General features: G+C 42.8%; 4 protein-coding genes across 4 annotated transcripts; all 4 read left to right on the top strand.

The window, feature by feature from the left end:
• Positions 1-45921: 45921 nt before the first annotated feature.
• LOC104059340 (inverted formin-2-like) lies at positions 45922-57933 on the top strand. Its single transcript, XM_009560998.2, has 5 exons — positions 45922-46073; positions 52957-53365; positions 54742-54857; positions 55394-55553; positions 57896-57933. Exons 2-5 carry the CDS (start codon positions 52969-52971, stop codon positions 57931-57933), a joined length of 711 nt encoding a protein of 236 aa, XP_009559293.2. The 5' UTR covers positions 45922-46073; positions 52957-52968.
• Positions 57896-76768, top strand: LOC128852287 (inverted formin-2-like). The gene is made up of 19 exons (XM_054068040.1): positions 57896-57929; positions 58989-59130; positions 59218-59375; positions 59908-60885; positions 62085-62230; positions 62317-62378; positions 63107-63209; positions 63294-63379; positions 63914-64014; positions 65321-65391; positions 65502-65609; positions 66541-66611; positions 67242-67362; positions 68161-68325; positions 69010-69112; positions 69936-70094; positions 70854-71612; positions 73058-73114; positions 75498-76768. Exons 2-18 carry the CDS (start codon positions 59102-59104, stop codon positions 73111-73113), a joined length of 3276 nt encoding a protein of 1091 aa, XP_053924015.1. The 5' UTR covers positions 57896-57929; positions 58989-59101; the 3' UTR covers position 73114; positions 75498-76768.
• Positions 76769-84937: 8169 nt separating this feature from the next.
• Positions 84938-102726, top strand: LOC128852231 (inverted formin-2-like). The gene is made up of 12 exons (XM_054066990.1): positions 84938-85370; positions 86772-86905; positions 87111-87172; positions 88594-88696; positions 89324-89409; positions 90290-90390; positions 91596-91666; positions 91770-91877; positions 92470-92540; positions 94131-94251; positions 95204-95368; positions 99852-102726. Exons 1-12 carry the CDS (start codon positions 84938-84940, stop codon positions 99951-99953), a joined length of 1557 nt encoding a protein of 518 aa, XP_053922965.1. The 3' UTR covers positions 99954-102726.
• Positions 102727-111132: 8406 nt separating this feature from the next.
• Positions 111133-142677, top strand: ADSS1 (adenylosuccinate synthase 1). Its single transcript, XM_009560999.2, has 13 exons — positions 111133-111411; positions 126141-126243; positions 127538-127600; positions 128375-128425; positions 128766-128832; positions 130620-130727; positions 131300-131381; positions 131742-131868; positions 133073-133227; positions 134373-134497; positions 136382-136479; positions 137543-137692; positions 139025-142677. The coding sequence occupies exons 1-13, from the start codon at positions 111217-111219 to the stop codon at positions 139075-139077; spliced, it is 1377 nt and encodes a 458-aa protein (XP_009559294.2). The 5' UTR covers positions 111133-111216; the 3' UTR covers positions 139078-142677.
• Positions 142678-143339: the final 662 nt, after the last annotated feature.

Here is a 143339-nt window from a genome sequence, read left to right as displayed (position 1 = left end):
TCCAGCCTGTCCAGGTCCCTCTGGATGACATCCCATCCTTCCAGTGTGGCAACTACACCACTCAGCTTGGTGTCATCCTCAAACCTGCTGAGGGTGCACTCGAGCTCACAGTCAACATAATTGATGAAGATATCAAACAGTGGTCTCACACCACTTGAGACAAGTCCCAAAACTGCAATGTGAGGTTGGGAGAGGAGGACATCCCAGGAAAGAGTGAAACCCACCCTGTTTGAACCAGGAAAGCCGCGGCGGGACACTAAACCTTCTCTGTTCCATGCCCTGGGCAATCCCAGCCCCTCGGTGCCTCAATTTCCCCAAAGGCGAGCCAGGGACCCCTGCAACACTGCCTTGTCCCTCGCTGAGTTTTCATCTCCCTCTGCTTTCACAAGGCAGCTACTACTGCAAGTGTGCTTCTGCCAGAGGAGACGAGGAGAGGTGCATCCCCCCCAGGGAGGGCTTTTCACACCCTCTCCAAGGGCTAGAATAGAAGAGGAATAAAAAAACCCTCCGTACATTAGATTATTTGCCAGAAAGCATGCGGGAGGATCAGGAGGAAAGAAATAGGGGTCAGTGGCTGGTCCAGCATAAGGACCTGAGAAGTCTCTCACCCACTCACTTTGCTGGGTGGCTGCGTGACCCACTGACACTTGCCCTCAGCGTGGGGCCAGCTCAGTCTCAATCCAGAGGAGCAGAGCATGCACACAGACCCATCCTACCCCACCGCCAGCACTCCCCACCCCTGACTGAGGATGTCACTGGGTTGTGATATTTCCTTCTTCAGAAGCAGCAGTTCCCAGTTCTGTGGAAGCTGGGAGCACATATCTCCTCTCTTTGCTACTGGAGTAGAAGCCAGACACACTTGCTCACCAATTAGAAGCAAATGTAGCTCACTTCCAGTTGTTCTACAAACTGCAAACAAAAGTAGAATGAAAACTCATCTGTTCAATACCCTCACCTTAGAAAAGGGCATCCTTGCTTGAAAAATAGTAAAGACAAAAAACTGCTGCATACACACAAATTACGGAGTCATAGAGACTTTTTGCTTCAGAGTAGCAGCTCTGGACAAGGTCACTTGGTGAAATGTGAATAAAACTTCTTATATCACTTGGAAAGCACAGGGGCATCTCTCAAGAGCTGCTTCACAAAGCATTTCCCTGCAGGGTGTGCAGCTCCTCTGGAATGATGTAGTAATCACTTGTGGGGAAAAGCCTGCAGAGCTGTATGACTTCTGCATGGTTGTAATTACAAAGACTTTGTAAATTGAATCAAAATCTTTAAAATAAATAAATAAATGAATGAATAAGTAGATTCTATTGAAGACACACTTTTGATCCCCTTGAGTCTGAAAATATCCTTCTGCTTTTACTGCATCCATGCCTTCAGCATTCCTGGAGGCAAAGGAAGTGCTGTTATCTCTGTACTCACCATGGGGAACTGTGAAACAGAGAATGTCAGGACAGGCTTTTCAGAAATGATTGGCAATTCCGAGTCCTGTATGCAGGATATTCTACTTGAGAGAGAGAGCCCTACTTGCTGAGGTGAGGCTGGCAGCTTTGGCTTGAATCCAGTTTAGTTGCCCCAAGCTAAACAATCAAACATGAAGGTGCTTTAAAAAAAAGGTATAAAAGATCACCTGTCACTGTTGAAATGTTGACCCAAATGACTTGCCCCAGGCTATACAGGGGACACTGGGATGGGGCCAAGTAAACTGAAGCGCCTCCTGATTTGCTGAGTAGCATCTGAAAAGCCCAAGCCTCCATCCTTTGGAACGCTGGACTTCCCCCCTGGGACAGGTGTCTGCAGCACCTAGAGCTCACTTCTTGTCTCCTGCACCCGTGCAGCTTCCCAACAAAGTATATTAGTGTGAAGGGTGCTGCGGTTAGTTAATCAGTGCTAGCAGTCAAAATTGGCTATTAAAAACCAAGGCTCCATCAAGAGCAGAGGGAGATACCATGAGCTTGAAAGCTCCTAACTTCTTCTTTCTCCTTGTACATCCTTAACAGACATTAGCATCCGGGCTTCAGCAACATGCTGCCCATCACTAACTGACATAACATCTTTACTGTGTCATCCAGAGTTGACCTCGGGAAAGAGATCCAATATATACTCATAACTCTGTTTAATTTCATCATTAGCTCTTCTGTGTACCTAATTTATCGTGATAACTATGTCAAAGTGAGAAGCTTGCGATTTCCTTGCCAATATGTTGGTGATGTAGCAAGAAGACATCAGCAGAGCAGTTACTGCTCTGCAGTTCTGCCTTCGCAGCCCCCCCAGCTTGAGCATAGCAGCAGGGGAAGCAGATTTTCTTTCTAAGCCTTGTCAGTCTGCTAAACAGTTAAATTGAACAAAGTTGTTTCTCCATCAATTACTCTGTTTCTACCTTAAACACTTTAGTAAGGCTGGGCTTGAAGAGGAATACCTCACAGAAGTATCTTTATTACAAAATTAGAAAGGTCTTGAGAAAGCATGATCATCGCAAATCACACAATTTTGACGTGACACCATGTCAGCAAGGAACGGATGCACAAATTCGCTGTTGATTCCAACAGCATCTGGCTGGATCAGCACTTGCCTTAGGGAAAAAGGAAATGTGTTGAAACAAGAATAAGGCTTATGTCTTGTATAGCTGTCAGTCTGCTGAACTTAAAATGTACCACAAAGCCACAAAATCCCCAGGTAACAGTCAGACAAAGCTGATCTGGAGAGCAGTGACAAGACTAAGGGCACTCAGCAAGGCAGTGGCAGAGCTGTGCCCAACTCCCATTACACTGTCCTGCCCACAACACAGCAGAGTATCCCATCATCTCCAAGAATTAACGATGGCATTTGGGTCTAGCTCACCTGTAGCTCTGACCTGTACATCTCTGGAGCACCACAGCCACTATCATGTTGACAACCACTTTACAGCAGTGCAGCACCTGATCCTGATAATATCCTCATGCTATGAAGAACTTGATGCCCCTCCCAGCCAGCCCTGCTCCCTCCTGAGATCAGGGGCTGAAGTCCCTGCTTGCAGTCACATCTAGGAGAAGGGAAGCAGCTGCCAGCTGTGTGTGGCTACGTGCAGAGAGTCATGCTGTCTCTCCTCTGCTGCACACACACAGCTGGCATCTGCACAGCTGCACTGTACAAACATACTCCTGGGACTTTCTGGGTAAGGTAGGGGCACAAGCCACGGCCAGGACAAATTCAGGCTCTTCTTTCAAAGAAACTTGCAGAATCTGTAAGCTCACAGCAGAGGGGAAGGAGCCTGTCCTTGACAGGCAGCAGAGACAATACCAAGATGCCAGGGCAGTGCTCAGAAATGCTCAGAGAAATCCCATTTTCCTCCCAAGAGCTGGAGACGTGCACAGAGGTAGCTAACGAGAACCCTTCCACAGGCAGCCTGTGTGAAGCAAAGACCTGGTTCACTAATCAGGCCTGGAAAAGCACAGAAACACATGCAAAAGCAGAAGTTATTTACAAGCAAATGCAGAGGAGGACAAAGAACAAAGCAGAGGAGGAAAATCTGGTGAAAAAAAAAAAAACAACAACAAAAAAGCACTGTGGGTACCTTACTTCTGAACAGTGAAGGGCAGGGTATTTCAGCAAATGCCACATGAGGTCATCAACAGTAGTTATTGCAAAAGAAATCATATGTCAATGCTTCAGGAAAGGAAGGGGAAAAAGCATTACTTATTTGAAGTGATATGGGTTAGGAAGAAAGCAGAACAGGAAAAGGGACCAACAGTAGGCAGGTTGGGTTCCCAGACCTTCTTCAGCATCACATGAAAAAGAAACCAAACCTGCAATTAAAGAGAGCAAAATTAAAGCTTGGCAGGATCCAAAAACCCCTGAGGAGACCTAAATTACACACAAGATGTTCAGACCCTTAAGTACCTCCTTTGGCAGCATTTGAGACAACTGGATACATCACTGTGGGTGAGGGGCCTGGAGAGGTGTCACAACGCGCTAAACAGCTGCTTAAGAGACCGCTGCCACATGGTTCCAAGAGGAAGCTGAATGACTGGGTCCCAGGATTGGGACATGCCAAGCTTGAACAGGGAAGAAGAAGCAATAAGGATGCTACTGGTATTGTATACAGCAGCTATAGCTTCAATAAAATAGTGTAATTTTGAAATCCAAGTGAGGGCAAACCTAGAATGATATATTCATATCATAAAAACATGAGTAGAATAAAAAAACTCAACCAGAGCAGACAATCAATTCCCAATCTTCTTACCTCTAAACTGCTACGAGACTCTCTGAAAATTCTCCAGCCTTGAAGCATGTGAGCAATCAGCAGGTACCTCCCTGATTAAATGGTACGTTAAGAAAAAATATAATGAGAGCAACACAACAAAGGGCAAACAACGGCTGAAGGCAGAGTCTCCAACCACGGTGCAGTTATCAAAGCAGCAAAACAAGCTATGTGTTTGGACAGACCTAAGCAAGCCGAACAGTGCACTGAACACACCTCCATCCAAGCGCCTGCCACGAAAGAAATCTGACCTGGCAAAAGGAAAAAAGATATGTGTTTGATGTCAATGATGGAGATTGACATGAGCTACTAGGCAAGGAAAGAAGCTTTCTTGCCTTGTTTTGAGCATGAAGATCGAAGTACAGATGGCTAAGGCTGTAATTTGGGATCAAAAGTAGAGACGCCGCCAGCAAGACACTCTAACAAGACTCTCAGGGATCCATGTCACTGCTGATGACATTTAGGGGTGGAGATGAGCAAACAGCTTGCTGGAAGCTGTGACAGTTAAAGGATAGAACTGGCTTTGTCAGCCAAAATAACAGGGAAGCAACTTGACCTGCTCAGTAATACCAAGCTGAAACTGTACACTTCTACACTACTCACTTGGTGACCTGCTGAGAGCAGCCTGGGAGAAGTTCAACCCAGGGAAAAACTTCTCAAGGAGAAATTAGCTGCTAAAGGTCATTGACTAACCATTGCCAGATGCTCCAAAACAGCTTCGACTCAAGGGGGCACATGGAGCAGTGAGTGACTTGTTCAGAACAGCCTCGTGAACTAGACTTGAGCTTGACTGATCCCAGAACAAGTTTTGCGGCACTCCCCAGCTCACCAGAGATATTGAATCAGCCAGGTCTTTCGGCAGTACTCAGCCCTCTCCTCCCCCTAAGGGAGAGCTGGCAGCTCCAGCAGAGGCAGCCTCATTGCTTCGTTAGCCTTTCTGCATTGCACTGCCACAGACTGGTCTTGCCACGAGCAGTTAGTCCCTAAAAAAGAGTTAACCCCGCACTAAGCTGACCCTCTGCCAAAGCAAGCAATGCTCAGAACCTGGGATGCTCAGGACCTTATCAGCACCCTAGCGAGTTTTATTCAGTGGAAGGTGAGCCCAGGCAGCATTGTACTAGAGATTTCTATGCATCACATGGGCATGGAGGCATCTCTCCATAAAGGCTCAGCATGGTGGTTTCAGCAGCAGCTGGTGAAGCAGTTGAAGATTAAACTCTGCTCAGGGCTCTTCCCCATGGAGGCATGTGGAATTCTGCTGCAGACATCCCCTGTGAGCAGGAACTCCTTCTAAGATGGTAAGTGAGGTCCTCCATGGGTCTTTCTTTGCCCCACATCCAGTCTCCTTCTGGAGTCACCTGCTGTTGTCTTCCAAGCCTGCAAGTGAGGGAAAAAAACCCGTGAAGTGGAAGGAGCCAGAACACATCCCAGGGGAGATTTCCAAAGCAGACTGAGGAAGGATGAGTTTCCTAGCTGCGAACTGCAAAAAGGACAAGGGGAGAACTGGAGGTGGAGAGCCAGTGGATATCCCTCAGCATCGCAGCAGAAGATGAGGTACAAGTGAGGGGAGAAATCCCCAGTGCCAGCTCCCCGGCTGTTTCCCCTTCTTCCCCACAGAGTGGAGCTGCGCTGCCTGCTTTTAGGCAAGTCACAGCTGAGGCCAGATTTGCAACTCTGGATGCAGTTTCCCAGACAGCCTGGCTTCCTCCCAGCACTCAGCAGCATGTATCAGATCTGCATGAGGTACAGGATTCTGATCTCTCCAGCCAGCCAAAAAGCACAAGTCGGAGTCCGGGCTGATGTTCCTTCAGTTGCAGGAAGGCAGGTGGAAGCTGATGCAGTGTAAGGCTTGTCCGTGCGGTGATAGACCAGCAGTGCCTTCAGTACACGCTTAGATGGGCAGAGGGAGTTTATGCACCAGCACTTTGTGGCACAGGATTTGGGGTTTTTTTTTTGTCTGGTACTGGAAACTCTAAATCTGGATTTATTGTATCACAAATCACAGCACGCAAGGTCTGAAGGTCTACAAAGACCCCACGTCCCTGCCAAAGATGCTGATAGTATTGTCAATGCAGTGAACAAGTCATGACTGGACCATGGCAAACAAGAGATGTTCCTGAATTCTATCTGTGCTGCAAAACTGGCAGCAGGAAACTGCACCTTTGAAATGTTTTTCCATTGAAACTCTTTATTTAGACTGTTGATCTCATTGTCCTAAAATAAATCTTGGGTTTTGTGGAAATAAAATCACTAGGGACTGTTGAATGTCAAGGGTTGGATTCTGATCTAATCTGCGCGTGTATAACTGCACAAACCTCAGCTGAGTTTCTTCTGCTCCACACCCACATAAGAGAGACAGTAAACTACCCCCCCGCATCGCAGCTACCATATGCACTCTGTGCTGGTGCTCTAATATGACTGGAAATTCAGACTAGTCTGCTTTCTTGGGATGCTGCAGCTGAGCTGAAATCACAGGTGGCCACAACTGTGATACAACTTCTGAGGTGACACTAATATTTTTAGCTGAGCCGACTGGTCACGAACAAGGCAGAAATGACATATCCAAGAGCTCAAATCCTCCCTTTGTAAGGCAGGTACAGCAGAGCAGGCAAACACATGCCCACCTGAATCACCTCTGACATTGCTTAGAGGGGAGGAGATGAGTGACGTGAGACGTCCTGGAGTGTGGCACTACTGCCAGCCAGTATGCATTTAGGTGGCTCCTCCTGGATGGGACTTTGAATAGGGACACATTCCAGTTACCACTGATGCGACCACGGATACAGATTGTAATGGATGGGTGAAGCTGCCATTGATGTATGTGTCTTAGTGCTCTGGAGAGCAGGTTGAATACACATAAAATTTATTTTTCTTCTGCAAAAAGAAGATTCTGTAGAGCTACAAAAGAAAGAAGGTAAACTGAAAGCAGCACTTCAATGAAACTCCATGGGCACATACCATCAACAAAACCAAAATCCCTCAAATTGAGCCTTTTTGCAGAAACCAGACATTAAAAGGACACCTACTTTGCGCAAAACCCACTTTGCCTTTGCAAAATAAAAAATGGTTTGCTTAAAGTTTTCAGGCAGCCCCAGCACCTTCTCCATAGAAGCAGCAAAAAGCAGACATGCAGGAAACATTTGGGGTTTTTTTTTGTAATAATTTAATTTATTTCCTCTTCCTTCTATATTCTCCAAGGGGCGGTGTGCTTGTGATAGACTCCAAAAGCCACAAACATGCCCTATCTGTGAACTGAAAGTCTCCAGGCTTCCTGTCTGTTAGTGCCGTCTCTTTGCACTATACAGTCTTCTGGACAACTAAAGTCTCCATGTTTAAGAGTAGCATTTCTGGACCTGAGGCACAAGGGAAACCATGTTGCCTCTGCTCTTGCTAATGCAGCTCAGCAAGGTTCGGTAACTTTCTCCCCAAAGTTACTCCTCTTATACGACAACACGACTAGGAAATAAATGTTTTCTTTCAGTAAGTGCCCATATCCTTCTGAAGGCAGGCAGGTCGAAACACAGAGTGACAAAGAAATGCTTTTTGATACCTTGGCATCTACTAGATGATAGCAGCGATAGCTGTGATGAGTTTGCCAGTCTGTGTCCAGCACAGACAGTGGGTGTCTGACCAATTTCTCTGTCTGCCCACAGGACAGTGAAGTAAAAACTTATCAACCACAGATCCTGCCCCAAAGTAGTTAGCCCACCCACGCCACTAGAAGATGGATACTTGTTTGGGTACTCACTAAAAGTCAAAACAAGCCCAGGTTGTCCTATTTCAGAATCTCAACTGCTGTATAGAAATAGCCAGTCTGCTGAGCTAATGCTCTGGCAGCTCTCAGCATCTATAATTCGGGTATTGACTCTGAGAGTGTTGCAAAATACACCAGAAGTCAGGTCCTACATTTCTGTCTTTGCCTATCTGCCTATCTAGCTCCTTTTCACACCAGTAACCTGTCACAAATGGGGTTCCCCAGGGACCAATATTGGGTTCAATGCTGTTTAGTATCTTCATAAGTGATCTGGATGATGGGAGCAAGTGTACTCTGATGAATTTTGCTTCCAATACCAAACTGAGTGGGGAAGTGGATACTTTAGAAGGGAGAACCACCCTGCAAGAAGACCTGAATGGGCTGGAAGAGTGGGCTAATAAGAACCTCATGAAGTCCAACAATGACAAGTGTAAGGACTTGCACCTGGGTGAACATAATCCAGGAGTGCACCACAGTCTGGGATCTTCCTGGCTGGGGAGCAGCTCCGTGGAAAGGGACCTGAGGGTCCTAGCGGACAACAAGCTCAATATAAGCAAACAGTGTTCTGCTGTGGCAAAGAAAGCCAATGGGATGCTGGGTTGCATCAAGAAGGGCATCACCAGCCTAGATAAAGAAGTCATTACCCCACTCTTCTCAGCGCTTTTCAGGACACACCTGGAATACTGTGTTGAGTTTTGGTCCACCCTACGCAGCGAAGATGTGGTCAGGATGGAGAGGGTCTGTAGAAGGGCCACAAAGATGATCAAAGGACTGGGATTCTTGCCATGTGAGGAGAGGCTGAGAGAACAGCGTTTGTACAGCTTTGAGAAAGGGCAGACCTTATCACTAAGGTCCCAGGAACTAAAGGCTGGCTACGAAGAAGATGGGGACTCCCTTTATTATGAGGAGTCACATGGAAAAGACAAAAGATAATGGATACAAGTCACTCTTGGGGAGACTTCAACTGGACACAAGACATAATATTTCACAATGAGAAAAATCAGCCACTGGAATAATCTCCCCAGGGAAGAAGTGGATTCCCTAATATCAGACATCTTAAGACTCAGCTGGACAGGGTGCTGGGCCATCTCTTCTAGACAGTGCTTTTTCCAAGAGAGGTTGGACCAGATGATCCTTGAGGTCCTTTCCAATCTGGCAATGTATGAACCTATTATTTACATGTCATCAGCCAGATCTGCTGTATATACTCAGACTCTGCTGGAGGCAGAGGATCACCACCACCACCATCATACTCATTTACCTTTTCAATGTTCTCTTTAGCTACAAAACTGTTCTTTCCTGGTCTCAGATACACACTCTTTGACGTTTGGAAAAAAAACACCTGCAGCTGTCTTTTTTATTTTTTTCTTCCATGCCTTTTTCTGGTAACATTATGTTCTCCTAGGGAGGAAAAACATTAGCTTAGTGCTTAGGATGATTCAATTACTCAGCAGTAGGTCAGAGGGAAAACAAATATTGGATGCTGCTTCTTGCATTCTCTAAGTAAAAGCCTTGCTGGAAGCACAGATGAACCAGAATTTCAGACAGCATCTTAGAATCGGTAGTCTTGAGCTACTGAAATAGTTTGCACTTTTCTTTGAAATACTTTGTTTTAAAAAGGGTATTTTTTTACAGCTTGTAGCTATGCAATCATTGTCTTAAAAACATCTGCATTCATTATTTATTATTTGTTATCAGACCTAAATATTTTTCCCCACTACTTGGAGGGAGGGGTGAAATTCAGCCAATGCATACAAATCCTGAATTTCATTAATAATCATCCTACTTTTAGAGAATCCCATTCTTTTAGCACTCTTTCACGTCTGGATAAACTAGAGGCACATACAGATATCTTCCACAACCTTCATCATGAGATTTCATTCAGAGGAAGACTGTGTGGTAGCATTTGCTGATTCTGCTTTACACTTTCCCTGGATGTTGGCACACATGAAAGTGCTGCGAAAGCTGGTGAGAATTTGTATTCACAGAAACATTCATGCCAGAAGTATTCATGCTGTCATCAGACTGTGATAGGAGAGGACAACGGGGGAGGCCCAAACAAGGAACAGAAATAATGCCCAGGCAATTAGTCAGACTAGATAAAAGATAAAGAAAAAAATAACACATTTTAAGAAGCGCGATAATATTAACATGTAGCAAGGAGAAGGAGCTGAATGAGGAATCAACGCAACAAAGGATTCAAGCTAAATGCCAGTGTCTCCGCTCAAAAAACACTTCATTCAGCTATTACCTGAGCACAGAAAAAAACAAGACCTTCTTCTTTGGTACTTCTAAGGCACCGGCACTCAGCCTCAGTGTCCAGGCTTGCCAGGATTGAGCAACCCAGTGTTTCACTCATCTCTACCAGAGTAGGCTCAGCAGCAGAGCTGTTGGTTTGCATTCCCAGCCAGGCAGAGTGCCCATCTTCCCAGCCTCTGGGCATGGCTGCCTGAGTGGCCACGGAGGAGATTTGGGTGTTTACAACAGCCTGGCGTTCACAGTGCACAGCCAAGGAAACAAAATTAATCTCCTCCTCCCAGCACAACCTGGCCATCACGCTAGTCCCTACCCCGAAACACTTCTTCTCTGCTGGAGAAGCCAAGAGAGAGGTCCACTTGGCCGAACGCGGTGAGTAGAGACACAAAAGCAGGGTACTGCTCTGCTGCTTCTGGCAGGGCATCCCTCTGCCGTGTTCCCTTGATGGTCTCTGTCCTTATGTTAACTCCTAGGAACAGGGACTACTGGAGGCTGTGGCACAGACAGGCTTGGGTCTTGGTTGACACGCAAGCAGGTCACATGCTAGGATGTGGTCAACAAAAAGGCCTTTTGTTCAGCCGTGCCAGCAAAATGAGTTTTGGGAGTAGTCTGAACAACATCACTCCTGCCTGAAGGTCCTTCAGAGAAGAAGATTTTATTATTGTTACAAACTTCTGGACAGTTACAGATAACATGAACTCAAAATATCGGTTTCTGCTACCTGATCTGTAGCAGCTCTTCCCCAAAATGTTCTTCCGATGGTGTAAGGAGCCCAAGGGATTGTGAATCTATCATAGCTCCAGGTTAAGATTTCCTCTTGTTTTGGCAGTATTAAGTGTAATAACCAGTCCCTTTCCAGAACCACTGCAAGGAGAGTTTCTGGCTGAGTTCTCTGTTCATTTTCTCTGTTTTTTAAGATGCACAAATCAGCATGGCTGTGTCGGCTTACTGTCAGGGCAGGAGCAATAGTGCAGTCCCTAAACTGATTCACATATATACTTTTATGATAAATCTAAGCTGAGGTATCTGGGAGCTACCAGATTGCAGCCACTTCCCAGTTTGCTATCAGAGCTGGATGTAGGCATGTACCAGACCTTCCCTCCCTTTACCAACATGTTCTGCCTCCACGAGAAAAATATGCCAGTGAGTAGGACAGAAGAAGCTGCAAGAGGGGACAAGGGTGGAGAAGTGGCCCAAGACTGTGGAGCAATGAAACAGTGTGAGTACGTGCAGATGCCTCTCAGAGGGTGGGACAAAAAATACTTTGCATGACAAGCTAACTCTTGGACTGTTTTGCTTGATTTTCTGAGTGGGACATGAATTAAATTCCCCTGAGGTCAATAGAAAACTTCTTTGAGACTTCAGTGGGAACTGAATCAACTTCAGAAAACTCTGTCAACAACAGAGAGACCATTAGAGAGATGGTCTATTTTATAAAGACCCTAATTTATACTTTCCTAGTTTTAGTTTTTAAACAAGTGTTTTCTTAGGGACATACCCATCTTTTCAGGTTTCCTCAACTTAAGAATCACAGCAGAGAAGTGATACATTTAAACGTAACAGCTCTGGCGGCTTATTTTCCTGCTGCTACATCTTAAATCGAAGCAGATAAGAACCCAGAGAAAAAGATTGCCTGAGAACCGAGATAAGGCTCCTCCTGTTAAGATACCTGCTGGTTCAATGTGTACTTAAGAGGATTTGCAGATACAGACTATTTAATCACATAAGTGGAGTGGTGTCTACCCCAGGAACACCAGGTAGAAGAAGATAGAGCAACACTTTGCTGTGGACTGAAGCAGTTTGGTAGGACCGAATTGAGGAAAGTTACTCTACTCTTACCTTGACTTTGTTCCTTATAACTGTTGAGATGTCTGTTGTTTGGGCTGGTTTTATCCACTGTGTACACATTTCAGGCTGAATATCCAGAGAATCAGTCTGGCTTTCAGAAACACAGCAGAAAGAAATTTATCTTTTTCCAACTACAAGGCTAAGACAGAGGAAATGTTGCTTTAGCCATGCAAAGAAAACCAAAAACTCAAGATCTCCTTTCTACTGTGGTTTAGGGACAGGATGTGGAACTAAGCAGTGAAGTAACCTCTGGATCATGAACATGGGTTTTCCTAGCCTGGTGAAAACCTGTTCAGATTAGCCAGCTCACAAGTTACCTCCTGACTTTGCTGCTGTTTGCAGAGGGACAACGAGACTACAGGCAACTGAACGCCGTCCCCACAAATTAGCTTTTCTCCTTGCCTCAGCCATGCTAGAACTTTTGAGCAAAGTTTTCAATGAGTAGTCACATGTTTTCTTTTCCAGGTGCTGTCTGGGGACTCTGGAGCCTGATGGGCAGAGAGGACAAGCACTTCCAGCTGTGCTCTGCAGCAGTGCCAGACGGCCCAGCTGGCACCCAGGCTGGCTGCCCTCAGAGCACAGACATGTTTTTGACAGCAGAACCCTTGCAGAGAGCTACCTCTGAGCATCTTATATTGGAAACCCCAAAACACAAGGCTTTAATCTCCCTGCCTCCCCACGTGTACAGCCTTTCTTCACTCACCATTGCACTCCCTCACTCTAAGCAACTTACTGCCCACAGGGATTTTCAGCCAAAATTAAGCTCCCAGACTCCAAACTTGACCACAGGGTGTCACAGGTTATTAAGAGAAAATCAGGGAAAAAAGAGCACTAGGCTGACCTCGCAGCGTAATGCAAGTGAAGTCTTGCCCTGCCTCTCAATATGTTTCTCACTTTCCTGGGGAAAGTCTCAAGGGCACCAGAATTATCCCAGCACCATTCTTTGTTTACCCTTAGGGCTTCTTAAACCCTAATGGAAGCTGCAAACACTGCTGGTCGGATGGAACTTAAGTTCCTGGCAAAAAAAAGACCCAAATCAGCAGGAGGCTCTTCGGGTATCTGGAAGAAAGAAAGGAGATTAAAGACCTGAAACCTCTGCAATCTCCATACATTTAGCAGGTATTTCTGTTCAAATAAGAGATGTGAGAGAAAGCTGGGGAAATATTATTGCTGAAGACAGAGGGGAGAATCTAAATTAGTTGCCCAAGAACTCATGATAAACTGTCGGTCAACTGAAGCAACTCTTGGGGTGCTAAAGAAGCAGAGAGACAAGTAAGTACAAAGTGAGGGCCACTAGCAATAACAGACTAAGCTACCAGAAGTTTTCTTTTCCCCCTTAAGCGAAATCCAGTTTATTTACCCAAGTAAACTACATTTCTGAGCAGAAAAATATCTCCCCAAGCAACTGAAAGCTTAGTTTTCCCAAGACGGGCACCCAAGCCAATGTTTTGTTAGTAATCTAATCGAAAAGCTGAGCACACGCCTTCTTGCTGCCAATCAAGCTTTGATAGAAATCATAGAAACGTAAAGAGATATACACATGTGAAATACTTCCTTACTGAAGTACACATATTTGTTGCAGCCAGGGTACATGCACGTAAATGGGGGAGAGCACTGTGTTTCTCTGCCTGACTCACTAGCAGTGCCCGTGGTAAGTAGCATATGCCGAGGTGCCAGAAGTTTGGAGGATGTGTGTGGGTAATGTAGGGAGGATTGATCCATCTCAGATGGTTTTACTTCCTCTTTCTAAATTCACAGGAGTGCAGAGCAGATCTGATTCATGCCTACTTCAAGCCACTACCCACTGGTCCCAGTGCTGTCTACACAGGAAAAGCATTCAATTTGAAGGTATCACTTCTCTAAAAACCATCAAAGAACACAGAAATAGATATGTGACTCTCAAACAAAAAGAAAAAAATTAAAAATCCGAGCTTATGGAACCAGAACTATAGAATAGGAAGGAAGCATGTTATCACCAAGCTGACTCACAGCAAAGGCTGGCCACCAGACCCACTCACACAGGTCTCAGAGCAGAACCTGGCACAGATCTAGTCTTCTCCTTTACTCACGTCGAGGGCATTTGCACTACCAATGCCTAAACATAAGGAAGTCTGAAGCTTAGGCTGCAAGAAGTGAGGACTCTTTGGAAAAACCAGGAATATATGTGTCCTCATTTCTAAGAGGTAAACCTTATTTTCCAAAGGCTCACATATTCATTGCATATTCATTTAGTATATCTGTATAAATGCAAAGTGACAAAAGCAGTACTCACAGCTCCTGCTCTGGTGGCCCAAAAAAGATACATCCCTTGTATCTCATAGACGTTGCCTAGTCTATAAACCTGCCTTGAAAGGCTCGTATGAAGCATCCTCCACTGAAAGCTTGGTCTTCTGCAAGTGCAAACGTTCTCCAGTGTAACCTGATTTGTGTCCCTTCACTGGAGTTGGTCTGCTGAAATCCAACAAGAAGATGAAATGCAAAAAAGGTAGGCAGAGATAGCAGTGGTTAGACAAAGTAGTACAAAGGAGCACTGCTCTGGTCATTATAAGGAGTTTATACAGTTTTGCATGGTTGTGCTGAATTCATTGTCACCCAAATGACCTGAGAAGAGGCATAATAAGAGTTACAAGCCTTTCTTAAAAGGGATTTCAGTCTCAGTTGGGGATGCAATCACTGTGCCTTGCAGACCACCCTGCAGAATGCAACATAGGCAGCCAAAGCTTGTCCAACACTAATAAATCAGCCCTTGCAAGACAGGCTGTTGAGGGTTAGAATCCCATAGCTGCATCTCCTTGGCATCCAAATGAAGCCACAAAGACATGGTCAGAGCAGGACAATGCAGTCTCCCACGTGTTTTTTTCACAGACAGAATGATCAGGGGCAGAGCTGTGTTTGCATGGTTCCACCGTGTTTTTTCCCTATGAAGAGCAAAGAACACATGGCAACTAGGAAATGCAAGACAATTACGAACCAGAAAATCAAATAGCAATTCCATCTGGTGCGATCAATGTCATCCACTCCCAATATGCAATCGAAGTGTGAAGGATATGGACGGTAAAGAGTTGTTAAAAGATATCTCCACTTTGAAACTGTCAACTCATGATTTAAGAAGGAAAGAGGTCATCCTCACATGTTCTCCAGCACCCTAGAAAGGGAGAGGGTTTGGAGATAGGGAACACACTTGGTCCTTATTTTACTGAAGTGGTTTGAATGCTCAGTCCACTCAACCTGAGAAGCTCTGAGATGCTACTACAGCCCAAAAATCTAGGCAAGTGCCCTGTCTGAAATCAGCATTCTTTCCCATTGTAAGAGCAATTGGGGCAATTATCTAGACCTCCATTCATTAAAAGCTTATTTTTAATTGAGCTGTGCCAATTCTGAGGGGCTCCGCCCTTCCACCGAGCAAACACATTGCAAGCAAAACCTGAATGAACCTCTATCTATTTGACAGATCAGGCACTTACTGTTTAATTATAGAGATGAGTAACACCAATGAACAGGTTCTCTTTCTTCTCTAGTTTGTTACAGGGGAATGAATGTGAATTAGGCTGTAAAATATAACAACTGTGGTGTAAATAGTGTAATTGCTGTCTTCTCATCTGTGGCAGTCAATGATCTGTAAGCCATTTTACAGAGCTGCCCCGAGTCACTGTCTTGCAGTCTGGGGGCAATAAATAACTGTTGCAAATGAGAGAGAGGAAGATATACTCCAGTGTGGTACCCAGAGAGAGAGCAGCATTACATCAATGGGGATACTGCCAGTATGGAAAATGATGTGGGCACTCCCTTGTTGACACAGAGAAGGGATGGAGAAGTTGAAGCACGCTTAATATAGGCAGATCCTCATTTGACAGCTCTACTTAGTAAAGGCCCTGGAAGGGACGTTTACCGCAGGTCACAATTTCTGCCAGACTGCCATATTTCAGAAGAGGTTTAATCAGTTTCTGCTTATATTCAACAAAACACTCCAACTCACAGGTATGTCAATTAGCCATGAGGTTGGAGTTAAGATGAGGCCAATGTGTTTTAGTGACTCAGGGGCCACAAGGACACTTAGATTATTTGCAGGATCTGGGTAAAATTTTGAAGGTGGGGCTGTTTCTTGACAACAGAAAATGCACTGAAAGTGCAATCCTGAAGCTCCCCGAGTGCCATGTCTCTCTGTGCAGCACACAATGCCCTGGCCCTGGCTTCCTCATGGAGCCCTATATGTGCCCTAAATGGCAACTTCAGGATTTTAGGCAGTGATATCACAAGCCCTTTAATCCAGCATTTATCCTGACCGCTGTTTCAAGGGCCAATGCTCCTCTCCCTTGCTGCAGGCATTTGGGCAGCCCGCTGGCTTAGGGCTTCCATCTCTCTGGGAAGGGACCCAGTTTCCTCACACTTGTGCAGCCACATCACTATAGACATTAGGGAAGACGAGCAAATCAAAACCCAGCGTGGCACGCAGAGAGGCATTGCAGCAGGCCAAAGGCAGAGAAAAAATAAGTGCTTTTTGGCTGTTGCCCTTGGAAGAAGGACCTTACTCCATCCTTTCTCAGAAAATGGAGGAATGCAATAGTGCTGTGTCTGGTTTGTCCTCTGTCACTCCAGAGTGACAGTGCTGACCCAGAGCACAGAGCAGCATCAAGAGCCACAAAGACTCAGGTTTTCCTGTTACCCAACTGAATGTCTGAGCCTCTCTAAGAAGATTAATTGTTCCATACAACATAATTTTTATGAGACAGATGATGCAAGGTTCTACTCAGGCCAAAGAGAAGGGGATGCCACACAGGCAGCATCACAGGCATGTCTTCAGTTATTCCTGTTCAGGCCTAAGATCTCCTATCCTTCAGCTTTCAGCTTTCAGCTGAGAATGAGAGACAAGGCTCAAACCTCTTCTTGCCAACTACATAAGCACAGCCTCCTCCTGCAGCTCTGGCTCCAGGTGCCCTTCCTAAATGGCATCTGGATCTCGTCAAGGTAGCCATAGTCCCCAGCAAGCTCAGACCTGCATGAGAAATTAAACTACATTTGTAAAAATGGGAAGTAGAAAGAAAGCACTTGATCTGTGATCACCAAAGAACAGATGGCTATGAGACGGGGCACCTTCACTTCTCTTCATGGAGGTTTCTGGGCCCAGAAACACATTTACCTGTGCTGAACAAGAGCCCACTGCACGGTTCCAGCTTACACGTGTGCAGGGACATCACCTGCAGCTCAGCCCCGTACACACCGGATCCAGCCTTACGAAAGGCATAACCCTGAACCTCCAAGGCACAGTTTGGTGTGAATCACTCCACCACGGTCCTTTCAGCAAAGCATCGAAGCCTGTGCATAAATAGTATGCTTTAAAGTAAAGTTGCTCTGCCTTTGCCATCACTGGGTGTGTGCACAAGGCAGACGTGGACAAGAGCTACTTGGCTTCTTGTAGCTACTTGGCTACAGCTTGACTGCCTCAGTCGGTAGCTGAGGCAGGTTACCAATCCTCAGGCCTCCCCAGCCTCTTTGCTCTGGCACAGCAACATCCTGCAGGGTTTGACCATACCAGATCCTTGTACTCCTGGACACGTTCACCACAAACCAAGTCGCACCGCTTCAGTGTCCATTTGCAGCATTCCTGGCTCCTGCTCCATAACCACCATGAGGAGGAAGGAGCCCGGCAGCCAGTCACGCCGCTCACCTGACAAGCCTGGCACAAGCTGTCTCCTCCCAGTTTTAGTCCTATTGATCTTCCTCCTGCCCCCTTCTCCTGCAGGCACAGTGCTGGGCTCCATTCCCCTGCCGCTGGGGCTTCCTTGCGGTTTTCCTGGCTCCCCAGCTGCCCGCTGTACTCATGGGGCTTCACAGAGCAGCACGGAGACCTGGAAGCAGAAAGAACACAGCTGCCTGCTCACCATCAACCCCATGCATGAGATAAAGCAGCTACCGAGGCGTGTTTTCATCTTGTTCCTCGAGGATAGCTAGAAGTGGGGCTTTTTTTCCTCTAAATCAGCATAAATTCAAGAAGGGAATTCACATCCAGTTACACACACAATAAGCATATGTATTTGCATCTCAGCTAGAAATGATAGCCCAGCTCTTCCCCAGCTCATTTTTCCATCCATGGCAAGAAATTCCCACCTGGCTGGCAGCTAACCAGCACTGCTGGAGTTACTGTTGCTTTCAGATTGATCCTCAGAGAGGAATTTAGTCTCTGATGATTCCACTGACCCCATATCTGACCTGCACACTGCAGAGGCTGAAGGTGTTGCTCAAGATCTCCCTAGCCAGTATTTGCTGAACCTGAAGAAAAAATAAACAAACACAAAACCAAAAACAAAAAAAAAAAAAAAGAGAGAGAAAATTTGTTTATTTCGGAACTGCCAGCAAACCTTCCGTATCTTCCCCAGAAACAATAGTCAGTCATTTGTCCAGACAAAGTGCATTACCCTCTGTGATCTTTACAGCAGTGTCTGGTGCCCAGTTGGGCAGGTGTGGATGCCCCGACCCTCCCAGGGCTAGTGATGGCTTCAGCAGATCGATCACAGTCTGTGAACATGCCTCTTTCACATGCCACGGAGAAGCTGGCAGGGATCATATCCCAGAGCTTAACAGCCCAGCAGACCTCAAAGAGTTTAGCACAGGCAAATAGGATGTATCTTTTGAATAGAAAGGCATGAGGAAAAAGAAACATATTTCCAAAGACCTTCAGGCACCTAATGGGTTCTGAAACCAGGACCACACCATTGTCCAGGTACAGAAACGTGGCCAGATGTTGGCTCTTGTGGTTGTCTCCTGGTCACCCCCCGTCATTTCAGCAGAGGCTGCATTACACTAATATCTACTGTAGAAGTGTGATAGCACTTCCTCCACACAAGGTAAAAACCTTAAAACCTTTTTAGAGTTTCTTGCTTTTGATCACTATCAGCATCTTCCTGCACCTCCTCCAAGAATACCACAGTTTGCTGGCAGTGCTTCCATTTCAAGAGCATCCCAGTATACCCTTATATCTGGGTCACCAGCACACTGTGTAGCTGAGTGTTGCTTTCCATGAGTCCCCACTCCCACAGGCTCTGCAATTCTCTGTTTTTAATCAGAGCCCGAATTACCTCCCCTCTACACTGATTTGTGATTCTAAAAGTGGCCAAGATTCACAGCTTCCTTTTTGGTTTCCTGGGGGTATAATCTCATCCACAGTAGAGAAATCTAATAAACCTCATCAGCTTCAGGGCAACCAGAGCCTTTACTAGCTCTAACTCCAAACAGCAACTGGCCTTTCATTTCATACCATGTTTCAGATTCTTCAGCACACAGTTTTGCTTCTGCTTTCTTTTTACATTTCTCACAAATGAATATCTTTTCTATACTCTGTTCACCCTAAAATGTGGATTTTAGCAAAAAAAAAAAAAAAAAATTTACAACGAAACTTTTTTGGCCTGAAGAAGGCAAAAAGGATTTTTGGCAAAAATCCCATCTCCAAGCTGAAAACCAGAGCCCTCCACAAGTCCTCTGCCCTTGGCATGGCAATGAAGCCTCCCATGCTGCCTCCCACTCTTCCCTGGTAGTCCTGCGGGCTTTATCTGTTCCCTCCCATTCCAAGTGCCTGACTGCTTCGGCATTTCTGCTCACCTCCCACATTACAGGCAACCCAGATCTTTCCACACTGTCCCCATCTGCTCCCCAAGGGAAAGACAAGACTCTCCTTTCCCCTTCAGAAAACATGACCTCCTCTGGTCCTGAGGCTTTGCAAAGGGCCAAGCTGTGTCCCAGCAGAGCACACGTAACATCCTCAGCCAAAAGCTCATTGTCCCCACACTGAGTACTCAGAGCAGCCAAAGCGCACAGAACCCTACTGAGATGCTCAGTAAACGGAAAAGCATTTGTCTTATTTCCTTTCTTCCTTCTCTGATCATTTGAAGACTCCCTCAAAAACCCTCCAAAACCAATTGAGGATACAAATTTGGAGATCATCCTTGTAAAACAGAGGTGAAACATCAACCCAGGGACCTCCACTGGCTTTAATCAGCTGTCTGAGGAAGGAGCTCACTCCACAGCCAGTTCACCAGATCACACACTTCATCTGACTTGTGCTTTTTGAACAGTGCCCTGCTGTGTCTTCACAACTCACTTGACCACTGCTGTGCACGGAGGCCCTCCAAGTGTCCAGGACAGTTACCTTGATAGCAAAAGGCTCCAGCCACCTCGCTTGAGCGAAGGATTGGGCCATGCTCCCAGTGAACTGCAAACCTGCTGGTGGTAAAGGGCTTCTCTGCACCTGAAAACATAGAGGTTTGCGCACCAAGCGCCTTCACAAACCTTCAGAACAGAAGCCAGCACCTCACTAATAAGCTTTTCCTGGTTATCTCCAGCACTGGCTATCCAGAAAATACCAGCTATTTCCAGCCAGAGGCCTGAAGGCATCTCTCGCTGTCCTGGCTCTTTGTCAGGCTCCTGCAGCACGGAGACTAGAGGAGTCACATGTTCCTGAGGGACTTCATTTTGATGAGGTGAAAGAATATATATATTTTTCTCTTCTTTCTCTCAGGCTCACAGGAACCTGAGCTCAGTGCATGAGCAGCTTTTTCTTCTTTACTTATGAGTAATGCAAGTTTGAACTCAATTCTTGAAATATATGTCTCACCAGCTAGGAGCTGCTAGACTTTAGTTATTCTTAGCCCTCAAGTCACTGTGATAAGAAGCTAAATGCAAGCGATTCCCAACAAAAAAACATATTGAAATGAAAATATTTATCATACTGCTGCTGCAAATGAGAAAAGGCTCTTCATTCTCAGGGCAAACATGCTATTTCTGAAAGAAACCACTTCAAGGCTGATGTTTACTTGTCTGGACTTTCTGGAGTGAAAACAAGCGCAAGGTGTTTGTAGCGGACACTGTTTCCATCCTCCCACCTGTGATATTCTTTAGAGGTTTGATGGGGATTTCACAGACCAAGTGGAGCAGCTACACCAGACACACAGGATTCCAGCACTGAGGAGCTACCACAGTGCACTACTGCTCACAAATACGCTTCATCTGGAGGGAAGGAATGAAAAGTCAAACGAGTAAATCCCACCCCCAGCATGTGGGACATGACGAATCTGCTATTCTGACTTGGTAGTGTTTTACATCAGCATAACTGCCCCTACTAGGGTGAACTCAGAGGACAAACAAACCCTTTTCTGGTAAAGCTGTTGGTGTGGGTAGTAGATGTGGGTTGTCCATTCCCCATTCATTTACAGCTCCATTCATGGAGTTGGAAAATAGGGCTCAGCACCTACACTCCTCCCCAGCTTTCGTCTTATGAATTTGTCAGATAATGCCAAGCTGAAGCTTTTGGGCTTATCTTTTTAAAAGCTGGTGACAGATTTAAAGACCAGTTTTCCCGAGCTCTTTACAGATTTCTTGATAAATAAAAGAAATGTTAAGATAGCATAACAACAACAACAAAAAATCTCTTCCCACATGCCTCACATTGCTTACATCCTGAGATCACCAGAGCTACAACAATACTTTGCTATATGAATATTCAAGGAGTCAGTGTCAGCTCTCAGCAGTCCTGGTAGGATCTGGGTAGACTTCCTACAGGATGGCCTTTGGGATTCAGGTCTTCCTCTGCTCTGGAGAAGAGTCTGCAGCCACGAACAACCAGCACTCCTGTGTTTTGTGGGATTTGTGCTTTGTAACTGTGAGCTACAATATGGACTGTTCATCCTTACAATTTGGGATCCTGGTGTTTATTCCAGCCACACCTTGTTGGGGAAAGCAGCCCCTGGTGCTGCTAGCCCACCTGCAATCCTTCAGCAGGCATGGTTCCTCTGACAATCATGTGAGACTCAAGTGCAAAAAGGTGATACTGGAAATGCCTTTCCAGCTTTCCCTCTCCAGGCAGCTTCTGCTGTCAGCAAGGCAAGGGTCAAAGCTCCCCCATCCTCCACAACCACAATCCTTTCTTATGTTTTCACCAGCATAAGAACCTCTCTTGTCTCTCCTGTTTGCCAGACACTCAGGAGACAGAGAGAACTTAAAATTTTATGAAAAAAGAGAGTAAGATGGTCAGACCCATAGATCTTCATTGCTTCTGCAATGAATTCTCTGGGCACACAAGCACCGGCACTGTTTTGGCTTTGTGGCTGCCGACAAAAGCCCACTGCAATGACCCATCCTTCGTTGTGAGCCTGGACTTGCGAGGAGAAGACTGATTTGACCAGCCTGAAGTAATTCACTGCACAACACCAAGGTGACAAACAAGATTTTCACTCTTTATCAAAACAGTTGGGTGGAGGGCAAAGCAATGTAACATGGATGAAACAAGCACGAGGTAGCACAGACTTCTAACAGCAAGGAAATGAGTGGTAGACAGTGACTTAAAGGTTTGCCATTAAGTAAGGAGTAGGGTATATACAGCCCTACCCTAATACAACCCTTGCAAGCCTTGTGACTCAGAGGTTCACCGTGAATCACCACTCCCTTTCTGGTTTCCTCCTGCAACCGAAAGAAGCTTTTACTGTTGGCCCACGGCAATGTTAAATAACAGCCTTTCTTATGCTGGCTTGGCTGGCTGGTCCCGTAACCACAGGGTGGAGACGTGGCATATTCCTCATGCAACCCATCTAGGTGTAGAAGGGGACACACATCAGTGCATATGTGGCCAAGAACACAGACAGGCAGGTCCCATGAGTGGGCTCCAGGACTAAATATGCTGCTTTCTGAGGTTAACACAAACACCTGGGGCTCGCTGCAGCTGTTGTGTAGCTGGAAGGAGAGAAGGGTTTATTATGAAAGCAGAAGCTCACATCAGTGTGATGCCGAAAGCTATTGGTCCCATGCTACCCCATGCTACTGCTAACCCCAGCTCTGAACCTCTGCCCCAGCTCTACCGTTCAGATCTTAATCAAATTCAGTTCAAAATCAGTCTTTTCTTCGAGCAGTTTTCTGATGAGTAACTGAGTCACATCAGTGGGTGAGTCATAAGCAGCAAACCTTTGTGCAGTGAGAGCGAGCTACGGAAACTCCCTGTCACATCAGCTTTTTAGACTGCCGTCTTCAGATGTTTCTGAAAAAGCAGCTTCTCCGTACCACAATTAGTTCAAAAACTGTCAGTGGCAGCTGATAAATGTTTTGAAAATGTTGGCAAGTGATTAAGTGGTAACTTAATTGCAAAGAACAGAAGCAGAACTGCACACGAGAAGGCAGACTGCTTTGCCTTGTCCCATGGGGACACAGGAAAGCTGAGTGGACTTGCAGACTCTGTGTCATCTTCCTCCACAACCTTGGAAAAATCAGAGTTTCAAGGTCTAGCACCAATCTGAAAGTCAGTTTTTAAAAGAAGTCTGGAATCCAATTTACTGAGCTCTTTACAGCTCAGGGGAAAAAGGTAAGAACACTTGCTGTGGGACCACACATGCCCCACGTACGTCCTGTCTTTGACTGGAGTGAACACCTAAGCAAAAGGGGCATGGTATTCTAACCCAAAGACTTTTCTAATCCATGTGCAGCGTATGGGATTTCTGATCCACAGCTTGTATTGAATCTTTATTATTAATAGCCTCAATAGACTTTTCTCCCTTGAATTTCTCTAACAACTTTTTGAAGCCCTTTGTTCTTCAGCATCTAAACCAGAACAATGACCTCTAAAGTTTAGTCCTAGGCTGTGTAAAGAAGTACTTGCTTGCATTTGTTTAAAAAATAGGTTTTGAATAAATTAGTCCTTTTTATGATCCCAGGTTCTCATTTGAAGGAAGTAAGTGAATGATTTTATTCCCTATTCACCTTCTCCATTGCACTCATGACATCGTATATTCTAGCACAGACCTTTTCAATTATCCCTCTTCCCAGTCAGTAAAAAGTCCTCTCATGGAAAGCAGTCCTACTCTTTTAACCTCTCTTGTATTTCTCTGCATCCTTTCTGCTTCAGTTTAAATTATTTCAGCAAGGTAGTTAAGAGCTGCATGCACTGCTCTGGGTGAGCAGCGCCCCAATTGTGAGTGCAAAACTGTTCTAGAGTAGCTTATTGTGTTCTCTTTTGTGCTCTTTTCCTGTTTGAGCAATGCCTAATATCCAATTTGCCATTTTCTTTCTGCTGAGCATTGAGTTGACATTTTCATAGGGTTATACATGATGAGTCTAAGCTCTATTTTTCTGAGTGGGAATAGATAATTTTAGACATTACTGCTGCACATGGTTAGGATTGTTTTGTTTTCCTTGAGTACATAAATTGCATATACTATTCTAACATTCAGCCAATAATCATTATGAGATCCCTCTGGTAATCTTCACTGTTCGTTTTAATTCTTATTATTCTCAATAAAATCTGTATCGTCAGGAACTGCTGTCACTTCCTTATTCACTCCTCTTCCATATCATTTATGAATGCACAGAAAAGCAACCCAAGATATTTCACTTTAGCAGTCTATTAGTCCATTCCTTCTCAGTTATGAAAAAGTTATGCTTCAATGCTTTAACCAGTCATTAATCCATGGAGGTAACTTCCCTTCATAGACTGAGAGATTGTTCCTCTTTGACCATTAATTTGATCCTCTGTTATTTGTTTCTAGCAATTTTCCGATGACAGTCTGAAGTTTCCCATATAGTTTTCCTATACTTTCCTAGATTACCATCGTAAGGGGCCTGATAGTTGAGTTCTCCAGAAAGTCTCACCCTTCATCACCATGAGAATGCAAACAGTAAATGCTAAAAACAAAATCTAACCAAACCAAACCAAACCAAAACAAGAAGTTCATTTATAGGAATGTCACAAAGCCTCAGAGTAAATGCTGGTGGTAGTCAAGTGTTTATGTATTTAGAGGCAATGCCATGTACTGAGTCAGATATGCCGTTAGTTCTGCTGGAACAAATCTCTGTGTTCCTGGCCTCATTACGGAAAGATACACAAAGATTTTGATGTTATTAGAAAATGTTTATGTGTTGACATGCCATGTGACATACATAGGAGACGAGTCATGCACAGCAAGTTCTGACAACTCAACCCACTGCAAAAAAATTTGACTAATGCTAATCAATTAACTGAATGTCATCAAAATGTCCAAGTAAAAATTGTTTCAACCAGTAAAAGGACTGATGGTTTTGCAAGAGTCTCACTCCGATTGCTTTGTTCTCCAGTTACAGCCAATTACATTAACAAAGGGTCAAATGTTTACATTGCAAATACACTGTGTCTTAAGCCAGTAATTTTCTGTGTTTCCAGTACAGAAATCTAAATATTCCTTGCATTATGAACATAACCACAAAATGAACTGAGTAAATATGTTACACCCTTACAGAAGTTTGCAGACAAATAAAAAATTATCACTAATCCACAGACTACAACTGCTCCCCGTGCTTGAGGAAATGCAAGCATCTAAGGGTAGGGTTTAGAAGATGTATCTTCCTCTTTTTTCACATGAGGAACAGAAAGTACAGAGTTAGTCCACACATTTACCATAGCATGGACCTCAAGTTACATGCAGGCCAAAGTTCTTCTTGGCTAGTTGTTTGTTGGCCATTAATTCAGCCAAAGAAAGGTCTTTAAGAAAAAAACAAAACAGAAAAAAAAGCTACAGGAGCAGGAGAGAGAAGTGATGGACCAGTTTGGCATCAATACTTTTTCTCTAAAATAGTGGTAAAATATTTTGTGTCTTTGTTATTGAACTTGAAATTGAGACCCTTTAGCCTCAGTGGCAAGATGGATTTAGCTTGGCCAGGAGAAGGCAGAGACACAAAATAAGCATTTCCTTGAAACCAGAACAGTGATGGCAAATAGGTTGACTATATCCTCACAGTGGATTCATCCATGGCCCTATTTATTTACAGCCAAGCAGCATGTACGCATGTACAATAGCCAAATTATCAAATATTCCAGGCTATTGTTGAGTACAGATTATGGGGTCAGCCTTTGTTCTGCTGCACGCAGCTTTGAAAGAGAGCTTTTGTAGAAGAAAATGGCCCGCTGTTTGTACCAGTTACCCTCCCAAAAATGAATTCTGCATTTCTCCCAGAGACACACACTAGGTCTAAGTCTCTCTGTCACAAAGGAGCTCTGTCTGGGCGCTTTTGCTTAGAACACAGATTGTATCTATCAAAATTGTGCATGAAATTCGTTGCCATGTTGATACTTTACATGCAGAACATGCCGCTTCTCGGCAAACTAAGATGATGGGAATAGTGGTGTTCCTAAAAGGAGAAGGAACCGTGCCTTGCCCTTCCATGGTACTTCCATCCTTCCACCAGCTCAGGCAATCTGCCCAAGTCAATGCTGGCTTAGTACTGAACTGTCTCTAGAACCAAAAAATCCCATGCCTTGCTCAAAACTAGAACAAAAACATTCTGAGGAAGAAATAAGACATCCTTTTGCAGACATAATATCTTTTTTAACAAGCCTTTTGTTTAGCTGCTCAACTAAGGCTTACAGACATCGTATAAAAGAATGGACAGTGAAGAAGGCTCTGCAAATGGTGAAGGGCTATCTCCATTTATGAGGAGCAGGATGGAAGAAAGCCCGAAAGTGTAAGACCAGCTGTAATGGGCCACCATAAAATTAGCTCCACATTCAGTCTCTGTAAGTGGACAGACCAGATGCCTCATAGTTACCAGTCCTATCTAAGTACAGCATATAATGATACTCACCCATAACACCTCCTCAGCCTCCATCATTTTATAGTTTAGACTTCCAGAGCCAGAAGTACTATCTTGATAGCCCTTGGTCTACTTTTCTTCCATGAATTGGTCTTCAAGGATTTTAAACATCCACAACATACTGCAGCAGAGAGTTTCCTAATTAATGTTGTGTAAGGAATCACCTATTGATATTTGCCTTGAACCTCACCAGTTTTCTTTGAGGTTCTTAATTCTTTTACTGGAAAAGACATTGAATAGCTGTACTGCGCTTTACTGGATCCAATCACAGTGCTTAACAAATTTAAGGGCCCAAGACTTAGCAAAAATCCTTTCTTAGAAAAGTTACATTATTTTCATCATATCTGTACCTCCACCATTCCAGGGGGTTGCAAAGAGGCAGGAGCTGTGTCCTTAATGTAGTAACTTGACTATAACTAGTCCCTGTAATACATGTCTTAAGAACGCTGGTATTCCTTCCTATGGCTGTGGACTGGTAATCCAGAGGCTGATGGAGAAGTTTCCAGTACAAGAGACAGCTGAACCTACAGAGCCCATAGACCTTCATCTTCTGTCTCAGAGCGTATGAAACACACCCTGCATGCAGGATACAAAGGGAAAAAAAGGAAGCCACAGGTGACCCACGATCAAGGCATGAGATGTAGGCTGAGACTGACATGGAAATATCTGAGGAAAAAGGAGGGAACCAGCGGAGGGCTAACCTATCCAAAAGCAGTCCATCTCATGTTGTGAGAGCAGGTGTCCTTGAGTACTACCCAAAATGAGAGAGCACAACTGTGTTCCACAACCTTAACTCATTCTTTGAGGCTACAAAAAGATTTTTCATTAGAAGGAAAAGAGAATTTAGGACCAAACCCTTTTGTAGTCATTGAAACTGGCTTCTACTATTGCAGGCAAAACCCTTCTTCAATCACTTTTCACAAAACAATGAAGCTTCCTTTTAACTCAGCAAAGGATTTTTGGCCTTTCATCTCCTGACACAGATATCACTTTTCTCACCTTTAGAAAACCTGTTCCCATCGCCACTGTAAATGTGTTCATTTCTCATTAACACCCATTTGTTCTTGTGCTAGTACAGTTCACATGCTTTAATAGCTGGGGGGGTATTTTGCTCCTGCATGGCACTGACACCTTTCCTGAAATACTCAGAGATTATCAAATCCACTCTCAACCCTCATTTTGTTACGCTATATCAGCCAAAGTCTTTTAATCTTGCACGGTAAACCACAACTAACATTCCCCTTCTCAACATCTGTTCCACTTTAATTTCACTATTCTAGGAATTATTGAGAATTACACACAGCTTTTCTAAGGATGCTCCTAGCTGGGTTATTAGCAGTGGGGGTCTGAACTCAAGGAAGCTGGACATAAAAGCAGAAGGCTTTCCTACCAGAGCTGGAAATATTTCCAAGTTCCGGCACACTCAGAAATCTTTACGCTGTCTGGGTATCAGGTAGGGGCAGGGAGCCACACATCACCTGTACTCCCAGTTTGGCTGACAGATGTGTATCCCACCAGTAAAAGGGATACATAGATGAGTATTTTATCCTGAATTTATAACTGATTCCTTTATCCATGGCAAGTGATGGCAAGCATAGCTTTGCTGTGCACCTGGAGGATTACCAGGCAGACCAAGGAGGAAGACATTGATAGAGCACTGAATTAGTACAAAATCGTGTCATAGTATCATAGTATCACGGCATAGTTTGGGTTGGAAGCGACCTTAAAGATCATCCAGTTCCAACCTCCCTGCCATGGGCAGGGACACCTCCCACTGGTTCAGGCTGCTCAAGGCTCCATCCAACCTGGCCTTGAACACCTCCAGGGATGGGGCAGCCACAGCTTCCCTGGGCAACCTGTGCCAGTGCCTCACCACTCTCATCGTGAAGAAATTCCTCCTAATGTCTAGTCTAAATCTGCCCCTCTCCAGTTTATACCCATTCCTCCTGGTCCCATCCCCACAAGCCTTTACGAATAGCCCCTATCCAGCTTTCCTGTAGCCCCCTCAGGTACTGGAAGGTCCCTATAAGATCTCCTTGGAGCCTTCTCTTCTCCAGGCTGAACAACCCAAACTCACTCAACCTGTCCTCGTATGGAAGGTGCTCCAGACCTCCAATCATCTTTGTAGCGTCCTCTGGACCTGTTCCAAAAGCTCCATGTCCTTCTTACGTTGAGGATTCCAGAACTGGACACAGTATTCCAGATGAGGTCTCACAAGAGAGGAACAGAGGGGCAGAATCCCCTCCCTCACCCTGCTGGCCACGCTGCTTTTGATGCAGCCCAGGACACGGTTGGCCTTCTGCACTGTGAGCACACATTGCTGGCTCATGTCGAGCTTCTCATTGACCAGCACCTCCAAGTCCTTCTCTGCAGGGCTGCTCTCAAGCACGTCATCCCCCATCGTGTACTGAAAACAGGGATTGCCCCAGCCCAGGTGCAGGGCCTTACCCCTGGCCTTGTTGAACCTCATGATGTTCTCACAGGCCCACTTCTCCAGCCCGTCCAGGTCCCTCTGGATGACATCCTGTCCTTCCGGTGTGGCAACTACACCACTCAGCTTGGTGTCAACTCCAAAGCCGCTGAGGGTGCACTCAATCTCGCTGTCAATATCATTGATAAAGATATTAAACAGTACCGGTCCCAGTATGGATCCCTGAGGGACACCACTGGTCACGGATCCCCACCTGGACTTTGAGCCATTGACCACTACTCTTTGAATGTGACCATCCAACCAGTTTCTTATCCACCTTACTCTCTACCCATCAAATCCATCTCTCTCCAATTTAGAGAGAAGAGTGTTGTGGGGGACTGTGTCAAAGGCTTTACAGAATCTACATAGATCACATCCATTGGTTTACCCGTGTCCACTGCTGCAGTTACCCCATCATAGAAAGCCACCAAGTTGGTCAGACAGGATTTGCCCCTGGTGAAGCCGTGCTGGCTGCCATTAATCACCTTCCTGCCCTCCATGTGCTTTAGCACAGCTTCTAGGAGGATCTGTTCCATGATCTTCCCAGGCACAGAGGTGAGGCTGAAAGGTCGGTAGTTCTCAGGGTCATCTTTTCTACCCTTTTTAAAAATGGGCAAAACGTTACCCTTCTTCCAGTCACTGGGGACTTCTCCTGACTGCCATGACTTTTCAAATATCATGGAGAGTGGCTTGACAACCACAACTGCCAATTCCCTCAGGACTCTGGGATGCATCTCATCAGGTCCCATGGACTTACATACATTCAGGTTCCTCATGTGTTCATGAACCTGATCTTCCTCTATTGAGGGAGGGGGTCTACCCACCTGGTCACCATCTTGCTGTCCCATGACCCAGGAGGAGTGATGACAGCAGTTATAGGTGAAGACTGAGGCAAAAACTTGTTGAGTACCTCAGCCTTTTCCTCATCTGTTGAGTCCTGTTAGTCCATGCTTTGACTGTGTCTGAATACATCACTGCCAGAACTACAGTGCTTTAGAAATCCATTACATGGGAAATACAGTCATTAATCCTAAACTGCAATTAGGTAGAAACCTGGGGATGATGGGAAGGAGGTTTTAGCCTCGTCTTTAAGTGCAGTGGATGTTTCTTCTGGAAGCTTTTAACCTCTTCGAAATTATGTTTGAGATGCAATAGCTGTTGCTGGGGAAATAAATATGATGGCACGTAAAGAAAAAAATGCTCTCAAGTGGGGACTAGGCAAGAGGAGCAGATGAGCCCTTATGAAACAAAGGATTCTTGCTCTCTAAGTGTCGTCTCTTAACAAAACAAAATACGAGGCAGAATGACTGAAAACATCTTAGAAAAATTGACTGTGCTTAGCTACATTATATAATAGGACATCAGCGAGTCTTTATCTAAATTACACAATCCGAGGCATTTCACCCATTCTGTGTCTCTAGGTTTCATAAATGACTTTTTTTTTTAATCTTCCACCATTACAACAAGTGAAAATATGTGTCTAAATGCTCGTGTATGTATTCTCCGTTATTGACTCACAAATACTTGATTGCTTCCCAGTGTTCTTACTTAATCTCCTGTGGTTCAGGGAACACTAAAACACAAAGATTATTGTGCCCTTGATATTACAGATAATATCTTCCTCTTTAAGACTCTTAACTCTCCTGGGGCCCCTCCCTCAGGAAAATTCAACTGCTGCTACCACTTTGAGACTCAAAACCAAAAAGCCCTTTTCTTCTGTGTTCTGACCTTCGCTGTAAGCATTGCAAAGGGCTGAAGCAAAGAAACAAAAGATCAGGAATCCTTCTGTGCAGTACATGCTCTTAACCTTCACCACGGCTGGAAACGAGTCCTGCTTTAATCTAAGCAGGGACAAACATAAAACCAGCTCTCGTCATCAGACCTTGGGACAACAATTCCTGCAGCTGTGCAGTAATGACATTCTCAGCATGGCAGATCTCTAAAACTCAGCTAATTGGTAGGAAGAGGAATGTCTGTGAAAACATCCATGTCTCCCAAACATTCCTGAGCTCTACTGCAGCCCTGCCTTTGTGTCATAAAGCCAAAATAAATGCTCAGTCCTCCTGAGGGGCAGGGTACAACTGTAGGTAAAATATCAGGAACCTGACATGGATCCCAGGACAGTGAGAAAAAAAGAGATCTGAAGAAAAAGCCTTTGAACCAAATATTTGGCATTTGGACTAGATGATCATTGTAGGTCCCTTCCAAATGAAATATTCTATTCTGTTCTATATTAGTGTAGGTAGCGAGAACCCAGAGCAATACAAGCTAAGAGTGAATTGGAAACAGTTTTTTCCACTGAAAAAATTGCTTTTTAAGAGCTCAATCCAGTCAGGGCAACAATCCCACCCCCTTTCCCCGCCCTGATCATTAAAGCCCCACCTTCCAGATGCAATGGTATTTCTTTCCGTACCTTTTACTATGGGTCCAAGCAACCAAGGACCAGCACCAGGGTGCTGTTGAACAAAAATAGACTTGCCATCCGCACTTTGCCTGAACTAGAGCTAGAAAGTGGCTAGCTGTGGATTAGAAGAGAAAACGTGGGTCATGGTGTAATCAAAGAAGAATTTGATCAATGTGGTGGAGTTCTATTTACACATTTCTGGCATAATTGGCAGTGACAGCAGAAATGGCAATTCAGATAGACATTCAACAGCACCTTCAGTGATCACAACCCCTCCAGGCAGGCAGATGGAAAAGCCATGGGAGAGTTCAGCCTGCTTTTCGGAGATGCAAAGTTTCAAGGTGTAAAGCACACTGCAGATACACACCCGGGGAAGCAGATCAGCTCCTGTGTCCCCTCGGTCAAATCACGTGTGCATTCAGCTCTGGACACACATGCACAATGTGGCTTTATCCCAACAAGGGAGCATTTGTGTGTTCACTGTTCACCCCCGCACTGCTTTGGTCAAAAGGGATTTTAGTGAAAATGAGGGACATTTACACAGAATTTCATTTTCTCTCCTTGCCTTATCTTTGCTGAGCTTTGCCCCTCACTCCTACGTGATGGTGAGAGACTTGATAGTCCAGCAGTCATCATTTATGTTCCATAAACAATTTTAAGGCCATGTGTCCATGCCCAAATCAGAAAACACAACTGACAAGCATCAAGCGTTAGGGTAAGGATGAGTAAAGCAGGGACATGTGGAGGAAGGGAAAGAGCTCCCTTGCTGTCTTTTATCTGCCCAGAGGTCAGAGACCTGCAGCTCACCAGGTCCTGGTGAGTTGCAGCTCTCTCACATGTAGCACAGCTCCCCAGCCTCCCTGCTACCCCATGGTCCAACGGATGTAGCTGATAAGTGAATCAAAGGATCCACGGCCAACTGCCCCAGCACATACAGTCACTACATAGGAGAGAAGCCACAAATCCTATGCTGAAAATTCCTGAAATGGAATTATGCATGGGGCAACATGAGGGCAAGCCGCACAGGTCCCATCAAGGCCAGGAGCAATATGTCCCGCTTGCCTTCTCTGTGGCCAACTCTGCTCATGTGCAAGGCTGTCCCAGGACAAAAAGGAACAAAGACAAAACAAAAAAATGCACTCAGGTAGGAAAGATTTGGGCTCCCTATTCCTCTTCATAAATTAGCAAAAACTTAGAAGGGAAAAAAGCTAAAGCAAAACCAGAAGAACCAAGATTACTATTTCATAAAGAAAAAATAGCTCTTTCAAAATTAGGTTTATACCCTCAAAGAAAGATTCCAGGGGACACATTCATTGTTGATGCTGTGTAGATTTGCAAAACAAATTATGTACCCACCTGAGTATTGTATAAGATATCAGTTAGAAACATTTATTTTATTTTGAGTAAAAGAAAAAACGATGAGCCACATTGGTTAACCGCTATCCCTGGGAGATGCGGTCTTCTTCCATTTCTCTCCTCTTTCTCTAAAAATAGAGGAGTGTTTTACGAGCAAACAGTAAGACTTCGGTTGCATTTTCCAACTTGAAGTCTCAGAGATGCTCAGCGCTGTGTTCTTACCCTGTAAGTATCCTCCAGTCTCCTTTAATCACACTTGGTGGGCTAAACTCAGCTCTCACTGGCTCACAGGAGCCCCTTCCAAAACACTTCATCACGAGTTGTACGTCAGCTATTCCCTTCTCCCCTATCCATGATTTCCCCTGCCAGATTTTCTCTCCAGATGGCGAAGCTGAGTGGCTCTGTCTGACACCAGAACCAAGTCTGGCCGCTTAATGCCTATAGGAAAGAGCATTCCTGACCCAAACTTTTCCACAAAGCTCTCCCCGCTTGGCTGATAATATCTAGGCTCAATTCCACCGTTTCACTACTCATCTGTAAGGCATTTTGCTGATGCATTTTGCTAAAGGTAAAAAGGCATCCCTCCCCTCCTTTCACAGGTGTTGAAAGTGAAACACTCGAGAGGCAGAGCCCGGGGCACAGGGGGTTCCTTGCAACTCCGGCTGCTTGGGAAGCCTCTTCCCAGCTTTTGTGGTTCTCCACTCGCTTCCCAGCCTCTGGCCGTGGATTCAAGCGCCGTGGCTGGACAGAGGGGGACCCCATGCCGGGCTCGGGGTGCACACGCCGAGGCAATGCCAGCCGGGGCTTTGATACCCACAGGGGACAGGAGGAAGGGGGAATCCACCCCAGGAAGGGGGATCGGGATCCCTCTGCGCGAGTGGTATGCAGCACCTTGGCTCCAGGAGAGGGAATCCCTCCAGGGAAGAGGTGTTGGGATTCTCTGCGGTGAGGGGGATGCAGCACCTTTGGCCCCAGGAGGAAGGGGGAATCCACTCCACGAAGGAGTGTCGGAACCCTTCTACGCGAGGGGGATGCACCACTGTGGCTCCAGGAGGAAAAGGGAATACCACCCTGGAAAGGGCGTCAGGACCCTTCTGTGCGAGGGGGGTGCAGCACAGTGGCTCCAGGAGGAAGAAGGAATCCCTCCCGGGAAGGGGGGGTAGGGGGGTGGGATGCAGCACGGTGACTCCAGAAGGAAAAGGGAATCCCTCCCGGGAAGGGGGGCCGGGATGCAGCACGGTGGCTCCAGGAGGGCTCTCGCCCCGAGGAGGCTCAGCCGGGGTGAGCCTGGGGCAGGGCTGCGGGTCTCCCCGCCGGGACCCCTCTCCGGGCAGGCACACGCTCCCCGCGGGGCCGCCCCGGACCCCCGCCCCGCCCCTGCTCCGCCCCGGAACCGGGCGCGGCTGCCGCGGGGGGCAGAGCCCGGCGGCTGCGGTGCCGGCAGAGGGGTCGCTGCCCGCCTCGCCCCCGGCGGAGCTCGCTGCCGTGAGGCTGAGCCCCGCGGGGTCCTCTCGCTCGGGAGAAGTTGGACTGCATCCCTCCCGCTTACCGGGATCGCGGCTCGGCTGAGCATCCTCGCCCCGGTCCCTGCCGGTGAGCTGGGGTGGGACCGAGGGGGGAGAGCCCCTGCTGGGGATGTCGGGGCTGCAGAGGGGCGCTGGCTGAGCGGATCGCAGGTGCGAGGGGGGGGACCAGGGCTGCAGGTGGGACCGCGCAGCTCATCGCTGGGACGTTGTCCCCACTGCCGGTTTGATGCTGCCCGGGATGGGCGAGAGTCGATCCGGAGTGCAGACGCAACAGTGTAGCGTATAGGTGGGACGAGGTCCAGATTGCAGGTGCGACAATGTAACGTACCGGTGGGAGTAGATCCGGATGGCGGAGGGTCTGGAGAGCATCCATGCCCGGGCTGGACGGGGTTGGATCGCAGGAGCAACAGCGCAGCGTGTGAGTGCCGCGGAGTCCTGATGCAGGTGTAGGTGCAGTGTGGTGAGGACTGTGGGGATGTGGTCCTCCTGGGGCTGGGGGTGACAGAGCATCTCTGAGCAGAGAGCTGTGTGGCTGTGTCTGTCTGTTCCCGGGGCTGGGCCAGTCATAGGCTTTTTTTTTTGGAAAGATTCAGTTATTCGGTGGATTTCAGACAAGGTCTTCCAAGTCCTGCCTGGATTTACTTACTTCCCTCATGCCTCATCCTCCCTTTTGCTCAATAACTCTGCAAGATGAAGTGGCTTCTTGCAACATCAGCACTCAGAGCTGAATTCCAGAGTTTGGGGGTGGGGAAGGCGTGCTTGGATACACTGATCTTAGGAGAAATACCCCAAAACGGTGCTTATGGTCTTCCCTTCCCATACTAGATTGGCATTGTGAACTGTATATGCTTTTTCTCTGATTGTAAAGCCTGGGGAATTTCTCTGAGAAATGAGCTGCAGGCTGCAAAACACATCAGGTTCCCTGGTAGACTGTGAGGAAACTTCTGGCTTAAGTCAGTCAACAAGAAAAGTTGGAGTCAGCAGAGTTACAGTAAGGTTGGATTCGTCCTGCTGAACTTGCTCAGAATTTGGGCTGTCCAGCCACTGATCTAATTTCTCTTCCATCCACTTAAGCTTCTTTTTCCACTACACAGAGGAGCAGTGTCTGCCAGACTTGTGAGCGGAGGGAATTGCAGGAACCTATGAGCATATGTGATTTTTTTTTTGTCCTGTTATAAGTTAATAATCCCATTCTAGGCTGTTGTCCAAGAATTTTGCTTCAAAAATGCAAGCAGTGTACAAGACCCATTGTATAAAAGATAATCTAAATATGGGACAGGAAGGGACCTGGCAGATCAGCAAATCTAAGCACCGAATGTTATTATGCCTTATTGCACACCACTGTAATTCATTTGTTCCTGGACTCCCGAGAAGGGGAAGTTTCAGAATTTTACTGAACTGTTATTGTAATGTTTTTTCCCAATATATGGCTTTCTCTTACTCTGTTTTTGCACTATGGTTGCTTAGTTCCCCCAGTCTGATGCTTTTTTCTCATATCAGTATAGAAATAGCAGCTGTATGCTTTTCTCTTTGCTGTGCACTGTCAAACAAGCTGGAACTTGCTGTCTACCTTAGTGAAGCAGGCTCCGGTTTCTGCTTGTCCCCCGCAGTCCTGTGCTGGGCTTCTTGCTCTCTGACTTCCCTGTGGATGATCAGAGCTGCAAGGCTCGGAGGTTTGTCTGGTGCCTCACCTGGGAATAAATACCTCACCTGTAGGTATTGCAGTTAGCCTCTTCCTCGGGCTCCTCCTGTCCTGTGATGGGGATGGGAAACTGGGATTTCATCGCTATGTGTCTGTGTGACTTTTTGTTTTCTGCTGTGAGAACTGGTCTTATTCCAGCCCTCTTGCCAATCCCATTTTTATCGCCTATCCCCATGCTCTGTGCTGATGGAGTTTTCTCCCACTCGCTCTGTCCTGAAGGGAAATATTAAGTAGGATGGGGTGTCCCTGGCTTTCAGTACTGACCCCTGCCAAACTCAGGCTGATCCTTTCTATGGGAATGGCTGTCTGCACCTTTTAGGTTTGTATCCTCTTTATTATAAACTTTGTGTCTTCACTCACAGTTTCACTGAGCTGCAGAGCAAGTGGCTGTGCTTCAGATGTGCTGGAAGCTCAACTCTACCCCTTTCTCGTGTGCCAGTTATGCCAGATAGGTTTCCCAGAGCAATTGAGTAGAAAATTGTTCTTATCAAAGCAAACTAAGTTCTATTTTGTCTCTCTTCTTCCCTCCTTTACTTCCATGTTATCATTTTTTTTTTTCTGCAATGATTATTCTGCTGATGAGGGATTTTTAATCCCACCATTGTACTGTAACCAGCCATGAGTAGAAGATTGGAGTAATTCAGCAGTGGGTAGTAACATAATGCCATAGATTAGGCAGAAAATAATATTTTTAGAGCTGAGACAGCTGGGGGAGCTTCAGAGAACCTCTGCTCATATCTGAGCTCAGATTTAACTCCCATTTGAATATCTTTGCTGTTAATATTTGCAATAAGGTCTATCAATAATGATTCAGAGGAAATACCACCCACTGCATCAATGGTCAACTCACAGCATCACACAGTGGCAATGCACAAATCCAGCTCTGCTCAGTGCAAAATACTGCAGTTGGTAGATGCAGACAAACACGTCACAAGGAGTTATCTCTGTTCTTTTGTTAACGTTGTACATTGCTTTTTATCTAAATAGGAGAAAAATAGCTAAATATTTTGCAGAAGCTCCGTACAGCCCTGCAGTGCAATACCACTGGTGTTCTGGCTCGAGAATGCCTATGTGCTTCTGACCTAATATACTGTTATCCCTTTACTAAGATCCACCAAACTCAAGTTTATTCCAGTGTTTCTTAGCATTGCATGTCCAGCAGTTTATCGTACAGTGCTTGTGAGCCTTGTAATGCAGAGGCTGCCTTCGTCTGCCAGGTGCCAGAAAAAGCACCGAGAGCATCGAGTGCTGCAACAGGGCACGCAAGCAATCTGTATTTTAATTCTACAGAGAGCTCTTGGGGGGCCCCATGCTGTCAAGTGAGATGCTAAGGCCAAACTGGGAAAAGGAAAAAAGTTACATGGAATTTTGAGCCTTGGTTTTCACCTTGTGACAGGAGTCGTGTTGTTCTAGTAGGTCTGATGTGGGGTTGTCACAGCATTCCAGTTGTTCCAGTTTGGCAGGTGTGCTGTAGGAATTGGAGTGAAGCACAAGACGGGAATACTTCAGAAGTGGGATCGCTACAATTGTGCAACTCCTCAGTGCTGGTTCCTTTTTCCTAGGAAAAAATAACTAGTGAGCAACAGCCAGGCCTTACGATTGCTACCAGATATCATCAGTGGTAGATGAGGAGCTGATTATGGGGAACTGAATGTGGAAACAAATAGAGAGAGGGTGTGTGAGGCTCATGAGCCCTTGAGTCATAGCCTGGCATCTACAAGAGTGGTGGCGGTTAAAAGTAAGCAGTTGTACAACGTGGCAGGTGAACGTCTATTGCTATTTTGTCACAGTGGCCTTTCCCATCTTTGGAAAGCTTCAAGAGAGCATCTAACAGCACGGTGGTTTTTCCGTTTGATATAACGAACAGGTATTGTGCACAGATTCAGCTATTTCTACTCATTTGACAATTGAGCTGACATTTTAAAATGCTGGGAATGCTGAAGCTACAGATCAATGTAAATCTTAAATGAGCAATAGTGTTTGCAAAAAGCTCCGTAGCGATTCGTCGTATACTTTGAGGTGCTCTGGGAAACCTACTGATCTGATATAGGAGGACTGAGAGCCAGAAGATGAAGTCTTCATCCCAGCACTGGAGTCATTCGGCCGTTTCCAAAACGTTTAAATATCCTAAAAGTAATAACTCGCTTCAGAAGGGACAGTGCTGCAGCACTACGACCAATAAAAAAAGTAAAAGGAAATGAAGAACTGCCGAATTTTGTGTTTGTTAGGGCACACTGTTCAACTTGGCATCGTTATAGTAGGTGTCACCAGGTGGTGCTATTTTGCGTTGACATCTCATTTGTTTTTCTTACCATGACCATTATTTTGCCTTGGCTGAGGTGTGTATGGTATTAATTTGGGGGAATGTCTAAGCACGGAGGAAGAATTCGTTCTTTGCTGTGGTGTTCCAATAAAGTCTGTTTTGCAGGTGTCCTTGGTCAATTCTTGGTCCTCAAGTCCAGCTCCTTGTGATTTTACAAAAGCAGCGGGAGAGAAACTCTAGTTGATAGGTCACATAGCTGCTCACAGAGTACCCACACGTTCAGTAGCACTGATTTCTCCCCAGATCCAACATGCAAGGCCTTCTGTTGCCTCTGCTGCCTTCAAGCTGATGGTTAATACCAACGCAGGACACCGTTAGTGGCAGCAGGCCACCTTGGGACTGCCTTGGTCTCCACTTTTCCAGCTGGGAGAGCTGAGTCACTTTTTAACAAGCGAGGGTAGCAGAGGAATTTGGAGATCACTCCAGAAAAGTGTGGGAAAGGAGGGACTCTGCAACCATAAAATCTAAATTTAGTTGTGGTTTAGAATGGAAAATGTTGGTGATCTTGCCCTTGTGGAGGTCAGATGAATTTGGAGATCTGTGGGTCTTCTCCGCTCCTGTCTGCGCTGCAGCAAGCCTCTCCATGGGTAGTCGGGGTCATCTGCTTCCTCTTGCCCCCTGGCAGGACCAGTGCTGCGCAGAGGGATGTGCCAGCCTCATCCTTGTTGTGCAGCGAGCTTGGCCCTTGCTGGAAACACAGCGGCGCTCCAGCTGCCCCTGGCAAGCGGATGAAGGAAGGAAAGCAGTAGCAGCCCTACGCTGCAGCACATCCCCTTTCCTCTCTCTGGGCGGATGAATGAGAATGGCATCATTTCTATATATTTATTTATAACTTTGATGAGCGTCTCTGTTTGTGTCGGTGTAGCTAAGGAATAATTTTGTTACTCTCTGCTCTGTCAGTTAAATTGCATTATTTTTAATAAGACAGCTATCTCTGTGCTGCTTCTGTTGTGCTGGCTTCCCTTATCTGGAAGCTGTCTACTTCTTGTCCGTTCTGCTTTTCTGTTAAGTCATTGTACAGCCTTTGCTGAAAGGAATGAGTGAAACATTAGCATTATTTCCTATCAGAGGCCCCAGATGGAAACAGAAGTTCCCATAGTACAAGGTAGCAGCTTTCTAGGAGTGATGGTTTTCATCCCACAGGCTGCCAGGAAACCAAATGGTGGCAAATCTGCTTTTTCCATCAGCTTCGGTGGTTTGCCCCCCTTTGCTGCCCACAGCTGTGGACCCTGGGCTGTTGCCTCTGCCGTGTTGGTTGTGTGAGTACGCCTCCCTCCCGCCCCAGAAACAGCCACAATCTTCTTCTTTGTGCATTTCTAGCTCAGAAAAGGCTGATTCATTCTCTGAAGCAGATTAATTACTTCTCCTATTTAAAAGAAAAAAAAAAAACCAAAACAACAACACACACAAAAATCCAAGAAACAGAAATCCTTTAGAGTTGGTCAGCTTAACTTTCAGCAGCACGTACAATGCAGTAAAGCAAGTGTGCTCCAAACTGGAGAAAAGTTTGCATGGAAAAAGAACCCTGTGGGTTGCAATATTTACCTGGCAGTGAGCTCTGCAATGTAGGAAGTATTCATGAACGTGTCTTGTTCTTGACTTATATGGCAAGTGGTACAAGTTTGAGCCCACCATGAAGGTGAACTGGGGAACAAATATTTTTATTCCTTAATATGTTTTATGCCTTGTCTCCCTTCTGGTTTACATCATGCTGATGTGGCACCCGGCTCCGCGAGTAGCTTGTATCCAAAGCCTGGCTAAGCTGTTCCATTTCTTCCTCGGAAGGCTGCTTTCCAGCCTGCTTGGCTCTGCTCACTTGTTTATGCACTGATGGGCTATAGTTCCACATTTCAGTACAAGCTGTCCAATATTCATGAGTTATTTTGTATTTATCCAGTTCTGAGTCTTCTTATAAGCCTAGGGATAAATTCTGGGGTTTGTGCATTACTGAAAATGCACTGAACCTACAAAGCCATTACCAAGCCCTAAATATGGCCTCTTTATCTAGAAGGTAAAGGGAAGGACTGTCACAAAGCTAAATTGATTTACAAGCCTGCAATTCCAAACCCCCTGTTCTGATAACACTTGTAAGCAAGTGTTAGAGCAAGCCATATGTGTAGAGATGAATCACTCATAAAATGATATCCTCATATTAGCTGTGTATTTATTTATCAGATAAATAAAGTGATTTTTCGTCTTGCAGATCAATCACAGCCAAATGCTCAGCTGCCATAAAGCACTGCAGCTCTTTGGGCTATGCAAAGTTGTTTAGGATATGACTGAACAACTGATTTCTTTGCAAATAGAAAAAAAAAATCAGTATTGACTGCTTGTTTCCAGTGATTTAAATTATTACGCAGGAAAAAACTGGAAGAGATCAAAGTGTTGGTGTATATGATACCCTGCACATAAGTTACACTTATGTATAGTAAGATCATTTTGCACTGACATGAGAATTTCCCATCATAAACCTCCAGCTGGTTGGACCATATTAAAATCCCTTCACATTAATTTCAAGACTGGAAAGGTGATATCTGGGAGGACAACTTGAAACAGATGGACGAAGTACAGTAGCAAAATGAAGGGTTAAGCCAGTTAATGTTCTGGTATTATTGCATTATAAAATAGGGACTTCAAACTTTTTCACCCAGCAGTAGAGAAAATAGTCAGAAGGCATCTTTAGGATGAATTAGTTTTGGAATAATGTTAAGCAACTCTTCTGGTCTGGGCAAGAATTTGTTTTAAACTGCTCAAATGCTTAACTTCTTGAATTAGCAGCTGAGCGTGTTCTCTGATTACTCTTAATGTTCATATTCAGACAAGCTTGAAGGAAAGTACCTAACAGTATCTGGGGCTGTTCTCCTTAACGTGTGCAATGTGTACTTTGCCTGTGCCATTAGGAATCCTGGGTATGGCCAGCCTTATCTCAACAAAAACATTCAGGATGTTTGCTTTTGGGCTGTTCAGCAGGTGAGATACCAGCTGTCATGATTCATCAGCGGTTGAATGGAAAAACTGATCTCAATAGGAGGGAGTTGCATTTACAGCCTCTTTGGAGAACAGTTGTGAAAAAGCTGCTTCCTCGTCCACTGTTCTGGTGTCTCCGTAGCTTTTTTGAGCAGGGACATCTGTAAATGTTGATATGGAGCTGAGCAGCTCTTTGGCTTAGTGGTGCCTACTACCCTTTCCCTTGCAGACCTCCAGCGTCATGCTGGTTTTCAGGGAAGAGCTATTCCCTGCCTGAAGATCTTCATCCTTGTGCAAGCAAGGAGGATTCGTTCCTTGCTGGAGAAGTACAGCTGGAGCCTGCAGAGGACCTGCCTGCCTCTCTCTCTCTGGGACAGGGCTCAAAAGGTTGTCTCACTTCTGCCGTACCGCTGTGTGTGCAAGAGAGCAGAGTTCAGCTGCCTTCATCCTAGCAATTCCTACGCAGTTCCCCTGCGACCTTGGCATGGTAGTGCAGGAGAAATAAACTAAATATCATACTTTAAAAATAAACTAAATAAACTAAATATCATACTTTTTACTCAGCCTGTGCTTGGGAGGACATCCATCCTTTAGAAAACTTTGGGCTTTGGGGCAGAAAATTTTGTTATTGCCTGTCCAAAGAAGGCACTGAGCTCCCCATGGTTAATGGAGTAGCCTTCGCAGCTGGAAGCACCCTCCCGCAAACAGGATGGGTTTCTGTTGCAGAAACTTCCTACCAAAAGACCTTCAGAGCAAATGTTTTGGGTATTTAAAGCAGATTGAGCCCACTAAATACATAGTTCCCGGAAATATGTGTGTGCTGGCAGTAGCAGAGCCCTTTATTTTCATTATCTGAAGCATCTGTCAGATGAAGACTTCTTCCGAAGGCAGTCAGAGAGCTGGTCTGTGACAAAAGGGCTGGAGGGGGTGTATCTCCAAGGAGGGCAGAGAAATTAAGTTAACAGAAGAGCGAGCAGTCAGCTTTGCAGCTCCCTGTCTTGCTCCCACAACTTGCTGAGGATCCTCAGATGTCTGCTTCCCAAGGAGGGAGCGAACTAGCTGCATCCACTATGTTCTCCCACTGCCTGGGAAAGTCATCACTGCCCACCCCATCTGCTCCCTAGCAGTTATTCTGGCATCTCCTACCATTCCTGCAGCACAGGGTCATGCTGCAAAGGCCAGGAGCCTTCCCTTCCTTGTGGGCAAGGGCAAGATTGGAGTCTCCTCCTAAATTTTTATATCTTCACCTGGCCAAACTTCCTTTTGGTGCTCCTTCAGCCCTTTCTTTGACACTCGTCCCTCTGGTTGCTTAACGTGAAGTTCATTTCTCAGGTGAATGAAGGAGTGTTGTTAAATTACCCAGATTTCTTCCCAGTGCCTTATTTTTCTCCTCTATAAACATGTGGTTGTCTTCAGTGGCTCCACAGAAGCAGCATTACCCTACAAGCTGGTCACGGAGATGCAGAGGAGAATAGTACACCTGTAATTCTTGAATAATGGCTGTGCTGATCATTAGTAATTTGATAGCAGGTGATACTAGGCATTTTAGGCAGGATCATCTAAAAAGAGCCATCGCAGCAGACCTCTGGCTGGCACCTCACCCTGCCAGCCAGAAACGAGCTGGCTATCTCCTTTCCAAAATCCTTGACACAACTTACAAGAACAGCTACTGGCATAGGAGCTGATTTGTCACATAAACATAGAGCAGCAAGAAGACACTGATTGCTGTAATTAGGAATAATCTAATTCCTGTGGGCAAATGGAGTGTACTTATTTCTGTTTAATTGATTCCTGTATTTCGTGGACCTGGCATGTGGGTAGGGGAGGTACCACACTGTGATCTGGAGGCAGCAGAGCAATCGTGGAGCTGTGGAGGGTCTCAGCCCTTCTTTACATAGCATGGAACTAAACTCTTAGTTTTTGGTTTAATCTGTCTGATTTTGATGTAATTACTGTAGACCACCCAATCATATGCTATAAAATTGGGGTAAAATTGGGCTGATTTGCTGGGGGAAAAACATGAGTCCTCTCTCTGAGCCATCTAAGAGCAAAGTTGCTGGGACAGAAGCTCAGATGTGAGGGGATGGATCCATGAAATTATTTATGACCTTAGTAACCTGCATCCTTGTGGTTTGGGGCAAAGCTTTACTTCCCAGGACCGCACTCAGCTCTCTGGAGCTGAGTAAACCTCCAGACCCCTGCTGCTGCTGCTTCCTCCAGAAGAAGAGGAGGCCAGGGATGCCGAGGAAACCTTCACTCCCTAAGTGATGCCAAAAGCTTCAGGCAGAGACACAGCCCTGTGTGTGAACTCTTTCTGGTTGTGCCATGGAACGCAAATACCTTTGCTACACTGAGTTATGGAGAGTCTAGTCGATGGTCCTCAGCTGGGGGCGATCTGTCCTCAGGTCCTCAGATCTAGTCGATCTGTCCATGAGCTGTTTCCACTCAGCCTGGCATTAGAGCACAGTGAGAGTGCAGGCAGGGCTGCAGACACCTGGAAGACACCTAAGTGATGCACGTGCTGGGAGCAGAAAGTAGGATCCAAACCCTCTCAGCTATTGGCCATTGCCACCACTGTTCATGTGCCATGGGGCTCACAGAGGAATTCTGGAGCCCTAGAGCTGTTTTCTGCTTTTTAGCCCAATTTTTCAGCCTCTCTATTATTTTTTACATGGGAGATGATGTAACCTTTTTAAGAACACAAACATTTCTGCCATATCTCACAGGTCCAGGTTTCAGATCAAACCTGATGGGAGCTGATAGCCCTATAGATTTCATCCATAGCTGCGAGAACAGGAATTTACAGCATCAACAATTCTTTCTTTGCAGGAATTTTTTTTTTCTTAACCTTTTATTTTTTCCCTAAAACCTGCTGGGAGCCCCATCCTGCTCTCAAGAACCAAATCAGCAGCTGATCTTCTGAGAACTTTGGGTTTACACTTCAGGAGAGCACGTAACATAAAGTGAAATTCACTTGCTGTTTTAAAACTCATCATGCATTAATGTTTGTCTTGGATTGCATAAACATGCTCTCAGAGTGCTTCCTGCAGCAGGATGGGGAGCTGCACAGAGTCATTTCCCTGGACGTTGAATTGTTATGGTGAAAATGCCTTAATTAGAAAGCACGTGGGCAAGTTTGTGTCTTAAATGCTAGCTGGATTTGGACCAAAGGGAAGACAGATCACTGTATTTCTAATTTAGGTGGAACTGTGATTGTGTACAGAAGGGTTGAGTTTCCCTACCATAAGGCAGGAAAACTCTTGCTGTGGGCTCTAATTTTTGATCTGTGGGGTTCAATTCAGAGTAGAGACCTCACCGAGTAAGAAAAAAACAGTGGTTTAAGTTTTAACTGCTACCCTGAGCCAGGCAGGACGCCTCTGTTAAAATGGGGTATGTTGAAATATTCATAATTTAGTAATAACTGTCTTTCAGTTAACACCTCCCAAAAGGCTGAATGGGTGCGTTTTACAGCTGTGGCTTACAAACCAGAAAGGCACAGAGACATTTTCCTTAAAGAACTTTTAAATCTTCAGAACCTGCTCAGTCCATAGAAGCCAGGCTGGACCAAAGCTCAGTGGGATCTTAGGGATGCCCTGGTGAGAGCAGGATTCCGTAATCCCGCTCCTGCCCAGGGGAACACTCCGTGAGCCTTCAGCCTTTGCTGTGCCACCCCACTCTCGCCTACCAATCCCAGTGCGTGCAGACTCAGGGCCAGGCATTTCAGACACCTCTGAGATCTTGAAGTGTTTAAAGCTCTGATGCCACAAAGCCAGAAATCTCCGTGGGGACAGTACAAGGGACTGTCCCCACCACCTGCCACCCCCACACTCTCCATCTCACCCACTCCAGCCAGCCTCTTCTTCCTTTCCTTTCCTTTCCTTTCCTTTCCTTTCCTTTCCTTTCCTTTCCTTTCCTTTCCTTTCCTTTCCTTTCCTTTCCTTTCCTTTCCTTTCCTTTCCTTTCCTTTCCTTTCCTTTCCTTTCCTTTCCTTTCCTTTCCTTTCCTTTCCTTTCCTTTCCTTTCCTTTCCTTTCCTTTCCTTTCCTTTCCTTTCCTTTCCTTTCCTTTCCTTTCCTTTCCTTTCCTTTCCTTTCCTTTCCTTTCCTTTCCTTTCCTTTCCTTTCCTTTCCTTTCCTTTCCTTTCCTTCTTTTTTTTTTTTTTTTTTCCCTTTCCTTTCCCAGATCATTTTCATGCTTTGATCACTTCCCTGTGCCAGGACTCCTTTCTCCTGCTGCTGTGCAGATGTGTGCTGTGATGTAAGCTTCTCTCCTTCCCAGCCCATGGGGAAGCATCACCCTCCTAGAGGCCCGTGCGGAATGAATGAGGGGGGGTGACAAATGACATGCAAATGCCTTTCCTGGAGGCTACAGAAAAGTCACTTGGTTGCACCTTTCCGAAGACTGGTATTTACATACTATTAGACACTGACATCCTGTTGAACTTCCTTAGAGCATGCGATTTGCAGATCTGCTCTTTCAGAGGTTTAGGCTTTCTGCCTGAAGGTTGCTTGGCAGGGAAGGAGAAAATGAGCTGGCTGGGGAAGTGAAGGCTCACACAGCCAGTCAGGAAGGATCCTTCCATCTCTTCTTCTCCAGAGAGACAGGAGAATAATTTGGCTTCAGATCTGAGGTAGGAATTCTTTCCTCTGCTCATTTTCTTTGTCCTCATGGCATCCTGTGGAGGTGTTTAAAAACAAATGAAAGAAAAGCAATAAAAGGTTTTTGGCTCTCATCATATCTGTTTGTGTGACAGCTTCCCACTGAGAGGGAACTGGGAAAGTATCAGAAAGTTAGGACCGCGCTGTCTGTGTTGCTGGGTAACAGTTTCTGCTTCTCATATGGCTCCCAAATCATCATAATAAATTGCATCCCAAAATGCCAAGCGATGCTGGAATCACTGATGTGGGGTGGATGGAGGTGCTGTCTCTGCCTGAGCATGCAGACATTGGAGCCAGGTAGGATCAGCAGGACCTGCCTTACACGTAGTCAGAGTTTCCATGGGATGTAGATGAAAGTCCCTTTCCTTTCCGGCTGGGGTCAGGGCACCTTAATGGTTCCCATTGCTCTGCTTTCGACAGCAAAGAGGAAGCCTCAGTGAGACCAAAGTGAAGCATTTGCAGCCCCATGTGCTGGCGGCACCTCCTCGCTGCAGCGCAGCTGGGAGCCAGCACCTCCAGACTCCATGGGCTGAGGGCTTGCTTCCAGCTGATGTCTCTCCAACCTGAAATCCACCATGCCTCTCAAGGCCTGTGGTAGCAGACGAGGATTGCTGCAGGGCTCATATCCGCCGTGGAAAGCTTTTTAGATTGGTTTCGTTGACTTGGCATTCAGATAGGGAAAGCTCACGCGTTGCTTCTGGCTCGGTCTCTCCAGTGGCAGTGGCCGTTCCCAAAGCAAAAGTCTGACAGCTGCACCAGCTTGATTTAAAGCTGGCTTGCTGGGTTATGGTAAATTGGTTATTGAGCATCTTCAGACGGTGTTACCATCATAACAAAGAGTGGTTTTAAACTCATTTAAAGCTAAGCTAGTGCAGCCTTTAAATAAATATAAGGCTTTAGGTGCTACTGAAAATCCAAATGTAAACATCCTTGAGCATCTCGCTTAAGCTTGATTTGTATGTGGTAGCTGTAGCAGCCTGATGATTTATTCACTTGTTTGTTTACTGGAGGAGAAGGTGGCAGCAGTGATTATTTTTACTGGTGTAGTTAATTCTGGTGTACACCCATCACTACCAATATGTATTGAATGGACACATTTATCACTTGTGTAAGACATCACTCAATATCATAGCTTATATTTGCTCAAGAGAGGAAAGCTGTGCTGTCACACAACATCCTAGTAGTGGTAGATGGGACTGAATCAGAAAAACACATTTTTCCTTTTTTGTATGAGGAATTAGCTATAAAGGCACACTATATATACATTTATATCAGTATGGCTGTTGTCCTATTTGTCTAGGCACTGAAGTCCTTTTCTAGTTCACTCTCTGATACAGCTGAGGATCAAGAATAAATAAATTCAGAGGTGACTGAAGCTACTGAGTATGGTAGAAAAAAGGATGGAGCAGCAGTTGATTTGCATGCTGGGCTTGGGTCATAGCTAACTTTATCGTAGGGGCAAACCATGTCTTTCATTTGCACTCATCAGTTTCCCACCATACCCATACCATCAGCTCCCCTGGGAGACCGAGCACAGTTTCTACCAATGCTGATGGGCCCACACGACGGGGTCAGGTTGGTTTCTAAAATAGAGATTTGTGGTCTCCCTCCACTTCTTTCAATGCATGGGAGGATGATTTCTTTAGCCTGTACATACATGAGCTGTTCAGACGCTGCACAGGAAGACACAATAGTACAAATGAAAGCAAGAGAGGAGGAAGAAACCCATCATGCTTCTTGAAGTGGTTTTGGAAAGCACAAAGCCAGGATGTTTTTTCTTTTCAGTGCCTGAATAGTATGACATGTTACAAAATACAAAGGCTCGTCATATTCCCAGCGGCAGAGTGAAAACTGGAACTACCCAGAAGCAAAACCTGTCATTAGCAGTCAGCCAGGCAGAACGGGCTCCTGGGTGCCAGGAACAGGCATGGAAAGGAGAAGGGGCTGAGCAGCAGAAAAGGGTTTTCCTTAGAGGCTCGCGGTGTGCCCCAGCAACCTTGCAGTGGGAAGTGGAGAGCTGCAAGAGCAGCACAAGAAGTCGGAATGCGCTCAGACTTCTTGGAAGGGCAGCAATGAGCTGTTGTTGCCCCTCACACACTGCATCCTGCAGCATGGGCAGTGGATCTGCTCCCAAAAATTCAGAATGGTTTTGACCTGTAATTTTTCACCCTTTCGTTTTCACTCAGTTCTGCTCTGCCCTGAGAAATCGCTTTTTACATGTCCTCCCAGGTCCATGCTGTGAGGCAGCTAATAATGTAGTCTGAAAGCTGTGCAGCTCTGTTCTTCACAGCTTTATAGGATAGAGAAAGTATTGACTTGTCCCGATTTATCTGCCACAGATGTCATCTCCCTAGGAGCTAACTTGAAGGACAGAGGGGCACAGAAAACTGAATCAGGGAAGCACCTGATTCAAAAAGAAAGGAGGAGGAAATTTCATTAACTGAGTTGGGTGGATGCAGGGAATATCACAGCTCTGCAAACCCAATTATCCAAAAAGTTAGCACCATGAAGCACAATGTTGCTGTGGCCTGGTGCAAAAGGCTGAGTTTTCATGATGCCTTTATGATTCCCAAGGGAATCTCTTAAAATTAAGGGTCTTTTTGTATTGATTCTTCTTTGGTTATAGTTACCCATCAGGCCTAACTAACCTCCGAGGGTGAGAAATAAGATGAGGAGAGAGTGTTGCATTTGTTACACTGTATGTTGTGGGCTGTGGGGGTCCCCATGGCAGCAAAGAGAGACACATCATCAGGATGTGATCCTCACCCAAAGTACTGTGGAGTCCTCAGCACAGAAAGGAGATGGATCTGTTATAGCGAGTTCAGAGGAGGGCCACGGAGATGATCTGAGGGATGCAGCACCTCCCCTATGAGGACAGGCTGGGAGAGTTGGGGTTGCTCAGCCTGGAGAAGAGAAAGCTCCAGGGAGACATTATAGTGACCTTCCGGTATCTGGAGGGGGCTACAGGAAGACTAGGGAGGGGCTCTCTATCAGGCAGTGCAGGGATAGGACAAGGGGTAATGGTTTTAAGCTGAAAGAGGGGAGATTTAGATTAGATATTGGGAAGAATTTTTTTACTGGGAGGGTGGTGAGGCATTGGCACAGGTTACCCAGAGAAGTTGTGGATGCCCCATCCCTGAAGGTGTTCAAGAATAGGTTGGATGAGGATATGAGCAACCTGATTTAGTGGAAGGTCTCTGCCTGTGGCAGGGGCAGTTGGAACTAGATGATCTTTAAGGTTCCTTCCAACCCAATCCCTTCTATGATTCTATGTGCCTTGGGGAGCAGCACCCAGCAGTGATGCTGAGCACGTTGGTGGGGAGGGTAGACCATGGGTGCTGCAATCATGATCGGACATAGAGGCTGGGAACATTGCTTCCACCGTAACATCTCTTCTATGACCTGAGAAGAAAACTAAAGTTCCCAGTGCCCTTCTGCTGGCAGCAGGCAAGATGTTTTCAGCCTTTTAAGTCTTGTGCCTTGTCTCTTTTTCAAGAGACTTCCTCAGCCAGCGTAGTCTAAATGGTTTATGTGAGCCATCCAGAGAGATTAATTCCATTTTAGTCTCTTTTCTGTCTCACTCTGCTGGGATGATTTACCTGCTAATAAGCTCCTGTGGTCAGATATAAAAGCTGAAACTACCAGTCCTTTAAGGTTGTATCTGAATGGCTTTGCAACACTGTGTTTCATGGAAAATATGGAAAGATGTTGCATTCATAATATATCACTCATATGTGTGTTTGTAAACAGATTTATCACACCATCTGCAGAATTGTAGTGCAGTCTCGTCCATATTTATTTCTTTACCATTTATATAGTACAGCTTCTGTTTATTCCCTTTTTGTGATTAAATAAATTAGCCATCTTTTTTTCTTCATTACAAAAAGAGTACATTCTCTGTGGGAAAGAATATTTAATCAGCCCAATTTCTTCACCCTGGCACGTAAAAATGCAAGCTGGTACCATTAGGAGAGGTACCTGCCTGGGTTTGTTTGCCATCACTTCACATCTGTGTGGAGCAGGTGGGGAGGAAAGGATAATTCAGAGCAAATCTGCTGGTAAACAGGATACTCCGTCGGTATTTCCTTTCTCCTGTTACATTGGTTGAGCTAAATTTTCAGAAATCATCTAAGCCTAAGGTCAGTAATGCTTTTATAATCTCTCTGACTTTTCTGTAGCTGATACGATGTATAATGAAATATTTGTACAACTGGGAGCAAAAAGCCAGCCTGCTTTGTTATCTGGTTGATAAGAAACATTTAGTCATAAACAAATAAAAAAAAGTGATTTGCTGACTATAAAAAGAAGTCACACTGAGAGAGAGGCAGCTTACAGTCAGCAGCCACTTCTGCAGCCCCTGGGCACGAGCCAGGAGGACTACTCTCCTCCAGTGGCCGCTCCTGCAGGCTTTCTCACCTGGTGGGACCACAAAGCTCTTCTGTGCACACACAGGGCCCAAAACCACATCCTCTGCTTAGAGGATGCTCATTTTGGGGAGAGGAAAGAATCTAGGTTACAGCAGAGTCAAGAGGAGGGATGAGTCCCAGCCAGTGAGCCAGCCCTGCTGCCAGCCCTTGCCTTTGTGCCCTTCCCCTGCACACAAGTTAAAAATCCAGGGCAGCGGATTCCCTCTCCCAAGCAGGAGGCTGAAGGATCTTGGGTCTCTGAGGGAGCCACCAAAGAAGGAGGCTGGGCAGGATGTGCTGTACTCCTCCCTGGTCAGATGGTCCTCAGCGCTGCCCTGTGCTAAAGTTCTTCACCTACAGGCACTAGAAGAGTGCCTCCCCTTTCACTTCTCCTCTCAGGGGAGGGAGGATTTCCCTTCTCCTTTGTATTGAGCCTAACCCAAATTCCTGGGCTTGTGTGCAGAGGAGTGACTGGAGGTGACTAACTGCAACAAGAATTTTACCAGGAATGAGTTAGGGCTCTGGGCTGCCGACAGTGATGACACATCTTAGAAATTCAAGCCTGGGCTTTGGCAGGAAAGTTTGTTGTTTGAGTTTTGGAATTTTAGATATGGTCCTTTTTGTTACTTTTCAGCTGTACAGTGTGTTCTCTGGTGGTATATCCACACCTTCACATTTTTCCATTGTAACCATCATTTTTTCGGATAACAGAACGGTAAACAACTGAGCGCTTGGCCAGTTCTTTCCCAGTTGAAGGACAGGGAGACTCTGCAGGAGGGTTTCACCAGAGCTCTCTAAAAGGATTTTCTGTGACCATATCCTGCTAACTCCACCACTCCTTGACCCCTACTCAGCACAGTTTGGACGCTGTGAGCTGAGTGCCCCTGATGGTGGTGATGGTCCCACCATCACCTTGCCACAGGGAAACTGTTTTTGCTTTCACAAATATTCCATGGGACATCCCATCTTTCCAAGAGGCACGTTTAGGCCTATAATATCATGCCCTAAATGCCTACCACGAAATAGACTACCAAAATGAGACTTTCGGCTAAACCAGAAGCCGTGCAGCTTTGGTTCTGTGAGGCATCCAGGATCTTTCTCAACAGTGCAGTCCTCCGGAAAAATCACAAGGCAGGCTTTAAAATAATGAGATTATTTCCAGCCCTTGTAAATGGTGTATCCTTTATCTTTCCTCGCTGGCAAATAGACCCTTTCAGAGCCTTTCATTTTAGATTTTTCAGGTGTTTTCCATAAATGTTGTAGGGTTAGAAACCCTTTTGCTAGAGCTGGTAGGGAAAAGCAAGACTCCCCTATAATCCCTTCAGTCTCCCAAGTGCTGAGTTTTGGGGGCCAACTGGTCCCCAGGTTATTTTGAGCTCTGTGCAGTCTCACCAGCTCAGGGAAGCAGAGGTCCCAATGGCACAGCAGGGAGAGGAGGTAGCATTAGCAGCTGGTTTTCGCTCTAGCAGCCAGCCCCAGGTTCATCCGCCTTCTGTTGGACAACTGTCGTCTCTGGGAGCAGTTCAGCTTTAAAGTTATGGCATTCAGCTTTCAAAAGGACTTGTGTTGTTATAACTTAATCACTGAGGTCTGAAAAATAAGGATACTGCATAAGACATAAAATTTGGCATCAAGGATTAGTTAGACTTGTCTTTGCTGTCTCTCTGTGGTGGGTCAGCTCTTCACCCTCCTTGCTGCTGACAACATGGCTGAGACAGGGCATATCTTTCAGGGAAACGGGCCTTGAAGAGATGCTCCCCCTCTCTGAAAGATGCACTGCTGTTTTCATAGCCTCCCGCTGCCGTCCCTCTGCTTGCAACCTGTCGGGCTGTCACATTGTCACATTGTCACATGCAAGCAACACATTTTGCAAATGTATTTGCTATTACAGCTGACAGGAAGAAATTATGTGACTGCTATAAAATTAACCTCTGCATCAATCGAAAGAAACAGAAGCAAAAAATAACAGAGTAATCAGATGTTCTTATGAGCCGGGTATGCTCAAAGTGACTTCTCCATCATATTACAAATGCTTAAGAAGTGCACAGCCTCTCCAGCACAGCGAGATTTGAAAGTGGTTTAGTGGGCATAAGGAGTTAGGAGCCGATAATGCTTCTTTCAAACTTATTCTTTCACTGCATGAAAATGGGTAGTGGCTGTTGACTGGTACAAATTGGCTACTTTTAAAGCTGTATTTGCTTGCTCAGATGTGCTAAGAGTCTTCCTACAGAGTTTGCAGGGCCTGAATGTAATGCGTGTGGTTAAGGAAGGAATATATTGAGTTTCTTCAGCAGAGGACTGGCTTCAGTTTATGCCCTACGTGCTGGAGAGCTGGAGACCTGTAAAGCTGAGCTTTATATCCTGATTGCTAGGAGAAAATAAAGGACTGCCAGAGAGTTGTTGGTCAATGCAGACAAACTTCTCACTTTATCTTTTCTTTTCCTTTCAGGACAAATCATTCATGATGTCAGTCAAAAAAGAAGGTGCCCACAAGAAGTGGGCTGCCCTGAAGGAGAAACTAGGACCCCAAGAGAGTGACCAGTCAGAAGCTAACCTGGAAAATGCAGAGCCAGAGCTGTGCATTCGTCTCCTGCAAATCCCGTCAGTGGTGAACTACTCTGGGCTGAAGAAGCGTCTGGAGAACAGTGATGATGCCTGGATGGTCCAGTTCCTGGAGCTGTGTGGGCTGGACCTCCTCCTTGAGGCCCTGGACAGGCTGTCTGGGCGAGGAGTGGCCAGGATTTCTGATGCTTTGCTTCAGCTCACCTGCATTAACTGTGTGCGAGCAGTCATGAACTCCCACAAAGGCATTGAATATATTGTTAGCAATGAGGGCTACGTCAGAAAACTCTTCCAAGGTGAGAAGACGCACACCTGCCTCACCCATCACATGCAGCATGAGGAGGGAGGCGGGGCAGAGGGGGGAGTTGGGGGCTTTCCTGTTTCTTTCTTTTCCTGCCCTGCTTCAGGCTTCTTGCAAGTTATTGATCACAACAGATTAACAAAAGATATCATCTTCTTCTTTAAAATTATATTGCTTGGAAATGGCATTGCCTTTGCCGCTCAGTGCTATTTAGATGGGCTCATTTCCACTCAAATGTCTTCGTAGAGAAGCCAGGGATAAACCCAGTTTTAGCCATACGTAGGCTTGAGAAGTCCTTGACCCTTCAGTTGTTGGTAGACGTTTGCTATTTAGTCTTTCAGAGCCTTAAGGGCAGAGACAGAAGAACTGAAAGGGCTTGGAGAATTGTAGCCTGGAAAAAGGAGGAAAGGTGACATGGTTCAGACTCAAGAGAGCCTGTTCTCTGTGCTGCTCAGTCTCTTCCTTCTAGAAGATGGTAGGTAATACCACTCATTTTCTCCTGCCATTCACTTGGCTCATTGTTAGGTATGACACTCATAAGGGCATCTCCTAGGATTTACTGTGCAGCACTTAATGTTTGTGGTGCTGGTACGATAACTTCTGTGCTGTTCAACAGGGCTGAGATCACCGCTGTACCCAGAAACCCTTATTAATCTCTCTTTTAAAGGCATTTAATCTGAGAGCTAGCTTGCTCCCTTCTTCGGTATTGAAGTCCTCTTCCTTCCTCTCCACTCTGTATTTTCTTAACCAGTGTGAGATACAGAGCTGGCATTTTTGTGTTGTGAAAAACAGGGGACATCCTGGGCTTTCCAGCAGTTGATCTTCTTTGTGTGTTAATAAAATAAAAATAAGATGGTATAATCCACTCCCTCCCAGCTCCCAGGGTTCACAGAGAAAAATTAGTGGGAAAAAAGGGAATACATAGGGACTGGGTAGAACAATTGGCCTGCTTGGTATGCATATTGTGTGTTTCTGCACTAAAAATAAGACTCATTAACTGAGGAAAATTGTTCATCTGCTGTTCTAGAAAATACCTACGTGCAAAAATGCGTGACTGAGAGCGCTGAGATCTTGGCTGTTGTTGAAGCATGTCACTGGTACATGGAAGAGATGAACAACTACAAGTAGCACAAGAATGTCAATAGCATACCTGCAGCATTTACTGTTCCCATCGGAAGTTACTATCACATAATGCTGTTGGGTTAAGATGTCTATACATTGGGATATTTCTCTTCCCATCTTTCATGTAGTGGCTCCACTCCTTCAGTCTTTTTTCTCCTACTGGTCATAAGCCATGTAGCGGAAGACACTGAGATTCAGAACATTAATGTCATTATATACTCTTTGTGTTTTGTTTTGGTTTTCCTCCAGCACTTGACACAACTAATGTCATGGTCAAAAAGCAAGTATTTGAGCTCCTGGCTGCACTGTGCATTTACTCGTCAGATGGCCATGCTTTGGCTTTGGATGCGCTGGACCATTACAAGGCAAGTGTTGGGCTACAGCAGGAGGTATGGCTCTGCTCAGTTTCATGCAAGCAGATCCACGTACCACAGAAAAGGGCTTGGAATGAAGGACATTCTGCATCATTTATGTAAGAGAAACAGGGGTTTATAAAGTAAAACTGTAGGAAATTTTGCCTGGTCAGCATAAGTCCATGGTGCTGCTCTATGACTTGTCTGGACAGACAACTGCCAACCACAAGGTCCTTTCTGGCAGGAAAAGCCCTACTAGATTATCAAAGCAGAAGTTCCCACATCCATGGTTTCACTGGCCACAAGGCCAGGTGGGTGCATCAGTTAACAGAATGCATGAAGGGATCCAAGAAGAGTTTCACTGGCTTCCTCTGTCAAACAACCTGTTCCGTAGTGGTGGTGTTCTGCTTTTACCTGTACCTTCCCGTCTTGTGCACTGTGGGATAAACTGAGAGGTTTTAAGATGCTAATTCCATCTGACAGCCTGCAACAAAGTGGTAGATATTTCTAAACTGTCTGAACAGGATTGTTACTTATGTTGTTAACAGAGTGTGAAGAACCAGCAGTATCGATTCAGCGTCATAATGAACGAGCTCTCCAACACAGATAATGTGCCATACATGGTGACACTACTGAGCGCTATCAATGCCATCATACTGGGAAAAGAAGAGCTAAGAACAAGGACCCAAATCAGAAATGAGTTCATAGGTAAGGATGGTTGCTGCACCTGACTTCCTCTGGAGAAAATCAGTTTCCAAGCAATTTTGTTTTCAGGTGTATCCATAAGGTGACTAAAGAGGGCTGGGGAGCAAAACTAAAAATATTAACGTCAGAACTCCTTTTTCTTTTATGGTCTCTATTCTCTTCAACAACCTTTCTGTAACCAGATTTATTTAACTTTGCTGCCTACCCATAGCTTTGATCTTTTCTGGAATCCCAGCAGCACTGTATCCCTTGAGCTTCATCAATATATTTCTCTTACCAGTCATCTTATGTAGCCACATATCCATATGTTGCAACTTCTCGTAAGAGAAGGTAGTGTTTCTTTGCTCTGCTTCTTCTCAGTTGAGCCACAGAAGCTGCTCTGTGATTCAGAGATGCTTTTCAACTGCTTGAATACTGGGATCCTAGGTACTGTTGTTAGAATTCACCGTAATGTGTGCGTCTGAGCTGGCGAGTCTGGGCTCCATTTCTCTTTGTGGAGAGCAAGGGCCGTCTGACTGCACCATTCATCTGACTGATTTTAGACGTCTAATTCAGACTGAGGGGAATCGTACCCCAGAAGTGCCCGTGTCCCTGAGTAACTCCAGAGGGATGTTAGTGGGTCGTGCAGCTGGAGACGTGTACCATGGGTCACTTCATTTACCATATGACCCTACCCACTTTGACAGATCCATCTGGAGATACTTTCACTCTTTATATCCACAAAAAGGATTTATGAGAATGCCATTATAGAAATCGTGGAATCATAGAATCATTTAGGTTGGAAAAGACCTTTAAGATCATCGAGTCCAAACATAAACCTAACACTGCCAAGTTCATCATGTAACCATGGCCCTAAGCACAACATGTACCCATCTACCAGGGATGGTGACCCAATCACTTCCCTAGGCAGTCTGATCCAGTGCTTGGCAAACCTTTTGGTGAAGAATTTTTTCCTAATATGATGTCTAAACCTCCCTGGCACAACTTGAGACCATTTCCTCTTGTCCTATCGCCTGTTACTTGGGAAAAGAGATCAACACCCACTTCACTACAACCTCCTTTTAGGTCAGTGTGGAGAGCGAAAAGATCTCCCCTCAGGCTCCTTTTCTCTAGGCTAAACAGCCCCAGTTCCTTCAGCCACTCCTCATTAGACTTGTGCTCCAGACACTTCACCAACTTTGTTGCCTTTTCCTGAACACAATCCAGTGCCTCAATGTCCTTCTTGTAGTGAGGAGCCCAAAGTATTTGAGATGTTGCCTCACCAGTGCTGAGTCCAGGAGGATGATCACTTCCTGGCCACAATGTTTCTGAGACAGGCCAGGATGCTGTTGGCTTGCTTGGCCACCTGAGCACACTGCTGGCTCATGTTCAGCTGTCTGTCAACTAACACCTCCAGGTCCTTTTCCACCAGGCAGCTTTCCAGCCATTCCTCCCCAAGGCTGTACCATTGTATGGAGTTGCTGCAATCAAAGTGCAGGACCTGGCACTTGGCCTTGTTGAACCTCATATCACTGATCCTAGCTCATGCAACCCCTAATTCAGCCTTTCCAGATCCCTGTGCAGAGCCTCCCTACCCTCCAGCAGATCAACACTTCTGCCCAGTTTAGTGTCATCTGCAAACCTACTGAGGGTACACTGAATCTCTTCATCCAGATCATTGATAGAGCTGTTAAACAGAACTGGCCGCAGCACTGAGCCCTGGGGAACAGCACTTGTGGCCGGCTTCCAACTGAATTTAACTCTGTTTACCACCACTCTTTGAGCCTGGCCATCCAGCCTGTTTTTTACCCAGTGAAGTGTACACCCATCCAAGCCATGAGCAGCCAGTTTCTCCGAGAGAATGCTATGGGAAATTATGTCAAAGGCTTTACTAAAGTCTTTGTAGACAAAATGCACAGCTTTTCCCTCGTCCACTAAGCAGGTCACCTTGCCATAGAAGGAGATCAGATTAGTCAAGCAGGACCCGCCTTTCATAAACCCATGCTGACTGGGCCTGATCCCCCGGTCATCTCTACATGCTGTGTGATGGCATTCAAAAAGATCTGCTCCATAATCTTCCCCAGCACCGAGGTCAGACTGACAGGGCGATAGTCCCCCAGATCCTCCTTCCAGCCCTTCTTGTAGACGGGCACCATGTTTGCTAATCTCCAGTCAACTGGGACCTGTCTGTTTAGCCAGGACCGCTGATAAATGATGGAAAGTGGCTTGGTGAACATTTCCACCTGCTCCCTCAGTACCCTTGGGTAGATCCCATGCAGCCCCATAGACTTGTGTCTAAGATCGTAATAGATCAGTGCCAAGCAGATCACAATGCTAATATTTTTTTGATGTTATTGTTCTCCTAGGGCTTCAGTTGTTGGATGTTCTAGACAAGCTAAGGTAAGGATCACTGTTTAAATTTTCTTTATAAATGAAATTCACAGTAACATAGCTATGGAAACTTCATACTTACCAGCCTTCAGTTTTGTGCAGTGAGGTGAAGTGTAGCTGGGTAGAGTGGACCACGCTAGCGTGCATCTGTTACATGGGAACTGGAGGCATTAGGCCAACATTAAGATGCTCTCACCAAGCACAGTGTCATGGAGACAGCTGTTGGTGCAGATGGCATTGACAAAGGCTCTGGGCACAGACAAAGCGAGGCTCAGCGTCATCATCAGTGAGGCTGCATTTCAGACTGAACCTGAAGTGATGCTGTGGGCTCACTGAGCAGCTTACTGTATCCAGACCCTTTCACTGCTGGTGTTGGTCCCAGAAGCATCCAGCTGGGACGCGTTACTAATGCATAACTGGACATACCTATCTTCACATTTTCTTAATTTAAAAATTATAGTCTCTCAGAAACATCCATCATAAATTCTAGAATGCATTATGTGTGAGTTGTGATAATCCAGGTAACTGGAATCACTCCATTCAACCCCGTAAAAATTAGGGAAGACATAATCTTTCAATAGTGCCAGCTAGCAAGGGTAGAGTTCCTCCACTGAGGATCTCAAGAGTGCTGAAAAAGTTGGCTTTAGAGTGTTTGGGTTTTTTAAGATCCAATTTTGAGTAACAGAGAAGGAAGTTTTTAAAACAGAAACATCACTGGAATATTTTCAATTTGTCTTGGCTTTACAAAAAGAAGAAGAAGGTGGCCCAGTTTCAAAAAGGTGGAAATGCCACTGTTGTCACAGCTCCAAGGAGAAGTCCATACAAAGCATATTATGCCTTGAAAAGTCCCATTCATTTGTACATGTTGACTGCAGAAAGATATATATTAGGTTCAAGAAAGGATGCACTGATGGCATTTATCCTTCATAAATAAGGTAGAGTTGGATACTTTCAACATTGACTGGCTCAGTCTGAGGGGCAGAGAGAAAAAAAGCCATTAAATCAAAGATAATCATCCGCAAATCAATGAAGGGCACTCCATTGAAAGTGAATGCTGTAATATTGCAGAGACATAGAGGAAGAGGATCTGCTTATCCAGTGTGATACATTTGAGGAGTTCAAGATAGAAGATGATGAGGAATTATTAAAGATATGTGATGGGATAAACATGAACGATCATCATGAGGTCTTTTCATCTCTCTTTAATAAAGTAAGTAGGCCATTGCGTGGGACACAAAGTGATGCAATGGCAAAGTCAATACAGGTTGCTTGGAACCAGCCTTGCCATGATGGAAAGCTGCCCTGTCTTCCAGGTGAGCCGCTCTCCAGTATCTGTCCAGCTGTTGTCCATCCTTCAGAGCCTGCTGCACTTGGAACCATCTCATCACTCCAGCCTGTTGCTGTGGGAGTCCTTGGATGCGGTGGTGAACAGAGCCCTTTTACTTGCAAATGACAGTAAGAATGACATATCCATCTACACTTGCACTTTCCTCTTATTTTCCCTCATCCTGCCCAGTACTCACGAAAGTCTTTCCCAAATGCCCAACAAATAATCTATGGGACTTGCTAAGCACTGAACATAAGCTGGAAAAAAGCTACACCTGCTGCACAGGGTCAAGTCTTGAGGCAGAGCCCCAGCCATGCACATGCCAGTGAGAGCTGGCCACGTTTAGCAGTGGGCTCGACATTCATAGTCTTCCTTTGATGGTTAAGTCCTGAGCTTTGGGTCATGGGAATAAGTGGGAATCTGTCCTCATTGGCATCCTGTTGCTGGTGCTGGCTAGTCTTACTGGCAGGCATGATCAAAACAGTGTTTAGGCACCAGGACCCTGGGAAGGAAATCACCTGGAAGCTAAAACTGCGGTTGCATAAAATGACACAAGGGAGTGGGCTCTGTGGCTGCAGATCTGCTGCTTAGCAGGGGTTGAATAGCATGAACCAATGTTTGGGCCCCATCCCCTTCTCTGACCCCAACTCATTTCTCTAGTCCAAGGGAACACAGTGGAGGAAGTCATTGAGAGGTTGCTATCTATAAAGAAACATCCAAACAAGCAAAAGCGAGCTGAAAACCGTCTGTCCGGGAGTGCAAATGGAGGCATCCAGGCTGAGCTAGAGCCATGTGCACGTGCAGCTTGGAACCCAGTAGGATCATCAAACCCCTCCAAGCCACCAGCAACTCCCTCAGGGCCACACGCCAATGAGAAGATATCGTCGTCCCAGATCACAGCCTGCTCTGCTTCGCGAGAGACTTCTAATCCTCCAACCAATGCTGCTCCTGCACCAGGACCTCCACCCCCACCACCTCCACCCCTGCCCTCTGGCACAGAAGCCATGACCCCTGCATCCCCCATGATGAATACACCTCCAGCCCCTCCACTCCCTGGTATTCCTCCACCCCCACCCCCATTGCCTAACACGGAGGGTATCCCACCACCTCCGCCCCCGTTGCCTGGCATGGTGAGCAATCCTCCCCCTCCACCCCCATTGCCTGGCATGGTAGGCATCCCACCCCCACCACCTCCATTGCCTGGCATGGTGGGCATCCCTCCACCCCCACCTCCTTTGCCTGGTATGGGTGCCAACCCTCTCCCTCCACCCCCACCTCCTTTGCCTGGTATGGGTGCCAACCCTCTCCCTCCACCCCCACCTCCTTTGCTTGGCATGGGTGGCATCCCACCCCCTCCACCCCCTTTGCCCGGCATGGTGGGCATCCCTCCACCCCCACCTCCTTTGCCTGGCATGGGAGGCATCCCACCCCCTCCGCCCCCATTGCCCGGCATGGGTGGCATCCCTCCCCCTCCACCTCTCCTCCCTGGAATGGCAGGAGATCATATAGAAGCTGTGGTGGCTTCCCAGTTCAGCTGCTCTCTTGGCTCAAGCAGACCTCCCCACAAGACAGTGAAGACACCAACGTTGAGAATGAAAAAGCTGAACTGGCAGAAGCTGCCCTCCAACGTGGTAAGAGGTAGGTACTTCTGGCATAAATTCACTGCTGCTTCACGGGTGAACCAGTGGAAAAAACTATCTTTGTGAGTTTGTCAGGTGTGGTTAACTCCATTTAGATACAGAATTACCCTGATTTCAATTACATTTGACCTGTAGAACTTAAATAAATAAAAATACCTTGGAAGTGCTAACCATCACAACTAAATCAGTAATTCGGAATAGCTTGTTTATAACTAAAATCCATTGAAATTAAAAGAAGGGGGAGACATGGAAATATTTCCCTAATCCATTGTGACGTGCCTTAGGCTTGATTTCTCAACAGGCTCTGATCTGGGTTTCCCAGACTTTCGTTCCCCAGTTCATCTGTATTTCTATCTGTGTATACTAAAGTCATGCATAAAGAGTGCAGGTAAGGATCACGTCACAGTTTAAGAAGGACACTGAAAGAATGGGAGAGCTGAGAATCATTGACTTGTCTTTTGATTTTTGGGTCACATTTCCCTCTCCTAGTGAATCTAAATAGGAGCATGAAATGTGAGAAGAATCCAGGACAGGCAAGGTCAGCTTTGCCCTAGACAAGCAAGGCATCCACTGCATGGAAGTTTGCATAGGTGAAGCTTAAATAAGGAGTGTTTTCAGTCACAGGAGCAGTTAATTGTTGGTCTTATTTCAGTAGAGGCTTCTATAGGCCCTTTTGGGTGATGGATTTTTCTAAAGCAAGATGTTTAAGAAAGCACAGTGGGAATTAGTTCAATCAGTCCAATAGAAATGGAATTATAAAATGAAAAATGTAGAAAGTTTGAAGTCAGAAAATGTTCAGGTTGTGGCCAGTCCATGGGAAGGAAAAATAACGTCAGTCGTGAGACTGGGAAAGAAATGGTTAAGACTCTTCTCATGCTGACATCTTTTCCCTACTGTGGAGAAGAATACAGTTGTATAGGGAGGGATGAGGTTGTACGGCCTCTGTGTGCCCAGTGCTGCATCCCCTTACCAGCATATCTTGGGGGAAAATCATCAGGTTTGATTACCCTTCAGGCTCTTTGGATCCTGTCTGTGGCGCTTGCCTCTCCTCAATAATTAGCATTTGTCCAAGATGAATATGCCTGTTCTTATTTCATTCAACTTCTGAGAAGTATTCTCTATCAATTCACATTGCCCTAAAAACCAGGAGCCTTCAGCTATCGCTGTAGCCAATCTGAACACCTTCTCTTTTTTCAGAAAGTCACTCGATGTGGGCTTCAGTGAGCAGCAGCAGTGAGGAAACCATAGAGCCCAATTACACAAGCATAGAGCAGCTCTTTTGCTTTCCACAACCAACTCCCAAGGAGAAAATAGCCGCACCAGTGAAGACAGAACCAAAGGAGGTGAGGAGATCCCTCTCATTCTTTCAAATAAAGATCACTGCAGACAGCTCATCTAATATGAGATATCTTCTTTTTCTTTAATGAAGATCACATTTTTGGACTCCAAGAAAAGTCTCAATTTGAACATATTTTTGAAGCAATTTAAATGGTAAGATATGGCCAATTTTCCTGACAGTTGACAAAACTTTAAGCAGGTTTTGAATAGTATCTAGAAAGTCCTCATGACGTCTATTTTAACCAATGTACTATGGTGGCCTGTGTTACTGAAACATCTGAACATTTCCCGGTTTGTCCTGCAGTGTCTTTAAAACAGTGAGTTTAGGCATTTAGTTGTTTTTACGTACAACATCCCGGTATGCTGGCAAAGGCGGTATAGCTCCATGTTACAGATAAAGTTGTGGCACGGTATCTTAGGGTGACTTAGGCTGTGAGACAATCTCTCCTCCAAACAAGGACAATAAAGAAGTTAAGAATTAATTTTTCTTTTAAGGCAATCAAATGCCCAGAGATAGAGATGTGAGTTTGACCAGGACCTGAAACAAAATCTGGGGTGTAACAGGAATCCAGGTCCCAATTCTAAGTTAATCATGGGGACCTATCTTTCCTTGTGGATTATTGTGATTCTTACTAGGGAAAGTGAGGTGGAAGATTTCAAGGCCATGTTGGATGAGGCTTTGAGCAACCTGATCTAATGGAAAGTATCCCTGCCCATAGCAGGGATGTTGAAATTGAGTGATCTTTAAGGTTCCTTCCAACAGAAACAGTTCTATGATTCTGTGAAAGCATAGAGTGCTTGCACAGACGTGTCTCGGTAGCATGTGGTTGTGGAAGGAGGGGTCTTTGGGTGCTGGCTAACTCTGCTCCTCTTCTCTGCAGCTCCAATGAAGAGGTGGCTGCCATGGTCCAGAACGGAGATCGGACCAAGTTTGATGTTGAGGTTCTGAAGCAGTTGCTGAAGTTGCTTCCTGAAAAGCATGAGGTCAGCAGGAAAAATGGTACCCGTAGTTCATAGACTTAAACACACAGTGCAGTCCTGCAATCTCGATTCTTTTTTCCTCATCAGATAGAAAACCTGAAGTCCTTCAAAGAAGAAAAATCAAAGCTAGCAAATGCAGATCAGTTTTATCTTCTTCTCCTTCAAATTCCCAGGTAAGGGTGTTGGTCATGAACTTCAGCCCCATATTTTTCTTGGTTTACCTCTGGGAAGTTTAATTTCCTTTTAGGACCCTCACAGACAGATACTGATCGATATAGCTAGTGGATTCCCCCTTCTGCCTCAAAGCCATCCCTTCATCTGTTAGCCTTAGATGAGGGGCTGGTGCTGCTTCAGCACCTTCTCTCTCTCTGAAGTAGCAAAGCTGCCCTAAACCCCATGTCAGACCTACCCAACGAGGCCTCATAACTTACTGAAAGGCAGTGCTAAATGCAATGCCAAGAAGGCGGACCCCATATCTGACCCCCATATGGTGGTCAGTCTTCTCTGCTGATCAGAGTGTGTCAGCAGAAACTGCATCCCCACTGGTTCCCAAGGCAAGTGGCAGTCCCTTGTCACAGGTACTGGATTGATGTGGATGTGGTTGTCAGCAATGTTGTGGGGTTGCCAGACCAGTGATGTGGGAAGAGAGCCTCTGTGCTGGCCAAGATGACAGAACCTTTAAGCTTTGGATCACCGTCTGTCCCTAGCTACCAGCTGCGCATCGAATGTATGCTGATGTGCGAGGAGACCACTGTTGTGCTGGACATGATTCAGCCGAAAGCTGAAGCCATCCGGAAAGCCTGCGAAGGTAAGTGACTTGACCTTATTTCTGGAACTTATTTATGATGGGAAGCTTGAAACCCACCAAAATTCCCCTGTGGCTCTGCAATAATACAACCCAGCCCCCAAAAATCTCCAATGTGGTCCATTCACTGGTTTGCTGCAGGATAGAGGGTGCAGTTTTAGCTAACTCCACTGATGGTCAAAACCCTTAATAGAACCAAAGATCATTTTCCCTCACCCTCAGCCTTCTTTTTCTGCGGCAGATGTGTTCCTCTGAGACACTTTCAACAGTGAAGCATTGCAAGCTCGTCAGCCCTTTCAAAGGAGCTGGATTTGGACAGTGGAGCTGGGCCTGTTACAGCTAATTCATGCAGCATTATTTGCCACATTAAGACCTTCAATTTTCTCAGCTGCCAGAAAAAACCACCCTGAACTCTCCCCAGAAAGTAGTGATGCTTTAGTTTTTCTGTGCCCACAAATGGAACCAGAATAAAAGATTTGTTATTTTGAGTTATAAATTGATGATGCTCTGATGCTGTGAGAATATGGAGAGATTATGCAAGAGCTTTCAGCTTCCTGTGGCAGAAATCTCACGTCCCACTCCAGTGAGGGGCAGGATGCTATTGTTGGCACTGTCAAGTGCTGTTTGTCTTACAGAGCCTGTTCCCCCAACTCTTGCCAAGGGTTCCTCCAATTGGTGTTACAGATGCCTGCTTGGAAAAATTGAAGCTTTCCCCAATAAGTGTCATCCCAGTAGCCCTGTTGTCCTTTTGGAGCTGCCTCGGAGTGGAGTGCCTCAGAAAACATGGCACTGCATCGCCCTGCTGTAAGAGCAAGGGCAGGGACTGCCCCCTTCATGCCCTGGTAATCACCTCCACCATGCGAGACCAAGAACAGGGCAAGTGTGTCTGGTTATATAGCAGCTGGCAGATAATGGCAGGGCTGTCAGAACTGGCTTTGCTGCACAGCTGAACGGAGCCTGAAAGATTGAAATTACAGCCCAGTTACCCTCGCCCACACCAGGGTAAATCTGGGTACTTCCAAAAAAAATAGTGAGTTGATAGCTGCTAGTGAGGAGAGTCCAACTCCAGGTGATTTTCCATTAGGAATGAGAGCAGGTGTAAAGGAAGAAACATAAGTTGACAAAAACTTTCACAATTCATAGAACCGAATCTATGTAGAACCATTTTCTCCGCAGGTTGGGCAATTGGGCTGCAAACCTGAAAAATCAGATTTTGTTTGGTAGAGTTCAGTATCCCAGGTTCAGTGCAGTTTAGGAAATGTTGTAGTATAACAGAGGCTTTTGTTTAAAAGTGCTTTATGTTTTTCAGATATTCTGAACAGTCATCGCCTGCCACTCTTTTGTCAACTGATTCTCAAAGTTGGAAACTTTCTGAACTATGTAAGGACTTCTTTTGCCTTGTCCTTCCCCCATTACAATATGTGGATGATCTTTAGGACTGTCATTTTGATGGACACATTAGTTACATCTGTTTTCTTTCTGTCTTGTAGGGAAGTCACACGGGCGATGCCGATGGATTTAAAATCAGCACTTTACTCAAACTAACAGAAACCAAAGCAAACCAAACCCGCATCACGCTGCTCCACCATATTCTGGAGGTACCACTGCCAAGTCCTGAGTGATAGGGAAGGGGGAGTATTTTATCACAGATGAACCATTTCTCCTACTCTACTTTCAGTTAATGCCACACTAGCATTCGTATCCTCCTTGTCTACCTGCAGAGTGTTGCAAGTTGAGGGAATTCCATTCACTTAGTCTGGCAGAGGCTGCTCAGGGACCTCTTTATTTTAAGTCTTGTACTGCTTTCCTCCAGCATCTTTCACCGCAATGGCTGGAATTTCCTCTTTCATATTTGTGCAATCTGCACATCATCAGCTGCAAACCACAGAGCACATGGCTACCAAAACCATCCTGGCTGGTCTGTAACCATTCAGCCCTTCTGCCTTTCCATGGCCTCTTTTTCCACCAGTCCATGCTTGAGGTTTTCATGCTCCTCTCCAGCCCAAATGACTTTCTTATTCCCTGCATTGCTGGGTATTTTTTTTATTTTTCTCCATGCTTTGCTGTGCCGCCTTCATTCATCAAAGTTCCTCCATTCCAGTTATGCGTGTTCACTTCAGCTGGCAGTAGCTTCAGCAACCACAGCCATGAAAGTAAATGATTCAAATAAGATTCAAGCCCTTTTGATACCTTCCTGGACCACAGGAAGCGTCAGACTGCATCAAACAGCAGTCTTGCCTCCTCCCATGGCCAAGAGTAGCAGGGCAGCTTTGCTTTGAACTATGAGTATTTCCAACATTCAGCCCTCTTGTACATTTTTATTGCCTGAGCAATGTCTTTCCTCTCCGAACGTGCCTTCCTGCTTTGAATGCTGCTCAGCTCTGTGAGGTAAACTGCAGAGGGGGAGCAGCAGCAGGACGTAGAACAGTCATCCTTCCTCGGCCCTTCTGCCTGCATCGCTTGCCCCCAGTTTCCTCCCTCAGCTACTGCCATACAGCAAATAACACTTCTTTTTCTCTTCTGCTTCAGGAAGTAGAAAACAGCCACACGGACCTCCTGGAACTGCCGAAGGATCTTGAAACTGTTTCAAAAGCAGCAGGGTAAAATCGTGTGTCACTTCCTTTGAATTAAAAAACAAAAATAAATCCCATACACGTCAACAATGTAGCAAAAATTAGGACACATGCAGCTGGTATAGCACATTAACAAGATTGCATCTTATCTACTTTAAACAGAAAGATTTGTTTGATGAATGTTGAAACCCCTTTAATGTATAATAGTTTTACAGCTGGCAACACTCAGGGCTAAAATTTGCAGTGTTAGTTAATGCTGCGTCCCAGGCCCTTCCAAAATCTCCACTGTCTTTGTGGTAGCAGGAGCTTGTGAAGGCCAGCTACACAGAAGCACTGCTGAAGTGTCTTTAACAAGGAAAAGTGAGCTAATGCCGAGCTCTGAGGGTAGAGAACAACCTTTTGTCTGGGTAGGCTTTTTTTGGTGTCTACTTCATACACAAAGTTACAGGTAGACCTGACAGCCTTTTCAGAAGTACTGTGGTGAGAAACTGTTTTCTATATGTTTGAACTATATAGAGAGTTCAGAGCTCAGGTTTCAGTTCAGTGAAGTGTTGGGAAGTAGAGGGATGATGAAACCACCAGCTCAGACTTGTCTTCTCTTCGGTCAGCCCCAAATCCTGGAGTGTCAACTAATGAGGTGGTTCTGTGTGATTTCAGGATTAATCTTGATATTATACGCACGGAGTCCAGCACCAATTTAAAGAAGTTGCTGGAGCTTCAGCGAAAAGTCTCATCATCCAATGATGATGTGAAGCAACAGTATGAGAAACCTATCCAGGTCAGTAATGAACCTCCCTTGTATTTCCCCCATTACACACATTACTGCAGTGCGCAGTACATACAGAATCGTAGAATCGTAGAATGTTTTGGATTGGAAGGGACGATGAAGGCCATCTAGTCCAACCCCACTGCAGTGAGCAGGACATCTTTGACTTGATCAGGTTGCTCAGAGCCCCATCCAACCTGACCTGGAATGTTTCCAGGAATGGGGCATCTACCACCTCTCTTAGCAATCTGTTTCAGTGTTTCATCACCCTCAGCAAACAAACTTACTTCCTAACATCTGGTCTAAACTTCTGTGTCTGAGGAGGCTCATGACAGGGTGGAAAATACTGTCACGAGACATGCTCTGAGGTTTGTAAATAAGCTGTGATGCCACACAGCCCACTGGTGTTTATTTCCCAACTCTACCCAAAACCTAGATACCTTTGGTGAGACGCTTTCTTCAAGCCTCTGCCTCTGCTGTTCTCTCCACTCTGTTGTGTGACTTCTCACTTTGACTGAAGATGCTCACCCTCTGTGTGGATTACCAGAGTAAAGCCCATCTTCTGGGATTAAACTTTTCATTGAGCTTTCCATGTCTTGCCACCCCTGTAAACTGGCGCAGCATAGTTGCCAGGAGCGAAGGTCATCTGCAGATCTTAGTTTCTTCCCCCTTATAAGCTCTGCTGCAGTTAAAAACCAGAGCCCACAGTTCTGCTTCGAGCTCTTACATTGACGTCCTGTTTTTCTTTAAGTGCACTTTACTCATTGTCCTCTGGATGGTGTTTTACCATGCATATTAAATGCATTTCAGGATAGCATCGATGCCTCCAGAAAGCTGGAAGAAGAATTTGAAACCATTGAAATGAAAAGAGAAGAACTTGCAAATTATCTCTGTGAAGACCCAAACAAGTTGTCCTTAGAGGACATATTTGGCACCATGAAGACCTTCAGAGATCTTTTCATCCGAGCCCTGAAGGTTGGTGTCTGCCCACATAATGATGAGCTTCCCTAGTACTGGTGCATGCCTCCGCTCCAACAGGCAGGGATGGGATGGACACACAAATCTGGTGGAGGGAAGATGCTGATTACAGCCTCCTCCTTTTAGCGCTTGGTCAGCAGGTGAAAGAAGTGTTTGATTGCTGCTCCACTGCACTGTCATGTAGTGCTGATGCTTCTGGTCTGGCCCAGAATGTGGTGATTTATGATTTTAGTGCAGCTCTGGCTGCAGAGTCTCGAAGATGCTTTGGAATCAAATACCTAAGTTTTAGAAGAACAGGCTTATAAAGCTTAACCCTCCTGTTCACCCTGAGCAAACAGGCCCAGAAAGGGGATGTGTAGTGAAAAAGCCACCAGTTTGGAGTTACCACTTTTGTCTCAGCTAAAGGTTATGCAGATCTGCGCAGGGGTAGGTAGTTGTGTCAGACAGATCACTGCTGCCAATGCAGACTGGAATGTGGCAGAATCCCGGGCAAGCAGTGGTCTGCCTCTCACCATCTTGGCAAAACAGCCCTTACTCCCCTTGCCCATTTTATCTGTTGCACGGGATAAGGCCAGAATTTCTCTTCCTCCTTTGCAACCATCTCCAGATCATCCTTCTCCTCTTCAGTTTTTTGAGCAGACACTTAGTCAACCTTCTTATGCTCCTGTTATATCACTGCAGGAAAACAAGGACAGGAAAGAACAAGCTGCCAAAGCAGAGAAGAGAAAGAAACAGCTGGAAGAGGAAGAGGGGAAGAGACAGAAGGGAGAAAATGGAAAAGTCAGTGAGTATCTAAAAAGGCTTCAAAAAGAGAGATGGAGCCGATAGGAGCTCTTTGCTGGTCCTGCTTTAATGGACCGGTAGTGGTAATTTATTTTGTGTGTTTCCAGGTGCTGGCTGACTAAAGGCTTTTAGCTGTCTTACAGCCATAACTAAGAATTGAATTTTCACAGTTGCAGCTGGGCAGAGAAGTTAATTTTAGGTTTGCTGACTGAACAGCAGAGAAAAAAAAAAAGTAAAATTGAAACATTTCCATTAACTTTTTCAGTTTCTAAACATAACTTTTGAATCCCAAGTCTAACAAGAAAAATTTGACTTCTCCCCCAAAATCCCCATATACACTTGAATGGTCTTTCTTTAACAGAGACTGCTGATGTCCCAAAAATCTTGCAGATAACTTAAATTTGCCTTTCTCTGGATGAAAATGAGAGGCAGCACAACAGAAAAGAACAATTGGAAGAAATGGAGAGGAAAGAAAAATCAGGATAATTATCCCTCTGTCCGCTCCCCCCCCAAAAAAGGTCCCTACCAACAAGAAGTCTTTCAAGATCTTGTTACAAATAGGCACAAGGACAGGCAGAGCCAGTGGCACTGGTGCTAGCTTGTAGCACACAGGCTTTTGGGCAGATCCTTTGGTTTTAGCCAGGACACACTGCTGCAGGAGCATGGAGCATGGCTGCTTCCAGACCTGGCATTGGTGCCTTGCTTTTGCCCAGTGGTTGGTTGTATCAAGACAGCAGTACCTGCCCCATGCAACAGCCTCACTGCAACGTGTCTTTCTCCTGCATCTCATGAGCTGATATAACACTCATGTCTCTCCATCCCAGTTAAGAAGGGGATGGTGAAGCAGGAGGAGGTGTGCGTCATCGATGCGCTGCTGGCCGACATAAGGAAAGGGTTCACGCTGAGAAAGACAAAGAACAGACACGAGACAGATGCACTTCCTAAAACTTCACCTGCGGAGAGCCCAGAGGAGAGCCGGACTGGTAAGGACACAGACCCAACTGTACCTGTAGCTATTCATTTCCATCTGCTCTTGAGCCCGAGCCAAGCACACAAGCAAAAAACCTCGATGTTTGCATTTGGGTCATTTCTTTTAAGGATGCTCTGTAGCCAATGCTGTGGAGAAGAGAAGCAGAGAGCCCTGAGCTGTTGCCAGCCAGGTCTGTCCTGGAATTAGCAGCATTTTGGAACAGTGTGGCCTTCCACCTGTGCTGATAAACCCTGTGAGAGGCACAGCCCATTGGTCAGCCACAGTACCATGCTGGTGGAGCATTGGTGTCATCCCCACATGAGTCCTCTTCATGCTATCAAGTCTCAGTAGCACAGCTTCTCACTGTCTTGGAGACTGCTGCGTTCTGGCTTAGTCTACAGTTGGGAGTCTAAAGCAGCCCTTAAAAAAGGGGGGATTCCCTCTTCCTGCCACAGGCTTTCAGGCATCCTTGCAAATCAAGGGGCTTCCAGGGAAATAAGCTGGTTGGCAGCAAAGACACATGAACACCTGCTGAAAACAGGGACTTTACTGAGGTAGAGCCTTTGAATCCAAATGGCGTGACCGCAGTGGGTATAAGGAGGGGAAGTATAGGGAGGGTAAAATGGTGCTCCCTCTGCATAGTTTCTTTAGTGTCAGTTCCCCCTCCACAGGCAAACCTTGCTTGTATCCTCTCTCGGTGACAGAAACACCTTGGTTAATCGCGGATGCAACTCTGCAGCTGTGGCTGATTGCATTTTTTTTTTGTTTAAAGGAAAGAACATTGTGGATCCACAAGTAGCAGGAAAGCAGATTGATAATGAGACCAAGCAGAACAGCAGTGATCATCCCTCAGAAAGCACTCGCCCCTCAACCACTGCCCTGAAGGAGATGGTTGGAGATGTTACAAATGCTTCAGCTTCAGAAGAGGAGTTATCCAAAACCAGTGCTAGAGGAAATTTGCCACCAGAGTCCCGGACGGACTCAGTAAGCTTGGTGGAAGCTGACAGAGCCAGTCAGCCCATGCCAGATGCCAGGATGGAGCAGGCAGACAGCTGGGCAAGCCTCCAGCCAAGCACAAAGGGTGGCTCCATTGCCTTCTCTGCTGCTAACATAGGTACAGGGATAAGTTTTGTAAGCAGCAGTTCAGGCACTGCTCTGGGAGACCAACTCAATGGGTCCATCTCAGAAAGTCAGGACAAGAAATGCCCAGCTGATGGTTCAGAGAGCTACAGGCTTGTGCAGGAGCCAGAAACACGGCCGGGTGAGACCAGAGTTGAACCTGGCAGCTGTCAGTCTGCTCCCTGTGATGAGGCTCATCAGGAAGAGTTGAAAGACATGGTCAAGGAAAACGAAGACCCCGGTACAGATTCACTGTTGGACACCTCTCAAGAGAAGTCCTTCTCAGAGGAGCCAGCCACCGACTCCTCTTGTTCGGCAACACTCCCACCAGGGCAAACTCACGCTGACAGGGAGAAGCAGAGGCCATCTGGGAAACGGAGGAAGAAGAAGAGGCACAGCAAAAGCTACTCAGGTAGCCTATTTCATGCATAGCTGTCGGGAATTGAGTTAAACTGGGGAGGCTTCCTCATATATTTGTCTATATATGTTCTTGCTCACTTGGAGGTCCAATGCCCACTGCCCCTACAGCCACACTGTTTCATCAAGTAATTATTTTTTAAAAACCAGAAATTTGAAAAGAAAAACACAAGCACAGTTTGTTCTCTTGACATTTATAAGTAGTTTATGAAGGGATAATGATGAATCAATAATTAAAAAGCCCGTTACATATATGCAGTTATGATGGCAATAAGCACATCTGTGAAGTGTGCTAAAGACTGCTACGAGGCACAGTTATGTGCAAACAAGAGCTCCATTAGACTCCAGAGCAGTGATTGAGAGCAGTTAATACCGGGTACTTAATCAGTGATCCCCACTCTCAGCTACTTATAAACACATAAAATCTGCATTGTGAGCGTTGCCGTGGGATTGTTTGTTTTTCCTCTCCTAAGCCTCATTGCAAGAGCACTTTGCCTGCAGTAACTTGACAGCCTGCCCCAGGGGTACTTTAGGTTGCTCCTGAACAGCAGGTCCTGGAGCCACCTCTGCAGGATGAGAGGAGAAAGCCAACAACTAAAAATGAGCATCTTGCTGATGCCTGTGTGAAGGATTGTATTTGACTGGATGAATTGGTCCTGTGCCCTGGGCTGCCCCACTGGTGCTGGGAGAGAGCTTCACCACCAGAGACAGGGAACCACCCAGGTCTCCATCTCATGGTGAGCACCCGCAGCTGGCTCCAAGCCTAGGAAGTGTGTTCAAGTCCCTCAGACTTTAGGAGCTGAAGCCACCCTTGGGTGGATACTTTAATCCCAAATTAGAAGTGACTCACAGGGAAGATACTTGGGTCTGTTACCCTTTAGAAAGACGTAATATATTGTCCGAAGGAACAGGCAGGAAAGTGCTGAAAGTCTCTTTTTTTTAATCAATGTTTAGTGCTTTTCCTTTGAAGGAAAATGAAGGAGAAAGGAGAGGAGGATTTGAATATCCACTGCTGAGAAAGACAGCATGGATTGAGCATGTGCTACAGAGAGATTTACCCTTGTAATGCTGGCATGCCCTAGGGCTGTAGTTATTTATATTCCTAAACATGCCACTTTCCCCTAGTCAAAAAACAAGCCACAAACAAGAAGTGGTTTCCCTGGAGCGATGGTTCACAAACTTGCTTCCCAGAGGCAGCAGAAGGAGTTGCAGCAGCAGGAGCACTCCACACTCCCAGCCGTGGTGATGCTTTCCTGACATCCAAAATTAGTATTTCTGGCTTAAGGAACTCAAAAGTTACAGTGGTCCCTGGGTATGCAGGAATGGCATCTTAGGAATCACTGCTACTAGATAAGGTTCTCATCATAAAAAGTTTCCTGTTGTTAAATTTGCCTTGCCCTGATCAGATATATTTAGTGTTTCTCTTTTGTTTAAAAACAGAGGTTGAAACTGATACGGGAGATAATAAAACAAAAAAAGGTTGTGTGGTACAATGAGGTATGTAAACCCACAAAAGTGTTTTTATGTGAACTAACCGCAGCACTGGGACTTTACAGACCTAATCAGTATTCAGCATATCAGCTAAGCTTTTTGTCTTTGTATCTAATCACAAACACACGTAAAATAAATTTGTTACTCTTGATTTTTACTCTCCAATGTCTTGATCTTGTGTTGAGTGGAGTCAGTGCTAATCTCCCCTCAACACAGGGTCGCAGCCCACACATCTGTCGTCTGTGTCAGCAGCAGCCAAATCACCTTTCCCTGCAGATAATTAAAAGTCATTATTCTAACCAAATGAATCCAGCTTCATGTGATAAACAAAGTCCTTGCTCTGATCCCATTATTTTCTCCAAAACTGTAACAATGCAATTTCAGTACCTACCCCCTGTGAAGAGCAATGGTTGGTTTGCTTGCAAGTAGTCACTTCCTATAGCACTGTTTAAATATAGGTACACAGAAAAGGGAATAAAACACTAAGCCTGGGAAGAAATGCTGGTTGGTGCAAGATACCAGCTCGAACTCAAAGCCAAATTAATTTCCAGAGTTGCACACAAATGAGTCCATTGGACCAAACAGGCCACACATACTTCTTGTGTGTATTCATGCAGCTTTCTGGGAAGAGGAGACTGGGGGGGCTCTAATTTGGCTTTTGTCTGCCCAAAAGATAATACAGGTAAACTTAATTTCTAGTGAAACTGTACCAAGTTCCCTGCATCCTTCATTGATACTGGCAAAGTAGAGTTGCCCCTCAAAAGAAAACTTAAGGAGTTTCAGGATGAGACTTTCATTTGCAAAACTTTGCCTGGTTTTACAGCAATTGGAAAGAAAAGCAAGAAAAAGAAACAATCGAAAGACCCACTGTACTGAAATTGCATAGTTATGCATTGTCCTTTCCATGCTGTTGAGCATTTCCTATGAACTGAATCAATAATGTCAAATCTCTCTCTGTCTCTTTTCCTGAAAGGAATGTATTTATTCTCCAGCATCCCCAGTGCCCCGGGCTACCAGCCTGGCTGGGAGCCCTGCTCCTCCACAGCCTGGTGGCCCTGGCCCCTTCCTGGCCCCTGGGGTGGCAGAACAGAGGAATCTCTGCAGGATTTCCACACAGGGTTGCTTTTGTTCCTGCACCTGAGGCATCACTGATAGCAAGAGAAAAGTAGATATAAATTGGGTAGTTATCATCATAACTACTCCTGCCCTTCTTTTGGCCCTTTCCATGCTGTACCGTAGGATCATATTAAGTGGGAAGGGGAAGTAGCTCTCTTGATTTAAAAATCCTAATGAAGATTTGCAGTAAGAGCAGAAAATAGTAGCAGCAAGACACAGGTAAGAAATATGTGAGGACCAGTGGTCATGTTGCACCGGGAGGGGGTCAGCTGAAACCACGAGTTAAGCATAATTCAGATTATGTATGTTGTAAGCACAGGGATTCCAGTATGCAAGCTTAAGAGGAAGTTGCGTTAGAAAAAAAACAGAGACACAAACAGCTTTGATTTCTCCTTAGAAAACATAGGAAAGTAACATAGAGGAACACATGGACAAATGGTACCTTTATGAATTGACCAAGTCAGGCAGGAGTTTCAGTGCATCCTTGAAATGCAGCGCCTGGCAGCGGTGCCAGGAGGGCAGAGATGAGCTGCACTTTGAAACCTGCAATCCCCTTTTTCCTCTCCCATCTTTACGTCTCTTGGAAATGTTAGGGGAAACAAAAGTCTTGAAAGCACAAGTCCTTAAGCAAATGGGCTTTGGCAATTTCTCTGCTCACAAATCTTCTTGATTTATTCCCTAGAAAATAAAGAACAAACCAAACTAGGAGCATAGGTCAGTGCTCAAAGACTGCAGCCTGGTGAGGAGGGAGGGAAGGGATAAGAGGGGACACAGTGCTGCCTGCCAGCAGCTACGTTCTGCACATGGCACAGTGGGACATCATCATCCTCCTGCTGCAAAGAGAATGCAGGGTTTCAGAGCTTCATCTCTCCTTTAGCACACTCAGTATTGTCTGCGAGTGGTTTTCAAATGGACCACAAAAATTTAATCAAGCTAATGCTCATCTTCTTATATGGCCTTCATGTCTGTTATTAGAAATGGCGTTTGCTTTGGTTATTGTGTGGGACAGGTTCTTAAAAATGACAGTGTGCCATCCCATCCTTCTGACAGTCCTGAAAGTTGCCTGAACTCTTGAATATCAGGATCAGTTCTGGAAACATGGATTTTTTTATTAAGTACCTAAAAATTTAGCCCTACTTGGTTTTAGGTTATCTGAGGAATATGAAACTGGTTTCCCTGGTAGCACCCCAACTGTTAGACACATACACATGCAAAGCCACAACACTGTTGTTTTATAGTTGCAAATACTTTGAATTTCCCCCTCCTTCTGCAGGTGTCACAGCAAGGCAGAAGAAATAACAGAGACCCAGCAAACAACTCGCACGTCCCCGAAGTGCTACCAGCTTCTCAGAAGCCAGGTTCTGCATTGCCGAAACGTCACCATGGTCCCTTCTGCCCCACCAGGACTCAACGCTTTTCCTCGTGCAGCCTTTCACTTCCCTGCCCAAGACCTAGAGAGCCTCCCTGGAGACTTCGGCACTGTCAGCCCATGCCTTACAGCGAGCGCCCGCAGGAACCAGGGATGGTTCTGTGCATGGCAGTGTGAAAGGGTCAGACCTCTTGGCCACTGTTGGAAGCCAAGTCTTTCAGCCTGCTCTTAGGCCAATCTCCTCTTGAAGCAACAGCTGAGTGCAGCCGAAGAGAGGATCGCAGCATTTAGCCCTCAGAGAATTTTTAAAAATAGCAGTGCCTCAACTAAATTAAGGGTATAAATTAAGCAGTGGCTGTACCATCACAGGTGGAAGCATGATGCTCCTTCTTCTCATTGCCCACTGACAATTTATATTGGAGCAGGTCCAAGACCTAGATCAGACAAATATATTTTTACTCTCAATCATAAAGCAAGGGAAAGCAGTTACAGGGAAAAAAAAAAAAGGAAAAAAAAGAAAAAAAGTATGTATTTTAGTAAGCATATGGCCATATAAACAGTGTCTGATTCCTACATTATGTTTTCGTGCAATTAAATTGAAGCACATCAGTAGTCATCTCACATGCACGGATGTGTCCATCAACTTCTGGAGAACCAGGGCCTCAGTTCCTCTTATTAAAGCAACAGAAAGGGGTTTTCCAGTCTGCTCTGTTGGACACATTTTCAGTTCGTACTTCAATAAATCTCTGGGTTTGAATGCTGTCATCAGTTGCTTCCACTCAAAAGCCTTTGTGTTCAAGATGCAGAAGGTGTAGATTCATGCTACTTTTGCTTTAAAACTGGGAATGTGCAGTATTGTGTTTTTGAAATTCAGAGCTTTATATCTTGAGTTTTTGTAATAACATTGTATCATAGAACTGTAAATAGCTGTCCATTTAAAATTATCTACATTTGTTGAATCTGTGGTGTGGTACTGTGCTGAAACATGAATCAAGTGGAAGAGCTGGGTGCGTTTAAGAACTATGCCTTTATATGGTAACTCACTGTGGGTAGACTAATGTTCAGGCTAAAGCTTATTTTGATTTGCTTTAATGGGACTTGTAATACTGAAAACTTTGCTGGACTAAGTTAGAAGTTAAACCAAGAATTAAATCACTGGTTTATTTTAACCAAAAGATTGTTACGAGCATATTGAGAATCAGTTAACAAAAGGAAACATCAGCTGAGAACAGACCCATGGACAGCTTCAGTTCAGGAGTCCCTGTGGAGCAGCACAGCTGAAGTTGAAGCTGAAGTCCCATTCCTGACAGGCAAAAGCAGACAGAGCCCCACCACTTCTGGCAGAACCAAATAAGCCAGCCCAGGTTTGATATACAGGACTGTCTCTATCACATTTACAGGTTTCCCCTTTTTCTTCCTCTTTCCCAGTCTCGGAGCACATCACCCACAGCATCAGTCCTTTTGCTCCCATTAATCCAGCTTCTCTGCTCTCACATTAGACCCAGGCTAGAAAAATCTGAGTACCAAACACATTTACCCAGCAGTTTTGCAACCTCTGTGTTTCCAGCCTCCTCCTCCCAACCCTGCTGTTTTATCAATAGGAACAACATCATTTGGAGATTCAGGATTCAGGAACAAACACGCTTTCTGGGTGTTACCTAGGGAACCTTGCCTGCTGGTGTCCTGCAGGCTCTGATGCCCTCTTCAGATGCTGCAGCAGGTGTCCACTTCTTCCTCTGGGTCTTTCAGCTACCCCCATTTCCAGCTAGAAGGCGCAGCTCTTTTCACACAGCCAGAGGTTTTATCACTCTGTGTTCTTACCTTGGCCTTCAAAGACAGAGCACTTGGCATTATCTTCCCACTGCCCTCAAGAGTTTATGGAGAAATGGGTTATTTTGAGCCACTGCTGGTTCTTTGTTCCGTAGTCATCAGTGAAAACTATATTAAATTATCTACACAATCACATCCCAATAAGCAGGCTGAAGCACACCGTTTATTATTTATTACTCCAGAGCAGCTCTGCTTACATTACAGTAATTATTTAAGAAGAACAGGGGGACAGAATCAGAGCAGTCAAAGATGTTCGACTGGGATGGGCTGTTCTGCTCCATTTGTGATTCAGATTCTCCTGTGGCTGCAAGGCCAAATTAATTGCTGGTAAAAACAACATCACTTGAAGATATTTCAATAAGTCTGTGATCATTTAAGCTAACAGTGAGTTTGGACCTCAAAAAAAGAACTCTTGTGGTATATTACAGCGACCGCACATGGAGTCCATTGTGTAAACCAACTTGTGAACATCGCCAAATTTCTAGGTGCCAAATAACTCTGTGTTCCTTAATTAAGCATTGGCTATATGATAAACTGAAGCTATGGAAGAAATCAGCAGAAGTCTTTGCCAAGTATTTCACATCAGAATTCAGATGTTTAATGGAATGGGTTTTCAGGGTTTAATTTTATTTTTTTTTAATTTCAACACTGAAAATACTGCAGTTTAGAATAAAATAACTACTTGACAAGTTTCTTTCTCTTGTGGGGGGGGGAGGGCCTATGACTCACCAGAATTTATTCATCAAAGTCCTACATTTTCCGCATAGTTCATAAAGCACCTAAGCATATCGCTGTTGTATATGCTTAGTAATAAATATCTGTTGTTTTCTCTCAAAGAAACAGATGTATAAATGGAGATAGACCTAGTACATGAGCACCGCACTGCACTCGAGCATGGCTGAAATCTCTGTGATCCAAAGTTATGCCAGTGTCTTTGGGTTTGAGTGTACTGTTTGGTCCTCTCCCACACTCAGTAGAGCAGAGGGGGCTGAGAATTACCTTCCATTCTGGTTAGAAAGAGAGAGGAAGGACAAATTGAAATAAAAACAAAATGTATAAGCCCGTTTCAGCAAAATTAACCGGTCTTCATTCTGTCTAAACATAAAGCGTGGTTCTACAGCTTTGTGTTTCTGGCTTTCTGTACGCAATGGTCAACTGAGTACAACATAAGTTTCCCAATACTAAAAGTCAGCCCAATCCTAGCTCCTATATTCCATGTACATTCCTTTTAACATATCAGAGGCAGCTAGGAAAGGTAGACATAAAACTAACATTAATGGAATAAACCTACAAAGAATAAGGGACTCCATTCCTTTCAGGAAGCCCAAGTCACACACTCTATCTATGTAGTAATAGCCACAGCCATGAAATATGGGTGAGCATTAGTCATGGGGTTATATTCACCTAATGTTTCTGAAAGGAAATTCAGTCATGAACCAACTTCATCACAAACCACAGTTTGTTTGGTCACCTCACCAATCAAGCCATGGGCAGGATATGAAAAACAACTTTGCCATGTCTAGAAGCTCGACTACAGTGACTTAAAAATGGGGCAGAGATAGTGATGGGACCTTGTTGGCAATTACTGCACAGCGACTTGCAGAATAATTTGCAGAACAACTGAGTTGTTTGCAGGATTTGCAATAGCGATGCAGATCCGTAGTAAAGAAAAATGTTTCCAATTCCTTAATGTAAAGCAGGTACCAGCCCTTAAGTACCAGTGAAGAACTTAATCTCTGCGGTGTTAATCAGCATATTTAGCACTGTAAGTGTAACTCACTCCTCCACCCATGCTGTGCTAGCACTTCGTTCACATTAGGGACTCTCTAATGCTGTCTTTGCTGTGGCATGAACAACTCGCAAGAACTCTGTGTGACGTTTCATACAGAGCCAGGTGTTGGTAGGAATTAGCAGGAACTCTGCTCTTCCCTAATGGAGACAATAAGCAGACTCAGCTTACATTACTCAGTCAGAAGATGAAGAATCACTCTGTGCAGTCAGGTCCTGTCAAGTCAGTTTAAATACACTCCCAGCCCATCAAAGGAGGTTTATTTCTAGGATCAGCAGTCTTTGCTGATGACGCCTACATTACAGTTATGGCTGGTTTGCCCTGCTCTGTGCATGCAGAACCTGATGTGTTTGCTTAGTATTTATACAGCTTCGTACAACATAATCTGCAATGAGTTTAGTCATGAACTGGTGACAATTAATTACCAAACCCATCCATCAGAATACTTGGAGAAAGTCAGAGCTACTACAGAGATAGAGTTTGCCCAAGAAGAAGAGGCAGCACAGGCAAAAAGTGTTAACAGATCCACATCTGCTCCTCTGATCCTTTGAAACATGCAGCTCCATTTTGTAATCTAAATGAGACGCCCAATAGCACACAATTTCCAGGAAGGATCCTTTGAGGCCAACAGACTTTTCCTGTACACTTTGCTGTATTTTGTAATTTCCATTCTTTAAGCTTTTCACAGCTCAATTAGACAAAACCATAGGTGACCTGATCTATAGCAGAGGTGATAGTCCCCTGAAGAGAAGCTTGGACAAGACCATTTCCAGGATCCCTCCCAAACAACATTTCTATGATTCTCTGTTCAGCAAGAACCAGGCAGAAGAGAAGCAGAGTAGTTCAGGAAAGATAGGAGCAGTAGGAGTTGAGACATCTTTTCAGCTCTATATGTTTATCATCTTTGGTGAACTGGTATCATAATCTCAAAAGTAGAGAGTATGATACCAGGAGTAGTAACTACATTCACCATAGTAGCAGCCTACAAACCCATCCTGAATCACATCGAATGGTTTGCTTGTCTAAAGTACCTGCTTAGCTGGAGAGACCCAGGAAGAACAGGAGGGTAGAAGGGTTTTTCTCCCTCCAGGTACTTTTAGCTGCTCTACTTCACTTGCAGAGATCTAGAGGGCAGAGGAAAGACCATGGCCTCCACAAGGCATCTTACCTTCTGTGGCATATACGGCTGCCTGCAGAGGTCTGGATGCAGAGCGCTGTGTGTAGATCAAATGGCAGCCAACACGGTAATCTCTTTCAAACCATGACCTATCTCAAGCCTAACATCCAAAGATTAAAGCTACTATATCTTTTCACTAACCTCTCCAGTTTATACAAGCCTCAATTAAAGTCCAAAATTCCTTTCCATTTCGAAGAGTTCAACCCTACTCTCTACAAAGCCCTCAGTTAGTCCTAAAGCCCACCTTCTCCCAGCCTCCCACCCTTCCCACCCCATCCTTGTACTCTATCTACACTGTCACACGTCTCCTTGGTTGCAGTGCCTCACTGCAGTGCCGCAGGGCACAGAGAACACCAAAGAGGTGCTAGCAGCAGTCTCCCCTGATGTATGCCACCCACAGCTGCCGCTGCTCGTCCAGGCTCCATCTGCAGCAGATTCCAAGGCCCCTGCCTTCCCATCAGCTTCCAAAAAGTGCAGCCAGTTCCCTTATAGGTTTTTTTCATTAACTCCATCACTAGGACTGAGCCCACGGGCATTAAGCAGACAGAGTTCTCAGCCACGCTCCAGCCAGCAGCAGAGGCAGCTACAGAGTGAAAACTGAGCTCTTTTGCTTTGTTTCCAAATGTTTCCAGCTTTTTTTTCATATGAGAAAATGGAAGCACAGCAGTAGCTGGATCTTAATTGGGGACAGGTGGGTAACTTGCTGTATTGCAAAGACTAAACAGGTTTTTGGCTGCCAGTACGCTAAAGTGAAATGCCATAGACTTGGGTTACTGGGATCACCGGGTATCTGCTGCTGGCTTCCTGAGTGGCTATGGGCAAGCCAATTCTCCATGCCTCAGTTTCCCCATCTGTAAAATGGAAGCAATAGGATCGTTTGAAACAGTTGGCAACTGTTGATGAAAAATGCCAGAAAACAAATATTGTTAGTAATTAGCAGAAAAAGAACAGAAAGGATTCTTCTTTTCTGACATCATAACACGCTTGCAACCATATTAAGGCCAAAACAAAAGGAAGGGGGTAACTTTCAGAGAACTACCACTCCCCCAAGTGATCTCTGAACCCATATTGTAGAAAACCCACAAAAAACCCTAAGAACATATGTGAAAGAAAAAGGGCGACACTTATAACTACAGGATTGCTTACACAAGAAAGGATTAAGATCTCTAATTTCTTCAGCTTCTTACTTTTATTCTTGCAAGAATCATATATACAAAGAATAAATTACCCCTGTTGAAAGGTCACTAGTAAGAATATCACACAGGGAGCCTCTTAATTAAAGGAGGACCATTGCAAGTGCAACCTGTTGTGAGGTAACGATCAATAGCTCTGTACTAGTTAAGTACAGTCTACCTGCATATCTAAGTTACTAACCTTCTCCCTTGTAGGGTTTTACATCCTCTAGCTCACTGCAAGCCATTTGATAAGTAGCACATCTTCCTACTACTAAAAACATCTCGTGTTGCAGACATTGACTCGGGCTTACACTTCTGATGGTTACCTTGAGAGCGTATGGGATGCAGTTTTTAAACAACTTCCCTTCTCCACACCCCCCCCCGCCCCCCAAAAAAACTGTCTAGGAATATCATGCAACGGGAAATAAGAGTTTTTCTGAAGCATTCGTTGCAATCCCCATTTGTAGCATAATAATGACCAATAAATGAACGTCCAGCCACAAAGAAAATTATTTTGCAAAATGACATAGCACCATATCAGCCCATCAGCAATACTAGAAATGAACAAATGAAGGGAAGATGTTTTTTGGATCTAACTTAAAAAATTAAAACCTATACCATCAAAATAAAAGTTATCTTTATAAGCTAAGAAGAAGTGTTCTTATTTTTAACATATCAGTAAGCCAATGAACATGAAAGCCTTATGGCATCCCTCAACCACCAGCAGCTTTTCCAATAAAACAAAAGGCAGAGAGCACTGAAAACAGCTTCAGAATTAATTGCAAGTTAATTGATTTCAACTGGATCATCAGAGTTGGGCTGTGTAATCAGTCAATCTGTGTTCCCTGCCCTGCCTGGGTGGGGCAGGCCAATCACGGAGCTTTCTGCAGTGTGCTAGTCCTTGCCTGATTGCATTGAGATGTGTCTGTATGTAGATATCTATTTCTCAGAGGTGGATGGATTTTTGCAGTTCCTAAAGAGAAATTCTACGCAGAGACTTTTTTTTTTTTTAAATACATCCACAAGATCATTTGAACAATATCAGCAACGTACGTTACAGCCGCCTTGAAGTTAGACCAAGGACTTAATCCTCCTAAGAGCATGGATTTCTCTGACACAGTCTCAGAAGTATAATCTTTGGAGGTACATTATTATAAGCTTATTTATCATTCAAAGCTTATTAGAAGTTTCTTGTGTAGCATTCCTTGTTTATGAGGATTTTTAAAAACAAGACTTTCCTTCACACAAACCCTGCAGGGATTTAGATGAGCATTCTGATTAAGAAAAAATGAGCTTCCTAATTAATAGTCATTCACCGATTCCTCCAATACCTTAATTAAAATAAACAAGTAGCAGAATTTTAACATGATTATTTCTAATAAGATTTCTTTTTTTAATCAGCTCATTTTACTCCTAATATTTCTGGCAGAAATTGGCCTATTTCTCATTAGGCTCTTTCAGAATCCTGAATCCCTCACTTGTCCTGATAGGGTAATTAAAGACATCTGTACAAGTTTAGAACAAAGATTGTGAAGTCCTAAAGGGGATACATTAAGCGGTTCACATAAATTAAATGTAAGCCTCCTTTACCTTTGGGAAAGTGTTAGTGCTTATTTGCACCAAAAAAATATTTATGGAAACCAAAAACAAATTAATTCAAATAAACAGCAAATACAGTTAATACTCATCTTCTATTACAGGCCTTTGGCTTAGCTATTTTAACAGTTTCCATTTTGTATGTAAATCAAGCATTATTTTCTGCTTGATTTAACACTTAACGTTTTTAATATAAGTCGTTCTTACTAAATTAAGATTAAAAACAAAAATCAAAAGTTTTGTTGCTTTCTTTTGCCTTGAATATATTGGTTCACAATTTTACTGAGGCTGTTGTAAGAGCTGGATGCTATCATCAGTACAAACTGCTAGGTTTCAAAGACAAACTTTCAAATTATAGGAGACACTTCAGAGGCATATTATGGATCAGAGATGCATCAATAGTAGGTTTTAATGCACCTCCTTTAAAGAGTTTGTCTAAGCCATTAGTTAAAATTGCTGTGTCAGGAGGAAGATGGTCATTCATATGTATTAATCTAGTCCTTCAGGAAAATAAACATGGTCTATGTGCTAAATAAGTCTCTGATCCTGCACTAAACATAAAAATTGAAGTACCCATGTAGTTCTCTACATTAAAGCTGCTGATGCTACTAATGTACATTTTGTTACACACTTGTGTAAGGGCTGGGATCACAGGGGCCTTTCTTCCTGTCTAAATGACACCCTAAAAAGGCTGCATCGACTGTGTTATTTCTGGAGTACTGCTAGTTTGCTCATCCCTCCTTGTTTAACATGTGGTATTTCTACTCTTGTGGATGAACATTGCTATAGAATTTAGATAAAGAGAGAAATCACAAAACAACTACAGTTACTGAGATTAAGTGTCCCAGGACACTATTCATCCACAAAGAGATGCAAGTGTTTGCAAAAGAAAGATTCGCTCAGTCCGTTAAACAAAACCACATCCTGAGCTAGCAAGTACTTCTGCTGACTTTAGTAAGTCCACTTCCATGTTTAAAATTGGGCATAGGTAGAAGATGGGGACTTCTGCATAGTCTCCTGCATAAGGCTCTAATAGAAACCGTGTAGTCTCAGAGCAAATGTAAAGTTTTGTCCTGGATAAAAATTTGGTGAACCAGCAAAGTAAGACCATCTTACTAATTTTAATGCTTACCAATCATTTCCCTATGTGGTCACAGGTCTGTAAACAGCTCAGCCCAAGGCCTTCTCAGCTGTAGCTTGTTTAATTTATTAGGCTATTCTGAGAGTTTCTCCCAGAATCCCACCTTTGTGGTATTGTGGTTTCTCAGGAACACATGACTGTGTTCTTATTGTCTCAGAAGTCCTGTCTGTAGAGTATCCGTAGCAACTTCCATAGCAGGCATCCATTTATCCCTTCAGAAGAAAAATCCCACAGAATGGCTGAGCAACAAGGAGAACAAAGCAACCAGGTAGAGATTTACTATGCTGACAGCATTTGCTCTTACTTTCTTCATGTATTACAAGAAATTAAAAAGATTGAGAGAAGTCAAAAAAGAGCCTTATGTCCAGCAGTACTGCTTTGCTCCTGACTTGCACAGCTGAAACCACTGTGAAATGTCACTTATAAAGCAGTTAGAAATGTTTCTGTCTTTTACTTTAATGGGAAGGTCAGTGTTACTTCACTGTTTCTCTGTGGGAGCTGGCAGTAGCCAGGAGTTGTGGGGAACTCTACTAGTCCATGCACCTCCTTGTTGTCTTGTAGAGCAGGAAAATGGGACCGAGGCAAGCCACGGAAAACCTACTATCAAGCATGCAATGCCCAAATCACCACAAAGCAATGTCCAGAAGATCTCTTCAAAAGGTGGATAAATGCATTCAAGTTGATATGGACTTGAATGAGGAGAAACCCGGTGCAGACCTAAACCTTTCTACAATAACTGGCCTTTCCAATAAGCCGCAGGAACCTCCAGGGAATGCGTCACCTTCCCAGCAAGGTGTTTCCTCATCCTCTCAAGGACAGTCTGCCATGCCAGCTCTGCTACCACTGCTCCCACCCCCTCCACCCCTACCCCCTGGGAGTGAGGTGCCTCCTCCACCTCTTCCCATGCCTGGCACAAATGCCCCATCGGTTCCACCTCCCTGGCCATGCAGTAATCCAGAATGTAATCATCTTACTTGTGGTTATGGGGAGAAGCTCCACCCTAAGAAGACACCAACTCTGAAGATGAAGGTTTTTCACTGGCAGAAGCTTCCCTCTGATGTGGTGAGACGTACGTGCTTGTTTGTCACACTGGGCTGAGCGGTTCATTTACTTCACATCCAAACAACAGTGCTCATGTTGGGGGCCTTTAAAAGTCAGGTAGCAAAGATGATCCCATTACTCACTCTCAGTCCTACAAAAAAAAAAAATTAGTAATCACAAATAAGTATGGAAAGCGAGGACTTTGCCAATAAATGGAGGGAATACTGAGAAAAACTCTGAGCTGAGACTTTGTTGTGGCTAAAGTCATATTTTCTTAACCTCTCAGGCTCTAGTAGTTACTTGTTAAAGTGATGTTATGAGTCTGCAGTAATTAAGATTTGTGAAAACACTCTGAATGTGTTGAGTGGGAAGATCTATTGAAGAGTTGTGCTCTGTGGTTCTTCCTAATGAGCTCCTGGAACGTCACTGATGAGTGTCATCTCAGCTGGAGCTTTTACTTTTTCTTTTCTTACACAGCCATAGATACATCACCCATGACCCAAGGCTGAAAACGCCTGCCAGTAGGGCTGGGGAACACGTACGCTCAGAGTAGGACGTATCCTCTAACTTCATTTAATATTGTCCACAGCCATATGATTTGTGGGTTGTTTTTTTTTCCACACACAAAATAACACTAACGTCTGTGGTTAACGTGTGGTCTGCCAGAGGGTTTGCAAGCCCTGTTCGGTTTCAGCAAGGAGTCTGCAAACGTTTCCATTTGTACTGCAGCTTTTAATATTCACATCCCAAAACAGAGATCTCTTAGTTGTTCTCCATTGTGCTTATCATCAAGAAAGGAAGACATCAAGGGTAAGAACTTGCTGCTACATTAAAATACATAACCATGCATGTAAAATCTAGTCTGAGTCACAGTCTGCTCTCTTGGGCAAAGATACAAGTTCAGATCCAGCCCCAGTGCCTTCAGTGCCACTGTTACAACTTCTTTGTGAGGTGAGATCCTTTGTTAAAGATTCCAGTGTTGCAGACAAGCTCATATTTTGAAGCGCAGCATGTTTTTCACATGACTCCTAATGCTTCTGGTAATAATGCTGGGCTTGGAGTCCTTATCTTTTGCTAAGACAGACATTTACCTAATTAGATGCAACACCCTTTTGTGATTTAGGAACCACAATTGTAACAACGTTTGGTTGGCAATAGCAAAAAGTATTTGGAGTAGCCCATTAAGTTCACCTGCTGCCTTCAGTTAAGTGAATTGAATGCAGAAGTAGTTTTCCAGGTTTAATTAGCCTCCAGACCTTTGGGATGTTGTCTATGGAAGCTGCCACTCTTAAATAACTAACGTTTGTCCCAGACTAATGAGCACTGTATTTCATTCATCCTCTAAAATGTTTTTCCTTCCACAAATCACACTGCCTTCAAAGTGCTCCTCTACCTTTGTGGCCCATCTTGAAGTGTTATTCTCTTCCAGAAAGCTGCTCTATGTGGGCTGTGATGGAAGGCAGCAGCAAAGAGCTCATAGAGCCGGACTACAAAAGCTTGGAGCTACTTTTCTGTGTCCCACCTAAGAAGAAAACTGGGCCAAAAATAAAGAAATCAAAAGAGGTACTTGGACTACTCACTTTTTGTAGAGCTTGGCAAAATTCTTGACAGTGAAAAGTTTAAACACTCTTTATTGTTGTCAATCTCCTATAATATTATTACTAGAGAAGACTGAATTTGGCCCAATAAACAAAGCTCTAAGATTTCTGTTACAGTCAAGGTAAATGTGTTTTTAGTTGACTGCTTTTGTTTGTTTTTCTTTTAACAGATCACATTTATAGGTCCAAGGAAAAGTCTCCTTCTGAATATATTTCTGAAGCAGTTTAAGTGGTAAGATTTGAAGACTACCATCTGAACTATTTATCTGATGTATATATGTGTTTATTCTGATATCACACAAAAGAAATTTAGCTGAAATACTTTACAGCTGCTGTCTTTCTTTAGTAAGAAGTCAACTTTTTTAACTAATGAGATGTGGTAGTCTCTTTCCAGGCAATTAATATCATGTCTGAAACTGGTAAACCTAAAACTGAACACCACTAATTCCTAAAGAGGCAATATTTATCAATAGCAGTAAATTCATGTGTAAACATATTTTTCTTTGCTACTATTATTATTGACATAAATAACAATTACTTACAGGACCCATTAGCGAAGATTCTGGATTGGAAGTTTCAAGTAACTTAAATAATTTTAAAGCAATATCTCCAGAAATTCAGATCCAGAATTGCATATATTTTTTATTCACAGTTTTTCTAGAAGTTCTATAATTTTCTACAATTAAACAAGTGGAAATGTACCAATTCACAGCCTTCACTGGGTAGGGGGGACGGGGGAAGCAAAAGAAAGTAATCTGTACTAGTTTTTGGCAAAGTAGCTTTACTCAGACTCCCTGAAAGAGGAAAACTGATTTTCTGCTCTCATCTTGTGCTTTGTGCACTGCCCCATGTTACAAGGGCTTGAAAAAGAAACTCAGCCTAGGAATTCCATTGTGTTAAGAATGAATGAGAATCAGTCAGAGGGATTTTTCATTCTAGCCTTTTTCCATCGCAACCTGCTTCTCGGTGGGGAAAAGCTGTTCATGGCCTAATCCGGTTGCTGTTTCCTCTTTCTGCGTTATTCCCTGGGCAGCAGCTGTGCTCTCCCGAGAGCAGCTGGTGACTGTAGGATCAAAGACTTGAGCCCCACTCGCACTCATGAGGGATGAGGCTGCTTTGCAGTTGGGTCTTAGATCTACGAATATCAATGGCTACAGGAAGCCAAGCTCTCCACAGCCCAAACCAGAGCAGTATGGACTCATTTTAAAGACGTGTTGTCTGCTAAAGTTTCAAGGAAGTATCTTAGTTATAACCTTCTGGGATATTTACAAATACTTCTCGGTAGGTGGAGAGCCATTGGTTTTAGCCATGGTTTTGCTGGAAGCAGTGGAGAAATTCCAAAGTAAATCTCTTCTCAGTGACATTGAACATCCACAGTAAAAGCAAAGCCTTCTGGGTTTGTTGTATAAAGATGAACAAAGCCCAGAAAGGTCATCTGAATTATGAGGAATATTGCTTTAGGCTCAAACAAATCCTTTCCTTTTCATATCCCCACTGTACTTCTGAGGACTAAGATCCAAAACGTGATGGGAGGCAAGTATAGTAAGAATTCATTTACTTCTACAGTGCTGGCTGAGAGACTGGAGTCTCTTCTGTTTGGCATGTAACTACTCCCTACACTGTTGCTCCACAGCATCTCTCTCTTTCCTACAGCTCTAATGAAGAGATTGTTGCCCTGATTCAGAAAGGAGATAGCTCCAAGTTGGATGTTGAGTCACTGAAGCAGCTACTTAAACTGCTGCCTGAAAACCCTGAGGTATCTATTAAATATGTTATTCTGATGGAGTTCAGTGTATTTTATGCTCAGGCTGAAACATTTACACTGCAGAGGTAAGCAGCTATGACCAGAGCCTGCATCCTCCAGCACCATCTCAATGAGTGACCTTCCAAGGTAGACCGGTGGGAAGTCAGTCCTAGCAGCAGTCTGGCCCCTTCACACAAAGATTAAGCAACAGGACACTGGGAGACTCAATGCAGGTGTAGACAAACTGCTGCTCCCTATTCCCATTATTTTAATTAGATGGATGAAGTACATTAATATTTGTGAACTTAGGGTGAATAAAGTGCCTTTTAGAACAGTTTTGTGTGAGGAGAAAGGACCCGTCTTTTTAAAGGCGCTGCTAGACTTGGATGCATTGTATTTTGCTCAAGCCCTGCCTGTGGATCAGGGATTCATCATACAAAGTGCTGTACAAATGCAGATGACCTTCCAGTCAAAACAAAACACAAGTGTTTGCCCTTGCAAGCCAGTTCATGTACACAATATATTGTTCATCTGTCACAGTCCCAGTGCCTTTGCACACAGCAGGTTCAGAAAAGCCAATAAAGTGATTGTGAACCAGAAATATTTGTGTGGGTATTTTACTGTTTTATTCCTTGTTAGATAAACAGCCTGAAATCTTGCAAAGAAGAAAAATCAGAACTAGCAAATGCCGATCAGTTTTATCTCCACCTCTTGGAAGTTCCTAGGTAAGCAAAATTTTCTTGGTCTTCAACCTATAAGAGTGGTTCTTATAAGATCTGTCCGTAAGAATTGAGGTGTCAGTTTCCTGTGCTAGAGGGTTGTTCCTGATATTCAGCCTTCAGGATAAATCATCTGACTGCTATTTGTAGAGCTGGTTTCAGAAACCTTTCCTTCCAAAAGGCCGAACAGACTTTCAAGACACCTTTGGCAAACTACTGTTAAACTAACCTCAGTATTAAGTTAGTGAGAAAACTCTTGGCTATTGTACAGTTACTGTCTGTAAGGCATGAAGCTGCAGACGGAACCTGCCACCAGGCTGCTGGTTCACTCCACCCTTGGTTTAGAGATTCTATTCTACTACAGAAAGGCCACAGACTTGTGAGTGAATTCCAGCAGTGCCTGTGCTTTCTCCACCTCTCTCATTTTTACCAAGTCAGATGAGGTGCACACAGAGAAGTCTTTATGGTGTTCATAAAAGCATAGTGATATGTCGTAATTCATAGCAATAAAGGACATCACTGCAAATATATTTTGAATTTCTGTTTGGAAAGTGAAAAGGAAGAACAAAAGTCCTGGCTAGTGCTGCCCAAGAACTGTAAAAAATACGGCCTCATTATGCAATGAAGTCGCTGCCAGATGTCAGCACAACACTGCTTTCTGAAAGCAGAGATGATAATAGTTTCTACGACATCTTTGGAAATATCTAAGTGTTTGATTTATTTATAATCCAGTTCTTGTGCGAGGGCATAAAAGAGAACATAATGATGGTAGTGCACTTTGCCTAAAATGGGTGATTCTCTTGCTGAACACAAGCCAGTTAATCAAGCCTGTGGGGTTTGTTTTTGTGGTGTTTGGTGGGTATTTTTTTCCGCTGATCTCTTTTAGCTACCAGTTGCGGATTGAATGTATGCTGATTTGTGAGGAAACAAAAATTCTTCTGGAGTGTCTGTGGCCAAAAGCACAAGCCGTCAGAACAGCCTGCGAAAGTAAGTACATCAGCACAGGCTCAGCCATAGGAAGCCTCTCTTCTCCTTGAATGGGAATCAGTGGTAGCCTATGCTATAATTTAATCAAAATTAACCTCTTAATTGCTGAATTTATAGAAAATATCAAAATGATTGTGCAGATTCCTGCTTCTAGAACTTGTTCTGAAGCATTACAGTTTGCGCTGTCCTGCTCTGAGGTGGAACTTCTGTCAACATGAATAACACAGATCTCTCTCCTGTCAGTGGTTCTGCAGAGAAGAAGGAAATTTCCTTTATGTCAGTGCCAGATTCTGTTAGAATGTAGGTTAAATTTTTGCATGCCACAGAGATTTTAATAACAGATCATTCTGTTTTTTCCCATAGTGCGTGCTGGTTGCAGTCTAGCTTATCTCTGTGGTGAAGAAGGACACAGTGATATAACAGAACATGGTTTGACTTCCAAAATGGATGTCCCTGATAACATTCACCAGTGTTCCAGGAACTCCCTCCACACAAAATTAGCCTTGGTTTTAAGTCAGGTCTTCCATGAAGTTGCTCTTGGATCTTAAGTTCAACAGTTTTGTAGAGTCATTGACCTCCTGTTGAATAGTCAAATTGCAAAACTTTTGTTTATGTTTGCACATAAAACTCACCTATACCTGACTGTCTGATGTCCACACTATAGTTACTCTTTACTGTGTTGCACTCAACAACTCTCTGCAGTCCTACTGTGTTGTCCCTGTCCCCTCTGCATCCCATTCCATGGGTCAACATTTCTGTTCTAGTTCTGACAAGAACTTTAATCTTACCTTAGATTATCCTGCAAAAAGGCAAAGCTTTTGGTTATCAATCTCACTAACAATGGCAAAGAGGCAAAAAGCCCTTTGCTTTTCTTAACCTAGAATAACGTGTGCTGGAAAATGGGACTTGTTGGCTTTCACAAGTTTTTATATGCTTTCTCATATGCTGTTCCACCTCATGAACGGCTATAGGGATGACAGGATAACTAGTTTTCCATATATTTGTAGAGAAGAGACCTCAGTAGAAACTTACTCATTCCACTTCCATTCAGCTGATTTATTTCTGTACTGGCATATTTCCAAATCTATAACAATGTCTTGACATAATCTTGGATGAGAATTTTGTTATCCTTACTGTAAAACCTAAGGAAAATCCTATCTCAGACTATGTAATTTATTGAAAATGTCTCTCTTTTTATTCTTCAGCACTTCTTACCAGTCATCGACTGCCAGTTTTCTGCCAATTGATTCTTAAAGTGGGAAACTTTCTGAATTATGTAAGTAAACCGATTTCTTTAATTGCTGTATTTATAAAGATAACAGTGAATACAAATTCAAGACTCAGAACTGAAGGAAGAAACCTTTTCCTGTATCTTCTAGGGACATCACACTGGAGATGCTGGAGGTTTTAAAATTAATGCCTTGCTCAGACTAACAGAAACAAAAGCAAACCAAAGTCATATTACTCTGCTTCACCATATTTTGGAGGTACAGAAAACCTGAAATTATTCCTGTTTGTATTGTTCTCAAATATTCTTTCCCCAGAAATCTAGGGGCTTTACCCCTAGTAGCATCCACTACATGTGTCAGGATGGTAAGCCTCTGTGGCCAAAATATGATGAAAGTTTTTCCACTGCTCTCTGTGCTGATTGGTTCAAATCTGTACGCAGCCGTGTTTAGAGAATTAACACTAGGCTTCCTTTCTCAAGTTCGCTTAGTATGTCTGCTTGCTGTTTTCTTTCTCTTCTTCTCCAACTGCTCTCTCGTGTTGACATGTCTCCCAAATGCAGCTGTCAAATGAAATTAATTTTAGCCCTATGAAGACAAAATCTCAGGTCAGCTCATGTGCTGTGACAGCACATGGGATGTAAGCCTGAGCAGTTAAAAGAGCTTTTTGCTTTCTTTTTAACTCCCTGTGTGTGCCAACATGAGAAAAACAATGAACAAGACTAAATTTACCCCTGCACTTATAAGAATGAAAACCGAGGTGTTAGTTTTTCAGTGCTGACGTTGTTCAGGAGAAAGTCTTTCTTACTCTTTGACTGACTGTGCAAGGTAATCATTTTTACTTCAATTTTAGGAGGCTGAAAAAAACCATACAGATCTGCTGCAGCTTCCCAGAGATCTTGACTTTGTTTCCAAGGCAGTGGGGTAGGACATTACCGTTTGTTTTTGCCATGTACGAATTGCCAACCTCTTTAAACCCAACAAGGAGCTGAGTCATTTTGTGGTGGTGTAATAAGATCACAGGACTTCTCTGCTGTGGGAGAGGTTCTCTTCTAACACCAAACAATTTCAAGATTTATGAATCAATGTGGTTAGTATTTTTCATGTGGAGCTCAGTGGGATTTTTACTATCGGATGCTCCAGTGCTACACAGAAGTAAAACTGTGTACACAGTGAACTTGCTCATTTTCAAGGACCAGATTCTTCTTCCATATATTGCAACAGAAACATACCTTCCCCGAACTTTGTCAGTCATGCTCATGTGCAAGACTTTCAGGAGGCACATCCGCAGAAGGGAGGCAGTGACTGGGGCTATTTGCTGGAAATCAGGGGACCTCAGGAGTCCTGAGCTGAATAGCAGCACAAGTTTCCTTTATAAGCGAGTAGAAAGAAATAAATCTAATCCTGCAGACTTTCCTCCATGTGCCTGATGAAAGCCTCATGAGTCTAACACCAGCTTTTTTGTGTTTAGAATGGGAAAAACACATGTAGATGTTTTAAATCATACTAATAAGAATCTATACTTCATAGCATCAGGCTTAACATAATATTTTTAAATCCTGTTATGAATGCATAGCAAATTTCAGTGTTTTAATTTTACTTAATTTTAGAAGTGGGGTAATGTGTAAAGCTGGAGACAGACTGACATTGTTAAGTAGTTGCTAAATAATTAAATATAAAAAGCCTTTTTATTCAGTGATACAACAGCAAGTATTTTGGCTTTTGTGAGTTGTCTATGCAGAATTTAAGTTAGGTGTTGTTTTGAAACATGAATTTCATTTGGGGTTGTGTAATGGAAATGCTTTTGTTGCCTGAAATCAAATCTTGCTGGCTGATGAGATAAATGTGCTCTTTTTTATAAAGTAAGTGCTCTCTAGTTTAGTCAAACTCTCAAACTTACAAAACTAATTCACCAATCAACCTTCAGAGAACTGTTTCAATGCAAATCCTGCATGGGACTCTTCCAGTCCTGCTCACATCTGGATGCACCATGAAATACCACATCAGGTTTTGCTGATTCCGTATTTTTTGTCTGACACAAAGATAGACAACCAGAATCATAAGGGATGTTGATTTGGCAGTGTAACATATTGGGTCGCCAGGTGAACTAAACAAACTCTGAGAACAGATACAATTTTGGACTAAGATTAGGGAGAAAAGGCAAGCAGGGAGAAGAAAGAACCAAGTAAGGATGGTATTTGCCTGTGTTAGTAAGGAGATGAGCCTGTGTTGCCTATGAATGAAAATAGGCTGGAAAGTTTGGAGGACATTTTTGAATACTAGAGCAGTGAGGTTCCTCCACAGTCTGTCCAGGGACATAATGAAGGCAAAAGAACAGTTTCTTTCTTAGACAATGGTTTGATCACTTGGAAGAGGAATTATATAGATGAGGACCTGCAAAAGGTAGTGTAAGGATTGGACACTTAAGTCTACCTTAATTCGCAGAGATAACATTGTTACTGATAACAAAAGACTCACCCCTTTAATTTACTATCCCTTTTGTGGACCTTTCAGAATCTCCTTCGACGCCATGCGGGCTGAGGCAGGTGCCAATTTGAAGAAACTGTTGGAAATAGAGAAGCGTTTATTTTTGTCTACAGATGATTTAAAAATACAGTATGCAAAATCTGTTCAAGTAGGTAATGTGGGTGTGACACGCTTCCCATCCTTCTTCCTAAAAAACTTTAATTCTCTTCTTAAAGTCTCTGTAATTCAAGTTGCAAGTAGACATACGTTATGGGTATAATCTGGAGAGAATCTTTCTTATATAAGAAAGAATTTCTTCACAATGAGAGTGGTGAGGTGTTGGAACAGGTTGCCCAGGGAAGTTGTGGCTGCCCCATCCCTGGAGATGTTGAAGGCCAGGTTGGATGGGGCGTTGGGCAGGCTGATCTAGTGGGATGCCCCTGCCCATGGCAGGGGGGTGGAACTGGATGATCTTCAAGGTCCCTTGCAACCCTCACTATTCTATGATTCTATGACATAGATCTCTATGAGAAAGGGGCCTTAACTACACCGCCCCTGGGCTCTGGTAGAGGGAGCAATCCAGATTTTCTTCCACTGCTGTAAAGTGGTATCATTATAAGGAAACAGCTGAGGACTCGTCAGCTTTGTGCGTGTGCATAAGAAAGGAAGGTCCTAAGAATGAAATGTAGGATGCGACTATAAGTGTGTACAGTGCAGTATAGAAGCATGTTTTGCCTCACTGTTCTTCAGCAAAGGGGAAGTGAGCAGATTTGCAACATGCTTTTTATTGCATGTATTTCCAAACATTCTAGCTTTTGATGTTCTCAAACCAGGGTCACTTAACTACAGTTGACATCCTGGTGCTGTATCTCCCTTGATCAGTCATCCCAGGTTGTGCCAAATTTCCATGTGGTTGCATGATGGCGGTGGCAACAGACAAGCTGCTGCTTTGGGCCAAATGAAACTGGGGGGAATTCAGCTTGTTCAATTACACATTGTGAACTTAATTGTGAGTTTTTAAAGCACTAACTGTGCTGGGTGAACTGGCTGGAGTTTTCTGGGCAGCTCAGAATAGGCTGCTACTTAATATGCATAAAATTGTGTTGCAAACTGTGTCTCAGGGCAGTCTCGATGCTTCAAAGGACCTGCAGAAGGAGTTTGCCATCATTGAAAAGAAGAAGGAAGAACTTGCTGATTATCTTTGTGAAGATCGAAAAAAAATGTCTTTGGAAGACATATTTGGCACAATGAAAACCTTCAGAGAGCTCTTCCTCAAGGCTTTACAGGTGGTTTGCATTTGTGACTGTTTAGAAACAGATGGAGAACTTCTGGGGTTTTTTTTTTGAGTGAGCAAGAATTTATTTATTCTTCTACTCCAAGCTGGGCTACTTAAACACAGGCTGCAGGAGTAAATGAAAGTAACTTTCTTGCAACTGAAAGCAACTTTTCTTGAAAGTACATTTGCTTGCAACCTGTAGTGAGAAATGAGCGTGCAGGCAAATATAAAATGAGATTTAGGTTTTTTTGCTACAGAGAACTAAGAATGCTCCAAGCTGTTGTTCCCACTATAAAATCATTAATCAGTCCTCAGTGCAATGGGATCTTAGTGGCATGTGAAAGAATGAGCAAACTGACATGCTTTATAGGCTTTGCCTATTGGCAAATACACCTTTTGCCTATTGGCAAATTAATTAGAAAGCATATATACATGTATGTATTTCATCGTAGTAATTAGCTCAAAGCAGTATATTTTGTGTCCTCTACAAAACAAAAAAACTCCCAGGAGATTATATTTGGCACTTTGGTGTAAGATTTACTGCCTTCAAAAAGGAGTAAGAAAACAGCAACTTCACCTTAAAGGTTAAGTAGAGCACTGCTCAATTAATAAGCTTTCAGTAAACCTTTATTTCACATCCCTCGATACATACTGCACACCTGAGATAGGGTACTTCATCTGGGGTTTTCTTAATGCCAGGCAATAGTGGTTTCACATTTACAAATTTTAACAGCAACAATCACCCACTCCTGTGCTGACTCCAAGTGAGACCCAGACAGGATTTGCCCCCTGTAGAAAAAATTATCCACATTACAAGAAGTATTGCAAGAATACAGATGGCCACGCTAGGCAATGTCAAGGCAAGAGAGGATGAAGGAGTGCTCATAGTTTCAAATGAAAACAAAGGAGCTTCTGAGGAAGTGCTGGAAGATGAAAAACATGTACTGTAATGTTCCCACTACTTGTTTCTCCTGTGAGGCACTGGACTTCAATTTTGTAAGCAATACAGCTACCCAGGCTTCAAAATTATGTGATAGAGCCACAGACAGTCTGGAAAACAAGCCCTACAAACCACATATCCTTTGGCAGTACATATGACCCTTGAAGTCTCTAAAAATCTAGGCAGGAAGGAAAGAATTAAGAACCTCATGGCTCAGCACCTGTGGAGAGCTACACTGGAAAATTGCTGTGAAGGGTAAATCCAGCAACTGCAGTTCCTATAAGGAACAGACCCAATAAAGGTTATGTAGTGTCCTAGTACAGCTGCAAAATATTTAAACTCCTTCTTTGGGTGCTACTTGTTCACTCACTGGTTGGTAGCCACTGACTGGTTGGAGCAGCTGGAAAGAAGCTTCTTTTTATCTACCCAATATGTAAACCCCCTTTCATCCTATTTTTGGTTCCAGTTCTCTGCAGCACCTCACCTCAAGGTACCACGGCTGTTAGTCACTTTGTATGCTTCTATTACCTCAGTTGTAGAGCTGTAATGTAATCTCCTCTCCCTTCTTGCCTTGCCTTCTCCCTATCACTGTAGTAAAGATATTATTTGTGCTTGAAACAGCAACGTGCTGAGAAGTTGAAGGTTTTCATTTTCTAAAGCATCTTTTTGTTCTGTAGTTTTAATTTTTATGCTGGAATCAGCCACATGCATCATCTCTTTCTGTGCCATTTGACAGAAGCTTTAAGGTTGAGGCGTAACTTTTATTTTGAGATGAGTTTTCTGTGTAAAGCAGGTCTCTTAGCGCTACCAAAATCCTTGGTGCTGTCTTTCCATTTTGACATCAAATAAGAAGGGAAATAATTTTGATAAATAGCAGTCCTTCACAGCTCCTAAGTTTGCCTAGAGAAATTTTGATTTTGTTTCTTTGTTTAAACAAAATCCTTTTCCATTCCCTGAGGGTTATTTCTGGTCTCTTATTCTTCAGGTAACAAAAGCTGAGCTGCATGAATGAAATTACTATAATAAGAATCTGCCCTCTTCCTCTCTATCTGCTTGAAGAAGTGAGGGGGAGAAAAAAAAAAAAAGGCTTTTCAAACACCCAAATGCTTCCCCAAAACTGAAATGGTAAAAAGGAGCTGGTTTTTCACCCAAAGCTGATGACTGTTTTACCAATTCTCAAAAAATAAAAGGAGCAGATGGCAGGGGAAAGGAGATGGCAGGGAGAAAAAAGCTTCCCAATTCAACAACGAAAAAAAGAAAAGAGAAGTAGAATTATAGATACACTGAGAACTGAGCTGTAAAATTGCAGGGAAAAGAAACACTGTGTAAGTATGAGGGATTGGAAGAACCATTTGATTTCCCTTAGCACTTGCAGCTGTTCAAAGAGGGGAGCTCCCAGCAAAGAGGCTGTCTAATCTCAGGAAAAGGAGAAAAAAAGATCAAACAAAATCTGCTCTAGGAAGTACTTGGTTGATGACAGAGGTTACATAGACAGCTCTACACAGGGATGATTTCTCCAAGTGCTCCCCTAGGATAACAAGTCTGGAGCAGCTGCCCTGTAGTAGAGTGCATATGGTGTTGGAACAGGATGTGCTTTAGATAGTGTGGGGATAAACAGTTGTCATGGAGCATCTTTTCACTCAAAGATCAAGCAAGTATCTAACATCCCACAAAGTGTAAATCCAATGTGATATCCATTTTACATTTAATCCCATCCATACAGCTGCCCTCAGTAATCCAGGAGATAGAGAAGGGCTTGTTGAAAATTCATTGCTCTGCCTTGCTTCCATTCTAACCTGAGCGTTCTTGTGTTGAAGAAACTCTTTTAAGAGTGTGTTTGTGTTGAATCATTATGAATAATTTTAATTTCTCTGAACAATTAATTTCAGGCTTGCTTAATCCATAAATTTGTTCCTCATGATTTGGTTTGTTCTCAGTAGCACACGTGCTGCTCAAGTAGCAGGACAATGTATGCTTGAATTCACCTCCTTTTCTTCTTGTGGCATATCACATAGAGACATTCTCCCAGTTTCTCAGCAGCTGTTATATCTCAAAGACATTAGGCTAAGACACAGCAAGAATTTGTCAGGTGAGCATGCAGGAGGCATACAGTGATGAAGGGCTTTTAGCCCTTCTCTAAGACTTTACCACCTGTACCTCATTCTTTTGGAAGCACGCTCCATTCAAGGCAACTCTATCCTTTTCTTTTCTTGTCAAGAGTACACAGTTTTTTTCCTCCTTTTCTAGGCATCCAGTATAGGCCTTCATAATCTTGAGCTTATAATGCTCCTAGATTTCAGAGAGATTAACTTTACTAACGTTCACGATTTTTCTTTATTTGTCTGGAAACTTTTGTGGGCCAAAGGATTCTAAGCTTTAACTCTCTGTAAAGGCTCTGAGAAACCTGTGCATGCTTCCTGTGATTTCTTCAGCCCATCTTGTGGAAATAGTGGCAAATTATCCACAACAATCAACCAAATCTATTACTACTATGGAAAAATCTCTTTGCTGCTGCCAAACTCTCTGCAAGGGAGACCAAACATGTCTCAAGAATCCTATCTGAACCAAATTACCAACATCTTTCCTAGATTTTGTAACATGACACAGCTGCACCCTCGTCTTAACACCACAAATCTCTATGACAGCAGGCCGGACAACTACTGATCTACCTACAACACATAGGTTAGCTACTGACTGGCTGCAATTGAAAGCAGGCAATCTTCCAGGTGGTGATGGCAAGGTTCTGATGGAGGTGCAGCTCTGGAACAAGGACTGCAAAAGCTTTACAGAAAAAGGCTTTTGTCATCTTGATGTTTTGCTGCAGTTAGTTCAGATGCACCCTCACCTAAGGTTGTGCTACTTGTCAAAACCCAGATATACTCCTTTAGTGAGTACAGTTCTTCCTTTACTAGGAGTAATCATTCACTTTCTTTTTCTTTCTCCATTAATCATATCAACCCAGTACCAGCAGCTCCGTGGAAAACAGAGTCCTGCCTTGTCTGTGTAAATCCCAGCAGGATTTATGCCACCCTGGCAGTTGTGTGACTGGTAAAAACAGACATCCAATTTGGAGAGCCAGTGAACACTAGTGCAGAAAGACAGCAGGCAAATTTAATGAGTGCCTGAAGAGAAATTATGAATTGCTGTTGAAAACAGTTGAGTTCCTGAAATTTCTAGTAGAAGTCACTGAATACAAACAATATAAAATCAAGGTTGCTATGGGATAAATCTCCAGAATGCTAATTAAACTAGTGTTCTGTTTTGTGGACAAAGGGTCTAATTAAGAATACATTTCACTCCATATTGAATGTTGCAGATAAAGCTAATGGAATAGTTCACTAGTAACATCATCATATGGAGAAGGCCAACTGGAATAACCAGGAAGCTCTGTTCTGCTATTTGCCTCAAACCCCAGCAGCTGAGAGTTTAAAGTGTGCACAGGGCATATTTAGAATAGCTATTCACTCTAAATTGAGAGATCCTTGACCAGTTTTTCCTCTAGTAACTAATTTTATTTATTTATTTATTTATTTCTCATTCTGTCTGGACACAGGAAAATCAAGAGAGGAAGGCGCAAACCGGAAAGTCTGAGAAAAGGAAGAAACAGCTTAAAGGAGAAGATGCAAAGAGGCTGAAAGGAGAGTATGGAAATTAATTCTGGTTTTATTAGCCAGTCTTTTGTCAGTTAGGAGGAAAATATCTCTTTAGCTGTGGATGATCTAATACAATGAGAGTGAGTTTTCCATGGATTATGTTGTTGTTGACCAGATAGTATAGTAAGACATCAATGTGCAAGCACATCTGAATGCTTGGAAGAAATCATGCCGGGGATGTTAGTAAAAATATCACTTCCAATGAGTAAGTTACTACCACTTTGCTTAGAGGTGGGTCATATCCTGCTATTGCTCTGAATGGCTGCTGGAAGACTTTTAGGGATGTAGAAATTTGCATGTACTTGAACTTCGACCTGTACTGTATCATTGTGGTAGGCAAGTTGTGTCAGATTTTACTGTTACCATAACATTTCCTTTTTTTCTGATTAGAGGTCTGATTCCTTAAAGGGTTATGTGTGTGCTTAAAAAAGCATCTGTGCTTTTATATCTAACTGATATAAATGCAGAAAAGCATTTGCTGTGCTGGGTCTACGTGGGTATGAGGCATTTCTAGTGCTAAGATTGCCATGTGTATATTTTAAAATATTATTTTGGCAAATACTTGACATCCACTTTACTTTAAGGTTTCTGCCAATAACATTTGGTTATGATTCTTGGTTCTTCAGAGAAACACTGCAAAAATGGCATTATTAATTGCTGTAAATATTACATCAGGTGCTCACCCTTTGGAAGACTCTGGTTTTTCTTGTGTCTGGTGTTTACACAAATGGCCTTATCTTAGTTCCTCTTCCACAGTTACTCATCTCTAGAAATACATTTTTTAAATACATAAAATTAATTGAAAGCTGTCCAAAACAAAGTTTTCAATATTGTTGAGCAAGCTGTACTGCAAATACATTTTATCTACTTTGCAATTGTAATGTGCTTAATGTAAAGCTGCAGGTTAAAACAATAAATGCTTCTGCTGTAAATACAGAAAAGTAACTTAGTATTTGGTAAAATAAAATTATAAAGTGACATTCAGCTTTAGGATTAAAGGTGTGCTTCAACCCTGTGAGGAGAAGGAGTGCCAGACCAAAAGAACCTTCTGCGCTTCCAAACCACAGATTAGGTATAACTGTTGTAATTTTTGGTCCTTTGCAAGAAGATGGATTTAATTATTGGGATATAAACTTAAACATAAGAGAGCATTTAGACTCTGAATTGGTTTTCAGTACTTATTTAAGAAAACTGTGAGTAGCACTGTTGACAATGAGAATCAGGCATTTATTAATCTATTTTTATCTGCATCAGGATATGGTGACAAAATATAGAGGGTATCAGCTCTGGCATGGCAGGATGTTGAAGCTCATCTTAACAATTAGTCTATGTATAAAACTTTTCTTGATGATATAATTAAATTAAGTAACTGTGCGTTTATTTTCTGAAGGAGGGAATGAAAAGATAGTATAGCTAGTAAAACCCTCTTAGCATGTGCTTACAGGATTATCAAGGCCTGGTTCCACAAAGAATTAAGTACACCTTTAGCTTTGCAGGTATCTCCCTTGAAGCCAGCAATATACAGCACGAGGAGTAATCCTGTGCATAAATCTTTTCAGGCCCCAATCCTACAGCCTCTGAATCTCTGACCTTAACTCCAGTCACATGCTCTGTCAGTGGCAATATCTGGTTTATCCAGTTGTCTGAGGATCATTTCTCTGCAGCTGACAGATCCGCACGGACAGCACACGGCAGCAAAGTCTCTCAGAGCAGGCAATAACCTTGCTCTCTAGAGTTCAAACAGAAGAGGTGAAGGCAGAAGCAGTCATCATTGATGCATTATTAGCAGATTACAAGGGAAGGCTTGCAGCTACTGAAAACTGCCACGAACTAAGTTGAGTCAGAAATAGTTAACAAAATTCAGATGTATGCCATGATTAAGAGAACGGAGCGATATCCTACTTGATTCCATGTATTAAAAACAGCTTTCCCACAAATGAAATTTAAGATATAACCTCCTAAAAAAGTTTGGTGACAAGCTTCTGCTGATTCCAAGGAATCATACATCTAGGGGGTTGGGTTTTTTAACTCCTCTGAACATGTTTCACACACGTATTTATATTAATTTTTTCCTATGCTTGCTGATAGACTAAGGAGCTATCCTGTTTTATTTTCCTCAGCTTCTTTTACAGCACCTTCCATTGCTGGGCATTTAAATTCTTCAGGCAAACAGTATGAGATACTTGCAAAGGCCAATTCTATATGTTACTTCAAGAAAAAATAACATATTAAAATATATTGTAATACATGTGTGTTATCTCAAGAGAAATAACATATAGAGGTTTCTTTAGCTAACGAAGTGGAAAAATGATCTGCTTCTAATGCAAATTTGGGGCATAGCTAATTATCAAAGTAAGAAACAGAACAAACACTATTAAGAAATGAAAATGTGCAGTTAATTATTGAGGATTTATATATGTAGCTTTAATACTGTAACTGGAGGAGAAAACGAAATGGTACTAAAAGACGAAGAGCAAGTAAAGTTTGATGAACAGTACAGGAGTTCCACAGTATAACTACCATTGCTGCATATAGAAACCAACTGCAAAAGCAGACACTCCCTCCCAGTCCAATTTCGTTAGTGGATATATTCAGCGTCAAATACAAGAGCTTTTTTCTGGCGAAATTCTTATTGTTTGTACTTACATGGGAATTAATTATTTCACTGTAAGTAACAAACATATATGATAAACTGTCATCAGCATAAACTGGTCTTGCAAAAGCATCTAGTCTTCAAGAGCTGGGGATATAAGCAAATATTCTGCTGCTGAAAGCTTACTGGGTTGCTGTTGCATTGATTTGATTTGCTTTTTTAAAACAAGTAATAATGTTTTAAAAATATGTATTAAGGACAAGTACAACTTTGAACACAGAGTTTACTTACAGAATTCTACATTGCACTCTAGTATGTATTTGTAGTCCAGGATGTTTCTCACTTTTGTGTATGTTCATTTCAGTAAATAGAGCTAAATAAATGTACCTGAATCGGTGAGGCTTATTAGTTCTGGTTTTAAATCACGTATGGCAAATAAGACTGCATGCAACTGCTTTTCCTGTGCTGATTGTGAATACTGTCATGGTATTTTTATTTCATTTATTTTTAAGTGCAACTGAAAGGGCAGACTACCTGACTCTTAATCACCTAAATAAGATGGTGAATAAATGAAAACAAGCTTCTTAATTGCATCTGGCAAATATAAAACTGTTAAGCAGCTAGATTAATGCCACATGAACTCCAGAAAACTGCAGTTTTCATATCTGAAACTTGACCCTGCACCCTGGAGTTCAATGAGTTTGCCATAGTTCTTTTACTGGGAGTCTGTAAAAGAACAGACTCCAGGCCATGCTCTCACAGGTATAAAGGAGCGATGTTGTAATGATCCTTTAATCCCTTTTTAAAATAGATATCCCCTGCAAAATCTCCAACTCGTTTTATTGGCTGAAGAGGGGATTCAAACTGAGCTCGTTTCATTAAAATGTGGTTTACAATCTTTCCACAGGCTTTATGTAAGTTCATTTTCTGTGCACATTGTTTACTCAAACAGCTGAAATCTTGTGGAGAAGCCTCTGTTTTTGGTATCAGCTTCATTATTCATTGGGCAGAGAAAGATGCTACATACTTCAGCTATTAGAGGGCTCCCCTAGGATGCCAGAGACCACATAAAGTTCCTGTTCATGTCTCTAGTTGGGAAAAACAGATTTGAAGCAGTGCCTGTCATATCACAGCCGAGACCCTTAACTCCTCAGCCAGTCTGTGGTGATAGTCCAACTATAATTTTGTGGGGCCTTTGCTCTAGTTTATACATTTGCTGTTCATGAGGGAGGGACTTGCTAGCAAAGCAGAATCACTGATGTGAGACACCCTCCCCCACCCCCAGCCAGCTGAACCACAGGACAAAATTCCTGTGCCCACCAAGACATTTTAGTGCTTACAGAATTAGGTGGCATCTGAGCAGCTTTTTAAGTGTTGCTTAATCATTCAACCTGGGCATCAAACCAGATGGGAATGTACTTTTAAAGGGTTTGGGTAAAAGTCTGCAGAAAACACCTACAGCACTGAGACTTACACAGTAAAGCTGCTCTGACTCAGACCAGTTCATGTTGAATCATTTTTGCCTAATCTTTTCTTAAAAACACTCAAAGACACGGGAATCCTGCAGCCTGGACAAACTGCTGCTATGCTAAAATGATGCTAAAATGCCATTGTGCTGAAGTGCTACCCTTGGAAGTTGTGTTGGAACAAAGCTGGTCTTATTCACACCTTCTGTTTCATATTTCTAAAGCTTTATACACCTTCAAGTTTGTCCACATTTATCAGATCAGTTGGTGATTCTAATAAAAGAGGCAAACACTTTTCATTTCATCCTATCTACCACAGAGAAAACATGATACCTTTTTGTTCTTATTTGCAGCAGCCTTTTACATATTTGGAGGTGGTTATCGCGTCTCCTCTTCTTCCTAAACTAAACGTCAGCCCTTTCAGTTTTTTAATCCTAGGCTTTTTCAGATCTATGTTCAGGCACTTGTATCTCTCTTCCAGATTTAATTCAGCTGGATCTCCAGCTGGGCAGTTCAGCAGGACTGAGAGAGTAGAAAGGCATCTTCTTGCATTTTACAGGTTGTTCTTCAGTCTCACCACAGAGTTTGACTTCTATTGCAACTATATAACGTTATGAGTCCTATTCAGAGGAGCATCCTGATCTCCAGCATGACTCCTGTTTCTTCCATCTATACATTCAATAAATGGTCTCCATTGCACATTCGAGCCTTTCACCAAAACAGAAAAAAAAAGTGGATGACAAACATATTTGTTGTGCACTTTGTCCAAATAAACCATTAATTACTACTCTCCGAGGGCAGTTCTTCATGTGATTTTGGACCAATTTAATATTTCTATCAGGGCTGCAATCAACCAAGTGTTTGGTAGTGACGTAGTTCTGAAAAGAAACAGTACAGTTCTGGTTGATTTATTCTGCAGTAAATCTGCAGTGCACTGCTCTAATCATGTGGACATATTTGGCTCCTATTAGTTGCCCTAACGTAAAAAGTGCCTTATTTTTTTATCTGAGAAGGCAAATGCTTGAAAGTTTTTTTCTGTGAAATCGCAAAGGTCAAGCATTGTCAAGTGAACTGGTTTTAATGGAAGAGCTCTGAGGAACAGGGAGGTCCACTGAGATACAGATACTAATTACTGAGATATGGTTCAACCCCTTCTTTGTCAGTACCCAGCACTGGGTGCCTCTCACAGAGCACAGGGACACTGCATACCTGCAGCCCTTGCAGGTCTCATGCTACTCTGCACGACCTCATGACCTCAATTTTAAAGTCAAACATTTGCTTTTAACTGAGCAAAATCTACCTTGAAGATTTGACTTTGTTTTTCATCTCACAAATCAAAGGGGATTTGAACCTATTGAATTTAGTGGACTTGAGTTTCTTTTTAAATTGGTGCAAGAATAATAAATCACTTTGAGTCATCAATGGCTTCAAATCTCCATGCTGAGATAAGTTTTGTAATTTCATAAAGAGAATTGTTCCCCCAGTCAACTACAGATTTTTGCAAAGTGTCTAGTACATTTTTTTCATACAGAACAGTTTAGGGAAATGGAAGGTTTGACATTGCTGCCACTGGAAATAAAATGCAACTGGAGTTTATGACCACCTCACAATGACACTGGATCCAATTACAGAAATGCTGAAGAGAACATAAAAAAAAAAAATTATATTTGCTACATCTGAAATAAAAGAAAATCCCATAATACTTTTGAATACTTTCTGGCTATCAGTAGCAGAGAAAATGCACCATTCCTTGCACACAAAAAAAATGCACACTTTTCCACCAAGCCAGTCAATTTGAAGATATATGAAAATTATTAATGTATAATTGGCTGAGAGTCACAAAGAGCTGGAAACACCATCTCCTGTTAAAAAGGCTGGATTCTGTCCTTGAGCAGGACAATTTACATATAGTTATGCCAGGATGATTTGCTTGTAAAAAAACAGATAGAGCATAACCAAAAAACAACCAACCAAAAGAACAGCACTAACATTACCCTGGAAAAAGATTTTAGTTCCTCCGCTGATAAGTGTAGATGATTGTGATGAGAGAAAAAAAAACCATGCACAAATGGCAGTGCTAAATGTAATAAAAATAATAATAGGATCTTCTCTGACTTTGAAATGTAGCTGTGTACAGCTTCTCCTGGAAAGGAACAGCACCAGGAATATTAATTTCTTGCAGCAAAGGCTATTTTTATGTTCTAGCTGTGTGGAGCTGACTTACTAGCCATCAGTTTTGAGGAGAATTAGTGTGTGTGTGAGGGAACTGAGTGACAGCACTGCTGCACTTTGCTGTCCTTGGTCCTCATGTTTTCGAATTGTAAAAACAAGTATAAACATATTCCTTGATAAATACTTGTTCCACAATAAGATGACACAATTTTGATTATTTAATGGATAAAATGATACTGTTACAAAGCGGAAGAAAAAAAATCTGAAAGATTTGATGGAACAGTAAGGAAATCCTTGGAGGAAATTTTGAAAGAAAATAAAAGCCTGGGGGGAAATGAAGCTGAGGCAAGATACAAAATGGACAAGCAAAAGTAGAAACAGATGACTCTACACCAGCTTCCTTCACCAGCTATCAAGGCAGACAAAACAAAGTAGACATGGACTTCATTAAGACACTCAATGTGGTGCTATGTATGGGGTGAGTGCAGTTACAAAGAGTGCTAAGGTGTAATGTAAAGAGAAGTTTAAGTCATTAACAAGAATCTCTGCTGCACGGTAGGACCAGGCTGTCTTCAAATTACTGAGGAGGTGATAGACCAGGGCAGAAGTTTTCAGATGAGGTCCACAAGCTGCCAGTGAGTGGCTATGAGGAGAAACATGGCCAGTGCCGGCTGTTCCCACATCAGGTGGAACAAGTTCAAACTCAACCGATCAGGGGTGCTGGGCAGCTTTAGACTGGCTGGTACCAGAGCAAGAAGCCCAAAGAGCTTGGCATAAAACCTGTGCCTGAGGAGTTGTGGCCAGACATTTAGTGTGTATTAGACCACAGGAATGAAATGTCTTAAAATACTTCACAATAACCTTCTGTCCTTACAACTGAAATAATGATCAAAATAAAAGTGAAGGTTAAAATTCTATAAAGCAAAATTGTGAAACCCCAGCTGGAGACTTGTCTTTCAGGCCATGTTATGTTGCACCCAGCATGCGGCTGTGAATATGTAGGTGAAATGCCAAGTAGCTGTATTGTGTGTGTGAAGTGCCAATGGCAGAAAGAGGCAGCAGCATTTCAGTGTGTAAGACATCAGCGGAAGCGTGGGAGACACTTTTGTCACATATCTGAAACTTGACAAGTCCAGGAACGTCTTAGATGAGGTATTTCCAGCTGAAAGAAGACATTAATTCCCATGTAGAGGCTACAAAGGAACTTGATGTGGATCAGTGTACAATTCTAGCCGCCCACATTCAAGCAACATGAACCAAATTCAGAACAGGTGCAGGTCAGGCAGATGAGAACAGCCACCGAATTGAGAGATGGTCTTCAGAGAAGAGTAAAAAATCTTGTCTTCTTGTGCTAAGCAAAATAAAGCCAAAGACTGCATTTAAATCCTTCTATAAATGCATACACAGGAAAGAGAGATGAAGTAGTATTGCAATGTCAGCACAGAACATATGGATATAAACTGGCCAGAAGGATGGAAATTAGCAGCAGTTTCTAACTAGAAAAGCTCTGGGACAGTTATTCAGTAGGAACAGTAAGGTGCTGTATGATTATTTCAGTTGACTGAACTAGAAGGGAAACTAGGCTCAAACATCAGGAGCTCCCTTTCAGTCTTTTCTTCCATATTTCTCACCTCCACAAGTAGATGTTTCTCATTGTTTAACTCCAGATGTCAACTAAGCACCACACAGCCACTCACTCACTCCCGCCCTGTTAACAGTTACCTGGGAAGAAACTTGCCCCCCTTCTTTCTTCTTCCGCTGGCTTTACATGCTGAGCACAATGTCACACAGTATGGAATATCCCTTTGGTCAGTTGAGGTCAGCTGACCCAGCTGTGTCCTCCTCTCAGTGGTGTGGTGGGAAGCAGAAAAGGCCCTGACTCTGTATAAGCCCTGCTCAGCAGTAACTAAAACATCCCTGAATTATCAACAGTATCTCCAGTATAAATCCAAAACACAGCCCCCATACCAGATCCTGTGAAGAAAATTAACTTTATGCTATTATAAATACTCAGCTGGAGCATACAAAGTGTTAAATCCTCCCTACCTCCTTTTGTTGGAGGAAATATAGCAAATGCTAGAAATGAAGTAGAGCAAATGTCTGTTCTGTTTGCCACCATGAATGTTTACAAGGTGCTGCAGTGTGGAACATGTTCTATACATGCACATACATAAACTTATATATATATGTATGTATGTATACGCATGGGTAGACATTTGCAGACATGCATACACACACACACACACAGAGCCCACAGGTGCATATTTGAAATGGTCTGTACCGGCTGCTGTATTTTTATTTCTCATTCAAGTATTCCAGTACTGTCTTTTCATCTTTACACCAGACTTACAGATTGCATAACTAGATTTCTGCATTTTGACCACTGCATACACAACATGTTTGTGTGATCTCATGTGTATCAGGGTACCTCGCTGGAGCCACACTACAAAAGAAGCAACCTGTCACTTCAAAATGCTGAATTTCTGTCACTTGCTCTCTCGGTAGGAATCAGACGCATGTATCTGCCGGCAGGAGCACGCAAGCAGCAGGTGGTACAGCTCCTTCCACCTGAAGCTGCAATCGTTTATATTCTGCTGGTGTTTTGCTTCTAGGCATGCATATGTGTGCAGGCATGTATGTGCATATATGCACCTCATACTAACACAGTTGCACACGCCTCTGACTGGACTGTGAGCTTAACACTTTTCAAGTTGCTTTTTTAAAGAACATGGTGCCACATGCCTGAGCTAGAGCATGTGTGTTGCAGAAAAAGTCAAGCGCAGCATAAGGATTATACACGGGCAAAGGGTTACGGGTGCCGGGCACTGTCTGCTTGCCTGTCACACCAGGGAGGAGGGTGCATAAAGCTGTGCCTGTGACACAGCTCCACACGCTTTGCTTGTTTATTTGTCTCGCAGCGACAGTCCTGTGTTTTTTCAGGTCAGTGTGTGAGTGTATGTGTGGGTGTGCACACATGCCTCAGCAAAACAGTCTCGGGTGCCTCGGGCCACCAGGACAGGGTATGCATGCGCCTGTCAAAGGGGTATGTGCCTGTTCAGTAACAACAGTCATATGTATTTTAGGCTACCGTGTGTGTCTGTCAAGCTCAGAGTGCGCCTACCCATGCTTCTCAGGCCAGCGGGTAGATGCTTGTGTCTCATGACCCGTGTCTGCCAGAGCAGCTTGTGTGCCTGTCCTTCTCCCTCTGTGCCTGTTAGGTATCACAGGGTACTCCGAGTGTGCAACTCTCAGTATGTGGAAATGTGCATGGGTGTGGGGATATGTATGTGTGAGAAGACCACATGGGTGCAGAGATGTGCGGGTGGGTGTGAAGCTGTGCATGTAGGTATGGACATGCATGTGTGTGAGGAGACCATGCGTGTGCATGGTTATGGAGATGTCTGTGTGTGGAGATGCACACATATGAGACCATGCGTGTGCATGGGTGTGGAGATGCACATGTATGAGGAGACTGCATGTGTGCACAAACATGTATGTGTGTAAGCAGTCCATGTGTGTGTGAGGAGGCTGCATGTATGAGTGTGTGGAGACCATGCCTCTGTGTGTGTGTAGACTGCATATGTGTGATGTGCACAGGTATGGAAACAACACATGTGTGAGACCACATGTGAGAGTGGGTGTGGAGATGTGTGTGTATGAGACCACATTTGCGCATGCATGTGGAGATGTGCATGGATGTGGAGATGTGTGTGTGTGAGGAGACCATGCATGTACAAGGGTATGAAAATGTGTGTGTGTGGAGATCCATGTGTGGGTGTGGAGATGTAAGTGTATGAGGAGACACTGTGTGTGTGTGTGTGTATGAAGATCTGTGTGCGGAGATGCACGTGTTTTGAGAAGACTACATGTGTGTGTGACAGAGGAGACTGTGTGTTGTGTAGATGCACAGATGTGCGTAGTCCACATGTGTGTGAGGAGGCTGCACATGTGTGTGTGTGCACGTGTGTGCAGACTGCATGTGGGTATGGAGATGGACGCGTATGGGCAATGTGCCTGTATGTGGAGATGCACCTGTGCCTGTGCAATGTGCGTGTATGAGGAGACTGTGTGCATGTGAGCAGTCTGCGTGTGTGCAAAGAGGCTGCACGTGTAAGTCTGTGGAAGCTGCACCTCTGTTTGTGTGTGTGTATGAGAGAGTGTGTGAAAACCATGCCTGTGCGTTCGTGTGTGTGGAAAACCTGCCTGTGTGTGTCTGTGCGTGTCAGTCTGTGGAAGCCGTGTGTGTGTGTCTGAAAACCATGCCTGTGTGTTTGTGTGTGTGGAAATTCTGCCTCAATGTGTAAGTGCGAGCGAACGTGTGGAAACCGTGCCTCTGTTTGTGTGTGAAAACCACGCCTGTGTGTTTGTGTGTGTGGAAACCCTGCTTCTGTGTCTGTGCATGTGAGTTTGTGGAAATTGTGCCTTTGCGTGTGTGTGTCTGAGTGTGTGGAAACCATGTCTGTGTGTGAGTGCCTGAGCCTGTGGAAGCCGTGCCTCTGTTTCTGTGTGAGTGTGTGAAAACCACGCCTGTGTGTTTGTGTGTATAGAAACCCTGCCTCTGTGTGTGTGCGACTGTGTACAAACCGTGCCTTTGCGTGCGTGTGCGCGTGTGTGTCTGAGTGTGTGGAAACCATGTCTGTGTGTGAGTGCCTGAGCCCGTGGAAACCGTGCCCCGCGTGTGACTGAGCGGAGCCCGCGCCGTTCTGTGTGCATGACTGTGTGTAAACGCTGCCTCGTGCGCGTGCGCGTGCACGCGGACACCGCTGCCCTGTGCCCGCCCTCCCGCAGCCCCCCGTGGGCGCGGGGCCGGCGCGCTCCCGCCGCCGAGGACGCGCGCGCCCAGAGCGCGCGGGGCGGGGCGTCGCCGCACGTGACGCGGGGGGGCGGGGAGTTGCCGCACGTGACGCGGGGGGGCGGGGCGCGCGGCGGCGGCGCCCTTAAAAGGCGGCGGGGCAGGCGGGGCCGGGGGCGCGAGGCTGAGGCGACAGCCGCAGGTTTCTTGTTTTCCTCCTTTCCCTTCCCCCGTGTCCCACCATGTCGGGCACCCGCGCGTCCAACGACCGCAGCGGCCACCCCGGCGGCGGCGTGAAGCGGGCGCGCAGCGAGCCGGGCGGCGAGCCGGGCAGCAACAAAGTGACGGTGGTGCTGGGGGCGCAGTGGGGGGACGAAGGCAAAGGCAAGGTGGTGGACCTGCTGGCCACCCAGTCGGACATCGTGTGCCGGTGCCAGGTGGGTGCCGGGCCGGGACGGCTCTCCCCGTGATCTCTTCCCCGCCCTGCGATCCCCGCTGCCTTCCTCCCGGCTTTTCCCGCTGCTCCCCGTGCTCTCCCACCTTCCCGCTGCCTTTATCCTCGCTCCGGGCGGTTTTTCTCCTCCTCTCTCCGCTTCTTTCATCCTCCTGCTCCCCATCCCAGCGAGCGGTGGGACGGGAATGTGCCCCCCCCAAACACTTCCCCCGGCTGCTCCTCGAAATGCCACTCGGAAAGAAAAAGCCCTGAACTATAAATATAAATAGCTGACCCTTGGCGATAAGTGACACAGGATCCCGAGGTGCTGGGCGGGGGGGGGGACAGGGCAGGCAGTGCTCCTCACCCCTGCCCGGCTGCAGGACAGCATTTCCAGGCGCCGGGTTCCTTTGGGATGCGAAGCCCGAGGGTTTGGAGAGGGGTAGGGTGTGGAAGGTTGCAACGCCGCTCCTGACTGGGTTGATGTGTCCCGGCTTCTTGCTTCTGGAAAAAAATGATGAGTCGTCTTGAATATCAGCTGTTGATAAACCTCATGAGTTTTATTAAGTTTTACTGCTGGGAGGGTTTTGATGGGCAGTATGTGCTCCCTGCGAGGCGCCTGGAAGCTTATCCTAAAAATGTTTTAAAGTGGAGCATGAGTGAAATGGAGATAAGTTATATATAAAAAAACTTACATAAAATGTAAGATTTAAACTTTTTGATGAGAACAGGGAACAACTTACATGGCTTTGCCTATATGTATTTCTGAATTGAATCATAGAATAGTTTGGGTTGGAAGGGCCTTAAAGCCCACACAGTTCCAACCCCCCTGCCATGGGCAGGGACACTTCCCACTAGCTCAGACTGCCCAAAGCCCCATCCAACCTGGCCTTGAACACCTCCAGGAATGGGGCATCCACAGCTTCTTTGGGCAACCTGTGCCCAAAGTGTCTTTATGTGCATATTTAACCTTTTCTCCACAAAACCCAGGAAATAAGCTTTATGTGTGCCCATAGTCTAGAATTTTAATATTTCACAAGTTGAAATTTAGAATCAATTGAGCTTTAGAACATTGTTTACCAAAATGTTCTTGCTTCTCTATAGCTTTACTCAATGCTCTTTCTTTTGTGTGGTTGAAACTGTCTGTTTCTGACTCCTACTGTCTAAATACTTCATTTAAAATTTTCATTTAATGATCTCGTGTCTGTTACTGTGCCAGTGTCTCACCGCTCTCATAGCGAAGAAATTCTTCATTATGTCTAATTTAAATCTGCCCCTCTCCAGTTTATACTCATCGCCCCTAGTCCTATCATTACAGACCTTTGTAAACAGTTGTTCCCCAGCTCCTTGCGTTCCATTTGCTTTATGTAGTATGAACCATATTATCTAGTGTAAACCAAATCATTTCCCAGGGGAAGGGGCAGGTTCCTCTACACTGGGCACTTATAAGGCTCTGCTTGCCAGGGTGCTGGGCCATCTTATTTAAACTGTACATCACCTGACAAGGTTGGACCAGATGATCCTTGAGGTCCCTTCCAACCTGGCATTCTATGATTCTCTACTGGACACCAAAGTGATCCCAAATAATAGTAATAACTTCTAAAAGAGCTGTTTCCAAACATTAATCAGGAACATATTAGCCCAATGGATATGATACTCTCTTCAGTTGTCCCTGTAAACTTGTGTGGCTGCATCAATAAGTAGTCAGTTTAGTTCAGTTTACTTAGTGTGTATCATGAAACTGATTTTGCTTTAGAATGCATGATAGCTGCTGAAAAGCTACAGATATCCCTGAATCTGAGATGATAAATCCAAGGGCATTTGTGTCATTAAGTGTATTATGTAAATAAATGTTACCATGTGAGTTAAATATTTAGAAGGTGGATGAAATATTTTCAATTGGAACATTAAACTCCACTAAGATCTTGAATCACCTTGGGGAGAAGTTTCTGTGCAAAAGGTAGCTAATGAATATGTATTATCTGGATTGTAGGTAGTTTTCCATCTTTATTTCTTCTCCCCCACCCCCGCAATCAGCTGCTAGGAATTTAAGAACAGGTCTTGTAAATTGCTTTGGTGAGAAAACAAAATGTAAAAGTTTTAGCTGAGGAGGAACAATTCATATAGAGCATTCAAACACAATGCTTTCACATAGGTTTACCTTTTTAGGTCCACTTTTGAGGGATGCCCTGAGGCTGTTTTCAAGATGGATTTGCTGTCCATCCTGAGAACTAAGGCAAGCATGGCCCCCAGGTGCAGCCTCAGAATACCCTTTGAAGGATACAGGACACTGCGTGTGTGAGTGAGCCAGCAGGGTTAGTGTGGTAACAGACTAGATGGCTTAGATGATTTAATATGCTGCCGGGCACATGCAGATCATATTTCTCTAGCCTGATAATGAGATTGGGGTGGATGGATGGAAGGCAGGTGGATGCAGAAGAGGTCTGAACTCTCTTCAGAATGGTGGTCACAGATATACACATGTGGCGTATGAGGCTACGGTAGGATTACTAATACACCGATTCAGTGGAACTGTCTTCAAAATTAGAGTTTAGGGAAGAAGGTAAAGTATTTTATAAAATGAGGAAATTTGAGTAATGATTTACTTTTGAGTAGTCAAAATTATATAACTTAAGTAAAAAGTGATTTTAACAATATTTAAGGTATTTTTTAAACAATTTTAAACAATTGCCACAATGGCAATTTTACTTTTTAAAAAGATGCAGGTTTAATAGATATTTCATACTTTCAAAGCCAGTTACACAAGTAGGTAAGTGTCTGATTTTTGCCTCTTAGAATTCAGATTTGGGACTTTTCAATAAAGATACATATGTGTATAAGCGTGTGAACAGTACTTACTAGAGTTCTTAGTGTGATAATGGCAAGTGATTAATTGCTAGGCCTTATCAGTTTGAGAAGGGACTTCATTAATGGCATGTGATGACATAAAAAACCCTCAGCATTTGGACCAAAACTTTGCTTCCTTCACATTCCTCTTAGAAAATAAGAAACTTCTAGCACAAAAGTGCTACTGCACTAGAATAGCTTGCTTAAACAAGAAACACAGAAGATCTCCCTTATGAGACTTTAATAAAAATGTCAGAATAGGTTCCATCAGGATTTTTTCTGATGTTCTGTCCACTCCATTTTCTGAGATTGACAGAAACAGTATTCAACAGCTTGTTCAAGTCCTCTGTGAAGTGAAGGCAGGGAAAGCTAACAAATGAGTGACTGAAATGGGGATGTTTGTCTCTTAAAACAAAAAAAAAATTGAGTTTGAAGAAGTTTCTCAAAATAGCAGTCCCCTAATATTTCTGTGGAAGGAAATAATTTTCAGTAAATATTTCTCAAGTATTTTTAGCTTGTTGATTTCATGAGAAAAATCTGTGACAGTTAAGGTTGCTGCAGAGGAAATTAAATGGTATTTCCTGGGATACTGGGAAGGAAGGCAAGCAGACAAATGGGAATAGGGAATCGTTTACAGCTAAAAGGGAAAATGCGGTTTGGATATTAGGAAAAAGTAGCAAGGATAAATAGGCCGAGAGAAAATGGCCTCAAGTTTTGTCATTGCAAGTTTAGATTTGGATATTAGGAAAAAAATTCTTTACTGAAGGAGTGATGAAGCATTGGAACAAGCTGCTCAGGGAAGTGGTGGAGTCACCATCCTTGGAGATGTTCAAAAAGGTGTAGATGAGGCACTTCAGGACATGGTTTAGCAGGCACAGCGGTGTAGGGCTGATGGTTGGACTTGATGATCTTAGAGGTCTTTTCCAACCTTAACATTTCTATGATTCTGTGTTAAATAAAGAAAATTCTGCATTAAAACTCTGACCTCTTTAATTTTCCTGAGTTCTCAGAGTTTAATTTCACATGAATTGAGGAATCAATTTGATCATATTACTGTGTTTTTCAGTACTTGGATTATACAGTCTGTGTACAAATGAATTATGATACATACCATAATTCACTTCATTTTTCACATTAGCAACATTGAAATATGTGACATAATTTAAATATGAAACATCAGTTCACCTGAAGTAATTCATTTTGTTTTACTTGTATGCTTGAAGTCTTTGTGAAAGAGGATGTTTCAATAACGGTAAAAGATCTCTGGGTATTCTCATAGATGATGCTGAACAAATCTTTTCATGGGCTGCTTTTATTAAAATAGCAGATATGCAGGCACATGTACCCGTGTAAACAAGCAGAAAATCTATTTCTAAATAAACTGCCTTATCTCAGTTCAACAGCCCTAAATTAAGTAGGTTTGTCTAGGTTCAAGTTATTAATGGTGTACACCAAGAACATTTTTCCTATAAATTGCTGTTTAAGTAAGCAAAGGCATTCAGAAGCAGGATGATAAAGGCTGATATTTCTTATTGTAGCCTCTTGGGGCATAGAAATGTCACACTATGCTGTGTAATACTGAAAATCCCTTGTTTATTCTCAAAGAAGGGTACAATCACAGTTCACCTGCAGATGTTTCATTTTGATGTTCCCTTTAAAAATGGGGTTTGCGCATTAGCATAAAGCTTTTAATTCACAGAATATCTGACAAAAGAAGGAAGTTCACTTTTTTCCTAGCCTCTTACCATATTGTTGTAGAACAAGAAGTCCTAATGTAAGTTTAACTGATTTGGATGCATATAATTGTATTAATAAGGAAAGGTTTGGCATTCTTCAAAACATGGCTTGTGGATTGTGATTTCTTAGTGACAGCTCTCACCGCAGCTGTGTGTTTCTCATCACCTCCTTTGTTGTTCTGTGGCTGACTTTTTCTACTGGGGTTTTAATTAGGTAATTTCTCAAAACTGCTTTGGAGCACGATCAAACAAATGGTCAAATGTCACAACTGCCAAGGTGATGTGCCTTCAGAGGCACCACTTAAACTAGTTCTGTTCCCCACAAGTCCTATATAGAACTGCTGTAGTAAGTTCATAGTTAACCAAGGGCAGCTAGCGGTCATACTGCTCTAGCTGTTTCCTTAAGCTGGGACGACGTAAGGTACACTTGTCAGAATAATTTTTCACTGAGCGTGTTTACTGTATGGATTTGGATGAGTGTGAATGGAAAAGGAAATAGTGTGCACTGGCATAAGTGGCAGAAGTACCATGCATCTTTGCCAATAATGGTAAACTACTCATAAGACACTTTCTCTTTTATATAGGTATGTTCCAAGAATGTCTAGGAATTCCTGTTGTGACGGAGAGTAAAAAATTCTGCCTTTCCTGTGGAAGTTTTCTTGTGTAATAAATTGGTTTTCAACAAAACATCCAAAAGCATTGGAGGAAAGTGTCCATAAACAATTTGATAAAACACCTGAAGGTGAGGAAAGAGAGAGACTTTCTGAAAACTCAGTGTAAAAAATACAAAAAATGTTACTTGTAAGTTAGTAGAACCACTGTGATGATAATCATTGCCTGCAGTGGGTTTGATCTCAGTTACTTAATAAGGTGGCAAAACAGTTGCAGCATAACTGCATGTCTTTCCTTCACTTCATACTGAAACCACTGACGATGATTCAGCAGCACTGACTTGTCCCAGACAGTTTTTAAGATGTTTCAAGCCTTCAGTTGGCACTGCAGTTCCAGTCCTGCCTGTGGCAGTGCTGGATGTGTCAGACCTGTGACACATCCAGCGTCTGGAGGTCTGGAAACAATCTGCATGATCTTACCAGCATTCCCTTAGGAGCTGGCATTGAAGAAAAGACGTGAAATTGTAAGAACAGGATTGCAATAAGAGCTGTTACTAGATTTCTTAAGCTCCTCATATTAATATGCTTTTATTTTTCACTAAATATGCAGTCACTTTTTAAAGCATTTCCTCTGTCCAAGTCAGTATGCTTTCAAGTGAAGAATTGCTTTGCTTTTAAGGAGGAGTCATCTGATCTTCTGAGACAGATGGACAAAAAATATTTTTTATTTTAATACTGAAGAAAAGCCAAGGTTGTAAAATGTACCAGAAAAAACTTGCTGTTAAGTTCTTTTATGGTTGAGAAGGTCACAGTCACTTGGAAAAAATAAATTCAACCAAGTTATACACCAAGGACATACAGTGGCTGGTTTTCTCAATTTGGTGTATGTTAACAGATAAGGTGGAGAGGAGCTAACCAGTGAGAAAAAAGCCCAGCAATGGTTTTGGTTTGAGATACCATTGCAACATTAGAAAACAATCTATGAAGGTGTGAAAGGATGTGCCTAACAGAATTAACTGTTGCATATTATTGCCTGTTTCCTTATTTATTTGTTCTAGTGTTTTAATGAATGCTAAGTAAATTCCATATATCTTGGGAAAAGTACTTTCAGGAATGCAAAGGAATGGACTGTGGGGAAGTGATAAAATAATAAAAAACAAATGTAGCAGAAATGCCAGACAAGTTTTTCCTCAGTGGTTTAAGTGTGAGACAGGGCAGTTTCCTTTGTTCCCCTGTTGTGCTGCTGACATGGCAAGGCAAAGTAGCCATGTGTTGTTGTGACTGTCCCTATTGATCATGGGAATAAATTAGTGCAGTTTTATGCAATGATTGTGTAGAGTTAGAGGCATGTTGGCTACTGGTTTTTCTCCATGCTTATGTATCATGTGTTGTTGCTCTCCTTTCAGTGAGATTTAACCCTGATATTTGGTATAATTTCTCCCTACAGGATAAAGTAGCATGTAAAGTCTTTAATCTCCTAATGATTTAGTGCTTGATGATATTCAGTGAAGAGATTGATGACCTTGGAATTATGAGTGTGCAGTGACTACAGGACTGTCAGTTTTGATTTCTCTAATGTTTGGGAAGGCTGATAATCCCATTTGCATGTGCTTGTGCCTTAATACAAGTATATTGCTTTCTAAGTAATTTTTTTGGAAGATTCCCTGCAAAAAAAGCAAGTGGTTTTATTTTGCTGCTCAACACAGGAGAGGGTTCGTAGAGTATTGGTTTCCTTAGCTACAATAAATAAGTTATCCTTTCAAATTTTAAATTTTGTGACAATCTGTCATTTGTAAGATATTTTATCCCATTTTTACTTTTCATTTTGCTTATGCGTGCTTACATGCTACCCTATATCACTTTAGGCTTAAGAATAACATGATGACACTGCTATTTTAAACTAGCCCCTCCTTTGGGCATCAGCGAGATCATGTCAGGACCACCAGGATTATAAATACTGTATGAGAAGGTCAGGTTTAAAGTTTCCAAATCTCCATAAGAAAGCAAGCTTAATTTTCAATCCCCTTTATAAAGCCTGATAAATTTATTATCCTCTACAAGCATCAAAAGAAAGCAACTAAAAATTAAGCTGAAATGACATCTATTCTTTTTCATTCCTGTTGTAACTCACTAGCTATTGTTACTTGTTTACAGGTATAAGAAAAGTCATTTTCGTGTCCTTAGATCATGTTACTTCCCACAGGGACATGGCTACACTTCAGAAGAGAGAACTAAAGATAAGGAGACTCGTCTAGGGCTTTTGTATATGATTTCCTTTATTTTAGGGTTCTGCTAACAGAATGCTTTTTTCCCAGTGTAGCTTTTTCTATAAATATGCCTTGAATTCATTATTTTCTTTACATCTTGTGCCGGAGTTAAGTGTGTTGTGGTTGTCTTTCATAGTAGATAAAGTTTCTCAAACCATGCAAGACTAGAATTCTATTTGGGAGAAGATGACTAGAGTTTAAGAGTGTCTAGTTTGCCTACACTGCTGTTTTAAAATCTGAGTTGAATTAGACATGTCTTTTCCAGTTGCATTTTTAGGATACCTAGGAAGTCCAAAGTATCCATATAAGTAAGGGTCACTGTTTATTGATAATAAGGCAAAAATCCGATGTTATTAGTGCAATATATGATAAAAGCTTCAGGTTTGGATATTTGCATTAGGAAGATTCTATATATTGCTTTAAAAGACTGAAAGTTTTGCTCAGTTCTTAAGAGTTTGTATGTATAATCATACTAATTATCTCATTAGGGTGTAGAAGGTCTTCTTCCATGGGAATGCAGGAGTTTTTGAAGAGTTCACCATTTTAACTGGGGAGGTGGGAATCTGTGGATTTTGTTCATTCAATGAGACATTGAGAAGGGACGCTGGGAACACGCTTGAACAGATGCAGGGATCTGACACATGGCAATTCTGTGTGGAGTTGTTCTTACTTGAAACTGTAATTGCAAACATTCTTTGGGAAGAAGAGCAAGGCAAACTAGATTTGGCTGGTAACTGCTGACAGGAGACAAGTACTTAGAACTTGCTTGAGTTCCTTACCACCACCATAGCTTTAAAATCACTGCTTACTCCGTTGTTCTGGTCTAAGTACACTTCTGATTATTCCCTAACCCAGCTTTTTCCAATGGCATGGGTTTAAAAAAAAAGTTATGATCCACTTTCTGGAACCAAATTGGAATGAATTTGGTATTATCAGGTGATAGTTTAACTGGAAAAATTAGCAAAAAAAAACCCAAAACCTTCCAGTAAAGGAAACTGTTACAGGTGCCTACAGCAGCAACCTCCCAACCGGAATGTACAGCACTTCAGTCATCTGAGAAAAGATTTAACATGCATGTGGTTTTGTGACATTGTGTCTAAGGATCTGAGTGTTCAAAGCATTCGACGCACCACTTCTTATCTGTGTTGGATATTTTCAAAACCAGTGATGTGCTAAACCTGCTTGCAATGGTGTAAATCAAGAGAAACACCATGAAAGGAAATGGATTTATAATGTAAAGTTAATGTCAAAGCCAGTTATACTGGTAACACTTAATAGCTGCAATTATTCAAATTAGTTCCAGGTAGTTGCGAATGTAAGTTAGAAATAGCCATTGTTAATTAAATTGTCAAGAAAAAGGAGAAACATCTTACTTAACAGTGCTCCTTCTTGTTTCTTCAGAATCACTTATTAAATGCTATAAATGGAAGAACATTGCCCAATCCATGTAAGAAATCTGAAGTATTTTATAGTCTGTTTCATAGTATGATAAAAGGTATTTGGCCAGATTAAAGGTATTTGACAGATGCAGTTGAGTTTCAGAAATGTTTAGCTTCATTGGTGAGTGAAATTAATAGGGCTGGGACACTTAAAATGAAAAGAGATGGACAGGAATAATAGCATTTTTCAGGTGCACACTTCCTGAACTGCTGTTTTGTAGCTGGTATTCCAATTCATAGATTATGAAATCATAGATTATAATGCCAGAGAGGATCATCTTGTAATCTTGTCCAAAGTACCAAGGACACAGTATTCTTGTAGCAGTTACACCAGTGCCAAAATGAGAAGTAATAGAATCTCTCTACTCCTACTTGATATTCCCATTTATACATGCGAGGTATGTATTAGGCATATCAGCCGGTACTGAAACTGTGTTCAGACACCTCTACATGCTTCCTAGCATAGCTATCTCCTATCCAGAGTATGACCTACCTCTTTGTTTCTAACCTATTTATTCCAGACCTGGCTCATGACAAATTATACATTCACTGCTCATACCAGTTGGCTAAGGATCTAACTGCTGCATACTGTTGGTACACCACCGAAATGACAGTTGTCAGTGGCAGACCTCAATAATGAACTCCTCTGTTTTCTGCATTGCATTGATTACCATTGCTAACCACAAGACTGTGAGAGCTGATCACTGTCAGAAACTTACCAGTTTCATGTTCATCTTCTAGTTACAGTTTGAAACGATCAGGTTTTAAGGCATTTTATACCTGCACTGGTAATTTATCAGTCTGATTTGAGTTGCATTTGGGCATTATGGGGAGCACCAAGCAAATGAAGGATGCACTAATTGGTGGAAGCCAGCAGAGCATCTGAAAACACTCCTTTGTCTGCAGAATGCAGTCTCTTGTGTGCTACCTGGCTGGCAAGAGTGGGTGGAAACACTGAGCATCAGGACACATTTCCTATGCAGCTGTGTCTCATAAGGCCGACGGATAGGAGAGAGTTCCTGCTGCATGTCCTGAACAGCCTCACTTCTGCTCTGAATAGAAATTCTGGTTCTACCTTGGGATGTTTCAGCTGCAGAGACTGGAAGAGATGATTTTTAAAAAAAAAAAAACAGAGCAAAACATCCTCGAACTGTGGCTTAAGCACTTTGGAAGGTGGATTTGTTTCTTCATCTTTTTAGTAAGTTATACTAACAAGAAGACTGTTCTGCCAACCTGTTTGTAATAATTAATACCCTGAATGATAGTATTTGCACAAGCATACAGTTAATGTTGGTAAAATGGAACAGCTTTCTCAATTTAGTGTATTGATGCAGCGCATGTGTTCACATACCATAGAATAGTAATTGAAATACATCACTTCAGTGAAAGAATCCAGTATCACGATAAATCGGCACATATAAAGCTTGGGAAAGTATTTTCTTTTTAAATAATGTACTTTAAAAAAATATTTGGATGTTTTATAAGGCATCTTAAGTTCCTTTAGCTTCTTCTGGTACTGAGACAACATGTAACTTTACACTTTGATTAATAGAAGTCTGAAAGTATAGATTAAAATCTTACAGAAAAATGCTGGTTTTATTTTAGTCTAACTTAAACATTCTGTAAAAAATAACCAGCAACCAAACCCCACCATATAGGATTACTCTGCTCTGAAAATAATGTCTAGTATGTTTCCTGCTGTTTAACTCTTAAACAACATGTTGCCACTGTTTCCATGAACTTCAAGTCTAGTTTCCAACCTGGAATGACAGGCATTTTAGTTTTTTTAATTTAAAAGACGTTTCTAGTAGTCTGCTGGATTTTTAGAAGAAAGCAGGTATAGCTTGAATCACTGCAAGGTAATAGAGCACTTCTTAGGCAAAATACATTAAAATTGTATTTAATGCTATTAGTAGCCTTAGCTTCTAGAGCTTTCAAAGTTAATAAAAAATGATCTGTTAAGCAATGTAGGTAGGCTGAGTAATAATTTTCCATAGCAGGCTATGAATGACTTTAATTGAAGCTGTTTTTATTTAGGTGGCCGATTTAAATGTGAAGAGCTTTAACACGTACCAAATGCTGTTAGAAACACATTTATCCACTGTGAAACTTTAATATAGCCAATGCGAAGAGCAACAGCTGTGGCTGCACAGTCGAAGTAGTATTGTTGTGTCTAGGCAGTGCTCCAAAGGAAGGATTTTTGTGTCCTTTCTGGAGATGAAGTTCCTAAATGATATTTATCTTTTTATTACTTTAAGATATCTATCCTGGTTTTGGCATGCTTAATACTTTTTAGTTCTCAAGTCTCACTTCATTGCTGCAGTTTGCTGTAATTGATAACCCAAATCTCCTGCACCTTGTATGTTTCCTGCATTTGGTACAGTTTTAATAGAATCACTAGAGATTAAAATGGCTTAAAAGAAGGGATGTTAGTGCTCCTGAACATCTTGAGATCACTGCAGGAGCAGTAAGGAAGGCTTCAGGTTGAAGTGGATGTTAATGTTTAACATGCTACTGTAACCCCAGTTGTAATCTTAGGCTTTTGGAGCTTCAGCAGGTCCCCTAATCGTTCCTTCTTGGGAACAGAACTTCCCACAGCAGAGCAATTTAATGGGAATACCCAGGCTTCACAGATTTTGGAAGTGGATGTGAATTGTTACTTGTGGTTGTACCATCATTTCACAACACATACATAGTCAAAGTGGCACTGGTGATTAACCTGTCACAAGTCATTGTCTTAATGTTCTCTTTGTTAGAGAAGTTCTTGAAGAACCACAAAAGAAGACAGATGCCATCTCTAGAGACATAGGAAAGTGCAAATAATGAAAGATAAATAAAATTCAGGTGAGATCTGTCATGCACAGCAGAGATTCTGTGACCTGAGTCTGGATGTTAAATGGCAGCTCATTATGCAGAGCTGCATTTGAAACAAGGGCCAAGTGGAAGCATCCTGAGGGTCCAGAAAATACTGTCACTAAATGTTAGTGTTGACACCACTGTAATAAAATAACATTCAAGGAAAATGGAGCTTACATGGTTGCAGTGTACCAGGTGGTTCTCTGCACCTTCAGTCTTATAATCTTCAGATAAAGCCCATACAAGCTTTTAGGTTCCACTTGTACTTTGTTAGCAAAGAAAATGACCCATATAGACCCTATCCTGACTCTCAGAACCTAAGTAAAAATAGAAAAAGAGTAGATCTATTTAATATCTGAGCTATTAGACTGCAAATATGCTGTTAGAAAAATCTATGAAACTGAGCATGAGAAATTCCCCAAGATGACCAAGTAATAGATGAAGTATCTCATCAGGCCAGTGGTATGCTTTACAAGTTTTTTCATATCTGTTGGGCAATTTGGTGCTCTGCTACAGCCTAAATTTGTGAAAATGTAATTAATTGAGCTGTAAAAAGACACTCAGACACTTGTTTAGGTAATGCAGGCCAACATGAGCAGTGCACAAAACCAGTTCCAGAGCTGTCAACACTAGCTTTAAATTAGGGGAGTGCTGTTTTATAAGATCTGTCACTGAATTCTTCATTTATACTATCTGTCCTGAGGTACTGAAAGTGGATTCAGAGGTTTTGGCAATTAAAGAGTGTATCATCATCCTATTTCTGTGCTTCAGCATTTTTTATGTACCCCAGCTTTCACAGCTGATTGATTAATCTCCTTTTATAAGTGTTTGCTAAAGAAGGAGAGAGCATTTGTCTGGGTATCAGTTGTCCAGAAAAATTTCCAAGAACATAAACTCTTTCATAAACATTCTCATACTGGTATATCCCAGCTTTTGAAGTCTCAGGATGCAAGAAAACACTTTTAACTATAATTTAGGAGTGCTATTGTCTCAGATTGTAAGTCCTCAAGCCTGATTTCTTCTGTTCATCTTCATGTTGATTAGGAAAAGCAGAATATAGCTATAATATTAGTGACTTCAAATACTTCTGAAGGAGCTTGGTTCCTCATTTTCTCAGGACATGTGAAGGATTTTTTTGAAGTAGAGATCAAATCAGTGTTAAATCATGGAGTTCATTAATCTTTAAAGTTTTCCATCTTGCCGTTTTCTATAGACAAGCAGAAAAGGAAGGCTGATTTTCTCAGAAGTTTCTCAAGCCTGATACTGCTATTATAAAATAAATCAGTGTTTAAACCATTGCAATCCATCCAGTCTTAGATCTCTTAAATATCTAAAGAAGTCTCCTGCACGATTTGTTAGCCTTCTAGATAGTTTAGTACCTTTAACTGGATCCCAGTTCCTACAACTTGCTTTGTGTAGTTAGGAGGCAAGCTAAATACCCAGGGCAGTTCTACTTTCTTGAGGATTCTCTGGACAAATTCTAACTCTGCATTAGCATGACACTTGGGAGTCCTTTGCAGTCCAAGGATGAGCTACCCAGAAGTTTCTGAAATAAAATGAAATTTGTGCCTGCACCAGGTACAACTGTTACAACTCCTATTCAGTTCTTCCTTAGCAGATTATCTGTTAAGCTTCATTGTTGAGCTCACATCTTCCAAAACACAAGCATTACTTTTGTCATGTTTAAAGGCATATTTTTTTAATGTTTTCCTCTATCCCACTGCTTAAAAAACCTCCTATTTTTTCTTTATAATCTGTAGCTTTTATTTTCATAATGTTGTGTTGAAGCATATCTCTACATTTTGAAAAGAACATCCATTGCTGTTTTCTTGTATAGTTCATGCAAACAAATGGGCAAATGAGTAAATGAAGAGTAATTGAAACTCTGGAAGAACATGTGTTATATTATTAATATTTATGAATGACTGTCCTTTCTCAGGTTTTTATAAAATAACTCCACTCATTCAGCCGGTACTCTTCATTATTTTCAAGTTGCCAGTGACAGTTCTCCTTCCTGTAGATACCCTCATTCCAGACACATCATTCAGACCTCACAACAAACCCATGAAGAGTTGTAATCGTTTTGGAAAATGGAAGACTTGTAGTACCAGAACAGGCAAGTAATCAGGAGAAGTTGCATCATGACATAACAGCAACAAACATTAAGCCTGTGGAGAAAACTGGACCTTTAATTTTTAAACTGTACTGTTTCTGTTCAAATCAACTCGTGACTTTGATTCACTCATCTCTTCTAAGGTTGTGTTGTCTCATCATTCTCTTTTAAAGAAGTTTGTGAAATTGGTTTCTTGAGGAAAATACCGCCTCCTATTCTCAGGTCTGGTAGATGGTTGTATGATGTATGAATTGTAGCAGACTCTGTAACGTGGTGATGTTGTTAACTGGGAGGATCATACCTTGACAGGGAGATTCTGTGAAGCTGCAGAGACTACACATGCTCCTAGCTTTATACAGACCTTCCATTTCTAACACCTAGAGAAGCATTAGCTGTTTGGAAGTGGGCAGGCAGGAAGGGTTTCCATTCAAAAGGAAATACTGGTGTTCTAGGCTTAAAACCAAATAAATGACTGTGTACAGATGTTCAAAGAGAGTGGGCTTGTGTAAGCATGTCAGAGATGAGACTGTGTGGTAGTTCAATCCAGAAAGCTTCAGTTCTCTGCTGGCTTCTATTGCCACTCCCTCATTTGCTTTTGCTCTGCCCTAGTCCTGCCTTGACTGTGTGGTATCATTCTGCTTTGTAATTCTACGTGGTTCTGCTGAAACCTTTCAGTCCCCTCATTGTCCTGTCTGAGCGTTTTTTGCAGTACTATAGCATCTCAAAGAACTATAGAGAGGAGAAAGCAGTGACCCAAGGCATGAATGTATAAATGAAAAAAAGATGAACTTGTCAAATTATCTGCTGAGAGTTTAGTATGGTGGTAGAAGGCCATTAATCTTCAAGTATTTCTTTCTGTTACAGGGTGGAAATAATGCAGGCCATACTGTTGTCGTTGATGGGAAAGAATATGATTTTCACCTCTTTCCGAGTGGCATCATTAATCCAAAGGCAATTTCTTTTATTGGTAAGATAATTTTGGAACTTACTAAATAAAACAGCATTGCATGGTAGGTAGCTGCAACTACATTTTATACTAGCAAGCAAATTAAAACATATAGGTGACTGTCAGTCGGATTTACTTTAGCTTCAGCTCTTTGACTTTTATCATACTGCTGCTTTAGTATGAAGAGTTATTCTATTTTCAGTGGCAACTTAGTTTCTGCTACTAGAAAACTGAAAGTAAGAACCCCCTCTTTCCATCATATTGCTCTCTCTTATACTTTATGGTACAAATTTGGATCCTATCTTCTACTTGCACATTGCTTTTATACTTTGAGAAATATATACGTTATTCTTTGAGGACACAAAACTCAGTACTTATTAAATAAATAAAGTAATTTATTTCTGGTATCTCTTTACTAACTTTCCAGAAATAGCCCACAGGATACTTCTGCTTGGAAGGTTATTGTCCAGTCTCCTTTTTGTTCACACTGACATCTGTTTGAGTTGATGTTGTATTTCACTGTAAAGATATTTGATGCAGATGGCATCGTAAAAAAGTTTGCATTGCTTACTGGACATTAAACTCATATTTAAGTGATAGGCAAGTGTAAGCCTTTTATTCATCCAAGTTTTTGTTCCATTATATAATGCTGATGGAAACATATGAAACATTTTTTCTCTCTTCTAAATATGGGGTATTGTCTCATTTTCCGATTTACTCTCTTAAGTTATCCTAAATTTGGGCTGAGACAGACTCCTGCAGATATTTCTGATGTTCCCAAGAAGGAAGCAGCAGCTCTTTTCGGCCCACTACATCACTAATCCTCCACATCTCATCAGTAATGCTCTATATTGCTTGTAGGTACTATAATGTAACTCAAAAGCAGGAAGAAGGCATTGCTAATGCCTTACAGCATAGTCTGAGTTGAGTTTGCAGTGAAAATATACTGTCACACAGAATTGTGTGTGTTTTAAGTCCATGGACGACTTTCAGCTTTTACAATGAACAATTGAAGCTGAAATTGTGGTGCAAAGTCCACCACAAAGACAAGAATCTGCTTACCTCAGCTGGCTCTGGAGCAGGCATTCACATCTGAAACAAGCAAGCTCTGGTTTTTCTGATTTTAGCAGGCTTGTAGCTGCTTACCCAAAGTGGGGATTTATGCAAAAAGTTCTCAAGGTCACTTTGTGAGAAATGTGAGAAACTTAGTCTTCCTTCTAAATAAAATTTCAGACAGCAAGTGTTTACATGCCTTGCATCCTAAGAATTAATATTTTATTTCTTGCTTTAAAATAAATCATTTTTGTTCCCGAAGGTAATGGAGTGGTTATACATTTACCAGGCCTGTTTGAAGAAGCTGAAAAGAATGAAAAGAAAGGTTTGTATCAAGTAATTTTTAACCTTTCTTTATATTGGTAGTCAGATTGAGAGTTTAAAGCCTTTGTTTATGACCATAAATATGCAGTGCAATAACATTCTGGAATTTAAGTAGTGAGGAAAAGAGCATTTAAAATTTTGAATTGTGTTGTAAGTCTTCAGACGGATTTTCAAAAGAAATCTTTTCATGGATTTTCAGGAAGTTTTATGGCACTTAATACCACCTTGGATAGAAAATAAAATTCTTAAGTGGGTGGCAAAGCTTAATTGGTCCTCAAACAGATGATTTAACCCAGAACTTCTGTGTTCCTGTTTTGTGCCAAAGTATAAACTCAGTTGATTTTGCTTCAAGTGGGGCTTTGGACCAGATGGCCTTCTAAGGTCTCTTACATCTTAAACTGTTATATATATATATATATTTAATTCTCTATTTTTTTATTTTAAGTTAATGGATTTATCATATAGCAAATTACACAAGAATCTTTCCTTAAAATAAGAATTGTGTGTAAGCCACAGCATTCTGGCATTAAGAAGTAGTGAGTATCTTTGTCCAGACCAAAATGAGAAAGCTGAAAAAGTAAAAAAAGTGTGACAAGTTTGTTAATGAAAAGCATTGCTGATATTTCAGTATTCAGTTAGGTTTTATCTGTTTTGTCTACAGTCATCTTAACAAGAAGCTATATAAACTAGAAAACATAGAAAAACTAAAAGCAAATTTCAAATTCTGACCAATGAGCACAACTGAAATCCTTTTTTTGTTTATATCTTCTGACAGGTTTAAAAGACTGGGAGAAAAGACTGGTTATATCAGATAGAGCACATCTAGGTAAGTGATGACTGATGTAGAGGAAAAAAATGTCACAAATGATTGCGTTGTATTTAGCTGCCTTATTATCCACAGAGCAGTCATGTATTTAATCTAATACGGCTTCTTTATATGTTGTGCATCGGAAACACATTAATAGAATTTGTATCCACTAGAGAGTGACATTTCACGTTTTCACATTGCTTAAGGGAATACTTGTTCCCTTTTCTCATGAGGAGGCCTATGCACTATCAAAGAAAACAAAGGCACTTATTCTTCAAATTATAGATGTCTGTGATCTAAAGAAGAATGTTTTTTCTCCTTTGGTCTCCCACTATGTCTGCTTTATTTTCCTTTGCAGTGTTTGACTTTCACCAGGCGGTAGATGGGCTCCAGGAAGTGCAACGTCAAGCGCAAGAAGGAAAAAAGTAAATATTTTCAGCACTTTAATTTTATTAATCATTTTGCAGACTTGAAAAATAGATGTAGTTTTGGAAAACAGAAATGCAACTTACCTCTAAAGAGCCTTGCTGATGTTACTAATTCTATGGCTCTGTTCTGCTCCTGCTTATGTTAGCAAACAAACTGAGATATTACTGAAAAGACAGGGTATGAATTCTTACATATTTTCATTTTCCAGTTCTCTGCAACATGTAGAGACGTTTTGAAACTCCTACCAAATCCTCAAAACTCATTTTCATTAAAATAGTGTTTCCAATCCAGTTTCGCATCAGCCTAGTGATGCTCTTTTGAATCAGGCCTGAGGTGTTGGCGCGATAAGCATGTGGGTATGGGAAACAGTTTCACTTTTTATTGCATCAAGGTAAAGGCTGCAGCAGCAGTTCATAGGTATAAGAGGTGGTTATGAATAATGCCAAAACTGTAGAATCACAGAATCACAAGGTTGGAAAGGACCCATTGGATCATCGAGTCCAACCATTCCTAACACTCCCTAAACCATGTCCCTAAGCACTTCATCCACCCGTTCCTTAAACACCTCCAGGGAAGGCGACTCGACCACCTCCCTGGGCAGCCTGTTCCAGTGCCTAATGACTCTTACTGTGAAGAATTTTTTTCTGATATCCAACCTGAACCTGCCCTGACGGAGCTTCAGGCCATTCCCTCTTGTCCTGTCCCCTGTCACTAGGGAGAAGAGGCCAGCTCCCTCCTCTCCACAACCTCCTTTCAGATAGTTGTAGAGAGTAATAAGGTCTCCCCTCAGCCTCCTCTTCTCCAGGCTAAACAACCCCAGCTCTCTCACCCGCTCCTCGTAAGACTTGTTCTCCAGCCCCTCACCAGCTTTGTTGCTCTTCTCTGGACACGCTCCAGAGCCTCAACATCCTTCTTGTGGTGAGGGGCCCAGAACTGAACACAGTATTCAAGGTGCGGTCTCACCAGTGTCGAGTACAGAGGGAGAATAACCTCCCTGGACTTGCTGGTGACCCCATTTCTGATACAAGCCAAGATGCCGTTGGCCTTCTTGGCCACCTGGGCACACTGCTGGCTCATGTTCAGTTGGCTGTCAACCAGCACCCCCAGGTCCTTCTCTTCCATGCAGCTCTCCAGCCATTCTTCCCCCAGTCTGTAGCGCTGCATAGGGTTGTTGTGCCCCAAGTACAGGACCTGGCATTTGGCCTTGTTAAACCTCATCCCATTGGCCTCGGCCCAGCAGTCCAGCCTGTTCAAATCCCTTTGCAGAGCCTCCCTACTGTCTAGCAGATCGACACTTCCTCCCAGCTTAGTGTCATCTGCAAACTTGCTGAGGGTGCACTCAATGCCTTCATCCAGGTAGGAAACAAGATCGCTCACAGGACTGGTTGTTGTTTACAACTATAGACAATGCTGCAACTGTGAAAATGCCATTTGTTTCCTATTGTTTGTGATAAAGAATGTAGTAGTACTGCAGCATACTACAGTAGCCGTTATTACTGTATAAGATATATATCTACACACAGATAATTTCAGCTAAGCTTGTCTCAGCCAGACTCAAGACTTAATGTTTTACCGCATACCATGAAAACTAGCAATAGTTATACAAGTTCACTGAAGCATGAAAGTTGCTATATATTTATTGTTACAGAACCTTAGGGGGTTTTTTGTATCTCAGACCCTTCTGCCCAGTATATGGTATATTGAAGAGCTTTAACAAAATTACTTAGCCTAAAGCATATTTTTGCATGTATTTATACATATTTGGGGGGTTCTTTTTAATTAGTATTGGCACAACAAAGAAAGGGATTGGACCAACATATTCTTCCAAAGCTGCACGAACAGGCCTTCGAATATGTGACCTCCTTTCTGACTTTGATGAATTCTCTTCAAGGTAGAACTACTTTTATTTCTAAATATTATGTTAGTGTGTTACGTTTTGGCTGACGGATTTGCTTTTAAGGAGAGGTTTTTAAATACATGTCTGAATTTTTAATATAAATTGTCTAGAAGGCAAAGAAAACTGGAAAGAATGTGTTTCCTGTATTTCACAAAGTTTCTCATTATTTAAAATGTAATTTTATACATTGAGAAATGCACTGGTTGAGATCAAAGTTCTGGGCATTTTCTGCCTATAGCTGTCAGTACATACTATGTATATACTGTGTGTATACTATATATGTATGTATATGCTGTGTGTATACTATGTATGTATATACTATATATATGTGTATATACTGTGTATGTGTATATAATATGAATATACTATTTATATACTATATTTGTATGTACAGACTGTGTACTATATGTGTGTGTATGTGTATACTATGTGTGTACTACATGTGTGTATGTGTATACTATATGTGTACTATATAAAAAAGTATATACTGACCTGAGTTCTTGGCAAATGTTCTGTGAACAGTAACTCCGAATGTTCCTCATAGATAGGATTTCAATATTTTGCAGATTTAAAAATCTGGCACAACAATACAAGTCAATGTTTCCTACCTTGGAAATAGACATAGAAGGACAATTGAAAAAGCTAAAGGTAAGGATTTAACACTTGTGATATTTGTTCCATTTCAGAGAAAGTATAGAAGAAAACAGTAATGTCTGAGTTAGTTAAAAAAAAGTAAAAATCACATTTACCAGAACCTACTACTTACTAAATTAATTGATTGACTTAAATGAAAAAAAATCTTCATTATTATAAAACCTTTTAGTAAGCAGTGGCTATGCTTTGTAATAGGATGTTCTGTTATTGTGGGCAATAAAATAAATTTTTGTGAATGATTTAAGTTCTTGAAGCTGGCATGCTAGGATTATCTGAATGTTTCAACAGTGAACACAGTGTTCCCTGCTTCCAGCTATTGTCTGGGGAAAATGATGTTTTTACTCACATTTGCAGGGATATGCTGAAAAAATCAGACCCATGGTTCGAGATGGCGTGTATTTTATGTATGAGGCTCTTCATGGCTCCCCAAAGAAGATTCTTGTTGAAGGAGCCAATGCAGCGTTACTTGATATTGACTTCGGTAAGTTACATTCTAAACTCCATTTAATTCCTAAGAGATTGGTTGTATTTTCATTAGGTTTGGTTTGATTTGTGTTTATATCGGCTTTGCAGACAGCGGGAAAATAGAGAAACACAATAGTCTTTCCTTTAATAGGAACAGATCTCCTAAAAGTAAAGCACAGTAAGGCAGAGACTGTATCGTTAAAGAGATTAAGTGTTTAGGGCTTAAATATTCATTTTTACTGAAGCTTCTTCAGGTGGAGTTGAAATTTCACTCCAGATGTTCTTGTCTTTTTTACTTCTAAATGTGCGTGCACGTTGCCATTCATTTCAGGCTGAGAGAATTCCTCTGCAGTGGAGCGAGGATTAAACTGTTACAGATAATCTGTAAGTGTAGCTTCTTCAGTTGACCTCTGCTCTGTTCTCTTAACAAAAGTCTAGTTAAACCACTTAGGTATCCATGAAGGTGAAATGAAGAACTGGAGAGGTGCTCCGATCCAGTGTCACAGTGTAGAGATCATGAACAACCTCTGAAGACTTAGGAAATTTGCTGCAGATACTCAGAGCTACTTGTGTAGAGCCCTGGGAATGTCAGACTGTGACCTTTACACCACATTCTTTGGGGATGTTGGGGAAATACTTCCTGTGATAGTGTAGGACAGTGGAAGAAAAAACTTCACACAGCAGCAGCATCCTGTAATAGATCCAGTGCCTAATGGTAGTATTAAGATGCTTTTGCATTTCTCCCTTGTGTGCAATCCTCAGTGAAAGTTGCAAAGGATGAATGCAGAAAAGCTTCCATATTTTAACAGATCATACCTACTTGATACTCCCTCAAGTATAGGAAAGCAGTGCTTTTTCTTAATTGTCTGATTCTTGCTCGCTAATAATATGCTTTTATACAAATTGCCAGGATAAGTCAGCTACTTGGAAAAAAATCCTTTGTTTTCAGGGGTTTCTGTGGAGCTTTAGAAGTCTATATACATATTATTCACTACAGGAAGAAGCAATTTGGGGAAGAACAGCTTAATTATTTATCTTAAAAGCAAAATGGGGACAGATAGTAAGAACAATTTGCCCTGCTGTTTGGTTGCTGTTCGTGTTTAGCTTTAAAGCCAAACATACAGGTGAAAATCTCCTTTCAGAAAACTCACAAAAGAAAATCAGTCTTGTCTTTCTTGCCATTGCTGAAACATGTCTGTGCTGTTGTATCTTTCTTACAGGCACATATCCTTTTGTGACTTCATCGAACTGCACCGTAGGTGGTGTATGCACCGGGCTTGGTGTCCCTCCCCAGCACGTCGGTGATGTGTATGGTGTGGTGAAGGCGTACACTACTCGAGTGGGAATTGGAGCTTTCCCCACTGAGCAGATTAATGTATGTTTAAAGTTACAAAATGTAACACATACAGTTGCAAAAGAATAGGGTCAGTGGAATGGGGTAAGGATATAGCACCAATAAATAAGCTCTGTGATAATAATGCCAATCAATTACACTCACAAAGAGAGTTATGTTATATTGCCGTGACCCCACTTTTGTTGTAATTAATAATGTGAAAACAGATTTCATCATTTTATTTAAAATCGTTGAGTGCATCTCTGTGGCGAGAGTTTGTTGTAGACTGGAACTGTCAGTGCATCAGAACAAAGCTTGACTTACAAGATGCAACTTCTATGTTTAACAGCCTGTGTTCTGTGAGATTTATAGAACAAATGTGGTGTGTGCATCAGCTGGTCATGTACAAATTGATCAAAATCTCTCCCCTTCTTTTATTGATTCTTTTAAACAGTCTGTTGTATTTTCATTGTCAAGAAACTAGAAAACTCAGGATATTGATTATGAGCTGTGCTCACATCAATCTCTAGGTTAGTGATCTGAATCTAAGGATTTAGTCACCTAAATCTTTTCTGCAATGGCTCAAATGAATTGATGATATCCTTTACTTTTAGGAATCATGACCGTGAAGTTTCTTTCTTCTTCATTTTTAACACATTGTAAATGCTGCCAGCCTGAAGGGAACAGTTGGCAGTCTCATACTGTGGTGGAACCTAGAAGCCCTAGGCATGGTCAAGGAATCTATTGATCCCGATAGATACTGTACAAGCGTCTGTCTTGTCCCAGGCATTTACAGGCTTGTACTCAAAACCAATGGATGCCAAAAGACCAGATGAAGAAAGCAAACACAAACTGAATTGAAAACAGGGCTGAACTGTCAAGGAAATCTTCCTGCCAGATGAGGAAGGAAGAAAAGTGTCTCCTTAGAACTTGAAATAGTCATGTTGAATAAGTATTTTGGAATGCTAATGATTGAAATGCAAAAATCTTTTGCATGAGGGGCTTTATTCTCCAGCTTGGTTCCTTCCTAATAAGACTTATTTTTTCCTGAAAAATAAGCCTTGGAATTGAGCAACTCTATGTTGCTTGTATTCATCTATATCTGTTTAGATTTTGTTTTCCTGAAAAAAACAAAACATTTCCTTTTTCAATGAAATACAATCAGCATTCTTTCTGGCTTCTTTCAGGAAATTGGAGATCTTTTACAGTCCCGGGGCCATGAATGGGGTGTAACTACAGGCAGAAAGAGACGCTGTGGCTGGTTAGATCTTGTCAGTTTGAAATATGCTCATATGATCAACGGATTCACTGCGTAAGCATCACAGATTTTGCGCTACATTTGGAAGTGATAATTTTGTGCTTCACAGAATAAATATGTAGGTAACATTAATATAAGTCCAGTAAAGTGTTACATTTTAAGCAATAAAATAATTCACTATGGGCAACTGAGATTTGTCTGAATGCTAATAATCTAATTCTTTTGACTTGTTTTTTTGTTCAAATCAAACATCGTAACAGTGATTTTTTTCATATATGTTTTTATTTTGCTTACATCAAATGGCAAATGTATATTGGATCAGTGTATTTTGTTTTCTAACAGTTTGCTCTGGTGTTCTTAGTCAAGTGCTTTCGTAGTGTCTTATGCTGTGATCTAAAAGCTGCTGGTTTTTGGCTGTGGTTGGTTCTAGTGGATCACACAGTGCATCATTCAGAACCACTGCCTGTTAAGGTGGGATGAGGCAGATGACACTAAGTGTACGGCAGCTGGCATAGCTCTCATTCCAGTCCTGACAAGTTCGTTTATTTGCCAAGGTGAAGTCTAATATTGTATTATAAATTCAACTTTTAATGGGCTGAGTTTTATTTTCACCGAGACCAAGTGAATTACTTGTTTGGTAAATTAATTTATAATTCAAAATGTATATTAAATTGACATTTTAAAGGAAAAGTGGCTGTTTAAAGAGCATAACGCTGTCAAGCTATCTTCTATCAAATGCTAAAATGCTAGGAATTATCTCAAGCCATTAATTTATAACTAACTACCAATCCACGTTTTCAGAACAAGTTGCAAAAGTTTCATTACAGTTTTGTTCAGATGAAGTGTAGACTTGCCTGTGCTTTCAGGCAAACTTGTTCATATATGCAAACATGTAACCCTGGGCATTTTAATATCTTATGAACTGAGACTTGACTAAGTATTGTTTATGCTTCTAGTTTTATAGAGGAGCAATGATCTTCGTTCATGAATTTATCAAAAGGGGGGTTTGGTTTTTTTCTTGCATTTATATTTTTCTTTTACTTACACAGTTCTAGTTTATGTGGAAACAATATTAGGAAGGTGTTATGTTATCTCTGTTAACTGTGACAGTTAAAAAACATGAGGAGACAAAAAATTCAAAATAGTTGAAGAACTGGCTCTATGCTGTTCGTTTCCGTTCTTTCATTTCTTTCATTTAATCATTGTATTCATTGTATAATTACTGAGCATACTTAGCATAAACGTCTAAATACTTAGATACATTTTAATCGAGCAATGTCTGGCATATTGTTTCTAGAGAATTTGACTGGTTTTAAAATGCATTTTTATTTTGATCAGTGAATACTACAATATCTTCTTGAGGTTCCAGTTTTGTGTTCCACCTTGTGTTCCGATTTCACTCACAAGATAAAAATTTCCATTAAACTGACAACCCTGACAACACAGCCCAGGCACTGAAAATCAGACGGGAAGCCTTCCTGCTGAACTGCATACGTGATTTTAGTGGCCAGATTATGCTTATGAAGTCAAAGTATAATTTAGTAAATAAGTCTGTCTTATGATTGTTGTTAATCAGTAGGAATAACAGAAGTAATAATTAGTAGTGACGTAAATTGACGTGCCATCATACCCATCCAAACCAAGTCCAGTAAGTGCCACGTAGTCAGCTTGTGTTTTCATGAGCTGACCTGAATGCTGTGCACCTGTATGAGCAGCCAAGCCTTTGGAAATCTTAGTAACTTAGTCATGTGTTCATCCCAGGGGCATGAATTCAATTAACAACTTTCACAATTTAATATATTTGTGTATTTCTGCTTGCTGAGTTGCCTGAGCTGGATTTGTAAATGCAGTAATAGAAAGAAAAGAAAAAAAAAGACAGAAAGTGTAAAGGAAGAGCTTGATCACATGTGTGACTCTAATTGATGTTTTTCTCTGCAGTTTGGCATTAACAAAACTGGATATTCTTGATGTCCTTGATGAGGTTAAAATTGGTATTGCTTATAAATTGGGTGGAAAAAGAATTCCATATTTTCCAGGTATGTTGTTAAATACGTTCTATTTATGTTGGGGTTTTTTTTCTGCCTGTTAAGTCATACCTGGTGGGACAGACTGCTTTTCAAAATCAGGCTTGATTTCTTTTTCACTAGACTTTCTGTAGAAATTTGCAGAACTGTAGTATGGGTATAAAGTCATTTTCTATTCACCTGGCATCTCTGCCTACAGTGAGTAGTTCAGAGCAAATGAAATCCTGTGTTATGCCTCTGTCTTGTCCTATTAGATTTATTTTTTTTATTCACCAGGGATCTGAAAGTCAGCAAGGCTCAAGGCAGTGACTGTGTAGCATTGGCAATAATGTTTAATGAAGTAAAGTTAAAACTAAAAGCAGTGCTTAAACTGTGTGAAAATGAGGCTAGTAGAAGCAAGAATAAAGCTGCTTTTGGGCTACCATCATATGCCTGTGATTAACAGCAGCAACATTGTGTAATAAAAATATATATTGCCTTTCTATGTGACTGATGTTAACATTTTTAAGATGTAATAATATGTAATTTTCTTACATTAATGATGGTTTCAAGATACGTGTAAAGTCTGTGCCAAGATGAGGGGTTTGTTCTGTTGAGACAAGGGATTCTGGCGGTTTCGGAAGGGCTGGCAGCAGCCAGCTTTCCTACCACTGATAGTATCAGTGGGGAAAAGCCTATGAGCATCTAAGTTTTAGCAAGCCTGAATTAACCCTGTTCCATAAAGATAAAAACATTTGAGACAATAGTGCATTGTCTACAGGAGGTTCTCTATTTTATTATGTGCCAAGTTGGACCAAAAAGTGGAACTACTGTAAACTTCAAAGATTTTGTTTCCTCAAAAATAATACAGTTTTTAGAAGAGGAAACTGGATTCCTGGATCCTCATCAATCAGTAACAGAGCTTAATCTAAATTAAGAATGAATGAAAGAATGAACCAGCCAGTAGAATTACTGTTTTCTTTCATATATCAGATTTTAAATGCTATCAAAAAACTTCATCAGTCAAGGACTATAGGTGAGTTCTTTTAAGGTGGAGCAGCCAAAATGAACCGTGATAAAAATTATTCTCCCACAGCTAATCAGGACATCCTACAGAAGGTCGAAGTAGAGTATGAAACAATGCCTGGGTGGAAGACTGACACAACTGGTGCACGAAAATGGGAGGATCTCCCACCCAAGGCCCAGAATTACATCCGATGTGTGGAGAATCATCTTGGTGTGCCAGGTAAATATGTCTGTATATGTACATGTGAGGGTGCCAGAGCAGACTGGAACAGTAGTGTAAAAGTGCTCAATTCATTAGTCAGGAAGTGGTTTGGTTTGGGTGGTAGGCAACAGAAGGAGAGCTTGCCAAGAAGCAGCAAAGGGTGCTGCTCTGCAGGCGGGTCTGCAGTGTTGTAGAGGGCTCCAGGCTGCTGCTGACAAGGGTTTAACGAGAGAAGAGATAAATGTGTGTTGTTCTTGGCAAACCGCTGGCTTCAGTGAGAAGTCTGGGATCTCTGCACCATGCTTCAGTGCACAGTTAGTCAAATGTCTTCCCTTTATTAATTTCTTCCTTTCACATTACTTCCTGCACTGCATCCCTGCTTGAACGTAGATAGACTTCCCCCTTGCCCCTTCCCCCCCTTTGGAGACCGATCATGTTAAGGCATCCAATTTTTTTTTACATCTAATTGCTAGAGCTGTAGAGGTGCCAAGGGCAAGATATGGCATGAATGGTGGGATTTGGAAGGGAATTTCCATGGTAGCAAGCTTAGAAAGCTATCACACGTGCTTTTGTTTTCCGTAAAGCATTTCAAAGGTCACATGTGGGGAGTGTGAGCCAGTTGCAAGTGTGGCAATTCTAGTATTGTTCATGGATTAGGAAGTGTCTGATAGCAGAGTCTGAAACTTAGTGAATGGCCTGTGTGGTCATGGACAAAGATGGTAGTGATGGATATGTAAATAAAGCTCCCCTTATTTTATTTCTGAGGTTCTCAGTGTGAAGGCAACATGCCTTGGTGCATATGATGGCTTAAGGAGACCTACCTACAGTTGTTTCTGTAATATCCATGGGCAATGAAAATTATGGTACAACATTTGGGGTGGCTGCTCACATTGGGTGATGTTTTTAATTACAGCTTTACATTTAACAATACTACAGGGTGTGTGCTTCACTATCTCTTGGTCTACATCAAGAAATCTTCACAGGTTGGCAGAGCTCTTGCTCCCTCTCTGCAGGGATTGAGCTGGATGGATATCCTATCACACAAGGCAGTAACAGTTAAACCTGCTACAAAAATGTGTGACCTTCTGTTAGGCCTTCTACTGCAGTGCTTTGTGTTTCTGTAATTATTTCATGCTTTCAGACTTTAGAATATTGCACTTCTGGTCTGGTAATGCAGCAGAAGTAAAGCGATTTTTGACAGAAAAACGTCCTAGCGTTGTGTTTCAGTGCAAAGTTGGCCAACTTGTACTGTGTAGTGAAGTGTAATAAAAGATGAAAATTATTCCAATTCATTGTTTATAACATTTACTCTCAGTAATTTATCTAATAGATTTTTTTTTTCCTCCCTAGTTAAATGGGTCGGAGTTGGAAAATCAAGAGAGTCGATGGTCCAGCTATTTTAAACAAATGAAGAACTTCAGTGATGAGAAGCACAATTTAGTATTCATCTGTTCCTTACTGCTTCCTTTTGAAATGGAGATGCTATTCAAAACCGACATGTTCTTAGAATAGAACCATAGAATAGTTAGGGTTGGAAGGGACCTTAAAGATCATCTTGTTCCAACCCCCCTGCCATGGGCAGGGACATCCCATGAGATCAGGCTGCCCAAGGCCCCATCCAACCTGGCCTTGAACACCTCCAGGGATGGGGCAGCCACAGCTTCCCTGGGCAACCTGTGCCAGTGTCTCACCACTCTCATAGTGAAGAAATTCTTCCTAATGTCTAGTCTAAGTCTGCCCCTCTCCGGTTTATACCGGTTCCCTCTCATCCTATCCCCAAAAGCCTTTATGAATAGCCCCTCTCCAGCTTTCCTTTTCTTCTAGGAATTTAATAAAAGCAAAACATATATTCTGTATTTTAAGATTTTATTTGTCTTCAAGTTCTCAGTAAGTTCAATTTAACATATATTTGGTGGCCATCATAAAAAAAAAATAAAAGTATTCTTAAAGTAAAGAGAGGATATTTTTTTAAATTTGAGCCATGTTACTGTTTGAAAGTATTTTGCATCCATATAGAGTTATTTCTTCTTGCTGAAACAGTATTAAGCCTTTTCTAGTAGTTACTGGGTGACTTTGGAATTGTGAAGCTTGGATTTGTTCTTCCACTTCAAATGTTAAATTATCTATGTATCTGGGTTGGCAGTAATAAGGCAGATACCAAGTGCTTTCTATAATCCAAATTGGTTGGATTATACAGATTTTCAGTTTCTAAAATACAGTAGAGGTGTTAGGTGCATTTGACTGCTCAAAGCAAACACCATTATATATAATTTTTATACAATTATTTTTTAATAGCCCATTAAAATGAATGGAGAGCAGCTAAAGTATTTTTATCACAGAACCTGTTTCAGTAACTGAGATAACATCTGTATAGGGGCCAAACTGGAGACAGTTGACCTGCCTAATAATTCTTCTAAATATCCTGTGTGCTAACAGGCAGTCCCTCTGGAGGCTGTCAGACATGCAGTCTGTATTTTATGCAGTGGAGGAGGAGTGAGTGAATGTGGAAGGAAGACAGTCCTCAGGATACAGAGCGTGGGCAGAGTGGAGCTGAGAAGAGCATGCTGTGTCTTCTCAGTGAACCTCACACATTTTTTTTTCTGTTCATGCAGTGATTGCAATTTCCAAAGTTCCGCTGTGGTTGTCTGTTGAGGAACTTGGGACTTGCAGCTCTGTAAGGCACACTTGCTTCCACAGCTCCTAGGTTTCCAAGAATAAATCAATGCATGACTTAATGACGACTGCTGCAGTATTTACACCCCTCACACGTTTTGACCTTCCTCAGCAAAATGTAATGTCTATTTATAGAAGGGGACAACATGTGGCAGCCAAAGTTGGGACATGCATGGAGAGGTCCCGAAATTTTCAAGAATACACTTGGATTTCTTTGTTGATCTTCTAATTTATAGTGGTTACACATCAAGTGCTCTCAAAAAGACCTACTTCTTGTGGAGGAAAAAGAATACACAAGAAACTAAGTTACTCCGTAACTGGAATTTTCCAAGTAAATGTTGTTTTCCATGTTGTTGTTTCTCAGAGAGCTATAACAATATTTTGTGTCATTCCCAGGGGCTGTGGAAATGGCATCGCAAGCTCAGTAATGCCATTATATAATGTATGAAAATACAGTTTTTCTGAGGTGGTAACTCCAAGGATACAAAATTATTACATTCTTTGCATCAGAGATGGGGAAAAAGAAAAGCCTGTCTGGAGTATCTTGTGTCGTGTTTGCCCTCTTTGTCTTTTCTCACCTAATATTAAATTACAGTAGTGTTCAAACCTATTTCTGTCAAGAAGCAGTTAGAAAAGTACTGGTACGAACACATAGCAAGCACTAAATTTAACTTTACTGATGTATTGCTGCTTGTAGGGCAGAATTCTTGTACCCTCTAGCTGCAGTGTGGTCTCTGCATATCCCAGTTCGCCACAGACTGTGGCTTTATGCCACAAGCAAATACCCTTTCTCTCTTAATTATTAATAAAAAAGAGCCCAAAGCTGTGAATCCTCAATTCAGCTATAGCTCCTTTGTCCATCTTTGACAAGTGGTTTAATCTCCCTGCTACTGCTTTTTCAGTCTGTGAAATGGCAATTAGGAATACATGCTCACTTTTACACTGGTTTTTGGAGGTCCCTGGGTGGAGCTTTGCAGTCCTTGCTCTCACATTGATGAGGAAGCTCGCCCTGTAGCAGTTACGGGTGTTCTGATGAAAAAGTGACAAGATTTCTGATCTTATTTAATAGTTTGCACAGCAATTCTGAAGGGCACTTGCTAAGTGCTAATTATTACAAGCACTGTCAAATGTGCCTCATTTTTATGAGGTAATTTAAGCCTAAAGAGGCTTGGCAGTACAGTAATTAAGTTTTGTTCTCACATGGCTTAACCTTGTGACATTTGCCTACTGGATGATCTAGACCTATTCTTGGCCCCACCTTCATCGGTGCATTTGTGCTAGGAGGTTGCCGCTATATTTAAGTTTTGATTAATTTATAGGCCAAGTCCATAATGACTAACTAGCCACTCAGTGTGCTGAATAACTGGATTAAATTATCAACTCTAAATGAAGTATTTGGTATACTGAAAAAAAATGGAATTTAGAGCTTAATTTTCACAGGATTACTTTCTCTTGTTCAGCTGGTCATTTATTTTCCAATAGGTAATTTTTCCATTAAGTCTCAGTTAGAATCACATTGCCTGCCTTTCCATTCAAGGATTCATCAGAAAACCTGGTGATATTGGCAGTGGGCATGATGTAACAGGCAGTTATCCCATGACTTATTCTGCTGCTGTAAAAGTAATATACATTTCATTTCATCGCATGGACTATTTAAATGTAAGTTCTGCTCCTATTGAATTTCATATGTCGTCATTGAGTTAAATGTGAATGAGTTCAGACTTATATTGAAAATCTCTAATCTATTGAGTGACACAATGCTTAATAAGAACATTTTAATGTAAATTTGCTTTCATTTTGGCTGTTTCCCATGTGTATTATTTTATATTGCTTGGAATTTCATTTAATAACAATCACTATGATGAGTTTAACTTCTTTCTCCTCGGCCGAATGCAATAATAATGAGTAAAGCTGGTTGATGCATCATACTGTTAGATATCTGGATGGAAGAGTAAGAGAAGACATCTACCAAAATGGCATACTTAGTGGTAAAGAGTATTGGTTTTGAAGTAGCACTTACTGATTCACTTGTTGCACATTAAGGTATTTGACACATTTTCTCAGTTACCTTACGATATGGCCTTCAGTCAGGTGTGTGCTTCCTAAGACACGCAGGATAGGATGTTGAAGCTTTTGTAATTTTTAATCTGGCTGTACATGGTCTTATAGTTCTGGCATAATGCACTTTATAAAAGGAGAGAAGATTAAGCATTTCCAGTGTAGTGTGCGAACTATACTTACACCTTATGCAGATTTTTTTTCAGATGAATTTTGAATCCACACCTGTTTATTTGTCTGAAAGACATTAAAGCCAATTTAAAGTAACAGTGCTTGGTCTCTATGTCTTTCTTTCTTTTTTCTTTTTAGCACAATATACATCATACGAAAACCTGGTTCAATAATTCATGTATTTTAAAAACAACTAGCGGCATTACTCAGGGAATGAATATTTTCTTTCAGTCTGCAGGATCTCAGGTTTTGTTCTATAAAGTTTGTGACACTTTTCAATTTACAAACTGAGCAGGGATCCACCTTTACCCCCAGGATTTACGGTTCATGATCTTTAGTGAGCTCACCTCAGTGAACAGTGGTTTTATGAAGAGACAGAAACATTTTCTAATTGATGTAAAAATGTTCTTGCCGTACCAGCAAGCTCAGAACAACTGATGTCACCTCCACACAGCACTTTATCAACAGTATTGTGCTAGAAAAGAAATGCAAGTTGTGGCTCAGATAAATATTTATCACCTCCAAAATGTGAATGAGCTTCAGACAAGTACTGTTAGGGATTTTGGAAGCCTTTATAGAAACCACATTTTCTCATCCGTTATAGAGGGGGCCTGGATCAGCAGTGACCTGTCTGGTAAATTATAACACATTAACAGACAATGCAGGGCAATGCCTGAGAGCTCTATGAGAACTTCTCTGCTAATTAGCTAATGTGTCTTCATTTCCTTTGCATCAGTTCTATGTATAAATTCATGTAGAATGG

The sequence above is a fragment of the Cuculus canorus genome, chromosome 5, assembly GCF_017976375.1.
Source record: "Cuculus canorus isolate bCucCan1 chromosome 5, bCucCan1.pri, whole genome shotgun sequence".
In the NCBI taxonomy this organism is placed as follows: domain Eukaryota; kingdom Metazoa; phylum Chordata; class Aves; order Cuculiformes; family Cuculidae; genus Cuculus; species Cuculus canorus.
This window is presented reverse-complemented; position numbering and strand designations above follow the sequence as displayed.

What these genes read in the sequence shown, in the direction of transcription:
- LOC104059340 (XM_009560998.2), top strand. Translation starts at nt 52,969, where the DNA reads ATGATGTCAGTCAAAAAAGAAGGTGCCCACAAGAAGTGGGCTGCCCTG. An exon ending in CGTCAGAAAACTCTTCCAAG is followed by an intron (nt 53,366 to 54,741) that starts GTGAGAAGACGC and finishes GTTTTCCTCCAG; the next exon opens with CACTTGACACAACTAATGTC. An exon ending in AATCAGAAATGAGTTCATAG is followed by an intron (nt 55,554 to 57,895) that starts GTAAGGATGGTT and finishes TTGTTCTCCTAG; the next exon opens with GGCTTCAGTTGTTGGATGTT.
- LOC128852287 (XM_054068040.1), top strand. Translation starts at nt 59,102, where the DNA reads ATGAGGTCTTTTCATCTCTCTTTAATAAA. An exon ending in CTTCTCCTTCAAATTCCCAG is followed by an intron (nt 63,380 to 63,913) that starts GTAAGGGTGTTG and finishes GTCTGTCCCTAG; the next exon opens with CTACCAGCTGCGCATCGAAT. An exon ending in GGGAGAAAATGGAAAAGTCA is followed by an intron (nt 69,113 to 69,935) that starts GTGAGTATCTAA and finishes TCTCCATCCCAG; the next exon opens with TTAAGAAGGGGATGGTGAAG.
- LOC128852231 (XM_054066990.1), top strand. Translation starts at nt 84,938, where the DNA reads ATGTCCAGAAGATCTCTTCAAAAGGTGGATAAATGCATTCAAGTTGAT. An exon ending in TCCCTCTGATGTGGTGAGAC is followed by an intron (nt 85,371 to 86,771) that starts GTACGTGCTTGT and finishes ATTCTCTTCCAG; the next exon opens with AAAGCTGCTCTATGTGGGCT. An exon ending in TGCTTCACCATATTTTGGAG is followed by an intron (nt 91,878 to 92,469) that starts GTACAGAAAACC and finishes CTTCAATTTTAG; the next exon opens with GAGGCTGAAAAAAACCATAC.
- ADSS1 (XM_009560999.2), top strand. Translation starts at nt 111,217, where the DNA reads ATGTCGGGCACCCGCGCGTCCAACGACCGCAGCGGCCACCCCGGCGGC. An exon ending in GACAATTGAAAAAGCTAAAG is followed by an intron (nt 131,382 to 131,741) that starts GTAAGGATTTAA and finishes TCACATTTGCAG; the next exon opens with GGATATGCTGAAAAAATCAG. An exon ending in GAATCATCTTGGTGTGCCAG is followed by an intron (nt 137,693 to 139,024) that starts GTAAATATGTCT and finishes TTTCCTCCCTAG; the next exon opens with TTAAATGGGTCGGAGTTGGA.